This window comes from Tachypleus tridentatus, chromosome 4 (assembly GCF_004210375.1).
Source record: "Tachypleus tridentatus isolate NWPU-2018 chromosome 4, ASM421037v1, whole genome shotgun sequence".
Lineage (NCBI taxonomy): Eukaryota > Metazoa > Arthropoda > Merostomata > Xiphosura > Limulidae > Tachypleus > Tachypleus tridentatus.
The window spans coordinates 85,003,964-85,148,142 of record NC_134828.1 but is presented as its reverse complement, the minus strand read 5'-3'; the positions used below and the strand labels follow the sequence as shown (position 1 = coordinate 85,148,142).

Here is a 144,179-nt window from a genome sequence, read left to right as displayed (position 1 = left end):
ACTCATAATCTGAGGGTGGCGGGTTTGAATCCCCATTGCATCAAACACGGTCGCCCTTTCAGGCTTGGGGGGCGTTATAGCGTTACGGTCACTCCCACTATTTATTGGTAAAAGAGCAATCGAAGAGTTGACAGTAGGCGGTAAGGACTAACTGCCTTCCATCTTGTCTTACGCTGCTAAATTAGGGACGGTTAGCGCTGATAGCAGCTTTGCGCAAAATTCAAAAACAAACACATACTATCCTCCACTATTTCTTTTTTCACAACAAATGATCATGTGTTAGAACTCATTATATTAATTTAGGTTTAGAACCCAATACGTTTAATTAAATTCATTTGATAGTACAATCTCCAGAATGTCGTAATATTTATAAGTAGCTCATAACTTGCGAGGATTTTATCATTTCCAGTTACAATCTGCACAATTTCATCACGTTCATTTGAATGTACACTATCGGAGATCGCTAACGTTTCTTTTGAGTTTTCAAACTCCCGTATTAAATCGTACATATGGTTGTTCACATGTTATAATAACAGTTAACAACTCCTACGAAATGTAGATGGCACCTAAATTTTTTATTATTTCTGGGAATAATGTATTAAAGATATTAAAAATGTGTTTGTTTTTGAATTTCGCACGAAGCTACTCGAGGGCTCTTTGTGCTAGCTGTCCCTAATTTAGCAGTCTAAGACTAGAGAGAAGGCAGCTAGTCATCACCACCCACCGCCAACTCTTGGGGTACTCTTTTCCCAACGAATAGTGGGATTAAGTGTTACATTATAATGCCCCCGCGACCCTCGGATTACGAGTCAAACGCCTTAACCCACCTGGCCATGCCGGGCCTGTAGTAAAGAATTCCTGAAGCAAATTTCTTACAATACTCCGTATAAGGCACAAAATTTTAGCGCTTTCAAAAAGTAATATTTGTAATATTGAATTGTATCGGTAAACAACGAAAAATAACAGAACAAAAAATTAAGGAAACAAAAGATCTGTTACTTCATATAGACCTTCCCTCCATTAAAGTAAAAACAAAACACTCATATGTATCCCTAATCAATCAAGTATATACCAAGTGTTTTTTAAGCTTCTACAAACGTACTGAATCCACCATATTTGAATACAACTCATTCCAAAGGCCAAACCTCTTATTAGAAAAATAAAACTTTCTTAGCTGACGACGATTCCAAACTTGACAAAATTTATACTTGTGTTCCTTAGTTCTACCACTCTCACTTATATCTTTCTTCAAAGACAACTACTTCTGATGTTTTTTAGCATGAAAGTACTACCTTTACAGCCTCATATCTTGCAATGTGTCATCCAAATTTAACTCGAATTTTATGATTTGTTGTATTCATAGTTCTTATGATGACGGCTTTATTCTCCAGATTCACGAAAGGTCTATCAAACATTAAGTCCATCAGAACACTCTGGAGTGTTTGGTCCTATTATATACTATATTTCGTTTTTTGGTAGTGAAACGAATGTTCTTCTTGGTGTCATGAAAAGCTGAACATCTGGAGTAGTAATTCCGTATGGTTAACAGGGATTTCCTGATTATAAGCTATGAAGTTAGCTTAATCTCGTATTCATACTGCTGCAGGAAGTCAGTTCCCAATAAGTATTCTTCTTTGCTGTCAATGACTAACACATCATGATATGTGGAGAAGCTTACTAAAGCAAGAGTAACTTCTAACTTCACTCATTCTGTTTGCATTAATCCACCTTCTCTCATCATTGCTGAAAGCAAATTTCCACCTTTCATTACTAAATTGGACTGAGCTATTACAGCTATAGAATTAGTGTTAATAAACAAACTGTAAGGCTTTCCATCACTAAACCCTTTAAGAATTTGATTGTTTTCTTTGAATAATAAAATTTTATTTCATTGAAACACTCGAAACACCAGTTGTCTTTGGTTTATTTCCTCTATTCTGTGTATCTAGCTGTCAAACTAATCCTTTAAATTCTTCTAGACTATCATTATTGGAAGTTGATGTTTCAATATTAGTTAATCTAACGATCCAATATCTTCGAGATAATGTTTTTACTTGTCTATTTTTAACTTCCCAACTGCAGAGCTTCCTTTAAAGATGTACACCCTTGCTTTAGTCTTATTTGTATATCGCCCTCTGTTATGGAATTTATTAATTGGTAAAGTGTAGCAAATTCATCACTCCATGAGAAGCATCCAGTTAAGATAATTGGCCAAATCTTTTCAGATCTTTGTCAAGTCCGACTAAGGTATCTTTTTCCTCCATACCATATTCCAGAACCTTGCAATGGATACGTCCTTCTGGTGTGTTACTCAAAAACCTTCAGCTGAGGATAATTAATATTATCAAAGTTGTCGCTTTAAATGAATAATGGTGAATAGCTTGTTGTTCATTATTCCACCTATTTCACTTTCAAACTGATTTCAAACTATGTCTAATATGACACATGATACATATCCATTGGTTTATTTATTGACTGTTACAGAACAGACCAGATAAATTCTGGAACTTGATTTGATAGTATTATGGAATAGTACAGAAAGGTCTTTCAGTTGTAGATGACACAACATATGGGTAAAATGTGTAAACTAAATAAGTCCTCTTATCCCATATTTTATAGTAGATGGTGTTTTAAGTTAGAACACTTAAACTACTGCAAAAGAGGTGTGTTTGGTTTAGTCTTTGCCTTTAATTATTCGTTTTGCAAATGTTTTATTCTATCACTGATGCTGTTTTCTAGCTCGTTGATTTTTCTATTTATTTCCTCAATTGTCTTCACCATTTTGTTTATATACTTACTCAATTTTGTCCTTACAGCCTATCCGTAATTATTCAGTCTTGTTTTAAATTTCACTGTACATTTCACCGATATTCACTTCAAGGAGATTTATTTTTAATTTATTCCTTGTGTGTGTGTGTTTTATCATAGCAAAGTCACTTCAAGCTATCTTCTGTGTCTATCGAAGAGAACAGAAATCTTGATCTTACGATTTTATGATTTGTTGTATCTATATTTCTAATGATGACAATTTTGTTCTCCAGATTCACGAGAGGTCTGTCAAACACCAAGTCCATCAGAACATGCAGGAGTGATTGGTTCTGTTATGGCCCAATCATTAGATGTAAAGTTATTTTTAATAATTTGTGGATATTTCATATCTTGGTGGCGAAATGAGTGTTCTTCTTGGTGTCATGAGAAGATCAACATCTCGAGTAGTAATTTCGTGAAAAGAATTCTTTGACTGGGGCACAATTTTTCTTTAAATGGTATGTCTCTTTCTCTTAACTCCTGCTTTAACTTCCCGTCTATTACCTCTTGATTATCTTTCAGTTTTCTGTGAATTTTTACTATTTTTTTTGTATCACTTTTATTTGTCTTCTTTTAGTTTTCTGGCTTTATCTCTTCTTGAATTTATTTTAACTGTGTTATTAACTTCTATAATTATCTAATATCACTTCGTGAGGTAATTTCGAAAGTTAAAGTTTACTCAATGCTCTATTTTTTCACCAAAATAATCCCACTTCTGATATAACTATTGTAATGTTGTTCTTTCGTTGAGCTATTTGGTGAAAATAAGGCTAAGTCCAGTCCATATAATAATAAAAAAATACTTTACTTCTTTATTAACATTCTGCACTTAAATTATGGATGTCTACTGTTGTAACTTGTTGGCCTAAGTCTACAAATGATGTTAAAAAAGATATATCTTGCTAGCAGTGCTATGACTAAAGTGAAAATAAGCTAACTTATACAATTTAATGGTTAATCGATCGAGTAATTGAATATACGATATAATTGACATACATTCAGATATTCCACTCGAACTAAATATTTAATGATTGGCACTAGTAACTAAAAATTACTGTTTCAACGCTTCACTGATCATCATATTCATATCTAGCTGGAGTAATCATCCACTGGAGGTTATTTTATGATATAAAAATTACTTCCCTTAAAAATGTCCATAAAAACTGCAAGATACAAAATTTTAAACCACATGTTTGCATGTATTTCTGTATGGACCCAAAACTCTCCACGTCAAATTTGGTGAAGGTACAAAGTTGTGGGGAAAAACGCAAAATTTAAAACGTGTATATATCTTTCCACGGGCCTAATGAACCTCCATATCAAGTTTGGTGAAGATCTATCTGCCCCCTGTGAAGTAGTTACATGGGAACACAAATAGTCAATCGATAGTACTAATATATTTATAAAGATACCTTTGCAGAGGCTCAGCGGTATGTATGCGTACTTATAACATTAAAAATCGGGTTTTGATATCTGTGGTGGGTAGAACACAGATATCCCATTTGGAGTTTTGTGCTTAACTTCAAACAAGAACAACACATTTATAATGAATCCTTATTCCTAGAAACTCCACAAAGTTGCTAGGTTTTAGTCACGTCATCTGGAACATCCTAGGTCTACTCTCTCAGATTTATCTTAACGTCAGACGCCTTCAAGCTAACATTTGAATTAAAACATTAAAATATAGTCAACAACTCTAGCTAACAAAAAAATTACAACACTAAATATATATCTTATAACATTATTATTTGTTTTGTAAATTATGATATTTATATGAGTTATGAATTATACACTAGATTACCTGTTCTCCCTACAACTGGAGGTAGGTGCTGTTTGATTAACTGTCCATCATTTCTAAATCAGGAATGGTTATATGCAATGTAACCTTGCCTGAATTTCAAATCGAAAGCAGCAATTATCTTAATAGTAAGATAGAGACGTGACGAATGTGAGGCATGAGGTGACACTTCTGCTTTCGTTTCCCCTCGGTGGACTCAGCAGATAGCCCAATGTGCCTTTCCTATAAAACAACACACACACTTCTGCTTGGTTCTTGTCGTGCATTTCAGAACTGTATAAAGTAAAGGCTTGTTTGTGATATAATAGTACGGATTTCAAGATCACACTTTTAGCGACACTGAAAAATATCTTACTTTTGTTAAAGTGAATAAGTTCGAAGGCCTGTCTTCAAAAGTTTGAAAGTTGGACATTTAAAGTGATTATAGTGTTAAATTTCGGGGGTTTACCCCTGCAGTTGGTCCATCACAGATAGCCTAGAATGCAGCATTAGCCTGAAGAACTAAAAACAAATATTGAAAGTGGATATTTAATGTCCTAACGTGGATATGAGCACCTTCGAATACATTGGTATTGACCAAAATATCCACAAAACTTCTCTTCCCATGTTATACAAAACTGTACTGAACATGAAATCATACGAACACAGAAAAGGCGAAGTTATCAGTTTTATGCTTACATTATTTTGCAGATTGTCAACAATGTCAACTCCATAAAATGAGCGTTGCGTATATATATTGCTAAGTTTAATTTTGTAGGTAAGTTTAGGGTTAATATTAGACCTATTGTCTCAGGTATTTTGTTTACACGCAAGTTCATGTTTCATTTAAAATGTACTATATTCCAATTCTCTTGGAGAAGATTGGAAAGATGAATATTTTATTTGATGGCCCGGCATGGCCATTTGGTTAAGGCGTTCGACTTGTAATCTAAGGGTCGCGGGTTAGAATTCCCATCGCACCAAACATTCTCGCCCTTTCAGCCGTGGGGGCGTTATAATTCCATTGTCAATCCCACTATTCGTTGGTAAAAAAGTAGCCTAAGAGTTGGCGGTGTGTGGTGATGACTAGCTGCCTTCCCTCTAGTCTTACACTGCCAAATTATGGACGGCTAGCGCAGATAGCCCTCGTGTAGCTTTGCGCGAAATTCAAAAACAAACAATTGTATTTGATGTAAACAAACTTGAGTGAGCAAGTACTTTTGTATTAGTTCAGGGTATGAGTTGTAATATGAGACACAGCAGTATACAACGAAGAGAGTAGCTAGTAAAATAATAGATTCAGCTTTCTTTCTTTCACGTATACGTTGGTTAATTTACTTAATTTGTACCCGAATACATGGCTATCTCCTGTTTAAAGGCTGTTGACTGTCATTTAGTCATCATTGCGCATGCTCTAACGGGAGAGAATATGTAGGTAATGAAAGTAGGTAATAACATAAATAAATATTCATGAAGAGCGCCATGGAGGTTAGACTGTCAATAATGTGTTCTGACAAATGAAATTAAGTCCAAACTATCAGCTATAAATAAAATAAAGTTCAGTTTCACGTTTTATTGAAAGTTTCACAAATTATTAACGATTTGCAGTTCAAAAGTTATTTATGTATATTGGTAAAGTTAGAGTAGTTTAATCTGGTTTGATAGGTTAAAAGGCCACCTATTAACCGGAAAAAACTGATCCTTCGATCACGAATTTTACGCGTCATATTCTGGAATATCTTGGAATATTTGTCCTTATGCCAAAGTTTTGTGTGCTATTACTGGCATTGCCTTGTAGGTCTCGAGATGTATTTTTACATATGATAATATAGGTATTAGCAAATTGTATTTTATTTAAATACAAATAATCTTTTGTTGCTCTAATTATATTTTTTTTAAAATCCACTTTCCTAAAAATTAAACTTTGTACATGATAATACATGAAAAAAATGGATGATGTATATTGTATGTGTGTGTTTTCTTATTGCAAAGCTACATTGAGCTATCTGCCGAGTTCACTGAAGGGATTTGTACTGTATTCCGCATGAATAGATTTGAATGACACAGCCCTTGCATATAGGCATCAGTTTTCTCTCAAGGATGCTCAAATTTCGATAGTTTTGACTACAGATTTTAGGGTATCAATAGGTATGACTTCATTTTTTGCAAGTTATTATTGATTTAAAAGGTAAATAAAAAAATGTGAAAGAAAATACACAAAGCAAAGCAGTTATGAAGTCGATTAGCAGTTAGGGTACTTTGTGTATCCAAATTATTTTCATTAGGTAATTTTTTTATACTAACATGTATTTGTTGATTCAGCGCTTTATGATAGTTAATTTCTAGTTATTTTTATACACAGAATCATTACTGAATTTAATCGAAAAAAATACATAATTTATCTACTCTATATACATCTGATTGATAGCTTTGTAACGGAAGGGTAAATAAAAAATCATTTAAATAGCGAAAAGATGAAACTAAAGGAGTAAGTCTGTCGAATCGATTTTAATTTGGTTTCACTTTTGGCTTTTTTTTTCTGTATTCTTGCTTTACTTAGAGAGTCAGAAGATCACGAAATAAAACATGTCAGTATGTAAATAAAACGTGTAAAATAAAATAAATAAACATTTCAGTATGTATATAAAATGTGTAAAATAAATAAACGAGCATACTGTTATGGTGTAAGGTTAATACTGATATTTTGTTTTCCTATAACCAGAAGTGTTGATGACACATAATCAGTGAGTGGCTTAATGTAGGGATTATATATATAAAAAAAAAAGATATGGTTTGAAAATGTACAAACGAGAGTTAAGCAAAAGTGCATTGTTGAGATTCTCATGTAGCAAGTCTGTTGTAGTGGTGCATTAATTACCGAGTCATACAATTAGTTCAGCACTATAGATTTATAGAGTTTGTGTTTTCAACGGATGACATATGAGAGAAATATTATACCTACCAGAAAATTAGCAATTTGTGTAGTGTTACTTGCGACGCTGCGCCTATTATTAGTTACACAGAACGTTTATAACTTGTTCTTGCAGTCAAAGAAATCAACTTATTTCGCTTATTGTGTAGTTTTTTGCTTAACCACGGACAAAAGCTTATTCTACCTCTCCCATTGGCTCAAAAACAGACAAGTGAAGAGGAATATGGAAAACGAACAACAACAACAAAGACCTGTTGTTTATGATATATTTTATCGCAAATTCTAGATTTGTTGGTTTCTAATGCTTCACTAATTTTCGGCGTTTAAACGAGTTTTGGCACTGAACAAAAGTGACTTTCTGGGGACAAAAGATACATCTGAAACACTATTTTTATATACCTCTGAGTCAGAAATAGCCTAATTAAGAGAAATGTGAAAATAAAAGTCAATTTACATGATTCTTATCACAAAAATTCTTATTATATTTTCAGCTCATCACTTAATTGGACACTTTATACAAAGTTTGATTTTCTTAAACTACACATACTTTCTTAATTGGCCAGGTGGGGGTAAAGCGTTCGAGTCGTAATTTGAGGGTCGCGGGTTCGAATCCCGGTCACACTAAACATCCTTGCCCTTTTAGCCCTAAATACAAGTTGCCTAACAATAAAAACAACAAAGATGTCCCCTCTGTAGTTTTAGAGCAAAGAAATAAATTTATACGTTGCATTTCAAACTGTTACTTCAGTTAATTAATTACGCTTGTTATAAGACATTAGTATTAGGCCTGTTATATTTTAACACTTCATTTTCTATTCCATTTTACGTCTCACAACTGTCGAACTGTCGAAGGCTCAGACAGTTTGAGCCAAAAGCTTGTTTAACCAAAGAAAAGTAAAACAACGCAAAGATTGTCCAATTACGTTCCAGCATAAACATTCTTGTTATTATTGAATAAATCCAAACGATATTTGGTAAAGTGAGTAAAATGAGGAAAACTGTGTCCGGATGTTAAAAATATAAGATGTAATTCACTTGATAAAAAAATAATTTAAAAAATAATTTATTATTGCCAGATAGCGCTACAAACGTAACTTTTTAATAGGAGTTCCTCAAATATCACGTAACTGGGAAGAATCAGTAATTTGTTTTTGTTTGTATAGATGTAACAATATTTTGCCTCTCAAGTGTTGTCATTAATGATATTTTGAGATATCAAAATAAAATAAAAACAAACGTAATTTTTAGATGACATTAAGGATACAGGTAAATAAACAGTTCATTAAAAGTTCACATACTGGAACACTTGTAGCTATTGCGTGCTTGTGCTCAGTCTTCACATTCGTTCTCTCATGTTTGTAACGAGCGTCACGTGAAAGCTGGAACGTGAACAGAACTATGGCGACGGGAGGTGTAGCGCGTCTGACACTTGTTCAGATATGTCTAGCTTGTTGTATGTTTTTAGAGAATTGTAACCTCTTTAAATCAGGTAGGAATGTTTACCTTTTGCAATTGTTATATAGTTGAGGGCAAGTGTGTAATGTGAGCTCTTTGTTCTTGTTTTTGTAAGAAACATCTAAACAAGCGCGCCAAACTGAGCACGATTTCATGAGAGTTCGTTCGTTTGGTTATTAACCAAGGCACTAAGGCGCTGTGTAGTTGCGTATCGTCGTTTTGCATCAAGCGAGTAAACGATCATTGAACGGGCTAACATTAAGTAAGAGTAAAATTCGTGCGTATGAAATTTAAGGTTAAGGCCATGTAACAACTTCAACTTACAAAACACATATTTTGTTGTTGAAGAAGTTAATAACTTTCGGTTGTTTGATCAATTTCTTGCAATCCTGTAAAATATACCAGAAAATGTAATATCAAATTATTAAGAGATGTAAAAAAATTAAACGTCCAAGGAAGTAGTTCCAAAGTTAACATGATGATTTTGGCGATATAATTAATATTGGGTTGGAACGTATGGGAAATTAAGGCTGAGAAAAATAATTTAAATAGTTTTATGAAGCTTTTCTATCATAATTCTATACATCATATTATACGTTTTTACAAGTTTCTTTTTAAATGAATATTTACATGTCTTGGGGAGACTAGTTAAAGATAATTAAGATTAAACTTTGCCAATAGCGTTATTGCGAAAATAAGAAGAAAAGAAAAATTGTACTTTGTGTTTTAGTTTGAAGAATTTAACATTCACTCATATAATAATTTATATGTGAGGCCAGAGTAAGATAGTTATGAAATTTTAAAAATAGTTAAAGACTTGTGAAAAACAACCAATGTTATTATCTGGTTAAGAATAATTATATGAAGCATACTGGGCAAGAATTCGAAGTTAGCAATTTAGAAAAGTCGAACTCTTTCTATTGTTTTTTGTTCACCATACCCTTATTATATGTTTTTATTTCTTACACTTTATTTTTGAAAGCATGGATTGGGCTTCCATCAGCCAGTGTGATGACATTAAAATACCCTGACGTTCCAAAACTGGGTGTTCCTTTTTAGATGCCGGAAGGTCTTTTTTCTAAAGTATTTATAAACAATATACATTTTAATTGTGTCTATGATATATGAATATATAATTTTGCACATTTGGTTAAGTATACCAGCTTTAAAATCAATTTATTGAGAAATACAGCAAATATGAGGTATATATACAGTATCATCGACCTTAAAAAGACGAATAGACTAGTTCTATCATTTAAGTTTGTAAGCATGAGCGTCCATAGTTTATGATCGTACAGCTGTTCACCGTAAAGCAGACCGTCTTGAGGAAGAAACGTCTGTTGTCCTTTCTTTTTGTTATATCATTTTCCTTCTCACCGTCTTTATTCCAAGTTATAAATATTACCGTTTTATTTTGTAAAGAGAACGCTGGCCTGCTAATTCCGGTTTGATTTTAAAAAATAAATATATATATGCATACATACATATACATACATGTACAGATGTATGTGTGTGTTTTGGCACAATTTTCAACCTTCAAACAGTGGCTGAGTGTCAAAATTCTTGTCGCTTCTACGCTCATTAGAAAACAATTCTCTTTTCCTTATACCGTATGCAGAACGTTGTGGTTAGTAATTAAAAATTTTGAAGAACTGGTAGCGTAGGAAATCAGTGAAAGGAAATGAGTCATGAATATAATTTTTTTTTTTTCTGGCAGAATGTTTTTTAATCTTATCACAAATGAAGCTGCACTGCTCTTCAGGCTACCAGTATCGTGGTTTGAATAAGTTCCATTAAAGTAGTTTTGGAAAATACGTTTTATAATTTCGTGGCATAAAAAAAAGGCCATAACACTAATAAGAGCCTTACAATTTTTACTGTATTAAAATATACTTAGAAAACAGAAGCAGGTGGTGCATAATGTAAATAAATATTTATAATAAATACTACAGTGTACATTTTTTTTACTCCTGGTTATCTTATATTTATCTTTAATATACATAAATATAACAGTAGTAAGGTGCAAAGCTAGATAAGTTTTGATTTAGAGGTTACTTCGTGACGTCATTGAAATATTTAAAATATGATTCTATCAGTAAACAACGTTTGACAACTCTATGACAGTAAAGTATCGAATCCCGACGAGTTTTTTTTAATCTAGTTTATACCGTTTTCAGCAGATGTTGGTCAACCTGTCTCACTAGATGGAAATTTTCAATGAAACATAGAATGTAAAGATTAGTATTACAACATGTTTTTTAGCCTATATCAAGTTAGTTCTTTAAGAGTCAAGGTTATCGACTTTCTTTGATGTTTTTCACTGCAGTTTATCAGCTAGAAGAATCGTTTAGCTTTTAATTGCATAATCGTGTTATACGTATTGTTTCCTGAAGTCTGTAACTCACTCTCAGAATCGGTATTTTCGTTTCAGTTATCTCCTTGTTTGAGATTGTTGTTGCCCAAAGCAACTTCATCATTTGTAAAATACTTCGAAAGCGATAACGTTTCAAATATTAAACGCCGAACAATGTTGGTAGTAAACGACCTTTATTCAAACTATAGCTCAGGAGCACTACGTGTCACCAACGTGGAGTACGTTATGAGAAACTTTCTACGCTCACGAGCCATCGTAATATATATACTTACAAAATGTGTAATATTACGAATATGCGACAAAAGGTTTTTGAGTAAACAGTTCTACTAATGTAAACGTGACGTATATCACTAAAGCCGTATGATTTTGTGTACACCAAACACTTATCAAATTGTAGGATAAGATGAAAATGTTAATATAAGTAACACACGCTGAGTGAAATAAAAAGAGGAAAACATTTATAAAAAATGATACCTCTTAATAAAAACAGTCTTAATGAGAAGACCTTTCTTCAAACAATTTGTTTGCAATAAAACCATTTTCAAGAGAAGTATTACTGATGAATAGGATGCTCTGAGCAACCAAATTTTGACAAACCAGATTTCTCTCATTGGGTATAAACGTTCGTGAGTACAACATATAAAAATGGCCTCTGAAAACAGTTGCTCTTATATGAAAGATGTGAAATACATTTCAAAGGCTTAGAGAAATACAAAAGGAAAATATACATCGAGATTGAAATGTGTGTAAAACAATTATGAGCTTACTAAGACTAATTTAATTGACATCACGTAAGCAATTCAGATGTACATAAAAGTACGAAGAAATTAAACGATAAGAACGGAAATGATAGAAGATATTTATAAAAAGGTTATTTCAAAGAACATGAAAATTGTGGAAAACTTTGGTTTGAGGTATGATGCACTTGAGCACTTGTCCTCAATTTTTCATACAAGTGTAATATCTCTAGGGTTCTCGGCAAGTGTTGTTTGCTCAACTGATAATTCTTTCGAAATAAGTACCATTAGCTACAATTTTAACAGCGGAAAAAAATAGTTTGAAACGAATGAGGCATAAAACATAGTCTGTATTATCAAGTACGAATCTCCGCGAGGTTCTAATTTATTTAGCTATACAGCTATATGTGTGTGAGTGTTATTTCATCACATGACGTTGCCACCATAAGTTAGTGTATGCAAGCAAATGTACAAACTGCTAAAGCACCATTGCTTCAATATAACATTTTCTACGAAGTCTTTCTGTTAGGCGTTTTCATTATGTATAGTATCTTAATATACAGAAATTGCAGCTCGTCTAGCTGAAATTATGTGTTTGTTAATACACGTGCATAAAGATGTTCTGTTGGTGAGGAAATTTGAAGTTTAAGATCTCACGCATAATTCAACACAAATATAAAGTGGAATAAATAATACATTATTGTTTATTTAACAACAGATTTATTGTTTTCCTTTTTTTAAGTTATTGAGCTTGCTTTTAAAAAATATAATAATAAATTTTTCTTGTTGATAACTTCATTGAACAAAACCATGAATGTGTTCACGCTGCTGCTGTTCTTCATTATTCTCTAAATAAACCAAACTAAATTTTGTTTTTTGGTTTGAATTTCGCGCAAGGCTACACGAAGGATATCTGCGTTAGCCATCCCTAATTTAGCGTTGAAAGACCAGAAGGAAGGCAGATAGTCATCAACTAGCACCGCCAACTCTTGGGCTACTCTTTTACCAACAATTGACCCTTATATTATAGTACGCTTAGGGGTGAAAGAGCGAGTGTATTTGGTGGGACGAGGATTCGAACCCGCGACCCTCAGATTGTGAGTCAAGTTCCCTAACTACCTGTTTCTGTTCTTCATATGTCAACATGCATATGTGTTTTTTATTTACATATCATTTATATATCTGTACAGTACTATGCTCTAAATGTATTTGATATTTAGTACAAAGCTGCACCCTTAATTTTAGTACACTTTGAAAAGAAACGGTTCTTATACCGGCATATATATTAACTGTGGTATTTTTTTCTTAAATACACTTGAACAGTGTGTGTGTCTCTCTATATATATATACACACACACACACACATAAATAATCTTACAATAACATAATTAGGGAAAACTGATATCTGTTCATCGAGATTGCATTTAACTGAGCCAGTTTTCTGTAGTGTCAGATCTACGTAGTTCTGTCCAACGTGTAATCATTCAGTTGGTTAAAATTTATGTACCTAAAGATGCAAGTATTCAAAATTTGTTTGAAAGGAAGGTTTCTAAACAACTGTTCCATTATCGATTCGATAATACTTAGTTTTAGTGTAGGGTATGGGCTGAAATACCATAATTATGTATATTTTGTCCAGTTTCGACACGTTCTTTTAACATAATGATGAGACCCGGCATGGCCAGGTGGGTTAAGGCGTTCGACTCGTAATCCGAGGGTCGTAGATTCGAATCCCCGTCGCACCAAACATGCTCGCACTTTCAGCCGTGGGGGCGTTATAATGTGACAGTCAATCTCACTACTCGTTGGTAAAAGAGTAGCCCAAGAGTTGGCGGTGAGTGGTGATGACTAGCTGCCTTCCCTCTAGTATTACACTGCTAAATTAGGGACGGCTAGCGCAGATACTTCTCGAGTAGCTTTGCGCGAAATTAAAAATAACAAAAAACATAATAATATTATTGGAGGAACGTATGTGTGTATATCTGTTGTGTATAGATATAAATAAGACAAAAAGGAATAGGCAAAGATAATTACATACATAGGTTTAAAGCCTACTAAGAGCGACTGTTGTGGAATAATGTTAATTTCTATGTGTATCTTGTTAAAAAATGTTCTTCTAGCGTGAAGTTTTTAAATTATGATTTTTTATTTAATAATGTGGCATCAAAATAATTTTGTAAAAGCTAATTTTCAGACTATTCTTTACGCCCTTTTTCTTGATATATTTTAAATAAAATGCTCATGCAATAAGCATGTTTGAACATGGTTTTATTTCAGTTTCGAATAGGTTTGTTATGTAATTTTATAAAATAGGTTTCTTGTGTAATTTTATAAAAGTATATATGCATATTCAATGTTTTTTTGAATTATGTTAACATGTACAAAAGTATGGACAAGGAATTCAAACGTTTGAAGGCAAGTGTTGTAAAGTCGCTTTACCGTCAATAACAGTAAAAACGGTATTGACTAATTAAAACATATGAAGGTGGGTTGAATACCTACAGTATCAGTGTTGTCATAAATGTGTTCTTTTATGTTAGATACACTTTGAAACGCTAGAAAGGTACCTTTGTCGAACTTATTGAAATACCTTCCAGATGAATTTTTCAATATTCCCTTCTAAGAGTACATTGGAAAAAAGTGTAAAATGAAAAGTAGAAACCATTACATGCTTGTTAACAGGGGATGGGGTATTCGTCAGGTTCGGTTTCATCATCTAAGGTGCACCCGTATGTGTGTAAAACATATATGTGATAATTAATGTATCTAAGACTTTCTAGGAAAAAACTGATTGCATTGGAACTCGAAGTCAAAAGTTAACATCCCTCCACTTATAAATTTGTGCCTACGCCCCTGTATAACTTCGTTAGTTACATTGAGATTGGTTGCATTTTATTTGTAATAACTTTGATTTAACGCTTTAGGTAACGTAACCTTCAAGATGCTAACGAGACTCGAAGATTGCCTGTGGTAGATCGTAACCTTATTTTCACTCCGTGCTATTCACCAGGACAGATTTAGTGATCACAGATATTGTGGGTAAAACACCCTACTGCGCTCTACGAGATATGTTACTCTTAATCTCTCATAAGAACAGAAAAACAAAACAAAAAACAACAGAATACAGGCATACAGAAACGTAAAAAGTTTTATAACTATTAGAAATCCCATTTCAGGTTTTAAAAAAAGGACAAATAGATGCAGAAAAGTACAGCATTCAATATGCATATATAAAGAAGAAATATGTGAATATTTATTGTAATAATGGAACCAAGTCTTTTTGTGTTTCATCAACACATGTTATCCGTGTCCTAAAAGAAAAGCTGACTTCTTTGAGCGACACTGTCGTGATATTTTGTAGAAAGATTATCTGTTTCAGTGTTCTTTTACATGAATCATTCATGACTCGTTCAGAAAAATAAAACAAGTTTTTCCGAAAAAAAAGAGAAAAGGAAGCTTCTATTAGGTGATATACATGAAAGGAAACCAGTCACGCTGTTCTTTACGAAATATTGCAACTTGCTAATGATTGTGTAAAGTAATTGTTTGCGCCGTTCTTTTTAAAACGTTTGATGTATCAGTAACGGACCTCTTGTTTTTGGAAGCTCTAAAAGAACTGAGATAGAGACATAAACGATGACGTACATTTTTGGAAAGCTGCCAAACAAGTGGAAACTTATTAAACTAAAACTTTTCGCAGATTTGATGTTTTCAGATAAAAATACGAAAAAAAATCAAATAAAATGGTTTAAAATTAATATTGAAAGTCTTGAACAAAATTGATAACACATCATTATAAATTAGGTGGATTTAAATAGTTTATTGTTTTCTTCAGTTTGCAAAAATAAACATAAAAAGATAATTTGAAGTTTTTACGTATTGAAAAATATCGATTAACATCGTTTAACATTAAGCTAATAATTATTGTCGACGCATATTTGATTTTCTATAATTGTTAATTTTAGGGCTTCGTTTGTTTTGATCTCGATAGATCAATCTATCATTTCAAATTTCATGGTACTGTCTTTACTTGAATAACTAAACATTATATTTTTGTTACTCAGGTGCTTTTAGTTTTTAACATTTTAAAATAGTTTTATTACGAGCATACTGTATACGTATTACTATAGCTTACAAATAACAGTAAATAATTCTTCCAGTGATGCGGGTTTTCAACACCGTACTGATACAATATGTGCCCTGCCGACTGTGGGCGAACGACATGAAGCAGCAGATATGGATTTGGTGGTGTTCCTTTGTGTACATATCGGTAAACTTACTAGCAATCCAAAGACTTAAAACAAGTTTGTTTTCCCGCTCCTAAGCAGACGAACAGTATTGCTTACTAAATAACTCCTGCTGTAAACCTCGCTGTGTTATTCACACAGAAGTAGAGCGTGGATGATAGCAGCTTAATGTATAACAATTACAGTACTTTATGTTTTCTTTACAGAATCAACATTAAGTCAAGTGTTAGACTCACGGGAGCTATACCCCTACCGAGCTTACAAGGACGTCCAAATATTTCATTACACAGTCCCGCATCAAGTCTCCTTAGCAAGCTGGGAATTTGAAGCTAATGGGAGCACCTACTGCTCCCCAAAACCCATCTCAGTGTGAGTTCTTTTCACTCATTATGTGCACAGTTAGGAGACGTTTCAATGTTTCAGATAAGAATGCTACATAAAATATGTATTATATGCATATACTTGTATACATGAAAATGCGTAGATCTAATAGAATATACTGATCAAAATATATTTTTGATTTTTTAAAGAAAATGCTTGATAAAAGTAGGATGTTCAAACATTGTGTAATTTTCAGTATCTTATCCAAAATAACTGTACAAAAGCGGTTTCTTTTATGGAATACCTTATTCTGTAAGTCACTGTTGTTAGTTGTTAGTCTTGAATACGGGTTTGTTATTCTAAAAAGTATTGAAACTTAAGCCTCCTGTACATAGTCGTATCTTCGTATCCGTTTGGTTCCTTTTAACGTCAGATATATTTTTTAAACTAGGACTTTTCTTGGGTTTCTCAGGTTTGTATTTATGGCAGAACCACTCAGGCTATTTTTTGCCGTTCCTAATTTTCAACTACTGATTGGAGGAAAGGCAGCCAGTCAGTGGCACGTTACTTTCATCAAACTAAAGCGCTACATGTTACACTGATAATGCATCTACAACTTAAAGTGCGGAAAAACCTTTTCGGTAAGCCTATCCAACAGATTCGAACCCTGCTCGCCAGCTTCAAAACCTAGAGCTGTAACACAAGGTCAGCTTGCAACCGGTTATTAAGTTAGTGGCAATTAACCCGAATGTCATATTCGTGGTCGGATGTCTTTTTTTTTTTTTCTGTAAATCACTTAAAAAACGTACGAATTTAAAATTCCAAAATATATCACTGTTTTTAAAGAGTTGCTAAAGTCTCACTGTGGACATTGCAGTCAATATTCTTGTCAGATATATCAGAATTTATATGGTAATCATACTAATCAATGACATAATTATTATTTTTTATAAATCCCAAGCTTTATTAAAAAGTCAAGAACGGTTAATGTGTGTAAAGTTCAGCATGTGCGTTTTTGACAAATGCACATTGCACATTTTCGCTTCATTTATTTATACACTGAATAACATTTTTTCAAACTTTAGCTCCATCCGCTTTTATTTATTTTTATTGTTTACCTTAAGCTAGATCCTTTGGTTTCATTTCACAGCTACTTGGTTTCTGTTTATTATGTATTATTAACATGTTGATGCTCATGTATCCTTTCGTTCAACTTAGATAAACAGAATATAGATGAATGTAACATTTACACAAACACTACACTCGTTTAAATGTGTCAGTTTTCTCGGAGGCGAAGTTATTCTATAAAACAAAAATCTCTATTAATTAAGCCTAAGTAATTACGTTCGGATGTGCGACCTGTGGTTACTTTCAATTAAGCTTATTAAGATAGCTGTGACGCCTTAAGGACATGCTCATTCCTCTTTAGATATTTATCGATTTTTCTTACTTCTTATGTGCCTACTTTCCTGTGTAACTGAAGTTACGTACTTTTCACTCCATCGTTATTTTTTTCTATTTTGTATGTTTTTGCTTCGTTTCATTTTATTACACGCACTTTACAAACATTCCTGTTTACTTTTGTTGTAAATGTTAGTGTTTAGTAATAATTTAAATAAGTTTATCAGGTTTTTTTAAAAATGATTGTACAATGAAATATGTAATGTTATCGGCATTCTTTATTCGTCATAATTTGTTTTTATAATTATTTTATTGTTTTACAGAAACAAGATGTAGACTAGAAGGTTTATTATTATTATTTGCACATAGCGACAGATATATTAATATTTTCTGGCATTTATCTCTCCTATTAAAACAAACTGAAGAAGTTATTTAACTGCTCCAATTCTCCGTGACATCGTAAACTCCTATTATGCTCCTGGTTTCCGTGTAGCTGCACAGTTTCCACAAATTTTCATCGTTTAACATTAGCTCTTTGGTCTGCATTTGACTAGCAAACCGAAGCAAGATCTGCTTAAATTAAAAGAAGCCTCCGGATGCAGTGATTGATTTCCCTCTTCCTGAGAAGCTGTAAACCCATAATACTGGTATGCGCGCACACACACACACACGTATTGGTTTCTTCTCCGTGCCTTGTATAATGTCAGATAGCATCAGTCTGGCATTTCTTACTTTTCTTTTTTATCGATTTTTTACCTTGTCAAGTTTGTTTTTTTTGTACGCGCTTGCCTAATGCGTGAATTTAGATTTAAAGTGAGTGATAAATATAATTTCCTTGTTTAACGGTTTGTGAGGATAATTCAGTCTTTGACATCAGTATAAAAAATAGTGACGGGATGTAAAGTTGATTTATCGATAAAAGTCTGTATATTAAATTATTTAAATGTGTTCTTTATAGGTCTTAAATTTAAAAGTGTTCCTTATAAATCTTACGATAATTCTTTACTATATTGGAAAGTACTTCCATTATTCCAAAGAAGAAAAAAAACGCACAATCCCTCACGTTTAGCGATGAACCATTCGTGGAGTAGGGGTGGGGGATATGTCAGCTAGTGATTTGTTTCCTTTAATTTATGTATCGTAAACTAAGAACAAACACTAATCTGTAGTACAATCCAGTGTTATAACGAGGGTGGAATTCCCCATAACCGGTATAATTCAGTCAGTGATAAATGGGGTATCGAATATAGATTAAGCTTATGTTTATTTTTGTTAATTCAAACAGTGTGTCTGCCGAATAATTCAGCATAATAAATTTGTGGCATAATTATCTTACATTGTTCAAATTCTGTATAAATGTAGACTTACTGTGATGAATAAAAAACAAACACCATACACACTGATTTTCTTAATAGTAGCTGAGAGAATTTAAGACAACAAGGAATAAAAGCAGCTGCCTATATCTCAATAATTGATACTTATCAGGGTAAGTGAATAAATATAATTGATTAAATCAGATATAACGGATTAAACAATTAATAAATCCTAACCATTTAATGTGTGTGTGTTTTTTTTTATAGCAAAGTCGCATTAGGCTATCTTCTGAGCCCACAGAGGGGAATCGAACGGCTAATTTTAGTGTTGTAAATTCGTAGACTTACCGCTGTACTAGCGGGGGGGTCAACCCTTTAATAACTGAATTTAAGTAGATTAATTTTCAGTAGATTGGAGCTCAAATGTAATTGAAAATTATACATCTTAGAACAAAGCAATCGAGAATCAAGAACCGATAAAAAAATACGAGTGTTATTTCCACACACACAAGCATGAGAAAGGAAGTAAAAAGATGAAACTCATAATAACCTAAAATTAATACAAAATAGGAGTACGCTTGTAGTTTCAGAGACCTAAGGAACACAGTTACAGAACTACGTCCTACTAACCAACATATAGTTACAGAACTACGCCCTAATATCCTTCTGTGAGTGACCCGGTCAAATCTTGCTAAGCATCCCGTAACTAACAGGAAAAAGTGGGAATTTAAAAAAAAATCTGTAGAATATTCTCTGTTAATTACCATCCCCATGTGAAAATCAACCCGGGCTTATTTTGTCATAGCGCACATGATTACTGACTTCATTTATTGCACGGTCGTTCTTGTAGTGAACAACACGTATTTGGAAAGTTTGAACGACGTGGGAGCAGTTTTGGGTGTTAAAAGAAAAATTTGTTTTAACTCCTTAGGTTTGGTCAAAATATACAGTTGAATCACCAAGGCAACGACTTCGTAATTAGTTGCAGTGGGTGTTCTGCATTAATTTGCGCCCTCCATGTTAGTAATGTGTTTGTTTTAAATAATCGTACGTATGAGATGTACACGTCATACTGTTGACCAGAATGTTAGTACAGTTGATTGGTTCTATAATTTCAATGAATGGTCAACATTTGTTTTACGTATATACAGATAAAAGATTAGTATGTTTCGTAAGTGCGACAACTGTAGGGGCTGTTTAACATAAAAAAAATAAACTACAGTTTTTTCAGTCAACTGAATTAATATCATTTATGCTGGTAATGGTTTTTAGCTTTTCTATTTAACATTAACCATTTTCAGTCATGCTTACAACGCAGCTGTCTTTAGCAGAAAAAGTTTGGAAAGACCGGTATACACGTTGGGTAAGATTGTATTTAATCCACACCAATATACACGTTGGGTCAGGTTGTATTTAGTTCATACCGATATACAAATTAAGTCAGATTTTTATACCGGTATACAAGTTTGTTTGTTTGTTTTGGAATTTCGCACAAAGCTACTCGAGGGCTATCTGTGCTAGCCATCCCTAATTTAGCAGTGTAAGACTAGAGGGAAGGCAGCTAGTCATCACCACCCACCGCCAACTCTTGGGCTACTCTTTTACCAACGAATACTGGGATTGACCGTCACATTATACGCCCCCACGGCTGGGAGGGCGAGCATGTTTAGCGCGACGCGGGCGCGAACCCGCGACCCTCGGATTACGAGTCGCACGCCTTACGCGCTTGGCCATGCCAGGCCTACTCCGGTATACAAATTGGATAAGATTGTATTTAGTATTTAGTCTATACCGATATATAAGTTGGGTCAGTTTGTATTTAGTATTTAATATATACCGATGTACAAGTCGGGTCATATTGTATTTAGTTTGTACCGATGTACAAGTCGGGTCATATTGTGTTTAGTTTGTACCGATGTACAAGTCGGGTCATATTGTGTTTAGTGTTTAGCCTCTACTGATATACAAGTTGAGTCATAGTGTATTTAGTATTTAGTCTCTACCGATATACATGTCAGGTCAGATTGTATTTAGTGTATTCTACTATACATGTCGGGTCAGATTGTATTTAGTCTATACTGATATACATGTCGGGTCAGATTGTATTTAGTCTATATCGCTATACATGTCGGGTCAGACTGTATTTAATCTATACTGATATACATGTCGGGTCCGATTGTATTCAATTTATACCAATATATAAGTCGGGTCAAATTGTACCTAGTCTATAACGATATACAAGTCAGGTCAGATTGTATTTAGTCTATACCGATATACTTGTCGGGTCAGATTGTCTTTAGTCTGTACTGATATGGTCCAGCATGGTCAGTTGGTTAAGGCACTTGACTCGTAATCTGAGGGTTGCGGGTTTGAAATACCCGTCAACAAACATGCTCGCCCTTTCAGTCGTGTGGGCGTTATAATGTGACGGTCAATCCCACTATTCGTTGGTAAGAGAGTAGTCCAAGAGTTGGCGGTGGGTGGTGATGACTAGCTGCGTTCTCTCTAGTCTTACACTGCTAAATTAGGGACGGCTAGCGCACATAGCCCTCGAGTAGCTTTGCGCGATATTTAAAACAAACAATGCTGATAGACCGCAATAGTAGATTGCGTAATTCAGAGAAACAAAGAAATCCCGGCTCACCTGCAATAACTTAGGATGAGTTTTACCGTTCTTACAACCTTGACTGACTTTATGTAAATATTTTATTTTCACTTATTTTCTAACGTGAAGGTATAACAAAAGTACACGTATATATGTATGTGTGCACTGTAGAGTTATATGTATTGCATAAAAGCGGCGGTCTTTTACCGAATGTAATTCTGTACATTGTACTCAAACAAAAGGATCACAGATGTTAAAACGTACTTTTTGTGTAGGTACAATGTGTGTATGGTATATCAGACTGGACAACCTATACTGGAAATTCTATTATTACAACGGCACATGGACGTCTTCATCGTTACTGTTGGTGGACGTTAGCGCCTTCTTATTAGTGTTTATATTACAGGCATGGATCAATAGAAATCACACACATCAGATTACGTCTTCTGTATCGATTTTTATGATGTAGCGTATAACAAAACAAACCGTTTACTTACCCATTTCTTTTGCGGTTATTTTCTTTCCAAGTTTTATGACATGAATGATACGAATCACTCTTCCTTCTGCACGTGACTTTACGTGAAACAAGTGTAAAGAAGCACGTGATACTTTTTTTTTTTATTCTGCGTAAAAACAGTAACACTTTTATGTAAGTGCCAACTAGCTTGACAAAAAATGAAAAAAACAAACACAAAACACACAGGTAGTTTTGAAAATATAAGCGATAAATAGTCATTTGGTTTATTTATATACCACATATATGTATAATTAAACGCGGCTGACGTTTTATATGAAACTTAAATGTGTTTTATTTAATTATTGTTTACGTGTATACATACAGGGTGTCCCAAAATAACGTTTACACTCTTTGGATCATTATAACTTGCCTTGTTTATTGATTTTAATAATGAAACAAGATACATATGATAGCCAAAGGATTTATTTAAAGATTTAATACTGAAATGAAGAGAAAAAATAACAAATAAAATTCTTCCCAAGGAAAACTCTCCTTGGTTGAAATTGTAAAATGTCACAATTTGCTTGCTTCACTTCAGGTGTTCAAACTGAAATCCGTTCTGCTCCAGTCACATCTCATAACGGGAAGAAATGGAAGTGCACACATCAAACACCATCTCATCTGGTATTAAAGCACATTGTTCTTCAATTGCAACTCTCAATTAGTCAATTGTTGGCCTTTTCGTGCTGTAAACTTTGTCTTTCAGAAACCCCCACAAAAACAAATCCATGGGTGTCAAATATGGTGATCTAGCAGGAAATTCTACACTTCCTCTTCGTCCAATCCATCTGTCTGGCATAGATGCATCCAGATATGCTCTCACGTCGCGATGGAAGTGGGGAGGAGCGCCATTCTGCTGGAAGAAACACTCTTCTTCTCCAAATTGTTCTTGGATGCGTGGCATGGCAAACTCTTGTAGCATGTTGAGATAATTCCATTCTGTTACGTTGTCTTGGAAAAAGAATGGTCCGATGAGTTCCCTAGCGGACAGACCACACCACACAGTCATTCCAGGCAAATTCAAGTGATGTTCCTCTGTAACATGTGGATTTTCTGTTTCCCAGTAGGTGCAGTTGTGTCGATTTATTGAGCCATTCAGCTTAAACGTTGCTTCGTCACTCCAAACAATTTTGAGTGGAAATTCATCATCGCCTGCAGATCTAGCAAGATACCATTCACAGAACTCAACCCTTCGATCAGGGTCATCTTCATTCAGAGCGTGAACAAGCGATGGGATGAAACTTTTGAATTGGGAACACTTCAAAATGCGATGAACGCTGGATTTAGGGATACCTGTTTCACGAGACAGTTGGCGCACTGATTTTCATGGAGAATTCAGAACATTATCAATGACCTCTTGCTCTCTTGTTGGGCTTGTTGATGATCTTTTTCGACCGGAGCGACCCTTTCTCATATGGTGGAGTGTTCCGTGTTCATCAAACTTGGCGATGATGCGTGAAATGCTGGGGCGAGATGGCGCATCCATATGGAACTTTCTAGTAAAACGTTTTTGCACTTCAGCTTTGTTTTCGACTTTCCAAAAAGTTTTGAGAATGAATATTTTGTGCTCGATTGTAAGCTGATTATCCGCCATCCTTGGACACAAGTCAAATCTGAAACAAAAGAAACGGTTTATTAGCTATACACAGTCAAAGAGTGTAAACGTTATTTTGGGACACCCTGTATATATTATGCGTATGGTTACCGAGAATGGCTTACTGCGTAAAGAAAATCGACAAGGCATTCCGCTCTCATACCCGTGCACCAAGGAAATTGCTGTTTAGCTAATTCGTTATACGAATTATTCGAAAGACTGTATAATTTTTTTTTATATATAAAACGATATTTCTATATGTTAAGAAGAAACCGTTTATTGAATTGGATTCCATCGACCCTTCCACGAATGGGTTCGATTAAGTCTTCAGTTCAATAGCATCTTGTATCACAGCATATTTTTCTGAGCAAGGCTACTTGTTACGTTGCCATGAGCACCATATCAGCAGTGCCATAACATGTCAATAACGGTTTTAATGACATCATTAAGAACATATGTTGAAACCAGATAAAAATCTACAAGTTTTGAGAATATGCTGTTTCGTTTACACATTATACTTATAAAGGTGATTGCCCCGTACGATATTAGATCGTGTATTTTTTTTATCTTGTGATAACGGAAATATATAACCAAGTTGCGTAAAACTTAATAAAAACGTACTAAATGCATACAGGTGCTGCTTAATATATCAATGTAAGTTAACTTAGTATTTTCGTTTGTAGTTAATCGCAAAGCTACACAATGGGCTATCTGTACTGTGCCCATCACAGATATTAAAACCCGACTTTTATCGTTATGAATTTTCAGACGTACTGCTGAGCCACTGGGAAAGGGGGTCATTCATTTAGTATTTCTGTCATTCGTTTTAAGTTGAGAAACTTTCCAGAACTTTGTTGCGAGTTGCCCTTATGACAAAAAAAAAAAAGATTTCCTTTTGTTTTAGAATTTCGATCTCTTTTATTGTTGACCAGAAAGTTACATTGTGTATACACATACGAACATATGTATATACTTTGTTACACTGTACATATATATATATGTCTGCATTTTAGTAAAATTAAATTATTACATATGAAGCCAAACAAGTAAACAAAAACATGAGGAAGGACTGTGTTAAAAACAGCAAATCCAAACCTCTGATTAATTATATTATAACCATAAATTAAGTCATAAACAAAACATATGCAACATATTTTGTTTATGGCTTAAAAATTTATGGTTATAATATATGTGACTTGAGCACCCACATCTCACTCTCCTAATTTCTATTTCTAACTCTTTATTTATTGCTACTATTTATTTCTTATGTGAGACTGGCAAACAGAGTTTAAGACTGAAAGACAGTATATCACCCCCCATAATGTGGGTCCTACTTCTTCAGTCACCTCCAAACCTAGGGTACCTTTTATAATCCCACATTGTAGCTTGTACCCTGGAATCTTTTCAGTTAATGCAGCATTTTTGTTTAATTTGTTTTTATTTCAGCTTGTTTTTTGAGTTATAACAAAGTGATATAATTAGTCAGAGGTTTGGAGTAGCTGATTTTACCACAGTTCTTCCTTGTGAGTTTACTTATTTTACTATTTAACTTCATTAAAATGTATTTATTTTCACTAAAATGTATATATATAACTATATACTTTGTTTTCCCGATTGTAGTAGTAACCACTTCTGCCAAAAAAATCTATCAGTGATTTCAAAATGGCATCACTATTACCTTTGTTAGCTGTGTATTGTATGTATTATGTATTTCATACATTATTCTTGGTTATGATCATTTTATATCTAATAAGTATAGTTTATTTTCAGAATGATAGGATTTTTTGCTTGCATGCATTATTCAAATATGAAAAACTTAGCCTTATACATTGAATATTATTGTTATCAGAATATTTTTTTGGTCTCTTGCCCCCTCACTGTACTTGTTAATCCTAACTATGCTTACTAGCATGTGTATTTTCTGATAGCAATGCCACACTGAGCTATCTGCTGTGTCCATCAATGGGAATCATACCTCTTATTTTACTGTCTTAACGATGCTTATCTGACATCTTTCTTAATAGAGAAAGTTTCCAGCTTTCAACCATTTATGGTATTCAGAAACAACAAAAATAGCAAGTTAAAAAATCTATGGTTTGTTCCTAAGTTTTCTAAACTTTCCAGTTAGACAGATTCTTTTATTCACCTTTACAGCTCAGGGTAGTAAATATCTGAAGAAACCAAGAATTGATGCTCAAGTCTTGTGATCTACACGGCTTTTCAATCTGCTCTCTCCAATGGCATATAATCATTGGTATGAGTTACTTTTAAAGCTGGGCTTCATTAATAATTATACAGATATCATAAAAGGGTTGTAAAGAGGGCTGTAGTATTAAAAGAACTAACGTTGAAATATATTCATGATAGCAAGACACGAATCATTATATTTCAAGTAAATACATGTATAACCTGTACTTTGGGATTTCTAAACAAAATTCTTTGAAAAATAAATGAAATAATGCTTTACAGGAGAGACTTGTCTGAACTGCTCAGAAATGAAAGTTTGAATTGAATATTTTTTTATTTTTTTCATGCGACTGACATGAAATGAATATTACGTAATTTAAAAATGTCAATTTGAAAATATGTTTAGTTAAAATTGTTGAAAGCACATAATTTTTTTTAATTCTCAAATTTTATATGTAAGTATACATTTAACACCAAAAGGGTGAGCATGTTTGGTGCAATGGGGATTCGAACCTGCGACGCTTGAACTACGAGTTGAATGCTTTAACCACCTGGCCATGCTGGGCCTGTTATGGATCTAGATCATTGATAAAATATTCAGTTCTAGACCAGATATAACACTCAATATAGTTTGTAAAACTCTTATATATGAACCATAATTTGTAAATACTATTAGTAATAACTGCTATTATAAATTGTATTGTTCTTATATTTGTGTACTAAAATATATTTGTGTTAAAAACAAAATTGTGTGTGTATCAGTCTTGTTGGGAAATAACATACATTTGATACATATTAACATTTTAATGACTTGTAAATTCAAATTCAAATTTCCAGTTATTTGAAGTAGTAATACATTAACATAGACATATAACTGTTGAATTCAGGGACTTCTTTACACTAGTTATATGTGGACTAAAACTACTCCTTGTCCATTTTTCCTTTCTTTCTAATTTTTGTTGCCATTTAGTTTTTTGCAGTTTGGCAGCTATCCTGTCATCAATCCACAAAATGAAACTTTCCCGGATAATTTCACCTTCCATCGTAAGGACCTATACCACGTAGCTATGTTTACAGACTCTGATCCAGTGTTTCTTAATGTTACCTGCCCGATGCCAGGAGACTGGTTTGTGATAGCTTTTTTGACAGAAAACTCTCAAAAAATAGTACAAAAAGTAAGCTGTAAATATGATACCATATTTGTTTATAAAACTTTGCAGTTAAACGTTTTCAGACGAATTTATCCTTTATTCTGTAAATGTGCCATTAAAGTTAACTCATTTTAGTTGCTTTTGATTATTTGTCATTCTCTAGAAGAATATTGCTGTATTATTGCACATTGTGGAAGGATATCAATATCAGTATCTTTCCTGGCAGTTCAGATGATATATTGGCTTCACCAACCTTTGAATGAGAATGACAAGTCATGTGGGTAGGACTAATTGTTCAGGGTAAATACAGTGTTTATTGCAAAGTAAGAAACATTGGTTTTGGTCAGTCTAGAACAATATATAAGCAGTTTGAAAGAAGAATCTGGTAAAAAATAACAGCCCAACATTAATAAAAGCAAGTATGCATACAGTATTTGTGTTAAGTGTGATTACGATAGATTGTTTATTTCATTGTACTTTGTATCTACTCTCTTTATTTCATTCATTCTCACAACTCAGTTATTCAAAATTTATCATTATTCCTTATTAATATTCTGATCAAATATCTTGTTATTCTGCAGGCCCATCTCATTGCTATAAAGTTAATTCAGTTTTATCTGAATATACCACCAATGGAAGGAGAAAGATTTGTTGTATGGTATCAAAAGTGATCGGCTTCAGTAACTAGTAAACGTTTTTTCACTGTGACACAAAATTTTCATTTTATTTATGTGCATATATAAACAATAACTGATATTTCTATACTGTAACACATGTAAGAAGAAACTTTACAAAATGTTTCATCTCAAAAAAGAAGTACCTAAGAAAAGGGAATCTAGGATTTGAGAAACAATGCTTTACAAACACTTGAGAAATCATAGTTGATTGTTGTATACTTAATTAGCCTTTGAACAATATATACATGATTGTTGTGTCTATGCTATTACTTGCTAGCAATGCTTAAAGTGTTATTTTATATGTATTTTTACATTATTCAATTTAACTAGTTGTATTGTAATAATATTTTGCTGACTTCTAGAATGTACTACTTTAGAGCCTATAAGACAGGATATAGCTAGTTTTTTGGCAGTATTTCAGTTCTAGTAGTTGAAGTAGACATTTTGTGAAAAATATAGATAGTTTTGTATTTTCAGGTGAATGGAATTAATGGTAGAGCTTCACTTAACAAGACTATTGAACAGTTTATTCATCCAAGTTATAAAATCATGGAGCTATACTAAAAGTTCTTGATAACTGAGAGTATGCTAACTGAAATAAAGAGAATGGACAAAACATGATAAAAAAAACTAACAATCATTATTACAGTACTTAATATAAAAGTAGCGATTGCACCTGGTTCTAAGTTGGACTGAATACTGCAAGGCTTTGAAGTTTTTACTTACTCTTCACATGCTCATTTGAGTTTGTATGTCTTTATTTATATTTAAAGAAACCTTGATGTTATGATGTTTGACTGGTGGTACTGTGTGACAAGTTATTCTCACAATATATATACTTGAGATATTAACTTCTAGGTGTGTTTTCTGAGCAGCCATTAAAAACATTACTAACTTAATTCTTATACAAAGTTGCAGTAAGCAGTAATTCATGGGTAGTAATAGCATACATGTAACTTTGAGAATAACAATGGAAAATAAGGAAACTTGAAATAATATCAGTTTAACAGCTTCCTCAGTCATGTTGTATGTGAAATTTTGTATGTATTCAGAACAAACAATTAATTTAGAATTAATCATAATGCCACGAGAAGATAGAAACAATATATTTCTATACAACATTTTCTTGTCTTTTTTACATTAAGCTTGTCTTAAGCTGATAATTAGCATTAATCTTACAACTAATGAATTTTAAAATTGCAGGATTTCAAATGGGTATTTCACAGACATAACAACCGTTTAATAGAGATACAACAATACAGTGCTGAATTTTCCACTAAGTATGAAAGACATAAATAAATACAGATCTTTTAATAAAGAAATACGATACGTCATCAAAAGCCTTTAACTGTAATACTTTATTCAAAAGAAACCCTTTAATTTAAAAAATAATATAAAATACATACTGAAAAACTATTTAAAAAATAAAGATGCAAATATATACATAATGAACATCATAAAAATTTTTTTTAAATCATGAAAATGTTAAAGTCTTTTATTGTTACTAATACGTAACACAGTACTCTTTATTCTGGAAGTGGTTGAATAAATGTTTTGTAAAATTAAGCACATTATTTTTTAACAAAACTAAAGACATGAATCAAATATAATATATACATAAATGAAAAGTCTTTTACTGTTAAACAAAGGTACATAATGTGTAAAAAAGGAACTTTTTTTTTCTTTTAAACATTCATAACAGAATATATAAAGTTAAAAACTTTCAACATAGGTTAACCTTAAACAGTATGAAATCAATATATACTCTTAACTAAGTTTTCTTATAGTTTGTTGGTTCTTTTATAATTTCTTTTGTTTTTATCAGTGAATTAAATGTGTCAAATAACTTTTAAGTTCGGTGTTTGTTTAGTGTTACAAGGCTATCTTGTATTTGTAACAGGGTCTTTATCATGCCTGTCAGGCATGGTTTTCGTCCTCACTAAGCTTAAACCTAGAGAATTCAATAACCACACTATATCCAGGAACTTCCCTTCTTCAACACATAACATCTGACCAATTCTACAGGTAGTACACAGTGATATTTATTGGTTGTTATAGTTTCATACATTATTATTTTTAAAAATTATTTTCTCTGTGTATGTATTTGTTGCTTTATTTAAAAAAGTAATATATATATATATAAAACTTTGATTTTTCAGTAGAGAGTTGAGATCTATAATAGTCTCAGCTTTCCAGCTTGTAATTTTATATTTTAGTGCATTGAGTAGACTTGTATTTGAATACTTAAGTAATTCTCCAATAAAATATTGATGCAATGTTTCTTCTTACAAAACCTGTTAGATTTTTTACACAAAAAAACACTTGGTCTGTACGAGTTACCATCTCCAATTGTAAGACGGAATCAGAGTTAACAGAAGGTGAATGCTCTTTGATGGTGATGACCAAAGCTTTAGCATTGCCATCCTATTACCTGCTGCCAGATGTTTCAAAAACTACACTAATCAACTGTTCAGAGTTAGAACCTAAAGTTGACTGTTCTCTTGAGATGATCTCGATGGAAGATGATTGGAACTACATTTTGATTTCTTTAGTTAGCAGTAACAATGCAGAGTTCAGTATCAGAGTTGAAATCGCAGGTGAGCCAAGAAACTGCAATAGCTGTTTATTTACTACAGATTTAGAGTATGTAATTTTATATATTTTAAGACATTAGGGGGTCAAGATTATTTCTCTTATGCTACAATAATTTTGTTAAAGTCCTTATACTGGTTGGTTAGCCAAAAGAAAATAAATTGTCTTGTACATGTTAAACTGGCATTAAGTTTAACTTCATCACATTGGATGATAAATGTTTTTGCCTAATAAACTAATTAAGACCTGAATTGAAAGCAAATACTGTAATAACTTATATTGTTATGCAGGTACTTTTGAATTATTTGGTAAAAGGCATGAAAAGTCCAATCCACTTTATAAAAAGAAAGCTTTTATTTCCTTTACCACCAAGTCCACTGAATGATAGGCTTAACTGCACAAACAGTTTTAATTGCTGACTTCTCCCATATCTCTAGTACTTCAGTGGAATACAAATTAAAAATTTACAAAACTGAAGTAACAAGCTAACTTCTTAACTAAATAACCAATTCAGCAAATAAGCCTATTCTACTTTGATTGGTGTTTCTATATCATTCATATTATATCCCAAACTCTCAAGAGTTTCAAGAAAATTCCAGAAGTCATGTGTTCATCACATCACATTAAAACTCTCAAACATTCAAATCAAAATATTAAAACGTAGTCTACAACACAATCTAAGCTGTTTGATTTTCAGAATTACCTTTGATTATTAGTTGGACAAGGTTACTGAGACTTTTAAAAACGTATGATATATTTATTCATTAAGTTTCTCTTTTAATGTTTATACAGAAACATTATTTGTTCATGCTGGGGTTTAAATCAGTGTTTACTAGTAATTCATAAATTTAGAATAACTTAAACATACTTTAGATACAACTTTCAGCCATATTTCTTTACAACTAAAATGACACCAAATAAGCTGGTCAAAAAAAGTTACTAATCACTGTAGTTACTATTACCATTTTTTGATAAAAGGTTTTTAAATTTAATGTAAAGATATATATTTAATTTTCAGTATGTCAAGACAGCAAAGAAGACATGAATCAAGAACTATTTCCAACTGCTCATCATGAGAGCATTCGATCAATCCCACCTGTATTGAACTGGGACAATAAAACACTATCTAAGCTTAACTTAGGGACAGAGGTTTTTAGAGCAACCCCTTTTTTACATAAATCATCTCATCACTCGATAATTCATTACTCAAATATCAAGACTTCATGCTGGGATGAAGTGCCTTTAGTTCGTTACACTTTACAGAACTTAGCTTTTAAGTATGATGTATTTCCTGGGAACAATTCATCTATACCTGCTCAGATTTATGTTTCTACAGAAGTTCCCACCCTCCTGAGGTTTGATGTGTTTCCTGTACAAGACATTGGAGGTACATTAACCGTGAAGCTTGCTCTTCCTGCTAATGATGTAAGCATCTAGAAACAAGTCTATACTTTTATCTTTTTCCTTTTAGTGTAGGCTTGAAAAAAAATTTTTTTTGTGTTTTTGCTAATTCATTTTTATTAGCCAAATGTAAACAAGGTTGGTCCACTGGGCCCACCCATTACTGAAGAAGAAATGGTGGCCATGTTTCTGAATTTATTACATGTGTCTACATGAAGTATTCTAAGCTTTGAGTAAAATGTATAAATCTGTTATACACAAAAATTCAGATGTTTTAAAAAGTATTTGTACTCCAGATATGTCTGTGAATTGACAATGTCAATCTAATTCACTATTTCACAAGTCAATGAGTATGAGTTGATCTTCATGTGAAGAATACAAATATTTTTTTCATTGCAGTTTTCATATTGCATTTATGTAACCTTTAAAAGCTCTGAAATGCATATCTCTTTTATTCTCAACATTTCTGTGTATTATATGTTGTATTTACTCTCCTATTTCACAGACTGTTGTTAAATCAGGAATTTAGAGTAAAATAAACAGTTAATAACTCTGACATCAAATATAACATACAATATTGAATGGCACTCTGTGAAAGTTCATGACATGATGTGTACATAAGGTTAAACTAAATTTAGGTAAGTATGAGGACAGCTCTTTAAGATGTTATATCCTACGTTTTAGAAAACATGAAGCTAAAAGAATAGACAGCTATTCTAACAGAGAGAGAGGTATTAAAAATTTTGATGTTCTATATTAATAGAAGTATTTAATAAATAGCTAGAATTGGAAGTTTATATGTTGTTACCATGGTAGATGTTATTATAGTTTTGGTTAATAAAGATTATGAAAATGTTACCTAAGCAGATTTTGTGATTTTTTATAAGTGTGAAGTTTAAAGAGATCGTACTTGTAACTGACAGCTTGAAACAGAAATGATATAATAAAAAATGTGGAGTGTGTATGAGTTGAGATTTCTGAAAGGAAAATTAAAGTGTCAGTTGCAGGTTGTTTTTACATATTCTATTCTCAGGTTTTATTAATGAAGAAAAATATATAAAACAATCTTTAAATTTCCAATGGAACATATGCTTTGTATAGAATACTTTAATTGTAGAGAAATTGATAAGGGTAGGCAGTTTTCTTAACATGATGTTAACATTTGTAGATGAATAGAGTAATTAAAGTGTTAGTAAGTGAAAAAAAGCAAACTCACAAGAATATAAAGTACTTGTAATATGGAGGAGGCTGAGATGTATTGTAGATATAAAGAAACCTAATAAGCTACTGCCAATACAAAGAGGATGACAAAATTTTTTATATCAAAGTTAAAATCTGACATGCTACATTTATTAAAACTGCATAAAAAGAATCCAGGAGTAGATATTTCAGTAATAATCTTATAGTAGTAGTGTTGAAGAAAGAAACATGGCTGGAGTATTCAATAACATCTTTACTAGTGGAAGAATAGATTTCTAATTTGAACAATTTCTTCAAGGTTGGAGAGTAAGTTGGATTGTTGCATATTGTAGTCAAACATGAAAATTGAATTTTAATACTGTAAAGTTAAATGTAATGCTGTTGGGTTATAAAAATTTGAAAAGAACTTGTTTCTCGTGTGAGTGAGAGATAGTATGTGAGTGAGATGGATGAAAAGAAAAAGCTTGAAACCTACAGTTGGGTGTTTAACTGTGATTAATAGATCTAAAAATGTTCTGGGGACCTTTATAAACTTGTAGTTTAAGAACAAGAAAGTTATTGTAGTTTGTAAGGTATTACTTAGAACACTGTGTAGTTTAATTTCTGTGACTATGGGTATGATATCAACATGCTGATGTTTAAAATTGTTAGAAATTGGATAGTCTGCCAGTGGGTGGTCTTTGTTAATGTTGCAAACAGAAAGGTTGTAAATGAAAAACTTGAAAATTAATGACAAAAGATTTAACTTTAGGAATCCTAGATACAGATTTTTTCTTCAGAAAAATATTGAAAGCTTTACACTTGACTTTGTGCTGAGTATGTTAATTTAAATTATTTTAAAACTGTGTGAATGAATAAGGGATTAAAGTGTGCATACCAGGATCTTTTACAGACTGCCATTCATCATATATTATGTATTTGATGTCAGGATTATCAACTATTGATTTTATTCTAAACTTCTGATTTAGCAATAACTTATGGAAGAAGAAAATAAATACTAAATACAGGATACCTAGACATTGATAAATTTGTAGCTTTGCATTTCAGAGGTGGACAAAAGTATTTTTATTCTTCACATAAACATAAACTTGAACTTCTGTTATCTTGATCATATGTTATTAAGCTTCATCATTGTTAAAGCAATGTACTAAGTCTTTCAATGAAAACTAGCTCTTCCACTTCTTTCATTGCACATGTGTTTTTTGCTTTTCATCTGTATTTATTTGGTGTTCATATTAAGTTTTCTCTGTAAATGCCAGTTGTAGAGAAACATGCACATCTGTCTTTATATAATATAATCTAGCCCTAGTACATTTTTGCAGATTTTATTCTGACATTTCTGTGATATCTGAACACTTCATTTGTATTAAATAGATAATGATTTTCTGCATATTAATCTGATAGATATCAGAGTAGTTCTTGTTTGAGAGGAGGTTCAGGCAAAGGAGATTATTATACTTGAAAAGCATTGTTAAATGGACTGCTAGCACCGATCTTCAGTAGTTTAGGTTGTTCAGACTATAAATTAGGAATGTGGATATAGTTGTGAGCTTTGTAAGTTAATTGAAAAGGTAAAGCAAAATAAGACTGAGCCTAAAGAGAGCTTGGCAACAGGGGAGAGCTCCAGTTTGGATGAATTATGTCATTATAGTTGATCTGAATTTGAAGTTGTGTGGAAATGATGTTTATGGTTCTGATATGCTACTTCCCTCCTCTCACAATATTAACTATTCTTGTTAATTGCTGCCCTCTGTATGCAAACGTTTTTATTATGCATTCCACAAGCCTTCTGAATGCTCTTATAAAATGATTCCAACCTACCTCTCATGGAAACATTCATGCATCTATCCATAGGAACACAGTTGACTCACATGATGCATGTGACTCCTGTGCATTTCTCAAATGGTAGTGCTTGTGCTCTACATCTGTCTTTTTTGTTTTGTTTGGTGTTTTAGATTGGTATTGTTCTCAAATGATTTAATTTAATATACTGAGTTTTTGTTTTGAAAGTTCAATTACTCTTATTCTATTCACATTTATATCTTACTTCAAAAGTTTATGTTGACTGTTAAAACGTTGGCTTATTCTGAAGTTAATATCACCACTTCAGGTGTCTCACATTTGACAGGTACTTATCACAGGCTTCAGGTGTTGGTGACCTATTGGAAAATTTATCTACATTTACTTGCAGAAAGAGTTAAAATGTTATGTGGGCCAACCTTTATCTCCACACATTGCTCCATTTTCTCCTGAATATGTGGAACCCAGGAAGGCAGACTGATAAGGACTTTGATTGCTTGTTTCAACCTTCTGAATTTGCCATGCCTTCCCATGCCCTTCCTGAGAATTCTTTTTGGCCTTCCTTTGTTTTCATGGAATATATTTCTCAGGTATGTGATGTTTCATCCCTTTCTACTATATCTTATGATCTGTGTCTTTCATCACTTCCTGAATATACTTCCCAACCTTATATGTTTTTATCTCCACCCTCCAACATTCCAATTCTTAATGAACAATTCACCTCTCAGTTGAGCAATGGTGTTAGCATGCTTCATCCCCTACATGCTTTAGATCAGTCTGCCCTAACATATCACAGAGCTGACTGTTGATATCTCAACCAACAACTGTTGGGTATAGTTTTACCCATTTGTGGGGTGGACTCTGAATCTCCCATTGGTCTAACCCATGCCCAGTTTTTATGCCTGTGTCTTACTCTCACACTTTTTTGTGACACCTTTCCACAATCCATCTCCTGTCTGAGGCTTTTCACATAAATCCTGAAGGATTTTCTACAGGCATGTTCTTCCTCCTTGCCTTCACATTGGCTTGTTTGTCATCTTCAGCTGTGGCCTTGCAAAAGTGGATTTCTGTTCTTAAGATATTTTAGGTCATGATGCTATCTTATCTTGAACCCATTAACCTACTCCTTCCTCATCTCCAGGATTTATGTGTGGTCTGTTTTTAAGATGTTTTATCTTTGATATGGTTCAGAAGCCCTTGAAGTCTCATGTAGTATCTATCCTGCAACAACCTACTCTTTTACATTTGGTAGTCCATTTATCTCAGTCAGAGCCAATTGTGGTGCCAATTTTGGTTTCCCATCCTTCCCTTACTGAGCTTTTTCCTATCCCTCCTCCTTCATCATTCATCATTTTGGTTTATCCAACAAGGGACAGTGTACCAATTTTAGTCCTTTCATCCTTTTGTTTTTGTGTGACTTTACAATCTCGAGTTTTTCCTTAACTCATTGCATTCACCACAATCACCAGTTACCCTTCTTTGGGTCCTCAGTACCTTATCTCAGGCTTTGGCTATAGATGCCTTCAGTCAAGATTGGCCACACGAATTTCCTACTTCTACAGTTACATCCAAAACCTAGGGTACATTTTATAATCCCACATTGTAGCTTGTTCCGTGGGTTCTTTTCAGTTTATGCAGTGTTTTTTGTGTGATTTGTTTTTGCCTCAGCTTGTGTTTTTGAGTTATAATAAACTAATATAATTAGTCAGAGGTTTGGATTTGCTGTTTTTAACACAGTCTTTCCTTGTGATTTTACTTATTTTACTATTTAATTATTTTCACTAAAGCATATATATATACCTACAAAACGTTTATTTTGGACAGGACGAAAGAATCAACAATTTTTCTGTTGAAGCATGTATAGAGTATGGATTACGGCCCACGTTAACACCAAGTGGAGAATGTTTAACACAAATGTCAGTGTTGGTTAACAGCAGCTCTTGGCACACGAGGCTTAAAACTTTAATGATTCCATACCCTCAAGCAGGTAACTGGTATATTAGTCTGTTATCCCGTTGTTATTTGGAGGAACAAAATAACAATGAAAGGTTAGTTTTTTTATTTTTACTTTTTACATAGTAATACAAATTTTTGACCTTAAAGATATTGTGGTATTTTCAGGTCAAACTGATTTTCCTTAAGAGTGATGTGAGAGGTCAGCAGAATAACAGGAGATTTATTATGTAATAATACTTAATCAGCAAATAATTTAATTGTGATAATGAAATAAAGACTGGACACAAAATAAACACAAAATGAACAATCTTTATTAAAACACTAAAAACAAATACAATGACAGTGGACTGTCACTTTTACTATACCTATCTTTAGATTAATTATTTTTGAAAAAATACCATACTATTTAAATCTAATGTTCTGTACTTTTCAAGAAATGTTGTATTTATCAAGTGTGACTAGTGCTACCTATGTGACCAGTCATTCTCATACAAGCATAGGTGAGCAGTAGCCTTAAAACACTACCTGTTCTACCATTGAAGGACACTGTTTTTCACATACTGCACAACATGCAATATTAGAGCTGTAATTACCATGTGCAGAACAGGTATTATTTTTTAGAGAATGACAAAAGAACAAAAGTAGCTAAAACAAAATGAACTTAATGGTTTTGTTGATCACTTATGATATGAAAACTGCACATAAAGGATAACCTCAGAATAAATACTATTATTTCAGAACACATGAAATATTTTTATGCCACAATATTGTGATTTGGTTAAATATATTGATAACAACTGAAATTTTAGAAATTTTATGATGTACATCACTACTGAGAATACTGAAAATTTTCAGAAGTAATTGAAATACAATACGTTTAAATTCCTAAGTTTTACATGATTGAGTTAACAAGTATAAACAAAATCAAGTGTGTTTTACAGTATTATGTATAATAATAAAAGGGTGTATCAGTTAGTCTGTGTGCAACTGCTATAGCTCCAAGAGGAAAGAACCTAAAAACCTGAAACTTTTCACCCATACTAAGTGGATCCTGAAGGTGTGCACATGATATATATTATTGCTTATTTATGTGCTCATCTTTTTAATGAGGCAAACTAGCAAAAAAAACACAGAAAAGAAGTGGTTTCTTAAATTACAAATATAATTCACAGACAGGCACACATGTACGTCATAGGTCCTAGAGGAAAGAACTTATAAACTTTAAATTTTGCACCCATACTAAGTGGACCCTGCTAGTTTGCACTTGGGTATTATTTATCTTATCCACGTTTTCATGTGGCAAACTAGTGCAAGCTATTGAAAAAAACACAGAAAAGAAGTGGGTTCTTATATAATAACTTCTAATATATAGAAAGCCAGTTTGTTTTGGTAATAATGGCTTTTGCCATGTTGTCTAGCAACAAAAGTATATAGGTTATACTTTTAAGCTAAAATGGGTTGAGAGCATACACACCTTCAATCTAATAATCCAAGCAAACCTGGGTACTCTTACTAGTTTGTAGATATTTGAATTACTTAAATTAGTTAGTTGAATCAAGGATTTATATTTGTAATGAATAAATATAAAGATGTTCTTTATTCAAATATGCTAAAGACTTGTATGTTGTTGGAATAAGATGGGAAAAAGAAAAAGCACCCAAAAAATTATCAGCTTGCTGTTTTTCATTGATTATTTATAACAGGTACCTGTCAGAGTAAAAAAAATCTTACAAGTAGTGAGTAGTTTTTATACATAATTTACTAATTTGTCTAAACTTGGCTACAGAAAACAAGATTTAATGTATATAAATATGATATATTTATAATAAGCTAGTTTTAATGAAAACTGTATGGTAAAGCTGGATCTTAAAGACTTTCTTTTATTTAGCAACACATTAGATGTGACATGTAATTCCAACAAGATACCAGTCATTGTTCAAGTCAGTTCATTACCATGTGTTCTTGGTAAATGTGGAGATCATGGAAAATGCTATCAGTATATCAGTGGAGGTTTCATCTTCAGCACTTGCGTTTGTAGTGCAGGTACGACTTCGTACATACCGGTGTTGTTTTATTTGTCTGTTAATATACAGGGTGTCTTAAAGTTGGTTGCCATAAACTGCATGTCTATACGTGTTTACAGAACACTCTCCCACAAACCTGAAATGTACTGAAAGATGCTCCTTGCCATTAACAGGTAATTTCTTTAATCTGACAGTGGAAAATGACTTTGGGGATATCTGGTATATATATTAGATTATTTTTTTTTTTTTAACAAATAACTGTTCAATTTAATGGGACCCTGTGTAATAATGAGCCATACTAAATTCTGCCTCAATATTAGCCTGGACATAGCATACCATACACACCATAAAATTCTGGCTGGAATGTTGTTATATATTAGCCAGTTAGTCATGGTGTATGGTCTGTAGTTAGTCTGCATATGTCTCCACATCACATAGAGTAAAATTCAACATTAAAGTTTACTTCTAAAATTATAACTTAGATGAAGATCATGTGATTGTACTGCTAAAGAAGATTATTGGGGTCTATATTTTTTTATAAATCCAATTTGGAAAACATCCGCATGATGGTTTAATAATATATTATTGTTTTGCAATAATTTCTTTCTATTGTGGAGTGATAAGATTAGCAACTTTCCTTAGGTTTTATTCACCTTATCAAAGGAGTTAACTTACCTTACTACAATAAAGTCGTTTTTTAACAAAAATTATGTCAAGTAATTTGCACTGTAGTAATGCAAGAAAGGCCATGTGGTTGTTTCTCCATTAGTCCACATCATGTTTCCAGTTATTCATTGTCCGTATTTACATCATAAACATTCTATAAGTCGTGGTTTTCTATTTTGCATCATATGTAATTATTTTTCAGTTGTCCATGTATGTGAAGTGTTACACAGGTATATATTTTGTAGATAGTCTAAATAAAGTGTTTAATTGTTTGATATTAATATATTTGTATTAACCTGTTGACTGCCAAGTATTTCAGCTGCTACGGCAACTCCAAACCAAGTTCAAAATACAACTCTAATGCTTCTTCATTTTGTAACTTTTTTTGTGATGCCATTTTGGATTGAAAGTGAAACAATTTGTAAGTAGATCAAATGCATGTCTTTAAAAACACATTGAGAACACAGTATTGAGAACGAATTAACTCGTCTGTGGCACTGTGTTACCGATCGGCTTGGACGAGTTATCTCATCTACGGCACTGAACAGGTTAAACATTGTACATCAATTCAATTCGGTTATACTAAATGTCTTAAGAATTTGAAATATTTGGTGTGTGTTAAGAGGTATTTTAAAGTTTACAGATTATGCTGATTGATCTAAATTTTATTTATCTATTTTTATTAATTTGATTTTGTTTGTGTACTACGGTGTAAACTGTAGTTTGTTTTCTTAAGTTATTTTGAGCGAATACATACATTTTTCTACAACAGTGACTTTTTAATTAGCATACATTTTTCTTAAGCTCATTGCTCATTATTCAACATATCTTTGAAGTGTGGTACAAAGTATATTAAAAAAGATATTTGTTATATGCAGGTTGGCAAGGTTGGGGTTGTACAGACAACAGATATGCATTGTCATATGGCCAGCTGTTGCAAGCTGTTCTTTTGCTGACTTTAAGTAACATATTTTTTATTCCTGCTGTGGTCCTAGCTATCTATCGTCATTACTATGTAGAAGGAATAGTATATTTCCTTTCTATGTCTTCTTCAATAGTAAGTTTTAAGTTTGATACAGTAAATATTGCTTGTTTTTGGTAAAAGTCTTTAATTGTGTAAAGTATTAACCTTAAATACTAGATGAAATCATTAATTATTTAAAAAATTTAGAAACTGTGACAGTAATTTGTGGGTTTAATTGCAGAATTGATGGTTGTTTTTTTTTGTTTTTATGACTCATGTATTATTAGGGACTATAACCAGCAAAGGTGTGGATCCACAAACATTTTGATGCATAAATAGTTTAGACAAACATGTGAGAATTCATATGTAATCCACTAACAATTTTAGGGTTAATTATTTTAATTTGTTTCAGTGACATCAGTGGTAGGAAAATTTTGAAAGTCTGATAAAAGATGGTTAGCAAAGTTTAAAATTTTATTGGATAATCAACATGGTTTCACTAAGGAAATGTCTTGCTTTACTAATGGTTTGATATTATTTAAAGAAGTTATTGTTCATCTAGATGAGTGTATAGGTGTGAACTTGGTGCATCTGGATTTTCAAAAAGCATTTACTTGGTGTCACATGAAAGGTTTGTTTAAAAAGTTATTTTTGTAAGTGTAGGGGACAGATTCGCTTATTTGATAAAAAAGTGGCTGGACAGAAGAAAGTAGATTCTCATTGTAAATGGAGTTTAGTCAAGTTTGATGAATGTCATAGGTGTTGTACCTCGTGGCACATTTTTTGGACATTTTCTCTTTTTGAATTCCGTAAACTATATACATGAAGGAGTGGTCAGTAAATTACTTTAATTTGATGCTGATATTAACATTTTATGTGTTGCTGACTATGAATAGGATGTTACTGCTTTACAAAAGAATTGAAAATATTTGGTGAATTGGGTGAATAAATGTCTGATGGGTTTTAATCACAACAAAGGTAATGGATGTGGGTTATCAAAATTTGAAATAAGGAGTATAATCTTACAGCATTATGGAATAAAAACTAGTTGGTGCTTTGGTTTATCAGTCTCTTAAACCTTCCAAGCAATGTTCTGTTACTAGTGACAGGGAAAATAAGATTTTAGATTATGTCTACAGAAATACTGAATACAAGTCATGAAAGGTTTAATTTCATTGTATAGGTCACTGGTTAGGCCACATTGATTTCTCTTGAAAAAAAATGAGGTTAGATCTGATTGAAATATTTAAGGTTGTTAAAGGAAGTGTTAGCATTATTGCTGTTGTTTTTTTTGTACTTATTGGTGAGAATGGTAGGACTAAGGGTCATAAATATAACATTTTGCAGGGTAGGAGTCATCTTCAGCTAAGCCAGTTGTATTTTTCTTTGGGATAGGTTGCAGTAAAGTTAAGGAAGTTTAAGAGAACATGTGATATATATTTGAGGTTTTAATTTTTAAAATGTAATTTAATGGATTGGACAGTCGAGAAGAACCAACTGATTCCTTGTTATCCTTAAATTATATGTTATCAGTTAAAATACAAATTTATTGATATTTGACAGAAAATAACTAAGAACAGTGTAGAGCTGTGCTAAGAGTAGAAATGGCTCGGCATGGCCAGGTAGTTAAGGCCCTTGACTCATAATCTGAGGGTCACAGGTTCGAATCTCAGTCGGGCCAAACATGCTCGGCCTTTCAGCCATGGAGGTGTTATAATGTGATGGTCAATCCCCCTATTCAATGGTAAAAGAGTAGCCCAAGAATTGGCAGTGGGTGGTGATGACTATTTGTCTTCCCTTGAGTTTTACACTGCTAAATTATGGACAGCTAGTGCAAATAGCCCTCATGTAGCTTTGTGTGAAATTCAAAACAAATCAAACAAACCAAACCAAGAGTAGAAACATAAGATCATGATGCTGTCATTTCTGTTCTGAAATTTAACGTTTTTGGTAGTATGATTATCAGTATAATTATAAAAGTAACACTTATGAATTCCTTTAGAAAATAAGTCACAAAATAGTTTAAAGTCTTGACTTATTGGATTCATTCTTTTGTAGTTTTATCATGCCTGTGACACAGAGATCAAAACTTTTTGTCTCATGAGACTCAGTTTACTGCAATACTGTGATTTCTACCTGGCTGTTTTGGCTCTATGGGTAACACTGATTGCTATGGCAAATCTCTCTGAGACATTACGATCTTTTGCATACACGAGTGGAGCTGTAGGAATTGCCATAGCAGTTGAATATGACAGGACAGGTCTGTGGACTTTTGTGATTCCAGCAGCAGTGGGATTTTGTATCTTGTCTGTATCCTGGGTAAGTAATAATTATACTAGATGTGCATTCATTGGATTCCTAAAAGTGTTCTATTTCAACAGTAAATAAAACCAAAATTAAGAGTTACAAATATTTTTATTTCTTTTGAAGTTCATTTGTCATGGTGTGTTGTAACCTATGAAGTGCATAATTCTTTTCCTGATTCACATCACATGTGTGCTAACTAATGTTAAAACAGTACAAATTGCAATATTAAGAATCCATTACGTGACATCATTTTAGTGTCCACTGACTGACAGACAACACACAACAATATAGTGGTTTGAGTAGTTTAAACAAGTGATCTCTCCAGGTAGCCTTTGGCCTCCTTTGGGAGAAATTAAAAACAACGTAGCTTTGGGACCACAGTTAATGGTTTTTCACACTAAACGTAATTTATAGTAATATTACTATAAGTTTTTAAAAATGCTATTCATCAGTAAGCTTGAACTTCAAGACATTCAGGGAAGAATAAGCTGTAGAAATTAAACATTTCTTGCTGGTAGAAAGAATCTGTAGATACTATTTTAAAAGCATGTATAAATTTTGTGAAAGATAACTTTTTAAAGTTGATTTGGAATAGTGTTTTATAATTTGAATCATTATTATTTATGTTAGATTTATCCAAGATATTACATAACAGAAAATTTTAAATTTTACTTTAATCAGAATCAAGTGGCTGAGAGAGCTTCAACACTTAACACATTTATGTTTCAAAGATTGTTATCTCTCAGGTTGTATTTCTTTACTTATTTAGACCACAAATATTTCGTATTTGTTAATTTTAACAATAGTATTAATGAATAACTTTTGACATGTTAAACAGTTTCTATACACATTGAAAAAGCTAATTAAATGTGTTTTTTTTTAAATCACTGAGAAATTGTTTATTCACTTGTTTGTTATTTCTCGTGGTCTTATTGAACTTATGATCCATAACAATGTGCCAATCATCTAGTCCTTTAGAACATGTAGTAAAACCAGTTTTTGAAAGCTTGTGATTCACAATTCTGTAGGTGTACCACTGCAGACAGCAACACAGCTGCTACCCAAAGATGAAGACATGGTTTCTCTGTATTGTACCAGGAGCTCTGTTTGCTGCAGGAGGAGTAGTTCTCTTTGCAATCCTTGAGACTCAGAACAACTACACCTATGTTCACAGTGCTTGGCATGTCACCATGGCTCTGTCTGTGTTGTTTCTTCTGCCCAAAGAACGAGAAACCAAAGGTAGGCAGGAACCAATCAACACTTGTAGCTACATTCGTATAGAGGAGCTGAATGATGTAAGTCTGTCCTTGGACCGTGGGGTGTATGAGCACTTACTCCAACCATCCCCGTGATTACAATCTATCATGCCACATGCTATGCCACCAACTTGTAGAATTAAATTTTTTATTGTATTAACATACAGCAGTTTTCTGTAAAGTTACTTTAGTCTCAAAATAATTTAGGGATTACAAATTAATGAAGGTTTTTAATCACCATATGTTGATTGCTAAATAATGGTGAGAGAGTGTTTGGAAATATTTGTTGGAATTACAATATTGTAATTTCGTAAAACAAACTAACTTGTATTTAATGAAATAAACTTTGGACCAACCTTATGAAAACAAGTTTTTAAAAAAAATTTTGATAGTCATAATCAGTGTTAATGTGAATATCATGTAGTTTCCAAATAATATTGATCATACATTACTTGTTGAAATCATGTCTGTTTTGCATGTTAATTAATTATGAGACTAAACAACTTTTCAATGAACTCCTTTTACTATCTTATGCTCAATATAGGTTGTTGTTACTTCAGAGAATGTATATTATTTTAAATATACAAACTATGTTGTACTTTAATGTACAAAATATATATGTATATAAACTTTATACATTGGTAAAATCTTATGTGAATTTGGTCTGTCATTTCTACTTACATATAAGTTAGTAATGTTTAGGTTAGATACTAAAACTGAGTGGGATGTTTAATAATGTTAGTGTTCTCTTGAATAACACAGTTAATTTAGATAAGCTGGTCTTGTGTGTTGTTTATGGAGTTCAACTGTTTTGTAAAATAATAATTTGTGCTCAACCTGTACAAATTTGTTAAAATTTTAATTTTGTTACACAAATTGTAGTAAAAACTGATTGTCATAGTTTTTTAGTTTAACAAGAAATTAGACCTTGTTATTCTATATAACAGATTTGGGTATAATTGATATTTCTGTTTGATTTTATCATCAGTTCATTACTGGAATAAGGATAGATCTCAGTTTTATTGCTTTTGTGTTTAAAAATAATGAAATATTACAAATGATTTGTGTAAAAAGTATTATTTATAAGATGGAATTTTTCTTTCATCAGTTACATGTATTCTAGTCACTTTCCTTGATTAAGGTATGTGTTTTTTAATGTTTTCCTTGTAGCTTATTTACATAAACAATCTTCTTGTAAATACCTAAAAAGTTTATCTAAACAGAGGTTTATTAGTGATATTCTAATAATCTTTCTTGGGATTAGTTTTGCTGGTGTTGGTATTTGTGCATATATATATAGTTTTTTTTTAGAAATTTGATACTGATGGAGTTAAGTAAATTAAAACAAAAGCAAAAGGAACGACTGAGTTAAAAACAACAAATCCAAATCTGTGACTAATTATATTAGTTTATTATAACCATTAACAAGCCAAAAAAAAAAAAAAAAAAAATGACACACTAATCGAATATCCCAAATTATAGCTTGCACCCTGTGATCCTTTCAGTTATTGCAGTGGTTTTATTTTTTATTTTATTTTGGCTTGTTTTTGGCTATAACAAACTAATATATGTGTGTATATATATATATTTATTTATATGTATATAAATGTGCACAAGGGAAGTAAACAAGATTACTTTAGAATATTATATTCAAAGGAGTTTTATGCATTTATATAACTGCTATCATAAATCATAAAGGTATAAAAATCTTTTGAATGCTTCACTTATATAAATGTATCAGAAATAAAAATAATGAAATAAAATTATATTTGCTTGAGGGAAAACTATCAGAAAGATTACATTCCATCATGTAAAGTTACATTTTCCAAAGAACTATTTTTGTTTAATCCATGCAATATGTTCACTTTCATTAGTGTTAATTAGATGAGTACAAATGGACCATGCATTCCAGATTGGGAAAGCCAACTAAAAAGATGAAATTCCTGAAGCAAAGTTAAATTCATTGGGAATGTGGAAATGCAATGTTTTGATCCATCTGTGGATCTATATATGTTTGAATATAAATCATGTTGAATAGAGGCAGAACATAACAAGTTTGCTGATTGACCAGTTAAAGTGTACATTATTAATGTAGCCTGATATTGAAGCTAGTCAGCAGATGAAATGAAACAAGACATAAATAAATGCTGAACAAGGCCTAATTAATATATTAATTATACCATATTTGTATTGTCTTGTGTGATGTGATATTCGTCTTAATTAATTAACTGCCTCATCAATGTTGTAACTTGATTAAGTCATGAAATGGCAATATTATGTTTTAACCCATCTATCGTAGGGGTTAGCTGAAAGCCTGTTATTAATTAAGAAAAGAGCTAGTCAACTAAACTACCAAGTCCATTTCAACATTAATACATTATTGTGTCAACATAAATATGAAATAATAATCTTTTATGGATGGATAATAAGTAATTGTATTATTAACATATCTGTAGCTACTTCCTGTTGAGAAGTTCAGAAAGTACATTCCATTACTGTTGTATATGATAACAATCTTTTCTATATTTAAATGACTTTGAAGACTGAATAGTAATGTTTTGTGTTCAGGAGATTTGTTTTAGATACATATTTAGAAGGTTTGTAAATATTTGCATGATATGTTTAAATTGTAGAGTATTAAGATGGCATGACATATGTAAAAGCATGAAATAAATATGTATGGGTAGGTGTATTTAGTAAAATGTTTTTTTAGCTCTTGTTTTTGCTCTTTGAGCATAGATGAGAGACCACACAACATGACCATTAGAAATGTGTGTTAACTTTTACTGTCAGAAATGGTTATTAACTCAGATTAGAATGTAGCAAGTGAAGTTAAGATACAGTTCCATACAGAGAATAATAAATCCAATATAATCTTCCTACAACACATGGTACAAATAGAGGAACAGATTTGTTTATTTAATGAAAACCAAACTGGAAATTGCACGTCCAATATGTTTTTTTTCACACTTCTTATTTCAGAGAAAATTGTAAATATTTATAAAATGAAGCTTCTTATGAAAATGTTTTGTTGTTATTAGTTGTTTGAAAACAAGCATAATAACACAAACGTTGGAGTTAAAATCCTTTCCTTAGCATTTGGATGTTTGCACTTGTTTTAAGGAGATACTTGTAAATATTATACAATAAAACGCAATAACTTATTTTGTGTAAATAATCTAGGGATTAATAATTCTTTATTACATTTTATTTCATTAGCGTTTCTATGAGAAATGTGTTTTCTAAAAGTCCACTCAAGTCGGTCAAATCTGCTACAATAAATTATGGTGCCTTTGTTGTAGTGAAATACAAACATAGATTCAGAGTGAAAAATTATACAGTTGAAAATGATTAGTAAGATATTTTTCATACATTATTTTGTTCATGAAAAGAAAAAATCAAACATTAGAAAAATTATAAGAGTCAAGTTATATTGGTTACCAGACTGATAGCAATTTACATTTAATTTTTTTTCTTTTAAGAACATGTATATATAGTTTTTACGTGATGTAAAAGTCCTTACAAAACTTTAGCCCAAGATTTTTTTGTTTTAAAAATTTTAATTTGCTTTTTGGAAAGAGCTGTATTAATAAAGACACAGAAAAGAAAAACATTTCTTTACATTAAAAACAATTTAATATTTCAGGGCAACTAAAATGAAGATTTTGGACATGTATAGAGTACTGAAAATATATAAACAACAGTAAGCATTTTTGTTTAGATTTGTATAATGTTATCTTAGGATAGTTTTCAAATAAAAGAGGATACGTTGACTATTGATCCTAAAATGAGTGATAAGGAACACTTTCTTTATTTAAAGGTGAACATTTATTTTGTAACCAGCACCCTTAATACATGGAAACATCCTCTGAGAATCAGGGCCATATTCAAAAGAGGGCAATTTCGAGATATGTTTGTCCTTGGCTGTGGATAGCTAAGGGGTTTTAATAGTCTAAGTAAAAATACATAAATAATTTCTTCAGTGCTATTTCAGAGTTTAGAATCCAATTCACTTGTTTTTTAATCTCGCTAGCCAAATGTTGGCATCTGTTACTAGTCATGCACACACAAGAAAATGGTAAGAGAAAGGATAAAATCTTCTGGATGGTTTGGTTGTGTTACTTAAAATGCAGCATTGGTTTAAAACTTGAATATTTATCTTCAAAATTAAATAACTTCTACAGTGGTACAAGAGGACTTTCAAAGAATATACTATAAGAACAACTCTAATCTTGTTTGGGGAGGATTTATGTTCTGGGGTTTGTTATACCCAACTCCAGCTCTGCTATGAATAAGTTTAGAATATAAGTTATCCAGTTAATTGCAAGTGTCTTTGTATTAAGGCTTTCTTTCTAACAAGTTTTTGAGCATACAAATTTTGAAGTTCTATTTTGAGCTACACTTAAGATTACAACATTTATTTAGTGTGAGGGTTTGAAATTTCTTTGTGTATATTCAAGGTTTATCAATATATCAGTCTTTGATATGATTAAATTTATCTGGAACAAACCATCACATGGTTGGTAACCCATATCACATTAACATTATAACTAAAATGTCACTTCAACAACATTTGCAGCTCTAGAATATAATGCACATAAAAAAAAGAATGAAAAGAGTGGCAACACTTACTAAACAACTAAAGCAAAGCAAAACTTAACTTGCACTTATTTTTTTATAGTGGTGTGTTAAATATAGTTTTATGTAGAAGTGTAAGGTGCAATTCTGGTTGAAAATTTCAGTTATACATTTCCTTTTCTTATTTTCCAAATAAAATTTATTCACAGTTGGAAGAGTGTTTCAATTTATTCAACTTTTTCTAGCTTACTGACAGGCAACATTACAAACAACTAAAAGTAAACTAGGAAAATAAAGTTTGTTTTGTTTTGAATTTTGTGCAAAGCTACACGAGGGCTATCTTCACTAGCTATCCCTAATTTAGCAGTTTAAGACTAGAGGGAAGGCAGCTAGCCATCACTGCCCACCACCAATTATTGGGGTACTCTTTTATCAAAATAGTGGAATTTACCATCACATTATAATGCCCCCACAGCTGAAAAAGTGAGCATGTTTGGTGCAACAGGGATTCGAACCCATGACACTCAGATTACGAGTCGAGTGCCTTAACTACCTGGCCATGCCGGGCCAGGAAAATAAAGGCTGACCTATATAATAAAACTGTTTCAAGTTAATCTTTTCATACCAAACAAAGCCCAAAATAGTTTAAATGGCAAGGATATGACAAACAGATAAGTATACCCATATTGACAGTGTTGCTTTTGTTTGTAATATTACACCTGTCAAAATTTGAATAAAATGTACTCATGATTTCATATGTGTTATGTTACTCTGAAATTTCTCTTGAATCCTGAAAGTTAATTATCAGTTTTGTTTGTTAGATAATTCTATAACATTATAAAGGGACTGTCAAGATGATACGACTTGTTTAGAAGCTCAGATTTGCATAAAATAAACAAAAAAACTTCATGATCTTGGTAGATTATAAACAAAAATTATACTGACTTATATTATAGTTTATGCAGACATTTTATTTCTCAGGTATTACATGGTTACCTCAGCCTGAGTCTTGAACTTAACTGAACTTCTTTCCTACATGTTATAGCTTCTACTGTTGTGCAGCTGGGCTGGAAACTCCAGGGGTCACTCAGGTTTCTGGAAGATAACCAAATGGATGAGCTCTGAGCAGGAATTCCAGCATCTACCAGCTATCTGAAGTTAAATTTTAAATCAAGGCAACCATTCAGTTTTTTATATAAGGCCTAGATTTTTTTTTAATATCATTAGTTTGGGATTGAAGACATTAAGTAGTATTTATTGGTTTTAGTTACTGTGTAAACTTCATTATTTGCACATAACATTCATAAGAAATTGTATATAAAGTATATTTTGGACTTAAAAGTAGAATAAATTTTATTTAGAAACTCAAAATATTAGATACAAAAAAAATTTTTGGAATCGTTGTTGTTGTTTTTTCTTTAGAGATCGATGTCATAATTTCTTTTTTTGCTTTACTTACATTTTAAACAATAGTGATGAACAAAAATATCTATAAAACCTAACAGTTGAATTTCGTGCAATGCCAAAATTGTGAATTTTTCTTCTCTTTGATAAGTTATGTGATTTTAGTGGAGAAAAGCTGAAATCATACAAATTGTTCATTTTATTGTTTGACCTCTTAAGCTTTAGAAATTTCTTGGAAATTTCGAGGATCTGTTCTCACCTCACATATTAGGGCTTACACTGTATGATACTTTATAAGAACAGTGCCTTGGAGGTGTAAGTTAAGGGTCCACTCGAACAGTACGTGGCCTGGCATACCACTTGTGGTTGGAGCACTAGACTTGCAATCTGCAGGTCACAGGTTCAAAAACCTACCATTGAACATTCTCACCCTTTAAGCTGTGTAGTTGTTATGATGTTACAGCCAGTCCCATTATTTGATTAAAGTATTTCAAAAGTTGTCTGTGGAAGATGTTGTTCAGGTGCCTTTCTTTAAATCTATTATTTTTAATTCAGGGTCATGTAGCAAAGATAGCCCTTGAGTAGCTTTGTGCAGGCTTCAGCAAACAAATAACGAAATACGCTGTCTCCTACTCTACCCTTTTTGGCAACTGAAACTTAATAAAGCTAACATTAATATTAATAAAGAAAGCACTAGGTTTGAATGCAAGTAGTTCCCCGATATCATGACGGGAAAGACGCTAGTTTGAGGGTGATTACAATTCCTAACTAGTGGTGGTGAAATATATAATTATTAATTCCATCACATCAACATATACAGATGCATTGAGGTACAGAAGAGAAGACTCTGAATTGAACTCATATTATAAATGCATATAATTTTAGGTAAAATACAGCCTATAATACGCATTTTTATGTGTATTTTGTAAATATATATATATAAAACTTTGATTTATGAAAATAGAATCGATATTAAAGGAACATGCTCAAAGTGGCAACAAAGTTCATCATCACATCTGTAGTATACTTCGTTTGAAATAAATGTTCAATGGGAAGCATTATCGACTGTGGACCGATATAAAATTTAACCATATACTTTCTAAAAAGCTATAGTATTTAAACACAGTGATTTATTTATTAACTGAACACTACATAAAACCTTTTGATGTTATTTTTTGAAACAACAATCATTTTATACTAATCTTTAATTGTTAAATATTTCAAAAATTTACTTACGATATTTAAAGTTTTGTATCTTGCTTGTCATTGGCTGTATTTTGAAACTACATTTCGCCAGGAATCAGAATATCACATTTTTTTACCAATTTATATAAGAACTTTTTGGCGTAATTATGCCGATTAACAAACAAACAAAAATATGTCTGTGTATTTGTGGTATGTAAACTTTTTTTTTAAATATCTCATAATTTTATTATTTTAATTCGATCTCGGTTTTTTTCGTTGTATTTTAGTGTGTGTTATTTCTGTGGAATTTCTCAATTGTAAATAAATATTATTATTGTTTATTGAAAAATTCACACGGACTGTTTAATAAAGTTATATTTGTAAGAAAATATTTAATGTGTTTCTGTCATAGTACCTGCGACCTGAGGGTCAGCAATATGGTTGAAGACTCGTGGCTAATTATCGAGGTTTGATCAATATATTGGGTAAAGCACATATAGCAAAGGTTAAGGCGCAGCCTTGTATTTTAACATCAAACAAACAAATATTTCATGATATACCATAAAGAGAAAGTTCAAGCAATTTTTCGAGAATTAAATGTTAATTTTGCGAATATTCAGACCGTGACACCAAATAATAATCGTGACACCAAAACTACCTTAAAATATACCTATGTATTTCCAGCTTGTGATAAAATACAAAGTTGGTTTAAATAAATTATTCCCATTAAATATAAAATAATAAATATGATAGCTTTACATTATTGCTTGTGATGCCAGGGAAGATGTATGTTTTTATATTAAGAATAGTGTAAGTAATAAATTAAAGCTTAGTGATGACGAGAAAACCCACTTGTAGAGAAAAATATATATGAATATTTAGAGAAAAAACCAGCTGGTTTGGGTTGAGAAAATTTTTGAACTGATTTACGAAAGAATCTAAGCGTGATTAGCTTGTTGGGCTGTTAAAGGAAAGTCCATGGCTCGAGTTGCAATATGCTGCTGAACACGTTCCGAACTTTCAACTGTGACAGTCAATGCAGTTAATAGTCACGTAGGCTGCGTGTGTACTGCTGACTTATTGCCTTCTCCCTCGTCAAACGTTTTAAATTATGGATGGTTACGTTTGAACTCTAAGGTCGCTTAGTCCAATGGTTCTCAACTTTTTTTACTTATGTACCCCCCTAATTAATTTTCAACATTTTAATGTACCTCCCGCACCTCACCGTATACACACACTATACTGCGATTACGTATAACTACTATATCGAACTGTTGCTCTGTATCCTATGGAAGTAATTTTGTGTCTCCAGACGTACATGTACCCCGGTTGAGAACCACTGGTTTAACCCCTGTGCCACATAAGGTTTCGTCTACATTTAAAAGTTAAGCACTAGATTTATGAACTTAGTCTTTATTACTCTAAGAATGAAATTGTTACATTGATTGATATGTTTTGGTAGTGTAATGTGAATCTCGTGTTTTCAGTTTTTATGTCTGACTTAGTAATGCTAACCTATACACACAAAGGTCGGGAACATGATAAGAAACTGTTTTAGAGCTTCATCACGTCGTTACAGTACACGCCACCATGTCTGATCGTGTTTCATCTGATAATCATACATTTTGACTATAGTCCTGAAGCATAAACTCTATTGCATAAAGCTTCGTCACAAAGCTGTCTTGTCAAAAATGCACCACAACACCCTGCAGAATTTCCATAAACCGTCTAATGTAAGAGGACAATGGTTTTTTCCAGAGCCAGTTTCAATAGTCTCATCGCACAGGTCCATAGAAGCTACATTTAGCAACCTAATCAGTATGCCTTTGTGTGAAATAGAATAAAAATTCATTTCATTTTCTGCTTGAAATATGCAATGGTTGAATGGGAGGTATGACTGAAAGCCTTGTTTCTAGATGGAAATCCTTTTTGATTATATTGTGTACTACTACATGGGGCATGTAGACGGAGTATGGTCATGAGCTTCGTGTTTTTTGTGGATTCTTACCTGTTACAAGAGGCTACACTTTGCTTACCATAACTGGGGTACAATTTATTGCAAGTGTACTCAGTTTCATTCATATTCCCTTGTTTTTCAATGTCATTAATTATAATTTATATTATCATTTTTGAAATTCTAAGTACCCAGAATGAACACATCTTTATAATATTAGTGAACTGTAAAGATTGTTACATGTCACTCCAAGATGTAATTACTTTTAGGTGACATTGAACTGCTTATAAACTATATCAAAATTTAGTTCTAATACAAGCAGTTTTACCGAGACTGTATACCCACCAAGGTTGCCGGATGACATGCTGAGTTGCACGTTCAAAATCGTTTTAATATCACATAAAGCAGAAGTGTCATATGTGTTTATTATTCATGTATACATTCCACATTTTTTGACTAATCTCAAACAAAATTAGCATGCGCTCTTAAGGACCTCAAGAAAAAAAATGAGGAGCGGGGTTGGGGGTCAAAGTTTAAATATGAGCGCCCATAAAAACTGCCAGGAAGACATTGTCTATCTTATGTCCACATCTCTCGCCAGCAGTTTTGATTCAATTAAAGACTTGAAATGCGCCGTTAGGGCCCCTCCAAGAGTGTGGTAAAGAATAAACATTTGAATATATCACCCCATGTCACCACTCAAGGAATCCTGTGTGTTCCTCATGCTGTTTTGTTGATCTCTGTGAAACTTGGGAGTGACCTAGGGAGTTTGGATTTGACCACCAAGTCACTTGTGTGTTACTCAACTACTCTTTGGTTCTTTAATGAAAACTTGTTATCCTTATCATCATCCTGACAATAGAACCTTTAAAGAGTAATATTGTATAGTGGAGTATTTTTTGTACTTGTAACTTTGACTACCTTATGCATATATATATATGTTTTCCTATCAAATACTATCATGTGGGTTTGGAGTTTTGTACCAGTAAAAGAAGGAGTGTTCCCATTCATACTTCCAAAAGTTTATCATTTTCAGATAAGAAATGAGGTATTAAAAAGACATGTATTTCTTATGTATCTGTAGTATTCGGGTGCTGTGGTGTCTGACAGATAAGTTTAAAAGTATCCACAAAATGCTGGATCTGGAAATGTTATACAGACAATAAATGAACAGAAAATAAAAGAAACAAGAAAAAAAAAAGAGAGCGAAATCAAACCAAAATAAAATGTTTAAAATGTGTATAAATGTTCTGATAGTTTTTCTTACTGCTGAGGTGAGTGACTTTCCTGCAAAGATAATCCTAATTTACTGCCAAAATTCAGACAAATAATGTTAAAGTAGATATATCAGAATCCATATTTAACAGACGATTCCAAGTAACTTTTATAAAAGCTCCTGACTCATAAATTTGTATAAGTATCTGTGCCATTATTTGGGATGGGCAAAGTTATATGAGGTTTTAGCCACTGGTATGCGCAAGCTTTACTTGAGTAAAACGATTAATGATACTTGTTTGCGGTCTTTCAAAATTCAGTTGACTAGGATGTCATACAAACAAAACACAGTATAAAACTTTACATGAATATAAATGACTAACAATACATTATAAACTATTTATGAAATGGTGAAATTCATAACTGTTTAAGCTATCACAATCCCCTTTTCTCTGGGACATTCTATTCAAAAGTTTGGTTATAACAATCCGCTGTGTGATAAAGACGTTTGTTTACTGGATGTTTTATTTGTATACCAGCGAATTAAAGTTTAGTTAGATAATTTAAATAACGTTTCTCAAAACTTTCTATAAATTTAACTTCAGTTATTGGTTTACCAAATGTTTACATCTACTCAAAAACGGAGCTAGTAGTAGTTAATAATAATTACTTAAGAAATAGCATAGAAGTACTTATGACTCACTTGCTTAAAAAACAACAGTGACAATAACTCGTCTGATGTGTTAAGCAAGCTACAATAAAAGTTTGTCATTTACTAATGAACAAAGTTTACAGCGTTAAAAATTTTCACACATATCCATACAACTTACATGCAATTTATGATACAATTAACGTCGTTTATCTGGAAGGAATAATTCTGCAAATATTGTTTCAAGAAGTGTAAAAAAATATAAATAAAAATACTAGAAAGTAGAAAAGTAAGGAAATAAGGTAGGAATGGGTAGAAAGAATAATATTACAACACTCGGTGGTTTAACCTCAAAGTGGGTGTGGCCATCTTCCGTCCATTCCTATTTCGCGTGCTTTTGTAACTTACTAAATGTTCAAACTAAAGTTTCTTTGATGTAATCTTTATTTCAGCAAGTACAGATATACGTGTGTAATCAAATCATGTGACATTAACGAAGTGCATGTCATCATAAAGGAGGGTGTTTGATGCCGGAAGTGATACAAGAAACTCTATAGTTATGTGAAATGCTTGTGTGAAATGTGTTCTTTGGATGATAAAGTTTTTGTTGTTGCTCAAACGTATTATTCTAGTTTTAGTTATCTCTCCCCCACTGAGCAGAATGAATATTTTATTTTATAAATATGTTAAATTATATGATATATGTGTTCTGGTTCGTGAATTGTAACGTGAATCACATGAAGATAATTAGAAGTAAGAACCACTTGAATAATTTATAAACGAAAAACTTTCGTAAAAAACGAGTTTGATAACTAGAGAAAGAATAACCTTCTACACAACTCAACCTTTTAGTATATTTGAGCCTTTAGTGGCTTTGGCTAATTTCCAGCTCAGAAATAAAGTTCGCTGATACTAAAACACTTTAGAACAACTCCACTCTGGTAGTCAGATCCTTACACAGCAAATTATACGGTCTCTAAGAGGTTGTGATTGATGACCTTTCTCGCTGCACACGACTTCTTTTCAGTATAAAATTGAGCATAATAGAACTTTTATATTTAGTAAAATATTTTTTAATGTTGATTTTATTTCTTTGCAATGAAACTTATAAAAATGTATTGAAACATACACCTTTGTCACCATGCAAGTTTTGTACCATGTAACTATTATAAGTGTTGTCGATCGATAAGAGAAGTCGCTTGTTTTTAAAACAAATTTCAACTTTTATTACTTCAGTTTGTCGTTATAATTAGCATGTACATATACATTTTTTAAACGAACTAGTTCTAGAATATGGATTTTAGACATACACCCAAAGTTCTAGCATGCGTGTACATTTCGTGTTTTAATTGCAGAGGCTTGGGCTTTAAAATTAATATTTACAGGTTTAAGCCTTAGTTATAAAGTGAGTGATTTAGCGTATTCGAGATTTCTAGAGGTATATGTATGTATATTATTTCACTTTTATAACCTGAGGTTACAAGCAGTTACAGATAGATTACTTACATGAAAACACACATTTTATTTTCAAGAACGTTTTTGGGTACCTGATTCATATTTAAACTGTTGAATTAAAAACAAAACAAAAAATTGGCGAGAGCTTATGTTAGCCATTTCTCTCTAAATAGGTTATACGAGGTAACCTGGTAGGTTTAAAGCTGGTAGGTTTATACTTTAAAGCTGTAAAAACTGTTTGTTTGGGCTATATACTCTAGCTGTCTCTAATTTAGCATTGAAAGAATGTATGGAAGGCAGTTACCCATTATCACCCACTGCTAACTCTTTGAGCACTCTTTTACCAACGAATAGTGGAACTGATCGTCACTTTATAACGCCTCCAAGGTTGAAAAGACATATATACTTAATTGGACTGGGATTCAAACCTGCGACTGTAAGATTGCGAGTTTACAGTCCTAACCACCTGGCCATGCCAGGGCCATAATCTGGAAGAAAATAAAATATTTCTAGTCTTAGAAGATATATTTAGTATAATGTGCTAATACAATAAAATATTTCATTTCTTGTGCGAACGACCCACGGTGTGATCATTCCAGCTAATTAAACCGTAAGTATATACATTTTGTTAAAAAAAAGAAATTGCCAAATATTTGACAAATATATTTTTTTTTACTGTCTTGTGTGCGTTTGTATAACACTTTATTTCGTTTGAGTCATTTTATTTTTAGGATCTTGGCAGATTGCTTATCTGTAATAAAAACTGACATAATTAAATCGGAAAGTTTAAACGTTCAGTAACCCCTAAAGGAAAAGAACTTAGTAGTTCTCCTCTAAGCTTGTCATGTGCTAGATTTGAGAAAAATAAAACATATTACAGATATCACGAATAACCACTTATTTACACTCACGTATATAAGACTTTTAAACTATGTTTTTTGAGTCTTCCTTCTCTTGTTTGTTCAAAGAAGTTTTAATAAAGAAAATACATCAATAAGCAATACTTTAAGGCTGTAAAAACTGTTTGTTTGTTTTGAATTTCGCGCAAAGCTACACGAGGGCTATTTGCACTAGCCGTCTCTAATTTAGCAGTGTAAGGCTAGAGGAAAGGCAGCTAGTCATCACCACCCACCGCCAACTCTTGGGCTACTGTTTTACCAACGAATAGTAGGATTGATTGTAAAATTATAACGCCCCCACGGCTGAAAGGGCGAGTATGTTTGGTGTGACAGGGATACGAACCTGCGACCCTTAGATTACGAGTCGAGTGCCTTAACCACCTTAAAATGAAATACCTGCTTTCAAATGTTAGCTGTAGGGCAATGTGATAAAAAAATGCAACTGTAAACTTCTCCAAAGCAATTTGTCGAAATTGCTGTTGTCACTTTCTATGTGTCGTTTTATTCATCAGTTGAAGTTCGTTTTTAAGATACACGAGCGATTATTCTAAATATTGTAAACCTTGTAGAACGCTAGTTAAGCTTCTGTACACAGCTTGAACGTTAAAATATTTAAACGAAAAATAGAAGTTCTTGTATGTAGGCTTATCGTGCCTCACTCATTCTGATTCAAGTCAGCCTCGTACCCAGATTATTTTTGTGTATCTCGAGATGCGATTTTCAAATGAATTTCCATTAAAATTAATCGTCCACATTAAACGTGAGCTTGTGTCTTGAGGACGAAAGTGCAATTTAATTGCAAGCCCGCCATAAATCACTTTAGAATTATCTACCCTTTGGAAACTCACTACGTGAAAACTATAAATATAAAGCAATATGCCCGAGAGAAGTCGAGTTATGCTTTAACTGTTCAGATTTCCAAAACGATGCCTGCTCTGACTTATGTTTATAATGGTTGAAATAATCACGATTTTCACCATTCCTAAACTAGCATAGAATATATCTTTTTCTAAGTACGTTCAAAATTATATGAATATTCTAAATTTCAATACAGTTTCAGGATGTAGTTATGATTTTGTTTTATTGATCAGATATCTCACAGTTGTAAACATATGTTGATCCTTTTATTCAGGTAAAAAATACACATCGTAACTTTTGCTTCCAAGTTTTAAGCTAGCATGGACGTGATGTTACAGCGACGTGTACAGACGGGTGGTTGGGTGGGCTCAAGCCCCTATCTTTATGCCCCACCCCAAATGCCCTTTGTCTGTCATAAAAAATGTTAATTGCTCAAACATACGCCTTCTTTCACAATTTCCTTGTTGCGACTTAACAGACAGAAAAAAAGAAATTCGAAACGAATGGAACACACGGAGTTGTAGGTCTTTACAATATTCGTTAAAAAACCTGTGACATATTAATAGGTATTAATACGTAAGAATTGATCGTTTAATTTTAAATTTTAAGTGTTTATAAGACCAACTGAATTGGAAGAGAAGATGACGTGTTTGCTTCCTACATTTTTTTTACCCATGTGTATCAGAGGTAATTAAAATTTTCCTCCCCCTGACACTTCACTTTCCCATTTCCTCAAATACTTGTCTTACGATACTTGAAAAGTGCCATTTTTTGTCAATGAGTCCTTGTTCTATTAATGTTCTCTTCAAGTTGTGTTTTGTTCGAACTTATTTCATACACGTAATAGTATGACATCAGCCAAAGTTTAGGCGCCAATCGGCAGATTTAAGTATGGATGAAGTAGTATTAAATTCATCTATTGATACAAGTAAAAGTGTTTGTATCCTATTTCATCTAATGCAGAGTTTAGATGAGACATTTAAGAATTGCGCATATTGCTAAATCATAAATTCCTAGAATATTTAATCCATACATTTAACAATAAATCTACATTGACATCTGACATTCCATAGGTTGCCAGAGAAGCTGGTCGATCAGTCTTAACAAAAAACAATAATAACAATAAACATAACCAAATATGGGGTACTTTCGTGTGGTTTATTTATTGTATCTATTTAGAATCACCAAATAACAAAGATATTAAACAACTCACTACATTAAAATATCTCACATAAGTTCATTAGATTTTGCTCTCAGGAGTTTTAATTAAAAAAACTGCAGCGTATAGCAATGATTCCTTACTAACCATAGACAAAACAAGATACCAAATACACAAATTTGGAAAGTAAGTGAGTAGCGAGGCTCGATATGGTCAAATGGTTAAGGCACTGGACTTGTAATCTGACGTCACAGGTTTGAATCCCCGTCACACCAAGCTTGCTGGCCTCCTTAGCCGTGGGGACGTTATAATGTTGTGGTTAATCCAACCATTCTTTGGTAAAAGAGTGCCCAAGATTTGGCGATGGGTGGTGATGACTAACTGCCTTTCTACCTTGAAGTTTAACTTTATCAAGAAATGACTAATGGGCATTGAATTTCACAAACACTCGAAGTCGTCCATGTTAATGGCAACAACAACAGGAAGAAGCTTTACTTCATATTTTGATTTGAATCACGTAATCAACAGAGTTGTGAAAATGAGTGAGGTTTTGCGAGTACATTGATTTTTAAAAAAATTCTTCAGTAGCTTGTTGTTTATATGTGACCTTAACGTGAGTCATTATAGAGGTGTACATGTAAGGAAATTTATTTATTGAGTTTACTAACGTGAATAATGAACCACGTCTTATATAAAGTCTGTTAATGTGTTTCAGCAATGATCAGATATTCCAGTTTTTCACAATAAAAAATAAAATTATTTAAAAAACTCACAAAAAATCTATTTAATTAAAATTAAATATTAAAACTGATTCCCTTGACCCACATTATACACACACATACATACATATCGGCTAAAGGAAATGTATTTATTCAACCATTTACTACTTTTAATTAATTCTGAGTCAACCCACTACCAGCGTATAAAATGTAATTAAATAAATTATCTTAAGTAAATAGATTGAAATAAACAAATAAATGAACTTACTAATCCGCGATGACGAGAAAACCCACTTGTAGAGAAAATAATTGTATATTTACAAACGGCTGGTATTGGTAGAGAAAGCACTAATACAGGAGCGAACAACGTTTCGACTTTCTTCAGTCATCGTCAGAAGTTTAAAACCAGATATTTTAGGTAGATTCCATAAAAAAATTCGTTTTCATCCTAGCTTTAACGTACACGCCTAGATATAAATATATACAGTGCAACTGTGTTTGGACAAAGTCAAAAATTAGATTTGAGACTACTTCCACAGAACAATGGAAGGTAAATCCCATGTGAAACATCAGAATTTCATTAATATTTATATTTAGTACAATAGAAGTGCAGTGGAAGTGTTTGAGTTCAGCAAACAGTTAATATTTTGTGTATTCTCCTTCTGCTTTAATGACTGCAGACATTTTTTTCAGGCATTTTTACAACATATTTAATCAAACTATCTTTTGGGATTTTGTTCTAATGCATTCTCATAAAGCTTCTTTGGAAGTAGCTTTTGATTTTACAAGTTTTTGATTTATCAACTACCAGATCTGCTCAATTTAATTGAGATCACGCCTCTGTGGGGGTCATTGTATCAATTGAATGACTTCAGCAGCTTCTTTCTTAGGTGCGTTATTTTTGCATAGGTAAGATAAATGTTTGAGGTTATTGTCTTGTTGGTAACAGAATCCTTTACCAATAATACACAAACCATTGGGTATAGCGTGATGGTTCAATATCTGATGGTACTTGCGCTGGTCCGTTATTTCATCTATTTTGAAAAATATATCCTGTCGCCTCAGCAGACAAACATCCCCAAACCATCACACTACCTCCCCCATGCTTCATGGTAGGTGCTAGGCATTGATTTAAGTATTTTCACCTTTCTTTCGCCGGACGTGCAACGTACACTTTGAACCAAATATTTCAAACTTGGATTAATCCGTCCATAACACCCATTTTCAATTACCAACAGTCCAGTTTTTTGTAAGTTTTAGTAAATTTCAGTATCTTTACGAAACGTGGAGGTCGAAGTAAACGTTTTTAACTGCTAAACAATTAAATATTCCGTTTTCATTAAGCCTTCTTGATATTGTAGATTTGGATACTTTTCTGTTATTTGGTACATGGTCGTTTATCTCATGCTTGAGGTCAGTGACAGAAGGCTGCATACATGAAGTTACTTAACATCTGTATCACTGGATTTAGGTGTTCTGCCTCTTCCTTTCCCATTTTCAAATGTACCTATCTTGGCCTTATGATCTACGGTGTACATGACAATGTTTGGGGAGCATTTCAAGTCTACAGCAATTTGTCGGAGAGTCCAACCAGCATCACTTAAAGCTTTTATTCGAACTCTCTGCTGTACTGAAAACTCTACGATTTTTGGACCATGGTATGGCAATAAAACTTAATATATATAGTGTTAAACACTATTCTTGTCAAGGTTTATTTGTGGAGTGCTATTAAATTGATTTCTTCGAGCATATATCGGTACCATATGGTAGTTGCTTTCTCTATAATTAAGACTGCAAGAGGTACCATGACAGTCATTTCAGACCCTACATTTGATCAGTATGTTCATTCAAGTAGAACCCTTATGCCATATCCTTGGTACAAGTATACGGAAATTCTAAAGAACGATAAGTATTATCACCCTGAATCATTCAGTTAAAAAACAGGGATCGGTAAAAATTACCACCGTTTTAAGTTTACATTCCGTAATGAAATGAAAAAAACCATCCCCATAAAATGGAAAGGATGGCAGAATATTATTATGTCCTATCATTTTTGTACTACATTGTACACACACATATACAGATATATATATTTATTGCTAACTCACTTTCTTTCCCAATGATGCACAAATATTGAGTGCCAAATGTCTGTATGCCCCTCTCCAACATTTTGGCGCTGTTGTTGTTGGGGGAGGGGAAAAAGTGCCCTACTTTGTAGATATAAAAGTAAATGTAAAAAGGAAAATTATAGATGTGTAAGAAAGGTTGTACTGGTCGGTGTTTCTTATGTAAACAATATGTACAGTAAACACACGACTACAGTAAATATATATTGCATTTATACATTGCATGGAGTATATACTGTAGTCGTGTCGAATCACTGAAAACATTAAAGTCTGGTATTTTTGTGCTTTTGTCTCTTGAATCCTTTTGGCTTCTGTCTCTTATTTTGAAGCCCTTCTTCCGATTACTCAGAAGACGCAGGAGAAGAAGCTTGGACAGTTTACGTGACATAAATATGTATTTTTTAAATAACGATTTGTGTGTGTGTAAAACTACGCTTGTGTTTACTTGTTTTCCTTTGTTGTATTGTTCGTTTGTTTTCAACTTATTATTCACTTAACAGTCAACAGTCCGGGCTGGACATCAATGTAACTGAATATTTCGGTCAGTGTTTGAGTGCTGATTTTATATTGAAGTCACATATTTTTGTTCTGTGCTGTGCTTTTGTTATTGTGGTCATTCTTATACAGTAGGTTCAGTGCTTATACATCATAATAAATCCGAATTATTGCTAAATGTTGTTTTCTAGTACATTGTGACTAGATTTCATTGATGTCCCAGATGATTGCTTGAAATAAAACCACTAATTCCGATTTTTATTGAGTTTATCAAATTGTCGGAATGTTGCTATTACACTAGTATTCAATCAAGGATGTGTGTCAATTTGACTGACATACACACTACATGTGTAGATTTCACTGATTCACGTATTGGTTGTTTGAGGAAATGATGGCGTGCAGTGAACTGTGGTTCTCCGTGTATTTTTGTCGTCTGTGTATTTACTTAATGATCGCATGTTACTCACCTTCACATATATTGCAACGATACTGAATGCAGCAACAAGCAACATATAGCTTCTACTTTCTTTTTTTTTTTTGAGGGGTGGGGATGGAGGCTGTTCAAGTTTTTGAAATAAATTACTGTTCACAAGGTTACACCATTCAACCCAACGCCAAGAAAATTCCTTTTAAAAGCGTCGACCCATCTATCATTGAAACAAAACTACTTTTTAAAATCATTAACAAGAAGAAAAAAAACAAGTTATGACTTAAAACGGTGTTGCTGGAGCTAAAGACCGTTGTTATGATATAAAAAGCTGTCGTTTATTATAAATAATTCTAATTAGTTTAATTTGTGAATAGATATTTCATGATTGTTTATTTCTTATTATAAAATAATTAACGTCAGAAGAGTCTGGGCATAGCCGGGTGGGTAAGGCACTCGACTCATCACCCGCGGGTCGAGGGTTCAAATCCCAATCGCACTAAACATTTCTATCTGCTCTTTCTCGTTCGTCTCATAATCTATATGTTCTTATTACTTCAATCATTTGTTTGTTATATTTTCGACATCAATGAATCACAAAGACAACTTCCAAGAATCGTCTGTTTTTGTTTAGTTTGTTTTGAATTTCGCGCAAAGCTACACGAGAACTATCTCCACTAGCCGTCCCTAATTTAGTAGTGCAAGACTAGAAGGTTTGTTTTGTTTGTTTGTTTTGAATTTCGTGCAAAGCTACTCGAGGGCTATCTGCGCTAGCCGTCCCTAATTTAGCAGTGTAAGACTAGAGGGAAGACAGCTAGTCATCACCAACCACCGCCAACTCTTGGGCTACTCTTTTATCAACGAATAGTGGGATTGACCGTCACATTATAACACCTCCATGGCTGAAAGGGCGAGCATGTTTGGTTCGACGAGGATGCGAACCTGCGACCCTTAGATTACGAGTCGCACTCCTTAACACGCTTGGCCATGCCGGCCCTAGACTAGAGGAAAGACGACTATTCATCACCGCCAACTCTTGAGCTACTCTTTTACAAATAAATAGTGAAATTGACTGTCACATTATAACTCCCCACGGCTGAAAGGGCAAGCGTGACGGGGATTAGAAACCGCGACCCTCGGATTACGAGTCGAGTGCTTTAACCACCTGGCCATGCCGGGCCTCCAGTTTTTATTATTAAGAAAAATAAAAATAAACTTTGCTTCTTTGGAGCAAAGCCACATTAGACCATTTGCTGAGTCTTCCGCGAGAAATCTGAGAGAGCTTTGACAAAAGGAATGGAGGATGTTTGAAAACAAGAAATGATTACTGGAGAAGCAGTATACGACTGCTGTAACTTGCACAACATTGCAAGTGAACTACACATGTAATATTAATACGATTGAAATAAAGAACTTAAGACAGTCACTCTTACAATACAGCCATAAAGTGTAAAGCACAATAGACATCGTTCCCGGAACTTAGCTAGGCCATGCCAGGCCTCAACTTTTTGTTTCTGTTCTTAATTGTAGGCCCGGCATGGCCAAGCGCGTTAAGGCGTGCGACTCGTAATCTGAGGGTCACGGGTTCGCATCCCCGTCGCGCCAAACATGCTCGCCCTCCCAGCCGTGGGGGCGTTATAATGTTACGGTCAATCCCACTATTCGTTGGTAAAAGAGTAACCCAAGAGTTGGCGGTGGGTGGTGATGACTAGCTGCCTTCCCTCTAGTCTTACACTGCTAAATTAGGGACGGCTAACACAGATAGCCCTCGAGTAGCTTTGTGCGAAATTCAAAAACAAACAAACAAACAAAAAAAGTTGAATGACATTGTTATTGAAAAGTATATGATTTTACTTTCTCAGAAGACGAACTTTTGGGGGGGAAAAAAAGACGAGTTTCCCATCATTCTTTATTCGGACATTTGGCTGTTGAGAGACTCTAAAATGATAAACTTTTGTCTTCATTTTGCACACTAGAATACCTAGATGCACTTCCGCAAGGTCACCGAAAGTGTTGTGTTTAAACAGTAAAAAACACCAATAGTAAGAGCTACAAAAACTTTTGTTTCTTGATTTTGAAGTTCTTATGCTATGATATGTTGTAGCATACACAATACATGATTGTTCTCGTGATTCATGGTATGCACACGTTTTACTGAAATCGTGAGTACAAATTGCAGTGTTAAGCGTTCCTTATGTGATGTCATTTTAGTGTTTACTCATTAGCTAACAGACAACACACTACTGTATCGTGGTGCGAGTTAAAATTATTATACTTGGCAAAATTTGTCCCCTTTCGGGGAAATAAGGAACTACGCAACAAAACGTTAATTTTAGGTACAACGCGCAAATAAATCAGACTTTTTAAAATAATCATGGAATAATAACAATTCTTTGTGTACCTGGCCCTCCTGGGTAAACACATAAATATACTCAAACACCAGAGAGACTAGACTAGACTAGTCACAAAAGGCTTAGCACATAAACTGTGAACATCCTGTCGTTATAGAAATCTTTCAGAAAGGAGGGCATATTTTCTGGTTTATAGAGCGCTCTTAAAGATAATTTAGGTCCCTTTAACAGGTTAGTGATAAGTTCACAGACTTACGATGCTAAGTTCCGGAAACGATGTCTATTGTGCTTTACACTTTATGGCTGCATTGTAAGAGTGACTGTCGTAATTTCTTTATTTACCACCGCCAACTCTTGAGCTACTCTTTACCAACGTATAGTGAGATTGACTGCCACATTATTACGCCCCTATGGCTGAAAGGGCGAGCATATTTGGTGCGACCGGGATTCGAACCCTCGGACTAGGAGTCGAACGACTTAACACACTTAGCCATGCCGGGCCCAATCTGTTAAGACTAAGTTATTTAAAATATGAAATGAGGTCAATCTCAAATAGATAATCCCTTGATTTACTGATCAATATCGTTCCATTTTGTTTTTAGTTTGCAAAGACAGAGATGCATTTGTGTTGTACGTCACTTTTTGTCAATGGTAGGGCTGAAGCTAACTTTAAAATAATCAGTGTTAACTATTTATAATATTATTCCGTATTTAGCAAGATATAACGTTATTACTTGTCACAATCTTAATTAACACATGATCGCTGGGCGAATGACCTTGGCCTTCTTTATGTGGTGTTATATATTTGTGTCGTACGAAACAGATGCTTACTTCACACAATAAAATCAATATTAGAACTAAATCAAGATGTAAAAAATGTACACAGCAGATGTTGACCTAGTTTTTATATCTGTTCAAGATACTCTTCTTAGAACCCTTTATATAATTGGTAATATTCAATTAAATGTGTATAATTTGTTGATTGTAGTAAAATATATGTACATTACGTGAATATAAACGGTTTGTGATTTATTTACAGTAGCAGAACCCCACCCCTAACACTTTGTTAAAGTAAAACATTATAGTATTATATTTTAAAAACAATTAAGATTGTTTGTTTTTTTTAATTTCGCACAAAGCTACTCGAGGGCTATCTGTGCTAGCCGTCCCTAATTTAGCAGTGTAAGACTAGAGGGAAGGCAGCTAGTCATCACCACCCACCGCCAACTCTTGGGCTACTCTTTTACCAACGAATAACGGGAATAACTGTCACTTTATATCGCACCTGCAGCTGAAAGGGCGAGCATGTTTAGTGTGACGTGGATTCGAACCCGCGAACCTCACGGTACGAGTTGACCGTTTGGCCTAATGTTGCATGAATAAAGAATTACATATTTTCATGCAATTACATTAAACAATTGTGGCATATTGCAAGTTCAACCTTTCAGCAAATAGAATACTGCGCCAGAAATAATACATATTTTTCCATTAAACTATAAATAAATCAGTGTTTGAAAGTGAAAGAAACCAATACTCCTTCTGATCTGTATAAAGCAATATTTTTATATACCTTCTTCCCAGAATAACTTTATTTTTGTTCATGTGAATTTTTACACAAGAACTGCTTTACTAATGTTAACTTGGAGAAGGTTTGTTTGTTTTGAATTTCGTGCAAAGCTACTCGAGGGCTATTTGCGCTAGCCGTCCCTAATTTAGCAGTGTAAGACTAGAGGGAGGGCAGCTAGTCATCACCACCCACCGCCAACTCTCGGGCTACTCTTTTACCAACGAATAGTGGGATTGACCGCAACATTATCACGCCCCCACGGCTAAAAGGGCGAGCATATTTGGCGCGACAAGGATGCGAACCGGCGACCCTCGGATTACGAGTCGCACGCCTTAACCCACCTGGCCATGCCGGACCAAAATGTGAACTTCACATACCGGAAATCGAAATCGGACCTTTTGGGTGAAAGCCAGGTATCCTAGCCACTAGACCACATGACGTGTCTTGGAGAAGGTAAAAATTCAGAAATATATTTATGTTATTATTATATAGTTATGATATGGTTTAAATAATAGTTTACAGTGCAGGGTCTTCTTTACGAACGACCTGAAAACAATTATCTCCTTAAGCATCACATAAGCATACAAACCAGTTACAGCTCTCTTCTGACAAAACGTTCCAAGAGCTGCGTGTTATGTGTGTAAATGAACGACGGTTCTCGACAAAAACTAACAGCTGGTCAAATTAAGAAACAAAGTATACTCATATATTCTAGGCTTAAGAATAAGAACATTGGTGGTATTATAAATTCAATTTAAATGAGAGTTTGTTTGTTTGTTATAGAATTAAGCACAAAGCTACACAATTGACAGCGGGTGTCGAAACCTGGTCCCTAACGTTGTAAATCCGCAGACATACCATCGAGGGAAATTCGATGAAAAGTTGAAATATCCATAAGAAAGAGAATATTCAATGACCATTGGTCTCAACTACCATGGGATCCAACAAAAAAATGTTATATCGATACCATCAAGACATCAATTACACTGGACCTCAATACCATTTAGTGGACAAGTTCATAGCCACTACTGACCAGCTGCCTGACCCTAATATGGCACTCTGGAGGCTCTAATTCGAGGATTGAAGGCTTAGGAAGTGAGATGTGCTAACCAAGGTAAAATTTGGAAGTGAGTTGTGTTGACCCAGGTGACATTCAACTGTATTTATTATCTTCTGTTTTCCATAGGCTATCATACATAACAAACATGCAAACAAATATTTGAATTCTAGAGCAACTAAAACACCCAGATAAAATATTCTTAGAGAGGTCCCTCACGGTGAACAAGAATACACATCTAGGGGTAAAGCATATACCAATTTATTACTGACATTCCAGTAGAAATTATTGCATGTCTATACTGAATAAAAATGTGCTATCCATAAAAAATACTTTCATGAAAACCAAACTAAATAAAAACTGACAGATTGTTATTTACAATTTTTGGAAAATAAGACTTACTACTAATGAAGACCAGCGTTTCGTTAAGTTGCAATAGCGAAAGTCACTTGCCTACGACAAAGTATAACTGAAGTTCTCTCTACTTGCTCTCTTGGATTAGCCATCTAATGACACAGTGGCACATCTAAGGACTTACAGCGCTAAGAAAAGGGTTTCGATACCCGTGGTGAGCAGAGCACAGATAACTAACTGTGTAGCCTTGTGGTTAACTTCAAACAAAGAAAAATATTTTGGACTAATTAAAAATAAAGTATTTGGAAATAGATTAGATGTTATTTATTTTTAGAATTACGATATCCTGAGGTCTGAGGTATTTCTTGAACCAGTTTTTCATTAGGCCAAGTGAAATATAGTTTGAATAATCTGTGTCAACTGCGTCTTGCAAATTCAGAGGTACTGCTATTCTTTCTTTTGTAAAAGCCTAGCATGGTCAAATAGTTAGGGCGCTCGAGTCACAATATGAAGAGATCGGGTTCAAATCCTTGTCATACCAAACATGCTCGCCCTTTCAGTCGTAGAGGCGTTATAATGTTACGATCAATTCCAGTATTCGTTCGTAAAAGAGTTGGCGGTGGGTGATGATCACTAGCTGCCTGCCCTCTAGTCTTACACTGCTAAGTTAGGGACGGATACCCATCTCATAGCTTTACGTGAAATTCAAAACAAACAAACATACTTTTTAAAAAGTTCTCCTGTGGCACAATGGTGTGTTAGCAGATTTATAACACTAAAAACCAGGTTTCGATACTTTTGGTGGGCAGAACACAGATATCCTGCTGTGTAACTCTATACTTAATTACAAACAAACAATTTTTCTAGAAAAGAAAAAAAAAGCATAAAAGGTCAATAATTTTACACAAAGACGATTGACTTATATTTCCAAGTCCTCACTGGGACAGCGGTAAGTCAACGAATTTACAACGCTTAAATCAGAGGTTCGATTCCCCTTGATGGACACAACAGATTGCCCGACGTGGCTTTGTTATAAGAAGACATACACATATACTTCCAAATTAACATAATTATCTGTGATTTCATTTAAACACAAAAACAAACAAGGTTTTTATTTACAAGAGCACAATCAACTTTTATTTACTTTTTTAAGAATATTCCAGCACGTGATACAGATCCAGTTTTATCTTATCGGACTGGCCAACATCTATGTATATACAAGAGCGCACTAAGTCGTCTTTATCAATCTGATGATATCACAAACTAAACTAAAGCACCCTGTTAACAAGGTTTGGCCTATTTGCTACACGTTATGCTAGAGATTTATTTGATGTACAGCACAAGGTGTGTTTCACTTCTTGCGAGTAAATGTTCTGAATACCTACTCCCAGAATTTTTTCACACACAAGTTACAGATTGATGTACTCTAATCGATTACACACGCTCTAAACTACATTAAATTTATTGATGATCTTTGTGCTTTTTATTAATTTGTAGTTAAGCACAGAGCTACATAATGGAGTATTTGTAATCTGTCTAAACCTGGTTTCTAGTGTTATATAAGCTCGAAGATACAATGTTGTGCTAGTGGGAGGCTATGCCTCTAGTCTCGACACAAATAATATTGTTAAAACCAAAAGCAGACCTTATATTGATGACGACTATGATTCACAGATTTTGAAACAATTTGTTAAACTAGATATATATACATATATATCATTTTACTGAAATTAATAGCTCTAAATTGGAAGCTTCCTTCTGCATTTTTTGTAACTTATGTTGTATTATTATCCCTACCAATGTCTGGAAATTAGGTTTCGATACCAGTGATAGGCAGAGCAGAGATTGCCCATTGTGTATATTTGGGCTTAGCTTTAAGCAACCAAGTTATGAAGGCAATATTAGTAAAATACAATTCAACTAAGGCCTCAATTTCTAGAGATAAAAGCAACAAAAAGTGTAAGTTTGATTAAAAATGTTTCAGATAAACATCCATCAACAATTTTATTTTTATTTGGGACACCATTCAGTCGGAGGTTACGCCACTTTTAGTTTGTCATACGCAGGACCGTAAATTAACCTAGAAATATCAAAGACGTATAATAGCAAGCGAGATAATTACTTTACCTGTGGTGTAGAAATCAAAAGCAGTGTTACTATAATAATGGTGCTATTAGTTATTTATTGGGTTTTTAAATATTTCTTTTCTTCGTAATCTAAATTAATTTAATGGTGTATAAATAATATTATGGCTTTACGTTAAATGTCTCATTCGATATTATACAATGGATCAACTCTTGAATGATTATGTTACAATTTTTTTTAACAACAGGTAAAATTAAAAAAAAAACATGATATGAGACGTAATGGCCTAATGCATCCTTTGATTCACCGCAGTCGTTCCAAATGTTTTTCTACAAGACATAGTTCAATCGAGGATGAAGTAGGTGGTAGTTTTTAAAACGAAGTTTTCAAAGAAAGTAAGAAAACCGAAGTAATCGCATGCGAGAGTGCATGTTGCTTTACCTAGTGTGAAAATGAAAGGTTTTGTCACTGTACATTTGATATGATTTAGGTAATTGTGTTTTGTTTTAATTTACTTCCATATACCTTACGTCATGTGTTAAGTGTCAACTGTTAATGAAGAGGACTATGAAAACTTTCAATTAAAATACACCATCTGTTGAGCTTATTACTAATAAACTATAAATATATATAGTGAAATTAAATAATACATTTAAATGAAGTTAAATAAGTAAACAGAATCATGAGGAAGGACTGCGTTAGAAACTGCAAATCCCAACATCTGATTAATTATATTATAACCATATTTTTTAAGCCAAAACAAAACACATTAAAGTTACACAAAATACGCTGCAATTTAAAAAAGATCCTAGGGTACAAGCTACAACGTGGAATTTTAAAATGTATCCTAGGTTTTGTAGGTGACTGATTATGTAGGATTCACATTGCGGTGGGGATACATCGTGTGTCAGTCTTAACTTACAATTCGTTAGTCTTACATTTATTATATATATGTATAATAAATCATATTCCGAAGTTTAAAAAAATGCTACAAATTATTCCCTTAGACAAGTTGGGTGGCTCAGTACGCAATTAACTAATGAATTAATTAGAAAAAATATCTAGGATCAAAACTACTGGAAGTAAGTCTGTAAGTCTAAATCGTTGTTCACCGCAACAAAGTATGTTTACTAGTCCAGGACGTATAAAACATGTTTTGGCTTAAAATGTTCAAGTAAAAGTGAAAGAGGTTTTCACACTTTTAATAAAGGTGAATTCAGATATATGACAACAGCAGTGTAAAATCAGACGATTTTCGGCTGACAAACGAGGTCCGTTACCGTTAATAAGCTGAGCACGAGCACACTTTGATGATGACTGTGGAGATTTCAGTATTTTGTTAAGGTTTCAATTTAGAAAATATATGTTTCCAAGTGGGTATGATAAGCATGGAAACTTAAAACTAAAACCCAAATTTCAATAACTGTATTGGACACAGCACAGTTAACCTGTTGTAGAGCTGTATGCTTAACTGCAAGCAAGACCCCCAGTGGCACAGCGTTATTTCTGCGGACTTATAACCTTATAATCCGGGTTTCGATACCCGTGGTGGATAGAGCACAAATAGCTCATCGTTTAGCTTTGTGCTAGACTTCAAAACAATAACTACAAACAAATTTATCAAGAATATATTTCAGGTGGTTGCCACCACAGAAATTGTGTTTGATATTTCGAATTTAACAGTTGTAAGATATGTAAATTAACTGTGGTGAATTTGAAAATAAAGGTGTTCGTAAGACCTTTTTAGTAATCTCTAGGCCGCATCAAACAGAATCCAGGACGACGCAAACCACTGAAGGCAATAAATCCCAGTTCTTAGTAAATGGAAGGATTTGAAATGGTACAAGTGTCTATCTATAAGGCAAACTTTGTTTTTATGAATGAAACTCAATGTATATTTATTTCTCACTCACCATACTTTTTGTTTTATTTTAATTTGGTAGAAATTCGGGACCTTTGAGGTATTCAGGGAGAGAAATTGAAATATTCAGCCTGAACAGAACCTTATGTACACATGAGTCCAATAGTCATATTAAAGACCCTTATTGTTTAGTAACAGCTATACCTTATTTGAACTACTGCCTAGAGGGAGGACAGCCAGTCAGTAGTATCTGCTGCCCAAGAGTTTTTTTTTTTTTTTTTTTGGCTCTTAGAACAAAATAACAGAATTGACTGTCACTTTTATAACGTGCTATCAACTAAAAGTACAAAGTGTAGTTAGCGGCATCATGTCTCAAAGCTTGAGCCATACGACCCACATTTCGATATGCAAACCTCTAGACCTTTTGGCTTATTTTTTTCTTCATGAATAAAGTGAGATTCAACTTTTTTCACACCAAAAGCTATATTTCATTGTTTATGGTTAATACGTATAAAGTTATTAACAATAGTAATAATATCGTAGCCATAATGTTAGTAATTTGCTTTTGTCCTCTGTTACTGGTAAGAAAATTACCAATGCTGTGAAGGAACTGTAAAAAAAACTACATTTGTACAAAAAATAATATCTGATACAGCTTTATTTAAAAAATTGTAATTCATTACGTAGAGGCCATCACTCTTTACAAGGTTGAATCGTATTGCGGGCCTGATGTGACCTAATGTGTTGTTGAATAGCTTTGCATTTCCAGCTGGGGTGGGTGTTATAACAATATAAGTATATATAGATTTTCAGTTAATAACAATTATACTATCAGCTGATGTTGTTAACTGGTTGTTTTCTTTCTGCTTAGCAATTCTGATTTAGGAATAGCTAACTGTATTAAAATCTTAGTAATTCAACCCAAATATTTGTGTGAAATAAGGATCAATTAGTTGTTAGTATATTGAAACTGAACATCCTTCAAACTTAAATAATTATTAATTGCGATTTTTTGCTCTCCCCGCTAAATTGTATACTTTCCATGAACAAGAAAACGAAGTTTGTTTGTTTGTTTTGGAATTTCGCACAAAGCTACTCGAGGGCTATCTGTGCTAGCCGTCCCTAATTTAGCAGTGTAAGACCAGAGGGAAGGCAGCTAGTCATCACCACCCACCGCCAACTCTTGGGCTACTCTTTTACCAACGAATAGTGGGATTGATCGTAACATTATAACGCCCCCACGGCTGGGAGGGCGATCATGTTTGGCGCGACACGGGCGCGAACCCGCGACCCTCAGATTACGAAGCGCACGCCTTAACTCGCTAGGCCATGCCAGGCCTGGAAAACGAAGTAATGAGTGATGTGGAAGCTTAATTTATAGTTTGGAAAGGAGATTTTACATCAACCCCTACGAAAAGAATTATCATTGAATAATAGTACTCTAAGATCGAGAAACTTAAGAGTATTATCTAGACATGTATATCAGTTATAAATATGAATAAGTAGTAAGTTCAATTATTTACGTGTAAGTGAAGTATTTACTGAGAAGTTATGTAGTAGTAATGTAGAATGTAGTGTGTGAAAGATCGAGTACTTGTTGATTGAGAGGATATTGATCAAGTAAAGTTTATCAGTTAACCTAGTGATATTTGGTATCATTAAGTTCCCTGTTAAAAGTTGCAAGTGTATTAGGCTTATAGTAAATTGAAAAGTTTATGTTGAAGTAAACTGAGGCCTACAACTTGCGTTAAAGTAAACATAACCTTTATTTAAAAAACGTTATATAAGAATTAAATTAACTTGTTATTGTTAGTGAACTGAACGTGGCACCATTTTTTGATAATCGAAAAGAACTTGTCAAGCGATAAAATATATTACAATATTTATACCAGGAGTAGTATTATTTTTGTTGAAAAGATTGACTGAATTTGAACAGGATAGCCCAGTCAAGAAGCAAGAGTAAAGTGCTACTAGAGATGATGACAAAAATAAGTGGGCCTGGCATGGCCTAGCGCGTAAGGCCTGCGACTCGTAATTCGCGGGTTCGCGCCCGCGTCGCGCCTAACATGCTCGCCCTCCCAGCCGTGGGGGCGTTATAATGTTACGGTCAATTCCACTATTCATTGGTAAAAGAGTAGCCCAAGAGTTGGCGGTGGGTGGTGATGACTAGCTGCCTTCCCTCTAGTCTTACACTGCTAAATTAGGGACGGCTAGCACAGATAGCCCTCGAGTAGCTTTGTGCGAAATTCCAAAAACAAACAAACAAACAAAAATAAGAGATAGGCAGAAAATCAGATGCACAAAGCAGCAAGTTAAAAAAGACAAACAAGAAATTTATAGAAAATTAAAAGCTGATCAAAATGTAAGAGAGAAAATTAATAGAAATGTTAGGAGAAATATGTGTAATGTTTAAAGATAAATTATAACAAAAATAAGTTTGATTGAAGACAAAATTGTTAAAACTATTGGACAGAGTCACCAGTTGATTCACTTGACTACCTACCTAGGAACAGCACCTTACAACAAGACAAATAGCTATGATAAGGGACAAGGTATTATTTCTTCTACATACCATGAGCCCCAGAAATCACCTAAAAGGCTTGGTAAATGGAAAGATTAGAATAATGTTTTATTTTTATGTTAGAATTGCTAAAGGGGTCTTGAAATCTGTGAAGTGTACAAATTTGTAAGTTATATTTTAAACGTTTTAATTTAGATGTTGTCTAAAAGGTACATAGTGTTATGTTTGAGAAAGTTCAACTAATTAGCTAGGCACGAGTACAAAATTATTAATATGAGTGCGCAGTTAATTGAGAGGTTATTAAGCAGCAATAGAGGAGGATTTAGTTTGTGAAAGAGTGAACATTTACTGAACGAAAGAAGTTTGATTAAGTAAAGACAACCAGTAAGGCTGTCAGGTTTTTAATCAACTAAGTAAATTTATGCTAAACGTTAATAATGTATTAGACCAACAATAATATTTCTGTTTATGTTGAAACATTGTGAACTTAGGCCTACAATTTGAGTCGAAATGAGGGTAGCCTGTAACAAACATTATATAAACAATAAGTTAATTTCTCATTTTACTTGAATTGGACTTGGCATTATTTTTATAAGATAATTCAAAAGAAGCCCTTCAATGAGGAAATACCTCACAACGAGTTAACATTGTTCACATATATAGTTAGGTATAGGCCTTAGTCAATATAATGTTTATTTTGTTTCTCATATATTTAATATATCATTAACTTTACTCGTCATAATATATCATGTTAGGCCTACTGTACCGATAAAAAACAAAACAATAAAAGTGACTAATGTAACATTCTGAATTTAATTAAATATGACATTTATTCATGCATATTAAAATACAGAATGAAGTTTTTCTTCTAGGTTCTTTTTATTTTGAAATGTTTTTTATATAACTTCAATAATCATTTTCAGAAGTTTTATCTATATTAAGACTAAATTGCATAATATTGTTAAGTACTTATTAAATAATAAAAGAGAAAATATTGAGTGAAAATAGAGCTCTATTTTTGCATTAAAATTTCCGTAAAATAGTCAGAGGTATTTCTGAAAATGTGTTATCTTATTATTATATTGCATAAACGAATATTTACTAGTACGTTTCTCGTAGATACTTGTTTATTTTCAAACGGCACGCTCCTACTCGTACAATGAATGTAGTCCTATCTATACACGTGCCTAACGAAACCATCGTTATTTATAAACAGTATCACATGACAATATTCGGATATATGATTCGCTGAAGTATCTCGTAAGGACACGTCATTCTGACTATATAATGGAAGTGTTCCAGTTGTTCATTGTGGATTTCGGATGTGAAACGGTAGGGATAGTGGTAAAGATTGTTTGGGCATCAGCTATCCAGCTGAGCTCTAGCTTGCAGCTGGGCGTGAAGCCAAAGCAAGAAGTGGTTTGTAATAAAAATTGTCTTCTACTAGTCCACAACAACAGTTTATTTTCTTAATTAATGTTAAACAAACGAAATTCTAAACGCAACAATTTTGATATCGAGTGCCATTATTGAATCGTACCTGCTGATCGTTGCTTATACTTGAGGACTGATTTGTCACTTTTTTTTTTTAATGTTGTAGTGTTCGACTGGCCAAAGGCCTAATTACATCTTTGTTGTTTTCCATTAATTCGAGTAAGTTTCAGTTTAGCTATCTAAACAGGCTGTCTATAATTTTATCATGCCAGAATCGGTAACTCTTGTAAAACAGGGTGTTTATGTAGATGAAACAGTCGCTGTTAATCATGTTACATCAGCTTCAAGGGAAAACGAATCAAGTTTTAACCAAAATCGAGACCTCAAGTCGAAACCAAACTTGCTCCCAGGAAAGGAAGTCACGTCAGGTAATCTAAGTTTATGAAAGTTACTTTAAACTTAAATACTCGTTCAAACATGGATAATCCGTGAACGTAACTTCCATTACGAAGTCATTGCATGAGACATAATTACTTTCAGAAAGTTAGAAGATATATAAATATTAATAAAGACAGTAAATATTATTATTATAACACCTAGTATAAATAGCAGTAAGACTTATTAAATTACTCAGATTTAATTAACAAAGTGTTTCATTGGAAGAAATTAATATAAATTAGTAGAATAATTGTTTCGTTTTTTAGCGAGACGTGCTTTCATTCAACAAATCGCCAATTGTATTACTGCTAGCACTCATCCTAATTGATAACTCAAGTAACCATTAACCTTGTTTTGAAGTAGAAAGTTTGTTCATTTTATATACGTTTATGTAGCTTAACTCTTGCACTATGATCAGTTATACTTGAAACGGAATATTTATTTGACTTTTAAGCAAATTTTTTGAACTGTGTTTTTCACTTGGGTTCTTAAAAACAAAAATCATTGATATTTTTTATTTTTGTATCTTTTGCCTTTTATAGTATGTGTTTTCTTCCCCATCAAAATTCTGATGTTTGTAAGTTAAAATGTATTACTGTATAATTCTCTTGTAAATCTCTCTAGTCTCGCTAATGTTGTAATTTATAATTTTTTTTGTATTGAGAGCTATTATTTTGTGTGTATACACATTCCATTTTTTATCTTTTTGTTCTGAAACATTCACCCATGTTCTCATCTGTCATTATGAACTTGATATATTTTCTATATTTTAATAAGTTTTTTCTAACATTAGTGAATTATTCAGTGGAAAAAAACTATTGCTCTCAAATTGCTAACTCAAAAATGTAGATTATACTTAAATAGATTGTCAGCTTCGACTACATATAGCATTACACCTTCTCATTTAATTTGTGATACTTTTAATACAAAAAATTATTTCAACTTTGTTTAAAAGTGAAGTTAGGAAATTTATTCACCATTTTGTTTAAGAATATAATACACTTCAACATTTCCATTCAGTGGCCACTTTATTAGGTACACCTGCTCTTTAATGCAAATAGCCAAACAGCAAATCATGTGGCTGCAACTCTGTATTTAAAGCATGCATACATGAACAAGAGGTTCAGTTGTTGTTAAACCAAACATTAGAATGGGGAAGATGTGTAATATAAGCATTTCTGACTGTGGAGTGATTGTTGGTGCCAGATGTGGTGGTTCCAGCATCTTAGAAACTGCTGACCTTCTGGGATTTTCATGTACTACAATCTCTAGAGAATAGTGTGAAAAACATCCAGTGAGTGGCAGTTCTGTGGGTGAAAATGCCTTGTTAATGAGAGAGGTTAGAGGAGAATGGCCAGACTCATTCAAGCTAACAGGAAGGTCCCAAATACTCAAATAACCACTCTTTACAACAGTGGCATGCAAAAGGGCATCTCTGAGTGGACAATTTGTCAAACCTTGAAGTGGATGGGTTACAGCGGCAGAAGTCCATGCTGCATTTCATTCCTGTCAACTAAGAACAGGAAGATGATGCTACAGTGGCCACAGGATCCCCAAAAGTGTGAAATTGAAGATTGGAAAAACATTGTCTGATCTGACAAATTTCTATTTCTGCTGCGACGTGCAGATGGTAGGGTCAGAATTTGATGTAAATAGCATGAATCCACTGATCCATCCTGCCTTGTATCAATGGTACAGGCAGGTGGTGTAATGGTATGGGAAATGTTTTCTTGGCACACATTAGATCCCTTAATACCAGTTGAGCATCATTTAAATGCCACAGTGTATGTGAGCATAGTTGCTGACCATGTACATCCTTTTATGGCTACAGTCTGCATGTTTTCCAGTGGCTACTTCCAGCAGGATAATGCACCATGTCACAAAGCCAGCATCATTTTAGTGACTTCAGTGTATTTCAATGGCCTGCACAGTCCTCAGATCTCAATCCAGTAGAGCACCTTTGGGGTGAGGTGGAATGTGAGTATTGCAGCAGGAATATATGGCTGACAGATCTGCAGGAACTGTGTGTTTCTGTTGAGTCGGCATGGACCAAAATCACTGAGGAATACATGTAATACCTTGTTGAATCCAGGCTCTTCTAGGAGCACACAGGGGTCCTACCTGGTACTAGATATATGTACCTAATAAAGTGGCCACTGAGTCATCTCAATTTTCAAATGTTATTAAGTAGGAAAAAATATGCTTTATTTTACTTCAACTTGAAATGTTATATTTCAGATTATTTTTTAAATAAAGATTGTGATATGTTCTATTAATTTGTTCTATAATGCATCCTGTTTTTTCAGTTATTTTTTCTTTGATATATTCAAAGATAGTTTTGTCTCCATTATGGTAATTCAGTGTCATGCTGTTTTAACCACCATATTGTCAGATCAAAAACTGATGCTGAATAGTATGCCCACTGCTAAATAAATGTTGTAATGAGTAGTATTGCTTATAAATGTGGGAGATAGTTTAATCTTAAGCCAATGTACAATGGAAGGAAAATAGCTGATAGGATAAAATCTGCAACCTTTTAGAGTAATTCTGCATTTATGTCGACTTGTAAGCTTTAAAGTACTGATTCCCATCCTATGGTGTGCTCAACCCCAGGAGCCCATTAGAACCTTAAAAAACATTAAAATTAAAACAAAGTCCATACTTAAATTGGAGGTCAGTTTTGGTGTATTATCAATATATTCCTGTAATGGTCAGTATTTAGTACTTTACATATTGTTGACTTTCTATTGAATTTTCTTTTTTGTGTGTGTATTAATACAAATAATTCTGAATTTGTTGGTTAAAATATGTGGTTAGTGGTATGGAACAACTGATTTTAAAGTGAAACCATATATCTGGTGAGGAAATACCTGGTAACAGCACTTGTTAATATTGGCTTGAAACAGATTACGAAGGACCTTGTGATATTATGTCATTTCCTAATTAATATCAAGTATAAAATATATAGATTTGTATTGAAATTGGTTGTATCTTATTATTCAAGTAACAGTATTCAGGTAAAACTACATTTAACACAATTTGAAGATTTAGTTCTTCAAATGTTTACAAATTCCTTTGTACCTGAATGTATATATTTTGGTCTGAATTCTACCTCCTAAAAATTGTAAATAAAGCATTTCAGAGTAAGCATAACTTAATTTTGCAACATGAATTATTCTGGAAGTTATTTTTATAAATTAAAAGTGCATAATTCACAGTAAACATTGTAAACTTCAAGTCTTTGTCAAATTTTTATTATTGTACTGTTGATTATTATTTGGAGGAACAGAAAAATTGACCAAGCCTTCTCTGGTTATAACTTCCATGGAAGTATCATAAGAAACAAAGCATTTTTATTGTTAAATTTGCTTGAGTAAGATGGATTTTTAAAGGGTTGGCTGGTGTGACATTTTATGGTCCAAATCAACTAGGCTATCTGCACCATTTTAAAGGGACAAGAGATTGGTAACTGAGCATGAAACTTGCAAACTTTTTTGTTGTTGTTTATTTTTACTTTTGTTAGTAAAGTTATTTTGTATTCTGTCCATAGTATTAGCTTTAAGTTTGTTAAAATAATTATTTCATTTATTTATTAGGAAGATTATTTTGAATTGTTATTATATTTGATATTATTACAAAAATATCCACAATAGTAAAGTTGCACACTCAGCTGATGAATGATGCATTTCAATTACTACTAATTTTGCTTTGTGACATTACATAAGCCTAGTAGACAAAAGCTTTGTATATTTGTTACTTGTAATGAAGTTTATTTTATTACAAATTCAAGGGAATAAATTAATATCAAGTTTGTCTCATGGCCATATTATCCACACCAGCACTGCTGCATTGGTATTGCAGGTACTGTTAAGAAGATGACTACAATGTAAATAAAGGGTAAGAGCAGTTTTATCAGATATTCCGGTTTGCATGGGCATGTAATAAAACTATTAATTTCATGTAGCACCTTTGTAGGGGTAACGAAATTTTTATTTTTGGGCGTTTGACGTTGATTATATAAATTTTATAAACACCATATACCCTTCGTACATGTGTATGAAATATTACAAGATGGCATGATATATTCAACGTTTACGGTGTACGTGCGTGTTCTGACCTTGGAATAACCGTTTATAATGATACAGCAACAAAACTGCGACTTATTAATAGCTTTAAAAACTTGCATCATTTATCTGGCATGGTTCCATCGAAATAAAATTCGTCTGATATACCAAGTATGTGCTTTTATAAATATTCTATATCTCCAATTTTTCATGGATATGTGTGCTACAAAGAACCAAAGCAAAGGTTTTAAAAAAGTCCTCAAAGAAAATGTCAAAATAAATATACAAATACATAATTACTCTTCGGTAATAGCTGCATTTTAATTTTGCAGTTGTTCAGTACAGTAGCTTGAAGGAGCGATGTGTCATTACAAATACCAGAATGAAAGGGGATAACTAGTCATGAATGATACGTGTAGTTAGTTGCATTACTAATACCTTGTACAACACGGAAATTCCGTAGGTTTATTTTTACTTTAAACCAGGAATACTTTCAACTGATAGAGGAAAGTTCGTACAAGTACCATATCTACCTTCCCCTATATTTTAAAAGTTTTTAAGTGTATTTCATCAAGCTTGTGTAAATCCAAATTTTAAAAATAGTACTGAAACACGGCAGAAAAGTGATAAGCCAGATTTGTCATCAAGTGGGTGATTTCTCATGATTTTATATATAGTGTAGTTTTCACTCAGACTCAACTTTAACATTTTTATTACGAAAGACTTGTTGAGGTTGGCACACTTTCGATGTGGTTCATGTAACTAGCTTTTTATTATTTGAAGTAAAAAACATTAGCTGAATAAGCAAGATTTTTTTTTGTCTAGATAGCAAACTTGTGTAACTTCAACAGTAGACTTGTATTGAAATAAATCAAAATGTCAATTTCATATTATGAGCAACATCTATTTATTTAATATTGTTAACGTGTTTTAGAAAATAAATATATACGTTGTACTAATTTCTAACATTTTAATGATTAGAAATAAAGCTTGATATTTGACTTTACTAGATCAACTGTTTTTGTATATTTGTCAAATTTAATATGAAAATATTTAAGAATAACTGGTAGTGTACCAAGGATGCGGAACGCTTTCTGAAATACCACCTGCAATATACTATCATGTAAATATTTAATTTTATTGGTAAAGCAGTTGTTTGTTACGCAAGTACATGAAATCGGCCACAAACACGATGTGCTACGAATGAGAACGACTTTTTCGAAGATTTTTAGTCGGTTATTTTTCCTGAAACCCCAAAAGTAAATTGATTTGAAATATGAAAATATAGAAAAGTTAATTATTAAAACAGACACTAAACAACAAATACATCGCTTCTTGCGGAAGTGTATATTAATCTCTCTTTCGAAAAATTGTCGTTACCGGTCGTTGGCAGAGACAGACAAAACGTTATTACAGCTACAGTCAATTCACATTTTATACTGGAAAAGGTACTCCAGGGATTGGGTTACGTGATTATAATTACTTCTATATTGCTGTGGCTGAAACTTCCTTATTTGAACAGCACGTATATATCTGTGACGGTTGAAACTTATAGAAGTGATTGAAAAAGAGTAATCAAAAACAAAATGTTTGGCCTTGTGCCAACAAGAGTTCGGTAGATTTGACAGTGACTCGCTTCTTGCTGTGTTTTGATTATATGCTTTGTTGGGTTATTGTTGAATATTGCATTTAAAACGAATTGTAATCGGTTCAGTGTTGCGGGGCTTCTTAAGTATACATTTATTTGGCTTTATTGAAAAGCATTTAAACTTAGTTTCTATATATTTTGTAATTCCAAGAAAATAGACGGTTTATATTAAGTTTAGAGGTAAGTAAATAGAAAAACATCGAGTGGAAATAAATTTCTTAAGATTTTCTCAGTGTTTGTAGTGAAACTGGTTTTTAAGCTTTCGCTGATTTTGATTTCTGAAAGTTAGCATAAATACACATTCTCTTAAAATACATTACTAAATATTTTATTATTAATAGTAATAATACTAAAGACAGATCAAGATTTGTTCATTGCTTTAAAACCTTGAGGGACTCGCAACATCTGCACTGCTGCATACTATTTACGTGAATATTTTCCTTTTTAAATTTAATCTACTACAATTACCATATATCTGTGTGTGGGTACGTGCATGTGTGCGAAGGAAGGCCAGTGCTTTTTTCATCTCTTACCGTTATTTCTCTTCGGCCCAGCGGTGATGTAAAGTAGGCCGGTTCAACAACCAGCGTACGTGTAGGTAAAATCCTGTTTTTCAGGTGACTCTTGAATTCGTGCCAAACTTTATACATCTCTCTTTGAGTAAAATTTTGGGTTTGAAATTGGAAGAAGTAAACCTCACATTGTTTTTAAAGCACTTATTTTTGGCGAGGGAAATAATAAACATTAGACAAATAGAACATTCTTGTAGTCCGCTGTAAACGAGATAGTTTGCACATAAGCATATATATATATACGCAAACATCCTGAGCTAGTGATCATATGCTATTGGTAAGAGGCGATAGTAATAATTATTGATTTTCGTAATGTAAGTGAAAATTGAATAAACAAATTCGTAGATTCATAATAGATAAATGCAATCTCAAATGAAGTTTAAATGTTTCATCTTGACGGGGTTCGGGGACCAGCCGTCCCTGACGGCTAACTTTTCTTTTAAATACTGTTACGAATTGTAATTTAACTCTTGCAAGTCTCCGATTTATTGTTACATATTACGATTTCAAATAAACGAAAATCTCAATTTAGAAGTTAATTGAATATCAGTATGTATCAAATTTATATTTGCAAACATGATTGATATGCACAATTTTCTTTCTTAAAACAAATATCTTAATATAAATAAAAACAATACAATTTATAATAACGGTCATTCAAGTAAAATAAAATATATATTTTACAAATTCACAAACGAAATTAAGTCTTCTATCCGGTTCGGAACTAAATATTTTATCAATGGTCCAGGTACACGACGAGCGAATATATTGTTGATTTTAAGTTTATCATCCACGACAATATCTAACATTCTCATAGAAATACTAACCTCCAAAGTTAATTCCGAGAATTTGAACGCTTCGTAATGTTCGAAATTTATAAACGTTCCTGGTCATTTAATTATTTGTAGTTTTCCGATTAACAAGCGTTTATCACAATTATAGCTTCCGAAGTTTATAGTATACTAGCTGTAGCAAACCAACAATATTCTATCACTGTCTCTTGGCGCCTTGGTTTATAATCTTCAGGTGAAATTTTCGAAAGTTCACTAGGCAACAATATAAAACGCGTATTGTTGATTCTTATGTTCGAGATTCCTCCACAATTCCAAAGAACAGGCGGGACCCACGCAGTACACATCTAACAATTTACGTCACGTGCAATAAAATGTAACAATCGTTGGTATTCAAATAAATGTATAACGGTAAATCCGTTAAAACTTTTGATATGTTAATCGATATAATGCCTTCTTAGAGATGCAAATATTTAAAATATTAGTTTGTATTATAGAGCGTTAAGCAAAACTATTATCACTGAAAATGCTGCCGTTTTTATATAGTGAAGTTAGGAAAAAACCCTTAATGTTTAATCTGTACTGAAATGTCTTTTGGAAACAACAACGAAAAAAGAAAAAAAATATGTGTAAGTAAGTATATGTAGCACACACTTTTTGTATCATTACGTTTGTGAGCGTCGATTGCTCCCAAGTGTTGTTAGCACTGGGGTTTGATTCACCCGTCCCAGAACTCGTAATCCAGTGCCTTATCTCGCTACGATAGCATGAATCGTAATAAAACGATTATATTTACTTGGGCTGCAGTTAGCTATATACGTAGTTACGGTGTATCCCTCACTCCTTGGTTTGATTTCTTCTAGATGGTTGCAAGGCTACTATTTGTTTGGCGGCAGTAAAGTCGTTACAATAATAATAATAATAAAAGTACGTTAATGTCATTTCATGTTCAAGGCTACGTTAATGAATAATAGAATTTTCCGAAATAACATTTTTGTACTCATTCTTTTGGTTTTGCATTTCCAAATAGGACCCGGCATGGTCAGGTGGGTTAAGGCGTTCGACTCGTAATTTGAGGGTCGCGGATTCGAATCCACGTCGCACCAAACATACTCCCACTTTTAGCCGTGAGGGTGTTATATGAAACACTCAATCCCACTATTCGTTGGTAAAAGAGTAGCTCAAGAGTTGGCAGTGGGTGGTGATGACTAGCTGCCTTCCCTCTAGTCTTACACTGCTAAATTAGGAACTGATAGTGCAGATAGTACTTGTGTAGCTTTGCGCAAAATTCAAAAACAAAAATTTCCAAATACCAACGGACAGGTATTGAAAAACATTACATAAAAGTTCTCTTAAATTTTCTTTTATAACCTACAATGTGCAATAAAATTGTAACTATCTAAGTGTTCAGTTGTCAATATTTTCCTAAATAACATGTTTAAAAATCATTTTAAAAATTGAGCAAATATGTACATTATAATAGCAGAAGGAGTTTTGTTTGTTTTATTTTTTGAATTTCGCACAAAGCTACTCGAGGGCTATCTGTGCTAGCCATCCCTAATTTAGCAGTGTAAGATTAGAGGAAAGGCAGCTAGTCATCACCACTCACTGCCAACTCTTGGGCTACTCTTTCACCAACGAATAGTGGGATTGACCGTCACATTATAACGCCTCCATGGCTGAAAGGGCAAGCATGTTTGGCGAGACCGGGATGCAAACCCGCAACCCTCAGATTACGAGTTGCATGTCTTAACACGCTTGGCCATGCCGGGCCTAGGAGTTTTGAAAAAATAAAACTGTAGTATCAAAGTAATCACTTAAGTTTACAGTATGTTATGTTTTTCAAAACTATAGACAAAATAACATTTTGTTTATGTATGTACATATTTGTTTTTAATTTTCTTGAACTTCTGTATTTTAATATATTTTTCTGAATTTTATTTTTGTCAAAAAATAAACTTAGGTGAGTTGCTATTAAAACAAAATTTTGAAATTGTTGGAGACTCATGTAACTCAAGCTTTCTTTTGTTTGTTTTGTTTTTTCTTCAATTTGTGACAAATATGAAAGATTTTATGCACGTAAATGACACTGTTTTTGGAAAATGTAATGACACTATTATGATTTCCATAATTTGAACAGTTGTAATGTTTAATGATGTGGACTTTTGATTTTGTAAGTTGTTTCATTGATATTTTTTATAAGTGTAATGTTTCATGAATTACTAATGACACGTGATAATGACTTAACTTTCTTGTTGTTTTACTTTTTAGAGACTGCATCTGTAGACTTTCTCCCAACTAACATCAGGAGTGGTCTTGTCAGCAGCGAGCCAGAACCCATTCCCATGCAACATGGAGAGCGAAAGAAAAAAAGAAAGAAGAAGAGAAGAGAACCAAGTTTAGCAGCCAGCACTTTTGAAGGTCATTAAAAAGTATCCCTAAAAATAAGTTTTATTTCTGTTCACATCTAGTTTCATTCTGATGGTGAAATATTTCAGTATTTTAGCTTGCATCAATTTGGGTGAACCTTTCATGTGAGTTTACTGAGTATAGAATATCTTGTAGCAGCTACAATACTTATTTTGTGAATTTTTATGAAAAAGGTATTAGGAGTGTGCAGTCACCATAAAAATATAATATATTCATTGATTTGAAATCCTGCATTTTTTCTTTGAAAAGATTTAGGATACTTATATTTTCAAAATCTGTTTTGGAAAGATGCTATGTATTATCCAGAAGATCACCACCATAGGATTAGTACATCTTGGTTTGTTAATTATTATTTAGGTTATCGTAATTTTCCAAGTATAATGTACATTCTAATCTTCATGAGTAAATAATCAACTTTGCCTTATGACCATAAATAATACACACCTAAACTTATGCAACACTGATTCAGCATGGCTTAACAAGTGTTGCTTCACAAATACCATGGATTGTTTAGAAGACAACATCTTCTCTTATGCAGGCTCTGATAGGAAATTTCTTTTTCCTGTAGGTGAAATAACACAGGAATATGCTGCTTCATTTTACCAGGCAATCTTTCTGGAGGATCCTTATGTGGGGCTCCCCTTGTACCTTCAGATGATGGACTGGGTTTTTTCTTCTCTAGTTACAGTGAACCTTTTATCTCATTGTCAGTAATCTATTCTCTTGCTACAGAGAGAAGGAACTGCTTATATTTGATTTTTTTTTTTTTTGTGGTGATCCAGGGCTTGGTTTATTGTATATGAATTGAAAGGTGTAGCATGAAAGGTACTGATTTATACAATCAACATCTTTCATGTGGGAATTGTATTGAAGAACACACACACAGGTTTTATTATTTCTCCTTCAGTTATTCAATTTTTCCTGTGGTAGAAACACTGGTATCATAGATGGTTGAAACCATTCTTGCTTCTCTCTTGTCTTTCCATATAAAATCAAAATGTCACCTTTTCTATGGAAAGCTGTTTTTTTCAATGTTAGAGCTTCAGTTTTCAGGCTAGACAGCAACCCTCTATTTACTCTGATTGTTTTGCAGACTCTTGTTTTATGTTGTATGAACAGGTTTGCAGTGGAAGTAATGTTGTAATAATTGTCCTGGTACATGTGGTGCTACAATCCAAGATTGGGAGCAAGAACTGAAAGAATTGTCCTCCAGTGTTTTCCCCTCAAGAGTATAAATTTCTACATTTCAAATATAATCTGTGTCACTCACATACACCATTCTCACCAGAAAGCCATATTTTATAATTTTTGCAGGCTTATATGTTTGGAATCTTGGATGTCCTCTCCATGGAATCCTGCCCTCATCCAATGACAACTGTTGCTTTGGTTTGTATAGTGTCCTGAATTTATTGAAAATAAGCCAGTACTGCTTGAATTTTGAAGAATTTGTATGAATATTAATGAATTTCATGATTATCATTGAAATGCCAAAATATCAAAATTTGATAAAATATGTTACTACTCATTGTCTGTAAAAACAATGGGCTAATAAAAAGAGGATCTGCTGACCAATAATCTTTTCAGTTATATATCCATGTCTGTCCCATTAGTAGAATAAGGCCTAGGAATTTCTTCATGTTTGTAGGTGTAACTTAGACCACTGAAGTCCTTTAGATGATATGTATATTTGCAGTTTGAGTAGGTACACATTTCCAGACAGAAAATTTCAAACAACTTGCCAAATTTTAGACTAATGGCAGCTATAATTTTAGGTTTAGATGGAGTTACAGTGACCAGTGGATTTTCTTCAAACATTTCCTAGTTTGATGGAATATCTATTTCTGGCCAGTTATCATTATCACTTTGGGAAAACAAATCATTAACAGGAACATTTGTGGAATCATCACCACTTTCTGATTCAGAATCAGTTGAGAGCACAACAACTGTACATGTTTTTTTTGTAGGTCTAACAACATCACTGTAGCTAGATCCACTCTCAGAATTATCCATAAACATATCCTTATCAGAATACCTTTGCTTGGAAGATCTGACAAACTATCATCAAATAGTTCAGGAAATATCTCATTTTCACTCATCATCTTAGATTTTCTGTGAGATTCCATTTATCAAAATATGGATATTACAAGCAATAAAACACAAACAAAAATAGTAAATATTCAGAACAAAATAGAATGCATCTGACTCCTGAGAAATGCTGAAAATGAGAGGTAGTTTTCATTTATGCCTCAGAAACAGAGATAACTAAGAAGAAATACCATTGAAATGCAACATTTCTAGTAATTATACATTATCATTTATAGTGAATTTTCCACAAGATAGTCTGGACTGGTAAAAATCCCTTAATGTGTCAGCAGTTAATTTAGAGATTTATAAGAGTAAAATCAGGGCTTAGATTTCCTGTGACAGATACAGCGGATAACGTAATGTAGCTTTGCCTTAAAACAAAACTGAGTTTGTTACCACATATTATATGCACCCTAATTTCTAAAGGGAATTTTAGTGAAAAAATGTATTGGGAAAATTCTGAGTTTGTCACTGAGTAGTATAATATAGATGTATCTGTGGCTCTGCTATCTTAGTTTGTTAATGATTGAGATTTTTATTTAAATTTTAATATTTAGAATTAGGATTTTACTTGTGACAATCTTACAGTAAGTATGTTTATTGTATATAATAATTTTTTTTAGGTTATTTTTTAATATATGAAATGTTTTGTAGAAAATCAAAACAAGACTTTTCTAGAGAAATGTTTTTCTAGTTATCTTATATTTTAAAGTACCCACATTTGATTGATTCTTTACTAACGTTTTTATAATTTAGATACTAATGCACATAATAGTGATTCAAATGTGTTTTGTCATAGATCTGTACAGACTGACAGGAGAAATACTTGGAGAGGGAGCTTATGCTTCAGTGAGAACATGTATTAACCTTTTCACAGGGAATGAATATGCCGTCAAGGTATAACTTACATGGTAGTGTTTATGGAAGAGTACTAACAGTACTGTACAGTTTTAATAACTCAAGTGTTTTAAAACACTTCTTGTGTAACTTTTTAAACTTGTATACTTTTACATTTTTCATTAAAAAAAAGCAAAACAAAATGAATGTAGATAGCATATTGTATTTTTGGTAACTGAAATTACCTCAGTATTTCTGATTTTGGTTTAATATACAAAATACTTATGAACATGAAGTTTACCAACAAGGTTTGTCCAATAACAGAGCAGTTACATTTTAATACATTACATCCTATTTAAGTAGGAATTTTTCTTTTCTTAATCTAGTATTAGAATTACAGTACATAATTATTTTAATGCTTTCTCTATTATAGATAATTGAAAAAGAGCCTAGCCACAGTCGTGCTCGAGTATTCCGAGAGATAGAAACATTCCACCACTGCCAGGGGCATAAAAACATTATCCAACTTATTGAATTTTTTGAGGAGGATGACAGGTGGGTTGATCGAATATCAAGGAAATGGTTCTAAAGCATTTTATTTATATTCACATAAGTATCCTTTGAGTGCTTTTCATTCTACTACTAATAATGCATATACTGTAGTTTTAACTGGCCAGGATTATTACCATAAAATGATAAATGTGTATGTGTTTTATTAAGGAAGGTTAATCTTGTAAGAAAGTACAGTTCTTTATTAAATATTGGAGTTTGAGGATTAGTGTTACATGAAAGTTGTAATACATAATCTGTTTTCACATTTTTATATGAAAGATGGGAATTGAATTGTTGCTGACTTGCCTATTCTTTTGTGCAAATGAATATAATACTGGACTAATATCTTTTGTGGTTTTGGGTGCTTAATTTCTTCTGATGAATTCCTGCTTTAGTTTTCTGGTATATTTTTGTATTGTGTATAGAGCTTAGCAAATTACTCACTAATTGGTATAATTTATATTTTGTGAACATTGATTATGTCAATCAGTATCACATGAAGTGGTAATGTATTCAAAATTAGTGTTTCCTAGTTATTACAGCTATTGAAGTTACAGAAATATTGCTGTTGTGATTTCTTGTTACCACTTTGAATTAATTCAAGGTTATTCATCTCGGACAATTAGTGTTATGACTTGCAAAAATAATTAACTAGCTAAATTGGTATTTTTTTTATTCCAACTGTTCAAAGTTTTGTGAGAATAATAAGTTTAGTTGAACATAACAAATTAATAAGTGTGACAATTAAGCAATTAATTGCTGTGATTATAAACACTTTAAAGCAGAATTAAACTTACTCAGATGTCTAAGAGGATAAAACGCATGTTATTTTGTCATTTATCAGATGGTAAAGAATTATCACAATAACATTTCTGTCAGTAGAAAGTAGTTTTTTTCAATATTTGAAAATTGAAGATCCTGTTAAGAACATACAAACTGTTGCAATCCAAATAACAATGAAATACATAGTGTATCATATAAATTGTAAAATATTATATAATACCACTAAGCATATCATTATCTCCTCTTATAGGTTTTATTTAGTTTTTGAAAAAATATGTGGAGGTAAGCATGTTTTGTTCTTTATTTTAAAAAAATCTTTAACTTCTTTTTACAATATATTTATGTTTGAAATATTTGAATAATAGATTATAAAAAGTTTAGAGATGAGGATCTTAAAAATGTGAAATAGCTATTACTTTGTTGAGATTAGCAATCAGAGTAAAGCCTTTTTTATACTTCTTTTGTGTGCTTCAGAAGAAAATATATCTCAAATTTGCTCTTATTTTATCATATAAATCTTTTACACACTCTGTAGATATGAAAGTTTGTATTTTATTTTGTTCTAATTTTTCTGTGCACTTGTAACTAAAATGTAGTTTAAACAAACTCTAAAGTTAAGATGTGCTCTGCTGGTACTGCAGTACGTGTAGAAGGTTTTGTCTTCATTATCCTTTTTTGAGGGAATGTATCTTTAAACATAAAATGATTAGTTGTATCAATAACATAGAATCCTCTAATCTACTAATATAATTTGGTTTTCTTTTACTTAGGCCCACTTTTAGCTCATATTGAGAAACGGGTCCATTTCACTGAGCATGAAGCTAGTATTATTATCAGGGATGTTACTGAAGCTTTGAAGTTTTTACACAAAAAAGGTGCAGTTTTTAAGATTTGACTTGAATGTGAAATACTTTTTACTAATTTGTTTTTTGTAACTTAAGTGTTAATTTCTTTACTAATTTGTTTTTTAATCATTTTATAACCTTATTTTGATGTGGAACTTAATTTTGTGTTAATTTGAATGTGTGATTGGTTTTCAATGTTATTTTTAATTTAACTTTCACTGTGATATGTCTTGAATGGGCCTTACCTAAATATGCCACTGATGCTTCCTTTGTAATTGTTGACTGAAATGAAGTTATTTTTATTGACTTTGCAGGCATAGCACACAGAGATCTAAAGCCGGAGAATATTTTGTGCTTCAGTGAAGATCAAGTTAGTAGTTTTTCAAATTTTTTGCACAAAAATGCATGAACTTTAGGTATATATGAATTATAAGTAGTTTATTTTGATATATTGTTACATTATAAAGCTGTTCAATATTTTTGAAGATTTGTTCATCAAACATATTTCATTTGAGATTCATCTTATTTAATCCTTGTTATCTTGATTTAATAAATTATAATTTTATACTAAAAGAAATGTCAGCTAAAGGATTTTTGGCTTTGTCAGGTGTATCCAGTCAAAATTTGTGATTTTGACTTAAGTAGTGGAATCATCTTTGGTAGCACAACTCCAGTCAGCACTCCTGAGCTCCTGACTCCAGTTGGCTCGGCTGAATTTATGGCGCCAGAAGTAGTGGAAGCCTTTACTGGTGAGGCCACCACGTACGACAAACGTTGTGATTTGTGGAGCCTTGGTGTGATCATGTAAGTTTTCTTCTTTTTCTTTGGTCTTAGTTGTGCTTGTACATATTTCTAATAAGGAATTTAAGCTTGATTAAAAAAAAAAAAAAAAAGATAAATAAAAAAAATGTTAGTGAAATGTTGATTGTGTTGAAGTGCTTTTGTGTAAGTCGTATATTAGTTAACCAGGACATTTAAATTGCCATATTTTGTAAATTTATGAAATTGCAATTATCCATGTGGTTTTTTTTATGTGCAAAACTGGTATAAAATTTAGAATTGCCAATTGTGTTGTCTTCATGCAAAAATAAGTTAATTGATTTTTTTTGATTTTTTTTTTTTTGAAAGATAAATTTATTTTAATATATTTTATTTAGGTACATATTATTGTGTGGCTATCCTCCTTTTTATGGACGTTGTGGGAATGATTGTGGATGGGAACATGGTGAATTTTGTGAAGCTTGTCAGGTAGATAAAATATTTCCATCTTTCATTTTATCTAAAACTGGAAATTTTGTTTTTTACCTGATTTAAATGTATTTATAATTACATTTATTTAAAAGGAACATATCTGTATTTTTTCTAAAATGTATTATAAATTTTACTAAAAGTATGCTTACATTAAAAAAAAAACATTTTCATGATTTGCAGTATGAAACTGGCATTTTAATATTTACATTTTAATTTGGTTTACCCTAACTGATGACACGTACTTATTATAACCAGAATACCCCCCCTTCCCATGGCATAGTGGAATGTTGGCAGACTTAGTGTTAGAAATTAGGTTTTGATATCTGTGGTGGACAGAGTATAGATAACCCATTTTGTAGCTTTGTTCTTAACCTCAAATAAACAAAAGAAATAACATGGCTGTAATAAAGAAAAAAATGTATTTTCAAATGCTTAAGTAAATATTACACGTTACTTTCATATATAAAAGGGCTATTGTGCCACACTATAGCAATGCTAAAGTAAACTACTGCAGACTCTCTGCATTATGTAGCAATAGGTATTTAATATGCATGTAGCAATGTCCGAGACTTGGAAAATTAAGAGGATCACAGCGATAGTACAATGTATATTTGTTTTTATATACAGAAGTGAACAGTTCTGTATATTAACAATGGGAAATTTTAAAATTTTCAAAATCCATATTGAAAGTTGCAACTGGGATGAAGTGAAGGATTTTTTATTTTTGATATCCTAATTTTTACATTTCATTAGAGTGGTGTTAAATTTATTGAAGTAAATATCATCTTCTTACAAATTCTTACTTTCTTACTCAAATTTTTTTTAATGGAATACTAGACTGTGTTGCATGAATATTTTGAATGATGTTTTGATTCTGTTGAATAAATTGTTCAAAGATGATTTTTCTCATGTTACTTGTAGGATATGCTGTTCACATGCATTCAGGAAGGAATGTATGATTTTTGTGAAAGAGAATGGTCTTCAATTTCTGAGGAAGCTAAGGATTTAATACGCCATTTGCTAGTGAAGGATGTTAGCCAGCGTTATACTGCAGAGACTGTATTGAATCATCCGTGGGTAAAACGTGGTGGATCACCAAACTTTTTGAACACACCATATGTTCTGAGAACGTAAGTTACAAGAATATTGTGTTGTTTTAAACTTTTTAATAAACATTTATAGCTACTTTACTCAGTATTAACCTTTTTCTAGCTTTGTATCTCTGGTTTTTACAAGAACAACATGGCATTAAGTTTCAAATAATTATCTATCTCCTCAAACTTCATTAGTAATGCTAAGATTGATTGTTTGTTTTTTAATTAAAATTCTTTTGGATAAAGTGTTTTAAAAAGAAATAAAACTGCTAGTTCTAATTCTTGATTTTAACATCTTTTTTTAATTATTAATGAGGTATGGAAAAGTTACTTTTCCTGTCTGCAGATACAATTTGTCAGTGGATGAAGTTTTAATCTGGGAATCTGTTAAGTTGAGGCTTATTTTGTAGGTCATATAGTTTGTAAACAGCAAATATTTGAATTTTATAATGTCAAACTGTAAAATTTAACTAACTGCATGCCATTTTTTTCTCACAATTTTCACGTTTTTTAAACTCATCTGAACAGTATGGTTATGACTTTTTATGATGTTTTTTTTTTCTCAGTCTTGAAGCTCCATGTCTTCCTTATATTGTTACACCAAACTTAAGTTCTAAACCTTCTGGCTGCATTTTTAAGTATCTCAAAACTGTGATTTTTTACTTTTTTCTTGTAAGTTAGTAATGGTCTTATATTATTTACATGTTATGGGAAGGTAATAATGTAGCCTAATGAGTTTCCCTTGAGGTTTATTTTACAGAAGTAATTACTTTACAGCCTGGAGGCCATCATGAACATTAGCTTAGTATTTGTTCATTGGGTAGAGATTGTGACAGACAACTGTTTTTTGTTGGTTTTTTTAATACATGTAAGTAAATTAGTAAAAGGAGGAGGATATAGATAGTAGTTGCCTTGCTTTATTTTATACACAAAACCTTATTAGTTTTAATGCTTTAGATAATTTATTGCAGTTTCTTTGAAAGTAATCTAGATTGTGTCTTGTATGAGCTCACTCTAATATATATATGAAAACTGGCTTTTAGGTCAGTCTTAATGGTGTTGTAGATATGTGTTATAGATCTTAATTGTGCTTGTTAGTCATTAAAAAATCTAAAATATGACTTCATAGTTATCATACCATATGTGTGAAGTGATTAAGAAGTTGACACACACACAAAAGTTGTAATGGTTTTTAAGAGAGACCAAAAGAAGAGCACCTTTGATTAGTTTAATATTTTTCTTCAGAAGAATAGTGAGCTATTTAAAAGTGCTCGAGTTTTGGATCTCTTTTAGAAAACAACTTCTTTGGAGTGTTCATGTTTCAGATGTGGTGGCTTAAATTTTATTAATTAAATTTCATTAATGCAAGTCAAAGCTGGATGCCACTGGGCTTTAAGGGGATAAGTCATATGTAAAAATGGCTGGTATGGATAGAGAAAGCTCTATGTAGAGGAGCGAACACATAGAGCTTTCTCTACCCATACCAGCTGATTTTATATATATTTCTCTACAAGTGGATTTTCTCGTCATCACAGATTAAGGGGATAAGGTCTTTTGTCAATCTGCCTTATCTTGATTTTGCTTTGAAAAAATAAATTTTATGTATTTTTTTAGGAACAAAAGTGCACGAGACCTAGCAGCTTTTACAGAAAGTGCTAATGCCATGAAACGGATGGTGGTGCACCATGTCACTTTCAGTATGGAAATGATTAGACCACCATGTTGGGAAGATGATGAAAATTTCATTGAATCTTCATCTCCAGCAATGGGCGAGTCTCCACCACCTCATATCTTTGAACTGTCACCTCCAAATGATTCAAAATTAGCCCAACGCCGTTTACGAAACTTGAGTCTAAGACAAGCTGTGGAATCGGTTATTGTGAGTTGATTTGGTTTCAACTTTTTTTCTGCCTGGATGTACATGGTAAATTGTTTAGTTTGATCATCATTAAGTCATTCTGTGGTATTACTTTTCTTTAACAGGAGCTTTTAATTTTAATATTTACAACAGAAAGCTTTTAAGTAGAGAAATGTTTTGTATAAAATGTTTAGTTTTTACTGGTAATATAGCTGCTCCTTTACTGTGTGTTTCTTAGCAATTGTACTTTTAACTATTTGAAAACAGATTATTGTAATACCAATAGTTCATAGTTATTGTCCAGTACAACTAGCTCACACATTATATTCCTGGACAATTATGATAATTTTTATCAAGTATAAGTGTGTCAAAATGTCAGTCTTGAACTAAAACATGTTAAAGTAAATAAGTTGCTACCTGTAAAAATTTCAAATACACGTTTTCTTCTTATCATACTGTTACAAAAGCCTTTTACATAAGAGACTGAGAAGTGTTTTTACTTTCCTAATAAAGTTACAAAATGGGGTGAAATTGTTTGTTTCTACTTAACTTAAGAGAAATATCATGCTCCTTGGTTACAATGTGGGAAGCTTTTTCGATGCTATAAATGCTTGACACATAGAATTTTTTTGTGGGCTTTTAACCTCTGAAATTTCTAGACAGACAACATAGTTAGTGATACATTATCTCCAAATACTTAGAGGAATTGTATTTTTTTCCAGCTTTTTCATTAACAACTATTCAATGTAATGTATGTAACTATTTTATTTCATTTTCTTTCTAAACATGGTTGTAGCAAGACTGATTTTCCTTAAAAGGTAAAAAAAAAAAAAAACCTTTCTGCATATTATTAGATTCTGTAACTATCTGTTCCTGGGATGTTTAAAAATTAATTATTTCAATATACTTTACAGAAGATCTGGCAACTTTTCTCTTGGCTGTTTTTGTTTGAAAACCAAAATGACAGCTGACAATGCATAAATAGCTATATGAGTTACCTTTTCACAGAAGTTTCATTAGTTTCCAAAACATTGTGACAGTTTACACTTTCATTTTAAAGTTTAAGTTCAAATATGAATTACTGGGATTCTAAGATTTTGATATTACAGTCACTGCAATTAAAATTTAATATTTAAATTAATTTTTATGAATGCAACTATATTTTAATGTTTCACAACTTTTAATTTAGTTTCAGTGTTTTCCTAAAAAGTGCTACTTTAGTACAGATGAAATGTTTCTCATCTTTATCATTCCTTGACTTTATGTTAATAAAAGTAATGTTACATAGAAATGTGGTTTATTTGGTTCAGTATTTGGACAAGTAAAAAATAAACATACAATACAACTGTGGTGAAATTTTGGAAGTTTAGGCTAGTAATGACACTTTGGGAAAATTCTGTCCAGTCTGAAAGAAACATCTTGTAAAACTGATTTCACCTAGCTTGGTGTTTGTTTAGTACTATCAATAATGTATCTGTATGCTAAAAATGCTTTACAGAGAGACTAATGAATTGTATTTTGGTTTGTGAAGAGACTGATTGAATTATTGGGAATTTTGGCTTTGGATGATTAGTTTTTTTCTAATTTTGTGAGAATTATTACAACTAATGTAGCCTATTACAGTTCTGGAACATGTTTACAACTAAAGAAAAATTTTTAGCAAAGGAAATAACATGGTTGTTAAAATGTGATATATATTACACACAGAAATTTGGATGCATTAGTGTACATCAGCAGGAAAAAGAGAAATAAAACATGATAATTTTATTCTATGCTGAGCCTTCACTTATGTATCAAAACATACATAAGATACATTCCTACCCACATGATACACATAATTAACTAATTACTTAAAATGTTGTTATACAAATTAATGATCTAGATTACAAATTAATTATAAGTTATAGCATTTGAAATCCACATTAACTTACTGAAATAATATATAAATATTTTGTATATTTTGTTATGAAAGTAACAGTTGCTCAACTAGTTTATGGAATGTTACTCATTTTTTAAGCCAATCAAATTTATATTCAAATTCTATTACATTTGTAAATTAAACAGCCTGATTGATAAAAACATTTCCATTACCACTACTTCTTGCAATCTTCCTAATAATAATAATAATAAAGCAACATTAAACAACTACTTTCATAGTTGAACCAAAATACATTTTAGTTAGTGATAATCAGAGGATAATATAAATGATGATTTTTTCATTAAACACATTTGATAAATCAGTCTATGATGTTTGAGAGATTGAATGTTGCACATCATTCTGCCAACACTGCTTTTGCTTTAGTATTTCTCGTTCACTACCTGGACCTAACCTCCATGTAAACTTCTTCCAGTTATTCACACCACGCCACTTGTAAAATAAAAAAAAAAACACATTAAGATATTTATAATAACAATATCCTATAATGACACCATTTTAATAATTAACTAGCTATGCCTGCTGAAAAAATTTGTCTAATTGGTTTCCAAGTTACATAACTAATTTTTTACAGGCAGAATGTCACTTCAAAATACATGTACTTTCTCAAATAAATTAGAGTAAATTTATTACTTAATATCATTTCTGAATGGGGGAAAAAATTTGTTTCTGTGTTAATCTAAAACAGTACAAAACTAGAAAAAGATAATTCAACCTGTGGCAACAATAACCAATTAACATTTGTAAGTAGTAATGTTTGATATTAAAGCACATGCTATTTCTTTTTAAAGCAAAAGTTCTTGTTTATACAGTACTACTTTATCTTGATAAATGGTTCATGTTAAAAAGAATTATCCAAAGGTATATAAAGATAAGCCTTTCCAATGGAAATTAACTTTCTAATTCTCTATCTGTGTATTCTCAGAATTTTTACTGATTTTTTTTTTCCAATACAAATTACATATTCTGATCATTAGATAAGGTAGGTAATGCCCATGAAGCAGTTTGGAATTTCTTCAGTATGCTTTAACAGGCTACTTTTATTGTGATACATGCCAATATTTTATTTAGAACACTTAATTTACTATAAATACCTTCACCAGTGTTTAAATTACTTGATCATTTTGTTTCATTTAGTAAAAGTATGATAATTCTGGAATTAAATTGGTAAACAAATGCACAATTTATGCAAAAAGAAAATTCCACAGCAAACAGTCAAGTGGTCGTGTTATTCATGTTTAATATATTAAGTCATTTGAGAACCTTTTCATCATAACTTGAAAGTAAATTAATAATAAATTTATCATGTACATATGCTAAATTATGGAGAACAAGCAAATTTCCTTTCTACAGTTTGTGAAGGTTGAATACTAACATACTGTTGTATTGTCAGAAAACACCAACAGGCAATATATTTACACACTGATGAAGGCAACTGTGTGATAGAAATTAAATACTATTATAAAAGACATGACAATGCATTTATACTTATGAGGACACAATTACAAACTGGGGGTGGGGACAAGACCAAGCTACAAATGCAATATCCTGCTCTTTCCTCCTCTTGGGCAGGATAAGTGCAGTTTATGGTAAAGTGGGTGGTATTTTTGGTAGATTATTTGTTTGCCAGACTGGAAAAGTTTTAAAAGCTGGAGGGGCTAATCCTTCCTAATGCTCAAAAAGGTTTAGTCTTTATTTTGAATAAGATAATTTCTTCCTTAGAGCTGCTCAATGTGATGTGTTATGACCCTAATATTTTGTTAAATAGCATCTGATTCAGTTCTCTATCAAAGTAAATAAAGCATATTAGTTTGAAATCTTTATCTTAACGAAAATATCAAATGGATTCTATAAACAGTTAACATTTGTTAAGTCTAAGTCTTAAGTATGTTTGGTGATATTAATGTTCAAGACTTCTCACAAGTTTCATGCTTTTGCATTATTCATAACAAGTAAGTTAACCTGATGAAAACTTACCCAAAAAGGTAGCCATACTTGATACCAAATTCTAAAATTTATCATCATTGGATCATAGCCATGTGTAAATTTGTAACACATGGATGGGTAGATATTTAAGTAGGCTTTCAAGAAATAATTGAATGTGATATCAGCATCCATCCCTGCTTTAACACACTAAAACACAACAGATAGACAGGAATTTTACTATAAATAGATATTAACACTATATCCAAAATATGTATTTTATTCAATAATATTTATTCTTGGAATGCAATTTGTATTAAAATGACTAAAAAGAAAAATGCAAATTTCAATGAAGAAAAGATAACATAAAGGCTTAACCTATTCATCACTTCTGTTGCAGTATTTTTCTTGAAACTATTAGTGATCAGTAAAGAACTATATATCAAAATCAAACAAAAAAAAGTAATTAAAGTTGGCATACATCCATCCATTTTCAAACAATTCTGAATTAGTCACAGATCTTCAATTTGACTGATTTGGGCAAATTATAATTTTATTGTCTTTAATTTAACAAATGCATTTATTTATTTTCCAGTTAGTATATCTTTTTTAATTATATGAAACACTTTACCTATTTATAAATGATATAGCCTAATTTCTAAACTGAAACCATTTTCACTAAATATGCAATTATTGATTACAATATAAGAAAATTAACTTAAATTTTTTTCCCATATGACTCTCACTGTTTAAAATGTAGTAGAATTATATGAAAGAAAAATAGAAATAACATTGAAGTAAAATATTTTCATTGCGATGTTTCATGAGCAGTCATCATCTAACAAATGAATTTTAATAACAAGTAATTACTGCAATTGTTTCCCAAACAATTTCAGAGTGATTAACACTATAAGATTACTTTTGTAATTAAAATATACAACTACCTATTACACTCCATGTGTACTAAGATACCCTAAAGTATTAAAAACAGTCTTAACAAAAAGCATTTAATATGTTAAAGATATTATTTCATTATGAAAACATAAAAATGTGATTATTATATGAACTGTAAATATGATAAACGTAATTATATGATTAAAATTATATTTGCTAATGGAGAACTGCATTTCAACATCACATCTATATACTGATATTTCAAATAATGTGAATTAATAGTGACAGTGAACTTACCAAAATTTGAGCAGAAGCATAGCCACCCACACCAAGTAGTGCCTGAGGTTTGAATACATAATTGTGATTATTACAGTTCACTGTAATGCCAAGTTGTGGCTTCACTGTAAATCCTAGGTTTATTCGTATCACGATTATATTTAGTTGATATATAGACATGTACTGTGACTTGTAAAGGCTGAATGTTTTGTTGAAACATAAATCATGTGTTTCCTCTTTCTTTAGCTGTTTACCTAAAATCTAAAGAAAAGAAAGATTCAGTTATTAGTTGTTAATTTTTTTCAAGGCTGTAATGCCACAAAGATATAATGTTCTATCTTTGCATTACACAAATAAACTTTTACAGTATCATGTTAATGCTATATACTGTAATGTATTTCAGTAATTAGCATAACTGAACATACTGAAATATGGAGCCTGTAGATTGTTTTTAAAATAATCAATACAAGTCATAAGTGAGAAAGATTTAACAATGTATTAATTATATTTGTATACTGAATTTATTGCAATGCTATAAAGGTTAACTGCAGCCATCCTATATTTTGAACTGACCAGAGTGAAGGCAGAAAATTAGTAACACAAATCATACTAAAGTATTGACTATCACTCATAACACAACCCATACTTTATAGTGCAGAGGAATAATTTATGTCAATTCACACCCAAAAATATATGAAAAAAAATCTTCACCTTCACAAAACTTATCTAGCATGGAATAAATTAATGACTCAATCCAACAGAAAAGATGCCTAGGAGGCCTCTGAATCTGGAAGGAACATAAGAACATAGCAAGAACAGGGGAAATAAAAACTTTGTAGTAACTGGAAAAAAAATGGAAGATATGAAAGAGGGTTGCCTGGTATCCAGAAAGTGAGGAGAATGAAACTTCATGGTCAAAGAGACAGGAGGTGTCCTACAACCCAAGTCACAGATGGTTTATCAGCAGGAAATCCTCTGACAACTTACCAAAATGGAAACATTCCACCTGCACTGGTACACTTACTTGGAAATGGACAAATGGAAGTAGCAAACTGGGAGGCAACACTATGTCTGAATACAAATTTTCATGCCGAAAAAAACTAGGCACGAAGATACAGGTAAAGTGGGTTGTAGAGTGGAGGAATGAGGTTCACACAACAGTGAGGGAAACAGTGGAATATGAACAGCAGATGGTAAAAGAAGTAGACATTGGAGCCTCAGAAATCAAAGTTGTGCTGGTCAATGGAGTGCAAACAGGAGGACTGAACAAGGAGTAGAGTGTACCAGAGAAATTACCCAGTGAAGCAATCAGATGGAAAGGTACAGATAATGGTATGTGTGACACCAATCCCAGGTAAAGGTATCAACAGCCACAGCCTGTAGATGTGGAAAAGTAACCAAAATAGGGGAAACTGTGTACCAAGTTTCATGATAAATGTATCCAATTAGGTAGAACTCCATAAAAGGCAAAGATTCCTGAAGATGAATGGATTGAAGGACCATTTCATGGGTAAGATTGGGCACAGGCATGAAAGGTGATCTGTGACTGGATTGAAAGCACCTGGCACACGATATGCAATAAGATGAATGTTATGTATATGGACTAACTATTAAAGACCTAATATCCAAAAACATGGAACTCTGAATTGGATATCTCTTTTGTGGTTTACAAGAGCCACTACTATAGAGCTGCATGAATGAACCACCATCAAACAATAGACAAGAGAAAGAAAGTGATGTAATATCCAACAAATCACTAGAAGGTAGAAAAAATCAATATACAAGACAGTGTCTGCAACAGTCAAATTTTTTCGGTGATTGACCCAAGCCTTTTGTCCTTGAAGGGAAGCACATGTGAACAGATGTGGAACTAGACATGGGAGAGGGGAGGAATTGGCACATCTGCTGACTTGTAGGTTTAATCCAGCCACCACTGTAGCTTGTCAATCAAGGAAGAAGGAAGGTAAATGGTGGCAAGAGAGGATCTCATACAAGGTTCCATTATACATGAAGTTTCTACTGCCAGGATCTCACCTGGGCATGACTGAGAGGGATCCAAATGATTAAGGAGAACCACATCCTAAAAGCAAGAAAACATTGTGAGTTGCAAGTGACCAAGCCTATTGGACATGGTGAACTAAAAGGTCCACAGAATGAAGACACAAAGAAAATTTTAGAGTGTGATTGATGTTGGTATTGAAGGTTTCCAGATGCACAAGGATAGGGCAGGTTGAAGGAAGGACCCCTCTAATTTAATTAAACACCCCACCCCTACAGAAAAGAGATGGTGAAAGTGGTTGACTCCTGCTAGGAGTGAGGTAAAAGGAGCCATTCATTCTTGTAATAATGGAAGACGAGGTGAAAAGCAAACAGGAACAAAAGAATAAAAACTTGAGACAGAAAATCTAAGAAAACCAAATTAGTCCTAGGAGAATTCCTAGGCTGGAAACAGAAATGCTTGGTAAATTAGAGGCAGGAAAAGATGAAGAAAGTTCTCATTAATCAGAAAAGGCTCAGTAGTTTCAGTAGGAGCCATGGTGAAGTCTGGGGAGAAAGGCTGGACCCCATAAAATTCAATCTCCCAATGCACAAAAGCTGATAAATTTATCTTGGGGAACCTACACCTGAAGCCCTCGAAAAACACTTGTCACTGTTGCAACCCCTAAAGAGGTAAAGTTAACTTCAGAATATATTGCACAGAAAAGATTCACAAAACTCGAGAGAAAAAAAAATTGACTATAATCAACTGATAAATTCGAAAAACATTTTGATTGAACAAATCAAATGAAGTTTAAAATAAACCACTTTATGAGGAAAACAAAGTCAAACATGCAGCAATACATAAATAAACATATCCATGCTGAGCTGCTAGTGGTTAATAGAAGATGTATGATAATTTGCATCAAAGACAGGATGGAATGTACTAATTCCAACAAGGGGGAGCATAAGGCTTGTGGTATGTGTAAAGAAAAACATTCACATACAGAGGGCAGCACTGAATAAGAATAGCTAATCTTGTGAGTGGAGGTATATACCATATAGGAACTTTAGTAGAAAATTAAAATCACAGTCAGTATTCTTCTTCACAGAAGTCAAGGTTAGATTTAAAAAAAGAAACCTACAACTTGAAATTAGATACTTGCTCCATTATAAATTATTTACATGAAATATTGGTGGGAACTCTGATATTGTATTTCATTTTTAGTTCCAGTTTGTGAACAGAAACAAAACTGTGAAGAAAGGAGGAGTGATCTGATACTTACATAACAACATAGGCTGTTTATCTTAATTATAATACATTTTTACTGTAAAACATGTTTATCCAATGTATCACATAAAACAAACTGAAAGTAAGTTCAACATTTGAACAAGTACTTTTTAGTGAAACTTTCATTATTTTTACAAGTAAGCTTAAAAGTAGAATTCAAGCCCTATCTGTCTTTATATTTACCAAACATCTAAAGTGATAGCAAAAAATGTTATTTACAATTAAGCACAAGGCTATAAAATGGTTTGTCTGTGCTGTACCCACCACTGGTATTAAAACCTGGCTTTTACAATTATAAGTCAATAGACTTACTGCTGAGCCACTAGGGGTGTGTGTCTGTGTTGAAAAAAATAAGGCACTTTTTGATAAAAAATAACTCTTCCATAATAATATAGTTTTCTGCTAGAATCATTATTGAAAAACACTTACCTTCAACATGAACTTTGAGTTTTCATTAGTTAGACTGAACATTGCTGATCCAATTTCAAATTTTTTAGAAAGAAATTTTCCTTGTCCAGCAATTTTGGCAAATAACTTGTATTTAGGTAATGTGGCACCCACAAAGTAACCTATTGATGATTAAGTTATTGTCCAAGTCATCACTTGTATAATAAGATATCATTAATAAAAGAAATACTAAACAAAAATATATTATTTTTGAAATTTTGAGATGAAGAGTTAAATTACATGCTACAAAACTTTTAAAACTAGTAAAGAATGGAAGGCTGTTATGTTTTTATTATTGAACACGAAGTTAGATGATGTGCTAGCTATGCTATGCCTAACATTAGTATTGAAACCCAGTTTTTGGTGTTATAAGTCCTCAGACTTACTGATGAGCTAACAGGAAGAAAAAAGTTGTTAAGCTGCAAAATATAATGGCACATGAACTTCATAGTACATTCCATAAATCTCAGCAATGTTTAAACTTGACAATACATAATTTACATTCTCATATTTATTTCACACTTTTGATACTAAAGAATTAGAAAAACTTGCAGTGGCTTTGTATCTCATATTCTCACGGACTTTTTATCTTTTTCAATAAGCTTCTAACTAGACATGAATGTAAACACTTATTACTAATATTGTTTTTCAGTATAGTTGATAAGGAATTTTCCTTTTAAGCTTTCTCAACATTTTTCTAATCAAATTATACTTTTAGTTCAGTGAAGCAAACTGTCAAAATGACTAAAGTAATTTAGTTATTTTACACTTCATGTACAGTTTGCATTTATCTCTAGTGTTGGTTAGTGCTTAAAAAAATAACAATTAAATGTGCAAAGGGTTGCTCTAATGAACTGACTGTATTTCAAAAGTAATGTTGACTATAATTATATTTATTATGTGCATCTACACAAAATATGCCAAATATTTACTCAAAATTACAATCATGAGAAATCCGATATGCTGCAAATGTATTTGTTATCGAGAACTGCCAACGTTAGTCTGACTCAGACCTTGTTAAGGCAGAGTGCAATGCGATATTCATATGAAGAATAAAATTAATTTTATCCATCATACAGTTTAAATATTGTATTTACATACCTTCCACAGCCTCCAAAATGCATATTCACAATTTGTTTCAGTATATTTATACACCACATCTGGAATTTACTCTTTTCTACCATAAACTGTCACTAAATTATCATTGTAGGATAAAACGAATAGCTGATAACTCTGACATCAAATACATAATACCACAGAGAAGGATACTGTTTATCATCAGAATATGCATATAGGGTTAAAAAAATAATAGATAAAAAAGTGCTTTTGATGTTATTTATTTTGATAAAAATAAACAGAACATGATTTTTTTTCAGTTGCTATGAAGCTAAATGTTTTTCATTTTGTATTAAGTTTCATGTGCCTTTCAGAGATATATTTGGCACATATAACCACATTTTAGAGATCTGGAAAATACAGGAATCAACATCTTGAGGCCTTATAATCTCAGGCTTTGTGGACTATGCTCTGCAAAGAATTAGAAAAAAACATCAACACAAATGATTATCTATCCTTCCTCATTCTGTCCAACAGTTTGATTTTTTTCACACTGAGTTGATATCACAGATACAGATTATATGTTATATATATAGTTAATTAACTAATACATTACCTGCATAAAATCTTCCATAGATTTCACTGTTCCCTAATTGCTGATAAGCAAGACAATGTTTTTTGTTGCTATATAGGTTATTATCATTTTCAAATTCATTCTTGCTTTGAATTATTTCATAATCTTTACTGAAATTCCATGAATGACAGTTCTTGGAGGTCCATCTCTTTTGTCTATTACTCATACTGCTAGTGAATTGAAATTCTTTTTCATTCACCTGAAAAATGATTTCTTTAGCTTGTTGAGCAGACTTAATTTCCAAATAATCATATATTTCCTCCAGAAGAGATGGACAGTTTACATAACTTTCTGATGCATTTAACAGAATGAATCCAAGGTATTCATCCAAGTACGTAAAGGTTTTTCTTGCTTCAGACTTCAAGCGACCTGAGCCATAAAAAAAAGTTGCCAAAAATACAACGAAAAATATGATATATCATTCAAAGTTTCAAATTAAGACACAGAGCTGTCTTCCACATTTTTGTTTTGATATCTCAGCTAATTCTATCATGTTACCTAGGTTAAATAATAACATTAATAAAATAATTAGTATGCTCAAGACCTCTTGAGTCTATCACAAATGTTTAGGGTTACAATTTAATAATTATTCTACTATATATATATATATATAAAGTGGCATCTTAATCTATATTATTGAAAATTCAAGTATTTTAGTAAAATAATTAAAAGCATCTGACTCCACATGATCACCGAATTGAAAATAACAGATAAGCAATATTTATCAATATTTCCTAATTTTAGATTATACATACATTCATATATACACTATTTAACTAAAAGTCATAAGATGCACCTGTAAATACTGGGAGTACTCTAGTTTATCATACCTCATGTGCTTGCAGTTTTCAGGTAATTATAAAATTCTAAATGAGAGTGGCTCATTCCAGCTTCATAGTATCATGAGTATAAGGAAGAAGTTAATTATTAATGGTTACCACATGATGAACACTTCTGTTACAAGAATTATAACAAACATGATAAGCACTACAAATCAACTGTGAGTAGAATGTTATAGTGAAGTGGAAAAAATGAAGTGGCTTACTGATCTTGGTCACTAAAGTCAAAGTTCAGAAAGTCAATAACAAAAGATATTTTAATCTTCAGGAGCTTACAGAAACATAATATACTAATGCTTTGAAAGTAGGTAAGACATTCCATTCCATTAAAAATCTACAAATGAGCAACTGCATTAAGACCCTGATCACTCCACTTGTATGGACTTGGTCCAATCATTGTGATTAAAGGTCACATGAATTTTGGTGTTTTTAACGACAAAGCTATCTCTGTGTTGATTTAATAGAGTGCTCGCTTACATTATATACAAGGCATTTTCTTAATGCACTTATTATAACATATACAGGATCAACAACATATCCAGTTTGAACAGGATGTAGTTTTTGTAAGTTGTTAATGAATTTGGTAGAGTATGTCTCATGGTATCAGTATATATACAACCAAATTGTTTATGTCACATACCACTCTACATCTTGTCACTACAAACACACAGCTACATAAAACTGTTGAATGGTTGAAATTCCTTTTAAAGATAAAAAATTCCAAAATTTTTCTTTACATTTTACAAAAAGACATTATCACTTAATCCTAGTTTGTCTAATACATTAAAGTATTTATTTTATTTCGTGCAATCTATATCTTCTTTAAAATTGCACGTTCAAGTTTTTAATACACAATCATGTCAAAACATACCATACAGACGATTGTCGTGGACAGATGATAACTGTTGACTAATAATTTTTAAGATTGTCTGCTGCACCTCACAGTCTTCATTTATGAATACTTGAAGCAACCATTCTTGTACTTCTTCCATGTGACTTAAGAAATGAAGTGCCTCTACAGTTAACACTTTATACATAAATTGTTTGGGGCATTTCTTTGCAAATGTTATGACATCAGAAATCATTATAGGATTGGCCCAGTTTCCAATGGACTTAAATACGTGTGTCATTTTGTCTGAAAACTGACATGAATCAGTAGATATTTCTTTTAGTTCTTGTTGTAAGATCAACTTCATTTCGTTCATAAAATTTTCATGTTTCACTCTACTTCCTAGAGAGCCTAGTCCTTCTAGCAGATGGTTAGCAAGGTGAGAATTTTTCTTTTTAGGTCTTGGTAGTATTTTAAAATCTTCCAGATAAAGTTCTTGGATGGATTGTCAATTGACTCTAGAAGTCTAATAACCAAAAGCTGCTGTTCCTCTGAGAATTTCACTCCAGAAGTAAGAGTCAAATAATCAAATACTACCTGTTGTAAGTAAATGCATAAACAAAAATTAAAAAAAGTTTCACCTGAAAATATAAATAATATATGTACAGTACTCTGCTGCTATAAAACTAATAAACAATCATCTCAAAATAACTTCCTAGAACATTCCAATGTATAATGCACCAAATAAAAAAACAAATTGATACACATCAGGTTTAATCTAGAATTACTTGCAAAATACATACTGTCTGTCCTCATATAATATAATATTAGTATAGTGTTAGAACATTGAAACCTACTGTTTCTGCTCGAACTCCACCAGTTAAAGTGATCAGTTGTAAGACAGTCAAGCATCTCTGAAAGTCCGTTAGGCTGCAAGTACGTTTTAAAACCTATAGAAAAATACATAAAACATTGATATAAAATACATTTATAATACAAATAGAAAAATGATTAGAGAATTTTAGTTTTTATTAAGAAAATCACTTCATTCATGTTTGAAGAAACTTCTGGGGGCAAAATTATTTTTGTACACACACCCATAAATACAGATATTATAATTACATTCAGCCTTTCACTAACTCACTAGTTATCTTTTAATTTTGTGTAACTTACTCACTCTTAGATTAATATATGTTTCATTTGAGAAACAAAGAAAAGAGCCAGTGTAAAACAAATTTTAGGTTGGTTGGTTGATTTAGTGTTTTATGGCACAAAGCATCTAGGCTATCTGTGACAAAATCCGGTAAAAAGGTAAAAGTAAATTCAGTAAAATTCATAAAAGGAAATTAAGGTAAAACAAAACAATGTTAAAAAAAATAAATAGCATAAAACCAATGTGTACATCTAGTCTACAATGTCAAGAGAAAAACTACAGTAATTCAAGTTGTAAAGGACTTTCTGTAGCGTGACTGTAATAATTGTAACTTGCCAGAAAGACTAACAGGTAAGTACAAAAATCACTGTCAGTCACCTGAAGTTGGCCTTTCCAGTCCTGGTTTCGAGTTACTTAATGTTATGGTCAGTTTCTAATTTCAAATTGAACTAGTTGAACTGTGCTTTTTAAAAGAGAGCCACATTACAAAGGTGTAAAGTATAAATTAAAAAACTTAAATGGCATTAAAAAGATTAATGGCCTATAAAAAACTAAAAACATTACCAAGGTGGACAGTGTCACTATCACCAATAACACTGTCTGACGTTATGAACAAACCTTGGGACAGAACATGCTTAAAATGGTGCTGTCATTGTGAATCATAATGATGACAAGGAAGTAAAATGTGGCTTATTGTGATCTGAGTGTTAGAAAGACAACACACTGGTATGTCAGTCCCAGGTAAAAGAAAACGATGAGTTAAAAAACTGTGACCAATGTGTAGTCTAGTTAGAACAACTTCCTCTTTTCGATCCTTACGGGAACAAGATGGTCAAAGTCCAATAAAGGGTTTTATTTGGAAAAGCTTGTTTTTGCATTGCTCACTCCAAGTCAACTACCAGCTGGCACAGAGCTGAGCCTTGAATACAGGACCATAGTCCATGTATGGGACAGGCACAGCGATTATAGTGCCAGAGCAGATAGACTTAGCTGCATTGTTGGCGAGCTCATTCCCGCGAATACCAATGTGGCCCAGTATCCAAAAAAACTGGATAGAAGTAGTTGTTAAAGAGAAATGGGCCAGTCAGTTTTGAATATTGGTGAGAGCAGGGTGTGAACCAACCTGAAGCGATTCCAGGGCCAGTAGAGAACTAAGTGAGTCAGTATAAATCATGCAGTTCAAGTACTGTTTAGCTTCTATGTGATCCAGGGTAAAAGAAATGGCATACAGTTCAGCAGTGAACACAGAAGCTATAGAGGGGATTTTGCGCACAACCACCAAACCACAACAAACCATGGCAGAGCCCAAGTAGTCACATGATTTCGAAACACCTATATAAATAGAAATGGAAGGATGGTTCGAAAGATGTTCAGCAAATAGCAGACAGTATTTCCAATCAGGGGTGTCTACTTTTCTCAGATGACTTAAAGATAAGTCACAATTTGGGACTGTAAGAAGCCATGGTGGGATGGGCTGACCAGTGGATACAGCAATGTTATCCAAGGACAGACCCAATTCATCCATCTGTGCATGGATACGAAGGCCAAAAGGAGCAATGGCAGACCATCTGGTCTGAAAAAGCATGGCCCATTGAGGAAGGAAAACATGACCCCAGGCATCATTCAGATGATGCCATTCAGATTATAATGTGAACCTCAACAGTTCCATTGTATCAGGGTGGCCATTTTTATTTATGTGTAGGCAAATTGGGTGGAGAACCCTTCTGTTTACAACCACGTCTTTTTCCTTACTTTCCTTGGGAAATCTATTGACCTCTATGGATCCTGCCCTGGGTGGATTGGGCAGGTCTTTGCTGTTGGAAGGGGATTCCAGAGACTGAGGAGGTGAACGAATGATTGTTTTGCATCTTTGGATTAGAGAGGAAGATGGATCTGTGGAAATGCCTGTACCTGGAACCAAAGGATGTGGATCTTGAGGCTTGGTGGAATGTATTGTATATAAGGGACAGAGATAGGTGTCGAAGTTGATTTATCAACTTTCTTTACCATGGAGGTTAAAAGACTTTTCATGTGTTTGGAGAATGATTCTTTAGGAGACACAGAGAGATCTGTCTGCATTCCCACAGTAGCTGTGGAATGAAGTGTAGCAGCATACATCCAAGATGAGGTGGTGGACAGCAATTTTCGAGCCTCAGGATAGGTAATGTTATGAATCATTTTCAAATGTTGCACATCTTCTTCTTCCAACCATTTAGGGCAATAACAAAAGTAGGACAGGTGAGAGCTATTGCAATTGATGCAATAAGGATCCATTTCACACTCATAGGTACCATGATCCTTGCCAATGCAACGAGCACACTTCAAGGAACCACGTGATGATGTCTTTGAGTGATCAAACTGCTGACACTGGAAACATTGGAAAGGGTCTGGAATGTATGGCCATACCCTGCAATTAAGATAACCTGTGTTGATAGTGGCAGGTGGGTGTGTTGGTGTAAATGTCAGAATGAGGATATTGGTCGGCACCATAATTTCGTATTTATGAGTGGAGATATGCCTCACTGCAGAAACTCCTTGGGTGGAGAAACCAGCGAGAATCTCCGACTATGGGATGTTCTTCAAATCCCTCTCAACAATAACTCCTCATGATGAATTCAAAGTAGCATGAGGTGTAACCTTTTTTAGGTATATCCCCAATTGCCTTTGAATGCAACAGGAGTTCACTGTGTTGAGATGTGGATGTTTCCACCAATATGTCACCAGATCTAAGCTTTTTTACTGACTTTGGAGAGCCAGCAAGTAACCCTAGTCCCTTCTGAATGAAAAAGGGAGACACCTGCCCTAAAGGTTTGTCAGAAAGTTAGTGCAATATAAGAAAATGAAGTACAACAGGTGGTATGGATGGTGAGGATTGCTGCTCAGAATCTTCAAGGCATGGTCGTTTACCTATAGACTGTTTTTTCACTATTTTATTTAGATTTTTAATAGGAGTATCCATAAGAAAGAAAGGGAAATTTTGGTGCTCATTGACCCCACCCACCATGGAGCCCTATGAGGGGATGCACTACAATGTCAAACAAGTAGACTGCAGCAACACCAGGGTTTCGTGAGCACTATACCCAAACACCAGCATCAGATATAATGTCCACAACACCTGTTGAGAACATCCAACACTGGTACTTGGTTGACCCTAGCCCGAGTGGACCAGCCGACTACATGAAGTCAAGGCCAAAGTGGTGTGTTAGAATTGGACCCCTCAACCACCAGGATCCTCTCCTTCCCTCCACAGGTTGCCATGCACAACAAATACGTGGGTGGATGTTTAGATCTCAGAAGAGGTAAACTGAAAGAACAGAACCTTCCCTGGGAGGTCCCCTCACCACGTACAGGAATCCACACCAAGGGGCACAAAGTTTAGGTAATAGCAAACCATTTATATTTATGGCATAGAATGCTATTATAAACAACAATATTCCAGAATGTGAAACATTTTCTAAATTTAATAAACTAACTTACATAATTTTCACAGAACACTCTTTGTAATGAATATGGCATGATTTAGATATAAATCTTAATAAATATACAAACAGCAAAATTATCAAGTAAGTTGAGAAAGTTACAGAAACTTTCAGAATTATCATAACATAACAGATAAGCCTCAGCTTGCAGGAAAAAATACTTTAGAACAGGAAATGAAATGTCTTCCTTAAAATATGGTATTTTTCTATTTTTAATAATGAGTGTGCATTGATAGTAGTGTTATTATAAAGATGATTGTAAAGAATTTGGGAAGGACAAATAAAATTATTACTACATATTTTTAAGTAAATTACCTTGAAAGATGAAGTTTATGATACCAAATAATAATGAACAGAAAACAAATTCCAATCAAAAGGTATAATAAGAAAGTTCATAAAATATATATACAAAATTAAAAGTTTAAAGCGTAATACAAGTGATATCATTATAAAGAAGAATGGTTGAATATAAAATGTCTTAAGACTAATAACGTTTTTTAGAATGAGAACAGAAACTGAAGGATTTCATATTATCACAAAACTAATATGAATATATTGTTGTTTAGAAACATAAACTGTTCATATATTAATGTACAAGTATTCTATAAAAACAACTTGCCCATTAATTTCTTACTTAGTTAAAACTTTTGTTACATGAACAATAAAAGAATAAACAAGAGCTACAATATCATTAAGCATATTACAAAATAAAGCTATGGAAATGACAAAAGCTGACAATGCAGGAAAATGAATGATAGTGTTCATGTACCTTAGAGGTGAAAGTGCTCTGCACTGCTCTAACCCATTTTTTGGATGACATAGAATCCGGTAGTTGATGTTCAAGCCCAACAATTTGCATCACCTTTTCAACTAATAATCAAGAAAGTCAATTTAATTATGAAAACTAATGCAAACAGAAACTTATAGTTCATTCTTATTCATTTTCAATTACACTATGTAATAAAATTTTTACTTTTTCTTGTTCCTGGTCAAAAGTGTTATTTCTCAATTGCTTATGCCTAAAGTAAATAGAAAAGACCTGTTTTTCTTTTCAAACTTTGCTTTTGTGACATGGGTAATGAAATTTTCAAATTTACCCATTTTCCAGAACATTCCAGGTAGATTCAGTGTTGTGTAGCTGAGAGAGAATTTTCAAGAATGTTGTAGAACTTATGAGAATTTTCTAGAACTTTCCATAGTAATATATATACAGGGGCTCACCATTCACCACTTCAGTTTGGTTCTAGCTGCTTAAATGAACATGTAGACCTATTTGATGTCATCAGAGATGGCATCAAGAAGCTGTGAGCATTCTCCAGATGCATTCTGCTGTGTATGTGGCCAATTTATCAAAACAAGAGCAAAAAAGTACTTTGTGACAACATTTGCTAAAATGTGTGAAGACTACAAGACATATTTTGGCATGCTTGTTGGGGATCAAGACAAACCCTGGGTACCTCATTTTACCTGCGAGCACTGCAAAAATACTCTAGACGATAAGACGGGCAATTTTTGGTTGCTTGAATAGTAAGGTTTTATATAATACAAATTTTAGACCTTTTAAAATTTAAATATCTTTTAATTAATTTATTTTTTTAATTTCCAATAGTATAAAAAGAATATCACATATAAAATATTTTGCATGAACTTCTTACACATTAGTTGTGGATGAAATAAATTTATTCTTCATAATAATTTTATTTTGCTCTTTTATAGGATAGTAAAGAGGGGAAAAAGAGACCCATGAAATTTGCTATTTCAAGAACTTGGTGTGGACCCACTGACTACTCAAGCAACTGCTACTTCTGCATGGTAGACCCTTCCAAACGTCGATCTGTCAAGAATGCATTTATTATTATGTATTTCGACCTTCCATCATCCAGTGCCACACTGCTTTGAGCTTCCTGTACCCACTCTGCCAGAGAGAAAGCAGCCATCCTCAGAAGAGAGTAGCAAATCAGAAGAGGAGGTAGATGTTGAAGATACAGATTACAATTTCAGAGGTGCAGCTGGTGAGAGAAACCCATACTACCCCAACCAAAGAGTCCTCAATGACTTGATCAGAGATCTTGGTCTAACAAAGTAGAATGCTGAGCTTTTGACATCTAGGCCCAAGGAGTGGAAATTGTTAGATGAAAGTGTGCAAGCCACAAGTCAGAGAAAGTGTCACAGACATTTTTCAAGCTTCTTCATTCGTCAAGATGGGCTCTGTTTCTGCCACAATGTATCCAGTCTGTGCGAGGCAATTGGAATTGCCTGTAACCCTATCGAGTGGTGTCTCTTTACTGATAGCTCATCCAGAAGCCCCAAAGCTGCACTGCTCTATAACAGGAATAGGTATCTGTCTCTTCCCCTGGCTAATTCGGTACACCTCAACAAGGAATACAACAGCATCAAGTCCTTGCTAGAAGCTTTGAAGTATGATGAGTATGGCTGGGAGGTTATTGGAGACTTAAAAATGGTGGCATTCCTGATGCATCTCAAAGGAGGCTTTACCAAGTTTCCCTGTTATCTTTGCCTTTGGGACAGCAGGGAGACACTGCAGTGCACTACAACAGGAAGCACTGGCCGCAACAGACTGACTTCTCTGTGGGGACAAACAATGTCAAGTGTGAGCCACTAGTGGACCTCCAGAAGGTGTTGTTTCAACCATTACACATGAAATTGGGTCTTATGAAACAACTTGTCACAGCTATTGATAAAGAGTCTGCAGCCTTCAAGTACTTTCAAAACTTCTTCCCTAAGCTGTCTGAGGCAAAGGTCAAAGCTGGTGTCTTCGTTGGACCAAAAATAAAGATCCTGGAGTACACAAAATTCCCCAAGAAGCTCAGTAGGAAGGAAATAAAAGCTTGGGGCAGCTTTGTCGTAGTGGTTTGGGGGCTTCTTGAGCAATCACAATGCCGAAAAATATATGGAACCGTTGAGGCTCCGGTGAAAAACTACGGCAAAATAGGCTGCAGACTCCCTGAAAGTCCATATCCTTGATGCTCATCTTGATAAATTTAAGGAGAACAAGGAGCACACTCAAAGGAGCAAGGCGAGTGCTTCCACCAAGATATACTGGACTTTGAACGCTGCTACCAAGGAGTGTATAACGAAAAACATGATGGGAGATTATATTTGGGGGCTGATACATGAAAGTGATTTACATTACAGTCACAAATCTCGAAAAACTACTCACTTCTAAACATTTCTGTGTAACTTTAGTATAAATACATGTAAATCTTGATTCATATGTTGTTTTATTCAGACCTTATGTAAATGAAAATGTGCAAATTTGCCCGTTTTACATAGAAAATAGGTTAATTTCTAAGTTACATTATCCATGTCACAAAAGCAAAGTTTGAAGGGAATAATAGCCATTTTCTGTACTTTTACAACATAAGAAATTAAGAAATAACATACTATCCAGGAACAAAATTTGCGTTACCTAGTATCATATAAAATAATGATTTAAACATAAACATATAAATTTATAAATTAAATCTACAAACAATTGGTAAAAATTAAGTAAATTATTAGATCTGTGTATCCTTATAATACAAGTTTAAATATATGACTACAATTTTGTATAACAATGATTTTCAGGAAGTTAGAAAGAGTACTAATAGGGTTAAAAATAAAAGTAATTGATTAGGGTTAAAATAAAAGCAGTGAATTTATTTGTAATGAGCATATGCTACTGAACAACAGATTTCATCCCTTGGCTTATGTAGATAATAAACTACTAGAGGGAAGGAAAACAAAAGGTTCTCAAAATAACGTGGATGACAAACTTGAGGATATAATTATAGATGATCCCCTGACAAGACATGTGGATAGGATAGTCTATGCAGTAAATAGGGAGAAAATAATTAATTATGCTACCCATGGGTACAAGTGGAGGATATAATTGACAGAGTTAGAAATATAATAAAGGAAGCTAACACTGATGCAGTTTTTGTTGTGCATGTAAGGGCTTATAATGTAGAGAAAGGTAGGTCAGAGGAGATAATTAATAAGTACAGACAGATGATAAAGGCATTTAAAGAAAAAGTCCATTCCCTAATTGTGTCAAGGACACCATCCAGCATTAATTGTGGGGATGAAATTATGAGTAGGTCATTAGGGCTAAATGCTAGTCTTCGGTTAATACGTAAGAATGAGTAGATATGTAAGTTGATTGGACTTGTGGTATTAATTCATTTGGAAAAGGAAATTTTTTGGAATGGATGGTTTACATTTAAATTTGAATTATTTCCAAGGGCTATTAAACTCAACTCTAAAGAAAGATTTAAATTAGGAATAGAGGGTGATAAGGGCCATAATAAACTAAATGAAAAAAAAAGAATGAGGTAGAGAAACATTTAGCATAGGGAATGAGAATAGAAGTATTTCTAAGGATAGGTTTAATTGTTACTATTGTAATGCTAGAAGTATAAAAAAATAAAATATATGACTTTAGAGCTACAAGGAATGGAGGATTTTGATACAATGGGAATAACTGAATGACAGAAATTGCTTTGATACACTTGTATATAGGTTATTTAGTATGGATAAAGCACTAAAGAGATGGGGAGAAGTGGCTTTACATGTAAAATATGAGTTATATCCCACTGAAGTTGAGGATGTCAAAGATAATAGCAGGGAGATAGAATCCATTTAGGTCTCTATTAGCAAATATAAAGGGAAAAGGCTTTTAGTAGAAATCTGTTACAGACAAGTGGATGATACCAATGAAATTAGTAAGAAACTTTACAGTGACATTAAGATTTTAGCCATTAATGAGGTCATAATCAAGGGGATTTTAATTTCAAGCATATAGATTGGGAAATGTCAGAGGCAAACCATGAGGGAAAAATGTTTTGGAACCTGTTCAAGATAGTTTTCTTTGCCAGTTGGTCAAGGAACCTACAGTCAAATGGAACTTCTTTGAATGCTGGGGTGGTTTTGAACATTAAAATCAAAAATATTTTGTTCCACATTAATTCCAACTCAATATTTCTAAATTTCAATGTTCAATTTAGATACTTTAACTTTATATAAATTTTATATGTTACTAAAATTTTCATCATAAAGAACAAGTTATACTACTCCTACAAAAACCTCTCCATAGCAGACACCACATGCTAAAAAACAAAACAAAACAAAAAACTTTCATTTCCATAGGAGTAAGTGTAACTTTTGCAGAAGTTAAAACATCATGATGGTACAGTGTGAATATCAGTGCAGTTTGTCACTTATTTAACTTCAACTACCTTTTTGTCATATGTGACTACACACATTAATCATTTTTTCCCAATTATTTATGATTAATACCTGAGTAACTTTGAAATTAGTTCTAAGTACTTAAAGAGTCATCATTATTGATGCTATTGGCAATGAACATGAGGTGAGGAAAAAACAAAAATTCAACAGAGGTATATTTAGTAAAATTTAACTCCAAGAAGTCAATGACGTTTTGCATAACCAAAATTACATCAACTGAGTCAACAAATAAAGATTAAAAAATCATGAAATGATTATTGTGCAGCTGTCCAAAAAGTCCCATTCAAATTCATATCCTTATAGAGGATATTATTGTCAAGATCAGACAAAAAAAGCACTTAGAGGCAGAAGGAGAGAACTTTTATTCCTTGAGAATGAGTTGCAACAATATTTGAAGACTTTGCAGTAAATGTATCTTAACAGAAGAACTGATTTCCAAGTTCAAATATATCATATCTGAATGACTTCTATTAGATTTAAGAAAATTAGTTTTTTTATCCATAGCTCATATTAAAATGTTTGACAAATTTAAGGAAGATATTTTCTTGTGAAATTTTCATTGTTTAAATATGATATTTAACACACTATTTTTAAAAACTCATTCTGATGTTATTGTAACCATTGGTCCATCAATGTTTAATACAGTTGTTCAAAGCAACCCCACCAATGGGTTACTTTCAACACAGTAAAAATAAAAGAGAAAGCACATCAGTTTTATTCTCGTTGCTGTGATATGTCATGACATATTTTACCCTTTGCTTTCTTTGAAATTTCAAAAAGATGCAAAAATGGTTCAAAGAAGCCCCACTTGTTGGTAACAGAAACAGTAGTATTTTAGGTTTATTGTTAATTTCTAATACAGAAATTGTTGAAAAAGTGGAAGTTGGAGAACATCTACATGCAAGAGATCATTGCTCAACTTGGTGTGATGTTCTACCACACATAGAGATCAGGAATAATGGTATTTGGGTTACAAATTTTGAAGGGATGTCATATGAATTATCTGTTGTGAATTGGACAGCTGAGTTATTTGAAGAAAGTGACCAAATGTGGAACACTTTTAAGGATAAATCTTTAAATATTCAGAATAAACATATTTCTATAGAAAGAAAAGGATGACTACAAGTAAAAAAAAAAAAAGAAGTTTGTTCACAAAGGGTGTAAGAAGCAAAATTAAAGAAAAGCATCACAAATTTAAGAAATTTAAATTTACTGGGATGGCAGGAGATCTCGTAGAGTATTAAAGATCAAGAAAGTTGGTGAAACAGTAAATTAGAATATAAAAGGGATGTATGAGAAAATGATTTTTGTAAAGTATATTAAGGGTAATCAAAATGTTACATTGGGGGTTGGGTTCATGAGGAATGTTAAAGGATGGCTTGTATCTGGTAGCTGTGAAATGTTTGGGTTATTAAGTTTTGCTCTGTCTTTGGTTTTTACTAGTGAAAATCTAGGCAATATTCCTCATCTTCAACAGTTGATAGATGAAAGCAGAGTTGGAAAATATGGCTGCATTAATTCTGACCCTGTTAAGAAAAACATTTGGAAGTCTAAAAATGATAAGATTCCTGGGCCAGATAATATTTCCCCAAGATTTTTGAAGGAGTTTAAAGATTGGATATATGGGCTACTTACTACTTTTTTTTGTCAGTCCTTGAATAGCAGACAGATGCCAAAGGATTGGAAGTTATATAATGTCATTCCTTTTTTCAAAGAAGGTGATAAAAATTGTCCCATTGGTTAACCCATTAGCCTTACATCAGTTGTGGGAAAAGTTTTAAATATTCAGATAAAAGATGTTTTGCAAAGTCATTTAACAAAGTTTAGAATTTTATTGGATAGTAAATACGATTTCATTAAGATATTGCCTTAGAAATCTTTTGACATTCTTTAAAAAGGTAAATACTTATGTAGATGAAGGTAAGGTCATAGATTTGATGCATTTGAATTTTCAGAAAGCCATTGACAAGGTGCTACATAAAGAGCTTGTAAAAATAGTATCTCTATAGGTGTGGGGGATAAGTTAACTAACTGGATAGAACAGTGGTTGAGAAAATAAGCAGAGGGTTGTTGAAAAGTGTTCAATCAATATGGATTAATGTCACAAGTGGGATACCTAAGAGCTCAGTCTCAGGGCACTTTCTCTTTTCTGATTTCTTTCAAAGACATAAATGAAGGAATGGTTAATAAATGACTCAAATTTACTGATGACATTAAGGTCATGAGTGTTGCTAGCTGTGAAGAGGATGCTGCTGATTTGCAACAGGATTTAGATCATTTAGTGAGTTGGAGAAATAAATAGCAGATGGGCTTTAATTATAATAAATGCAAGATATGTTGGCTGTCATAATTTGGAGGGAAATAACATTAACAGTGTCATGAAAGAAAGAGATTTTGATGCAGCAGTTGATAAGTCTCTTAAGCCATCCAAGCAGTGTGCTGTTGCTAATAGTAGGGCAAATAAGATTTTAGGTTGTATCTACAGAAATATTGAATACAAGTCTTAAGAGGTTATAATTTTATTGTATAGGTGGTCACTGGTTAAGCTTCATTTGGAATGTTATGTTCAGCACTTTAAGAAAGATGTTGAATTGTTGGAAAGGGTTAGAGAAAAGTTACTGGAATGGTACCTGGGATGGAGAGGTTGTCATGCAGGGGAAGATAAAATCTTTCAGACTGTTTTATCTTCAAAAAACAAGAGTTAGAGGGGGATTTGATTTATATGTGTAAGATCATATAGGGAAATGATAATGTTGATTCATCATCTTTTTTCATATTTACCAGTGAGAATAAGGAATAGGGAACAGTTTTATTTTTCTAAAAGGGCAGTTGGCCTCTGAAATGGGTTACTTTTTAATGTTGTGGAGAAAATAAATTTGAGTGAGTTTAAGAGAGAACTTGATAACTGTATGAATGATAAGGGCTACCTTTAAATGTTTTTAAAATAGCTTTTGTTTAGAGTATGGGATGGACGAGATGGATTAATAGGTCTCTTGTTTTAGCTTTTTGAACTATTGTAAGTTTTAAAATATTACTGATGAGACTAACAATAAGTTTATTTTAGCATAAGGCTATACAATAGACTATCTATGGTCTGTCTGCCACAGAGAATTAAACCCTGGATTTTAGTGTTGTAAGTCAGTACACTTATCACTGACCCACAAGGAATTGAATGAGTTAAATGAATATGTAATCTGATAATGGGAATGTTTTTGAAATTCACAGACAGAAGAAGATTAATTAAAAAAAAAAAAAGGGAAACTGTAAAGTAAAGATGCACTCATGGGATAAAGTGAGAAAGAAAGTTTTATCTCTGGATGTGCAGAAAAATATCCAGAACTAGTGATGTTTGTAAACATAACTTTTTTTCAGCAAACAAAAACACTCTTAAATATGATTTACATCAAGAAGTAGAAGAATATATATACATATGAATGAATATAAATATTGTAAGCCTCAGAGTGTTACAGAGAGGAGATATTCTGATAACTGGCTAGGTTGGTATTAATTGGTCTTGTCAATGGTGGCTGAGAGGAAAATATAGCAAAGTAAAGGATTTGTACATAGAATCTGTCAAATGGCCTTCTAGAAATTCATCCTCAGGCCATAGGGGGATAAAAGGTTTTATATAATTTAACTGATCATAAAAAGTAACTGATAAATAAAGAAACAAGTAAGAGTTATAATATTAAAAGAATACAGTGATCTTGCCGAATTGATTTACAGGTAAAATTATTCTATTCTGCAGCCACCTCATTTTCTGATTTTTTACTTTGTCTATAAAACAATAATGACGAATTTTGTTTTCTAATAATGCCAGTAGGAATGTAAATATGAAGAAAAATGTTTAAAAATGTTTTTTATTATATTGTTCATCAGTTAAAAGTGAAGACATATATAAATGCACAGGAGCAAATCATAAGTTTGATTGAAGTGGAAGAGAACAGTGTTCAATGTTTACAAAAAATATATATATACACTTAAAATTTATATTTGGAGGTTGTAATATATGCTTCCTAAAACTAAAGAACCTGAGAAAATAGTTGGTGTAAACTTAAACGTTTATTTTCAAAAGTCACTGAGCAGTAGATAATGTTCTGCTTGACTGAACAATGTATAATAAGGTTAATATCTCTTAAAAAGGATTGAGGAATAAAATGTAAATTTCAAGGAAGAGGTTAGTATCAATTGTTGGTGTTCAACTACTCAAACTTGCCTATTGGAAATAGATAGTGTTTATTTGTGAATTTAGGAAAAAGTTTCCTTTCCTTATCAACCAGCTTAAAAATTAAACACTGTGAAAACATTACTGCCTTTTTTTTATATACAGATTGTAGGAGGATGTTTATGTTGGCTTACATTTTATAATAATAAAAGTTATAAGCATTTTGTAAGATACCTGATGCAATAATTTCAAATAAATTTGAAATAGATTGAATAAATTTCAGTTACAATCAGAAATATCACTATGTAGTTAAAAGATTCAGGGCTCAGGCCCATAGATATACAAACTTTAGGCATTTCAGTATGATGTTGATCACTCTTTTCTATTCTGATTTTTAAAGACACAAGCTTGGGGTTCAAGGCACTATCAAATAGAATAAGAGCACAAACCCAGTCTGCCAGAGTCTTGCAGAGTCTTCTAGTTGCAATATTAAAAATTACAAATATACATTTGGATACACTGTGATGATTAGTGGTAAGTGCTGTGCAAAAGAAAAAGAGAACTTTGTCATCTCAACTGGTACAGCACAATTCAAATAAAACAAAAATACTGGATTCAGATGGTTCTTCAATTATTTGTCTGTCTAAAGCTTGACTCAGCAGCTGATATTGGGTTATGTGCTATTGGCTGGAAAAGATTTCAGCATTTTTACAAGCTCACTTTATTGACGTATATGTGTGTGTGTGTGTATCTACAGTGCAAGTTTTAATTGTTCAGAGAAAGATGCTTTTTCAGTTAGAGAATCATGGATCAAGAATTTTTAAGGTGGGAACTTTGGATTAAAATCCAGATTTGTATCTTGAACGTTTATTGTATAATACAATAAAACAAATTAAATAACTTACACACCATAATTGTTGTGATCCTTTCATAATAATACAATAATTTACACCTCCTACCTTTTTCTTCAAATATATCTCCTTCAGATCGTAAAAGTTGTTTGACAATTCTGTAGGGGTGACCAACTTTTTTCTCCAAATTATTCACTGCTTCCAAGCCAGCTTTTCTGTTTTAATAAGAAATTTTCATTAATTTTACTGAGCCACTAGGTTTAATTCTAACTGCATGTACTTCATAATTAGTTTCCATAAAACATATTAATACAGTTGTTTTCTTGAATAGTATCAAAATTGTAACTGTAAAACAGTTTTCGAATTTTGTTTATGTATGCTATTTTACTGACTGATATTTCCATTAATCCAAATGGACAGTAATATTAGTTAAATAAAAAATTATGGTTTTGAGATTTAACATACATATTATTTTACCAACACTGCAATCCTGTTCTAGTTTATTTCATTTGAAGGAGCAATGAGGGGTATTTGTTACTACCACCTTAACTGGTTTTTCTTATATCCAGCTTTGATCTCTTAAAATTCGTGTTCAGTATTCTCTTAAACTCATCCAATTATACAGTTTCTACGCCAACTATTCTACAACTTGACAAAATACTGCTTTCACTGAAATTATGTCTGAAGTTTCCATATTTTAAACTCATGCCCTTTAACGTTACTGCCCATAAATATTTTGAAAATGACATCCATATGTAAAAAAATCTAAGTTTGTTTGTTTTGAAATTTCGCACAGAGCTACTCGAGGGCTTATCTGTGCTAGCCGTCCCTAATTTAGCAGTGTAAGACTAGAAGGAAGGCAGCTAGTCATCACCACCCACCGCCAACTCTTGGGCTACTCTTTTACCAACGAATAGTGGGATTGATCGTCACATTATAGCGTCCCCACGGCTGGGAGGGCGAGCATGTTTAGCGCGACGCGGGTGTCTAACAGTTTTAAAAACCTCTATTATGTCCACCAGAGTTCCTCTGGCAAAACACTACTGGTGTTAATCACATGCCACTCATTAACTTTAAACTGTGGATCTCCTGCCATCATGGCTCAGCTATTTAAAAACAACAAAATATCTAACCAGTAACTTATACAGTGAATTACTGATCTCATTTACTCACTTTGAATTTATTCAACAACAAATTTAATTTACTAAAATAACAACGAAAATTCTGGAAAATAAGAGCATTTATAGCTTATATTATATAAATACATGAAATATAGTGTGCTGTGCTAAAACACTGAAAGAAAAATATATAAATACAGTACTAAATGTACCCAGTGTAGGTTAAATGACCAATAAAAAAATAACATTTGGAAAGTGACACAAAATAAAAATTTCATAATAACAAATGGAAATGTAAAAAATATTGTAAATAGAGCTGATCCTAAACTGATCATTTAGAACATGCTAATCATAAAATATTTTAGTCTTTTTGTGCACTCATTTATGATTATAAATATTTCTATTCAATTTTGTATACAGTATTGACTTTAAAGTACAAGTTAATTTTAAAGTTATTTTAACCCTGAACGCCCTTGTTACCTTACTTTTATTTAAAAGTTATAAAGAATTAATAAACTTCAAATTTACAGCAACTTTTGTCTTTAAAAGTGATTATTATTTTCAATCTCCTAAAGCACACGTACTAGGTTCATAGGTAAGATAACTACAAACCATAATGCTCTTCGGTTAAAGGTACTAACCTCTTGATGTCTCCGAGATAAGAGAAGCAGCGTGAAACTTACGAACTTCGGCCTTTGACACAACAAAATCCGGTTCCTGTATGTAGGGCTTTTTCTCTTGTAACTGTTATTTTTATAAAAACAAAACCACTTAATCGCCTATGATAAATACCCTGATAAATACGACGATCTTAGAACAGTAATTACTAACAAATCTTTATGCTTGTTCTGAGAGACAGAATTCAGGAAAAACAAGCTTACTTCCAGTTTGTAATCCATATCTGCTGTATACAGATCTTCTAGCGACAGATCATTGCCATCAACATCATCCACATATCTTCGTCGTCTTCGTCTTTCATCACCATTTGGGCGATGATACACAGATATAACTGTATGACCATCTATCAAAAACATGCATAATGTGTTCATAAAAGAGCAATTTTTTTGCTAAAGTTTATCAAAATTGTATAGATACAGTAGACATTAATGTTTATAGGTATGCTGCGTCACTATTATTTCATTGGTAGATTCTTTTAAATGATCTAGTGAAAATAATTAAAGTCCAGACCACTTAAACTATAACGTTAATTTATGACCTTTCTTCTATGAATTGAACTCGTGTAAGTTATATACTGCTGTAAGCTTGTTGTACGAGGTCTGTTCAAAAAATACGCGGACTGACGTCATAAAACAAAATGTACTTTATTTAGAAGTTACAGGTCTGAGACCTCTTCAAAGTACTCTCCTCCCCAACGCACACACTTATCCCAACGGTGTTTCCACTTGTTGAAACAGTCCTGGTACGCTTGTTTTGTAATGTCCTCCAGCTCTTTCGTCGCATTTGCCTTAATCTCGGGAATCGTCTCAAATCTTTTTCCTTTCAAGGGTCTTTTGAGTTTGGGGAACAAGAAAAAATTGCAAGGAGCAAGGTCAGGTGAGTAGGGGGGAAGAACAGTGATCGAGTGTTTGGCCAAAAACTCACGAGTTCTGAGGCACAAATTTCGCAGCAACGCGGTGCATCTTCAATTTTTCGGTCAAAATCTCGTAACAAGATCCAACTGATATCCCACACTCTTCAGCAAGCTCCCTGACAGTCAGACGTCGATTTGCTCGCACCAGGGTGTTGATTTTGTCGACGTGTGGGTCGTCAGTTGACGTGGAAGGACGTCCAGGACGCTCATCATCTTCAATGGACTGTCGACCATCCTTAAAACGTTCATGCCACTTGAAACATGCCGTACGCTTTATAGCAACATCACCGTAAGCCGTGTTAAGCATAGCAAAAGTTTTAGTCGCAGATTTTCCAAGTTTAACACAAAATGTCACAGCAAGTCGTTGCTCCTTCAGGTCATTCATTCTGAAATCCGCCAAACGAAAAGATCTCATTTCACGTAAAACCGCGTAGCTAATACACAAATGAAGATATCTGCAATCGGGAAATGGCGTCGTAATCAGCTGATCTGTGCGAACCTAGCGACACCAAGCGGATTCCCCTGGAACCAACTGGAGCCGCGTAATTCAAACAGTCCGCGTATTTTTTGAACAGCCCTCGTAGTCCTATATTACAACTGACTTTCAAATATCTTTAACAATACTATAATTAACGTAAAACCAACTTACGTGTAATTAACTCCGATAGTTAACCCACTAACTGATTCATTCCGTTATCTTTGCAGCTATCTTGTATTTATAATCTGGCTTGTACAAGAAAAATGTGACGTTAACTTAGAACTTTCTAAGCATTCCAACCCCATCATAACATCATGTGTCTTCTAGCTGATAAACATATTACAACACTGAATATATATACATGTCTTATAACGAGTATATAAGAAATAATTTCACAAGAAAACTCCTATCTCATCACTTTGTAAAACTTGAAATCAATTTTAAAAAACCGAGAAATTCTTTAAACTTCAAGTTAGTCAACAATTTCATAATACTTACTAAAGTTAACTATTTAATGATGGTTGAGGGGTGGGGATATCTCCAATGCAACGAATTTACTGTTGCACATTTATTTTACCGCCTACACTTGTTTCTGTGTAGTTTTCTTTTTTGCCTGTGATGTATATTGTTAACTCTGTATTGCGCAAGTCCCGCATTTTATCGAAATTTGTAGAGAATTCTTGAAAGTGAGAATCAATAATATTTGATTTCAAAAACGTACTAGATCATTGTTGACAATTCTAGAAACTTGCGTGATTGAGTTCCCCGCTGGGACAGCGGTAAGTCTTCAGATTTACAACGCTAATATCAGGGTTTGATTTCTTTCAGTAGACAAAGCATATAACTCAATGCGACTTTGCTATAAAAAACCCACAAACACAAACACGCGTGATTGGTATATAAAAATTGACGTGCTGAGTGTGTGTGTGTTTTTCTTACAGCAAAGCCATTCGGGCTATCTCCTTTGTCCACTGAGGGAAATCGAACCCCTGATTTTAGCGCTGTAAATCCGTGGACATACTGCTCTACTAGCGGGGGGCCGACGTGCTGAGAGACAAATATTATTATTATTATTATTGTACAATTACATTCAGTGTGCTATAGGCCTAGGAAAATATGATTGTGATTAACTACAGAAGTGGACCAGGAACGTTTATAGATTTCAAACATTATAAACCGTTCAACTTTGATAAAAGTCAGCCGTATGAGGTCAATCAAACTAACCAGCTTCAGAAAGGTGTGACATTATCAATTTAGAATTAATTAGCTCGTCATGAATCTGGATCATCGACAAAATATTCAATTCTAAACTAGATATAAGATTCAGCATTGTCTGTAAATTTGTAAATTACTTCTATATAAACCATAATTTGTAATAACTATTAATTGTTTGTTTGTTTGTTTTGGAATTTCGCACAAATCTACTCGAGGGCTATCTGTGCTAGCTGTCCCTAATTTAGCAGTGTAAGACTAGAGGGAAGGCAGCTAGTCATCACCACCCACCGCCAACTCTTGGGCTACTCTTTTACCAACGAATAGTGGGATTGACCGTCACATTGTAACGCCCCCACGCCTGGGAGGGCGAGCATGTTTAGCGCGACGCGGGCGCGAACCCGTACCCTCAGATTACGAGTCGCACGCCTTACGCGCTAGGCCATACCGGGCCGTATAACTATTAATAATAGCCATTATTATAAATTGTATTATATCTATGTTTCCATATTAAAATGTATATTTGTATATTGTAATGATATGCCGTTAAATGATACCAAGTCCTAGTCATAAGGTGAAATGCGTTCAGTGTACTAACATTAGTTTATATAATTTATATTATGTTTCTTTAAAATGTACAAAGTAAAATACTTCAGGGTCACCTACTCCGACTTGTTTTGTAGTTCCTCTCAGAAAACAGTTTAAGCTTCAGAAGCTTTACAACCCTGACGTACTATGGACATACTAAAAATTCGTCTTAGGATGCTTCTAAGACATTCATTATAAATTTATCAAATATGTTTAAGACTAATCCCGTGTTCAAACAGTGGTTGGACTTTTTCAATTGAAGGCAGTGATTAGTTACCTCTATTTTACAGTTTTATATGACATTTCATATCCTAGTGTCACCCATAAAAAGCGCCTCTTTTGGGAATGCTCTTTGACATCTGAGTTATTTTGAGCACACGAATGTTATCTATAACAACGTTTTAGTTACGTTGATTAGCTCGTACCTGAAGAGATAAGCTCGCCGTCACTGAAGTGCTGATCCGAATCAGACCGGACGTCGACATCAGATATATCATTGAAGTCGCCGTCGGCACCGCTTAATTCGACTACATCGTCTGTTGTGAAACTTTTGTGAACACGAACTATTGGTGGACCAGAAGAAGCATCTTGTATGATAGTTTCTTTGCTATAAGAAAATCATTTTAAACTATTATCTTAAAAGCTACGAATTATATGCAATAACTTTATATATTGATCATTTCTTCTCTTTTCCTCACATAATTAATGCCCGTGAGCACAGAGGTCGCTAGGCACTGTTTGACAGTTCTGCTAATCCACAAGTGGTGTCTTCAAAATCAGAGAAGAAAACCATGATCAATATCATACTGAAACGCCGAAAATTCCCGGCTTATGGTTCGTTTTTTGTTTTTTTTCGAATTCCGCGCAAAGCAATTCAAGAGCTATTTGCGCTAACCGCCCCTAATCTAGCAGTATAAGACTAGAAGGAAGGCAGCTAGTCATCACCACCCACCGCCAACTCTTGGGCTACTCTTTTATCAACGAATAATGGGATTGACCGTCACTTTATAACGCCCACACGGCTGAAAGGGCGAGCATGTTTGGCGGGACGGGGATGCGAACCCGCCATCCTCAGGCTACGACTCGAACGCCTTAAACCACGTGGCCATGCCGGGCCCCGGCTTATGGGCTCGAGCCTTTTATGTGTTTAGCAACACCTCTGTCTATGAATAATATACTTACATCTGAAATGCTTTTAGCTAAGTGATAATTCTACGAAATACTATGAAACTGAATGTATCTAGGGCTGAAACATTAATAAAAATAATCATTATAGTTCATTATAATTAGAAACTTAATGCAACTTACATACAGAACATATATTTGGAAAAATCAGTTGAAACAGTTACATCTTTTCCACTGCATGAGGTCGCTAAAGCGTAAATGAGCTTAGTGTCATTTTGTTAGAATATTTTAATAACTACAGACACGGAATATAATTTGTCACATAAGAAGCACACCATAAAGATATTACTACAAACAAACGGATAAATCAATTTAACTACTTATAAGTAAAACGTAAAAAAAAAAGTGATAATAGATGAGTAAAAATTATGTTTTGATAATTAAAATATCTGAAGAAAACTTATTTCTCACTTTAATATTTCTTTAACTAATTGACTAAACATAGATATTTCTTTGTATCAGATTTACCACATATTTTAAATTATAAGTTTCTGGTATATAAAACGATAAGATTGTTTTTTTTTAGTTAAGTATAGTAACATGAAGTAAGAAGAGAAATACTTTTAAAAGCTCAAAGAATAATTAAAAAAAAAGTACCTGTACTTTGTTTTATGTACACCAAATTCAGATACTTCCTTATCTTGATGTTTATTTTTGTTCATTTTGGTAGAGAAAATTGTCGAAAGATGCCGTTTAAAATTTTTGGACGTATCGTCTTGCTCTTCATCCGAAAATCGGATCTCCGGAACAGTGCCATCAACAAATTGTACTATTTCAAATGGAACTTCGTAGTCAGCAAAGAGATTTTCTGTAGGAAGACAATTAGATTAAAACATATTATATTTCTACACTCATTGACATTAATTTCAACAAATATGTGAACTATATTTTATCTATTGAAAAATCCTTGATTTCGATTTAATAGAATAAAACTGTTCAAATTCAATAGAATAATTGTTCAGATTTTTACAAATCATTCCAAAACCCACAATTAGATTGCCTTTGAAAACAAGATAAAGTAGATATAGTTCACTATTTAATTCATAGATAACACTACATTAATTTTTTTTGTTTAAGTGTATAACTGTAGGATGGACTACTTGGTTATCTATGCTCTGCTTACTACGGGCATTGAAACACAATTTTTAATGTTTACTTTTTCAGATTCACCACTGAGTTACAAGAGTTACTGCTATTAGTATAATCTACTACTTTCCAACTCGTAAATTAATGTCGCAGAACTTAACATTTTTAAGAAATTAATTCATATTGCTAAGCTTTTGCAATTGGTGTTTAATAACAGTAAATCTAACAGGATATATTTTGTTGAGCAATTTGATTTTTCTATACCGAAACTAAATAAATCTGAACAGTTGGCTGGTTTACCAGGACAAAACATTTCAATATTTGTAAGGAAAAAATAGTTTACTGTATTTCACTTTTTAAAGTTTAAGGATGTTAAAAGTCGTCAGTTATTTTTTAATTTCGCGCAAAGTTACAGGAGAGATAGCTGCGTTAGACGTCCCTATTTTAGCAGTGCAGGACTAGAGGGAAAGCAGCTAGCCATCATCACCCACCGACAACTCTTGGGTTACTCTTTTTACCGGCGAATTGTGGGATAGTTCGTCACTTATAAAAGGGCAAGCATGTTTCGTGTGATGGGGATTTGAACCTCCCAGCCTCCGATGACGAGTCGAACGCTCTCACCACCTGGTCACATCGGGCAGTTGGCCGTTAGAAATAGTTCAAATTAAAGATGTATTATCATGTAGAAATCCAAAATGTGGCACCAAGCACTACATCGTTTAAAAAGTTAATCACTGGTTGATTTTAAATTTAATTATGTTATATTATAAGCAGAGGCGTAGATTTTTTACACCCGATGGGGAGATGATTTTTGCAACCACTTATGTTAACTGTTCAATTTGCAAATTGGTAATCTCTGATTACTTGAACCTGAAAACTGTAAACATGCAATCACAGAGTAATCTTATTGCCACGATACTTCAAGGTTTCCACGTAGGTTCGTATAAGTGAGGTGTTGTGAACAGTTTTCAAAATGTTAATAGAATAAAAACAAATGTGTCACAAATTAACTGCCACATGAATTTATTCCTGCACACTGCACAGTATAAAAGATGACCATTATACTTGACAAGGTTACAAATAACTTTCATTGCATGAATTACGTTTTCAAATATTAATAAAATTAGTAATTACCATTGATAAGCTTATATCTACTGAGAAACTGTTCATGTTGTTTGATAAAAATAATTAAAATGTCTTTGAAACTCTTGCAAATTTCACGTCAATACAATGTAGCACATAATTATTCATACTTTTCATTGAAGTAAGAATCATTTAGTCCTCTAGTCTACATGTTCCTACACGTAAACCTCATTTGTGATGATCTGTTTATGAATTTTTTCAGAAGCTCTTCTATATTTATCTTGTCGACCTCATCTTTGTGAGTGTGACAAACTGCCACATGGTTGAGGCGGCGTTGAGACATAGTTGACCTTAACCACGTCTTCGACCGTCTTAATGCAGAAAAGCTGCGTTCACATTCGCAGCTGGATACTGGACATACAAGCAAAGTTTTCATGAGTAGAAACATTTCACTAAACATCTGTTAGCTTGTTTCATGCATTTTATAGTAAGTATCCTTCGCATCTTACTATGATACTGCTTTTGTTGTTCCTTTGAACATGGGCAACTGAAACTCGAGCCGTTGTGCAGAGATTTCTAGATAGAAGTTTATAACCGAGTTGTCAATCTTGCAAGATGTGATCATGTTCTCAAGTGCCAGATATTGCCTAAAGTCATTGTTGTCTGCATTGAATCTAGTGGTCAGATGTTCTATGACTGTGTCCACAAATTCAAAATATTGGCTTCTGTAGTAATCTCTAGCTATTACAGAATGGTGTGCTGAGCCATCACCTGTGATCCTTCTGGGGGTTCTGCGAATGCATGGTAGTTCAATAGGCATCAGATCTAGGGAAGTTACCTTCAGCTTCATCAAATATCCTGTTGTAATTTTCCTCTGTTCGCAATACCCGGAATTGTTCAACTGTCATTGCAGATGCTGCAATCATGCCAGATACAGTCGCTGATTTTGCTTGGAATGCACGGCTTAGTTCCTCTAATGCAGCTAATGGATGCTGAGCCATCAACAATCCTAAAACTGTCTTTCCTTTGTCAAATCTGTGCAGCAGACTTCGTGCTTTCACTGCTACATCTGATTTTTCATTTGCTAATTCAGACAAAAAATCAACAATGCCACTGTAGCGATCATTAGCACATATAATTGCAGATAGGCGGCACAACCAGCGTGTTGGACACAGTGGGCGGATGTATTTAACTGGACCATTGTAGCTGTCTGACGATACAATATTTTCAAAGATTGTCTTGTATTTGCCTGACCTCTGAAGCAAGACACCAAGTTCATGTACCCACTGGAAAGAATCTCGAACACATTCACAAGCTTCAACTGTATGTTGCATTATTAAATTAGCCTTGTGTGCTCCGCAGTGAAAAAACAAAGCTGACGGTTGCTTCTCTTTTATTTTTGCTTGGCATCCACTGTACGCACCACTCATGTTAGCGGCTCCATCATAAGTTTGTGCTCCTAATCCTGACAGTGGTAAATTGAGTCTAGTCAGTACATCAAGTATAGTCGAGGATAGTGTTTTACCAGTTGTATTGGAAACAATGTACAAACCAAGAAATGTCTCATGGAAATTAAAGTTCTCATCTATGTATCGTACACATATTGCTTCCTGTTCGGCATCTGTAACATCTTGAATGCCATCAACCATTAATGCAAAAATTTTACTTTGCTGCACTTCGTGTGCTACGTTCCTCAGTATTTGATGGCTGAACATCTCCATTATTTCATTCTGAGCCTGCGGTGATGTGGATGTGGTTTTCTTTGACAAGTAGGTCGTCAACTCAGGATCTTCCTCTTCCAGGAGCTTCATTAACTGCAGGAAGTTCCCCTCCGTATCAGTATGTCCACGTAATGCTAAACCTTGATGCAGTAAGAAACATAAACTTCTGAATATTTTGGTCAGACTTCTTTTGTATTCTTCCTGCTGCTTCATTTTTCCATCATATAGCTGGACAGTCACTGGAGTTACATCAAGTGAACCTTCTGGAGGTATAGCGAATCTGTGCTGAGAGGAGGATTGGTGTTCGTTGAATTTCTGTTTCGCTTTTTTCCAGTTGCAAAAACCAATGGATATGAAGGTATACTCCACTGGCCTCTTCAATTTCCCTGTAAAAAGGCTTCTATTTTCCGCCTTGGCACAATGAAAGCATATGACTTTTTGAGACTGATTGTCAAAGTGCAGCCATGGGAATTCATCAAATCACTTGCCCTGGAAGTTTATTTTGAGATTTTGCTTTCTGTCGTGGTATTAGTTGTGCGTCTGGATGATACAGCTTTTCACACTGTATCTGTAGAGTGTCAGATTTTTCATTACTGCACAAACTTGTTTCACAAGTATCTGGTGGTTCATGATGTGCAATAGTTGCACAAGCATTTCCATACTCGTCCTCTGATGAACATGATATTTTCTCTGTATGGCAAGTTTCTATTCCTTTGCTTGAGGTTGTTGGATAATCTGCATCTGCATTGTCACTTGTAGTACTAGTGACTGGCTTGCAGAACTGTCTAATATCGGAAAGTTTCAGACGCTTGCTTGTCATAATTGGAATCTGTTTCCCAGATAGCTCAACAGGCTAAAATACAGTCTTTATTGAAAAACTCTAACGTACAACGAACGAAGATAGAACAGAATGGAAGTAGGACTGAACTGTACAATGTATTTAAGTCGAACGCACGAACCTCACAGTGACTACCGAGCCGACTGACCGCCTGGACATCGCTGGGACAATAATGTGTGCTAGTTACAACACAAGTAATTGCAAGTTTCTCGAAAAATACTTGAACAAACACAAATATATTATATTCCTGTTAAAGCTTATCATTGTGATATAATGTCTATAAGCACGTCTATTAAATAAAAACACCTAAACAAAAACTAGCAATATAATTCGAGTAGAGACTTCAGGCCGTTGAAATCGCTCCTTTTGTGTTCTAATCATACAAGAAAATACAATATTTTTACTATCTATGATAAGAGAACATATTGTTCTTTTACCATAAAGCACCAGCACTTTATTAGAGGGCGGTGATAATCTGAAATTTTATGGATTAATGAGGGCCACAAACACAGGTCTAATGAGCTCTGATGTAAAATCGAGGCTCAGACTAAAGGGAGCGGAGGGGGGTAATGTAGGGCGAGTCTGGATCCAAGCGGCCCGAACCTGTCGTTAACTGTACACTAAACGTACACTATGGTCAGCGAATTCGGCAGCTAAGGAGAATAAGGCGTTCGACAATAAAACCGGCTAGACATGCATAAGAACAAATGGCGTAGGAAAACTGCACAATATATACATAAGATTGATGCAGCTACGAGCTACAAATGGCCTGCCAGATCTAGATCACAGGAGTTTACGCTTGGGAGTAATATTTTTGAATTTCATGCTCTGTTCAATCTGTTGTGATGAACATTTTACTTAATTTTACACTACGTACAAGACGTAGGTAGATTCTGAGATAGTTCTTGTAAGCCTTGCATGTATACTTAGGCCTACTGACTGATACGAACTATCGCTTAGATCTCAAAGCTTAGAAGAAGGCCTATATTAAAGATGTACATTTCGGCTACTGAGAAAGCCTATATCTAGGCCTAATTATGTAATTCGATTGGTAAGAACACGAAAATCAGAAGAACAAAAACACAATTTGTAGGCCTGTGATGCAATAAAACAATTCAACAGACCAAACTGCAGGGGGTATGTATCCCTCAATCCCACCAGGATCTACACCCCTGATTATAAGCTACACTAAGGGTGATTAATTTAATGGTAAAAGATGTTCTATAGTTAAACAACAATGCTCATTTTCTGTTATTTTGAGCGTGAAACTGTTAAAAATTCTGAGCTTAACTTATAACGTAAATTTTGTGGACTAAATATAATTTATTAATTTTATATAATTTTTAATATAGATTAAACTAGCTCACAGATGCTTGTCAAGTTTCAATTAAATTCTCATTAATTTACAGAATATTTTTACGAACTTTGAAAAGATCCCAAATAAACGTCCTGTTCTGTTTCTGGCGCAAGAATGTACAAAAAGTTTTATAAATGTACAAAATAATGGTGGCTCCCTATTTATGACAGGTATAGGCTTAGTAATATTCTTTATATATCGAGATTCAGAACGTCTTTCTGCGCACACATAATGCTAAAAATCATGTTTCGATACCCTTGATGGGTACAGCACTAAATAACTCGGATAGTTTTACGCGTAATTGTTTTGTTTTGGAATTTCGCACAAAGCTACTCGAGGGCTATCTGTGCTAGCCTTCCCTAATTTAGCAGTGTAAGACTAGAGGGAAGGCAGCTAGTCATCACCACCCACCGCCAACTCTTGGGCTACTCTTTTACCAACGAATAGTGGGATTGACCGAAACATTATAACGCCCCCACGGCTGGGAGGGCGAGCATGTTTGGCGCGACTCGGGCGCGAACCCGCGACCCTCAGATTACGAAGCGCACGCCTTAACGCGTTAGGCCATGCCAGGCCCCTACGCGTAATTACAAACAAAACGTTTTCTTTTAACGTTTGCTATAGATAACTTGGCTGAAGCTAATATACTGTCTCTACTTTAAATACATTTTATTGCGTTATAACTGAACTATCCTTGTCATTAATCTTTGAAAATGTTAACAACTAATTTAAAGACTGCAAACGAGACAGATAGATTTAGTGTTTAAGAATGTAATTTGGTGGTACGAGTCTGTTTCAAACAGTAATGATTTATCACATATACAATAACAAACTACAAAAAAATCAGGCTTTAAACTTTTCAGTTCTAACAAAAAACTTTACTTCTCACAAGGCGATGCAATGTTAAACATAAGCGCAACAGAATCTAGCAGTTGAAATTACTTGAAAACTCGGAATAACCGTTACAACCTCTGTCGTCAACTTAACGAGCAAACAAAATAAATTTAACATCAGTTAATTCTGAGTACTATATGAACGAAAGCACAAAAGCTAAAAAATAATTTCCTCAAAAATTCGATATTCGTTTTTTGAAAATAACGAATTTCTGATTCTGTGAGTTTAATTACAACATTTTCTATGTTTTATGCCAGCTTTAGCTGAATAACACAACCTGTATCACTGGTATATTTTGTACAAATTAAAACATGAAAATGATACGCCTTAAGTTTCTTTTCATGAGTGAAGGTAAAAAAATGAATTATATTTACATATTATTGAAATAAATATTTGGCAAAATCACACACAAGAATCATCACAAAACCTGGAAATGTAAAACAGAACATAAATAATAAATACATATGTTTTAGGGTATAAATATATAGTGTAGGAAGCGGAAACAAAACATATTACGACATTTTTATTTTCCAGTTTCACCTTGTATTTCGTAGTATCCTGTCGACTGCGCATGATATTTTAGGCCTGGCATGGCCTAGCGCGTTAAGGCGTTATAATGTGACGGTCAATCCCACTATTCGTTGGTAAAAGAGTAGCCCAAGAGTTGACGGTGGGTGGTGATGACTAGTTGCCTTCCCTCTAGTCTTACACTGCTAAATTAGGGACGGCTAGCACAGATAGCCCTCGAGTAGCTTTGTGCGAAATTCCAAAACAAATATTTCGTAGCCTGACATGTTATTGCAAGTAAAGACGAAAATGTTTAAATATAAATATACTTTCGCCCCTGTCCAATATCGTTGAGAACTGTTTTGTAAATTGGGTTACTCCTGCTAATTTTAAACAAGGAAGAAAGAAAAAGAATACCGTGCTCATGCACTGTTTGTGGGTTTAAATATGTGCGGCATCTTGTTTCCGTAGGTACTTATTCATAAAAGACTACTTTACTTCTACAGGCTTCGTGTACACTGATTGCCCTATTTGTGTTCTTGTACTAGGGTTAAGGGACGTTTTTATTTTAAAATTGTGTAATACTATGAAAAACTGAATTTCATGTAGTGATGTGTTTAAAATCAAAAAATGTGACAGAGATTTGAAATCTAATAATGATCAACTAAATCAGTATAAATTAATCTCTACATTTAATCCCTAAAGTTCCCTCTCATGTAAGGCTTACGAGCTTTATTTACTCGGAAACTTCATTCGTATTTACTGATGGTCCAGTCTGTCTCACTGCCTGGCACAAGTAACTGACGACTAGTAATGAATCTTATTATAATATCTACTGTTATCATAATTCTAATTTCTTTGATAAAATAAGTTAACCATCGAAATGAGCTGGAGATTCAGTAGTTAAGGCTTAACAATACAGGTGAAATAGTCCAGATGAAGAGCGGAAAACTCGTGTGACAATGAAACTAATCAAATATATTTTTAAACGTTACCAAGTTCTGTTGGAAAACAGAAGGTTAATTTCTGAACATCATCAGCTCCTACGCCTACTTATAAATAAAAACGTGGTACCATTCTTCCGAGCATTACAAAAATCTCTATAAATTGAAGGTTTTCTGGTAACGTTTCAAGCATCCCCAGCTCTTACTTTACAACTATAAACATTATGCTAATTTTCCAAACATTATCAACTCCTACTGTACAAAGTGAAGGTATTGTGTTTGTTTGTCAAGCATCACCAGCTCATCCTTTGTAAATAGAACTAAGACAGCCATTTTTCCAAACATTAACCGTTCCTTCTTTATAAACTGTCAATATAAATTGATAATAATGATATTTATTGGAGAAAGAATGTGAAAAACAAATGGATTGGAATATTTATTAGCTTTCAGTTTCACAGAAGCTATAATCGAATTATTATACGTGAAATAAGAATAACGTAAAAGGGAGAATGAAATTAAACACTAACATCTTTCAACGATAATTTCATCAATCTGATAGATGTAGTTGGCATAAACTTAAAAGTTGTTCAAGTTAGAAAATGTATTATTATATAATTCTTAATTGAACACGTTTGAATTTTCAAAAGACCTTTTAACTATTCAGAATCAGTCCACAGAACTAGTGCACAACCACGTTTTTTTCTATTGTTTGTTTCGGATATTCGAGCAAAGCTACACGTGGGCTTTCTACGTTAGTTGTCAGTAGTTTTGAGGCAAAATATCTAGCTAACAGTACCAACCGCCAACATTTTGTATACCCTAACAACAGGAATAACTCAAAGGAGTAATAAAGGTAGCAGTTAATTTCACTGAAAAGACTTTTGTGGTAATAAGGTTAAACAACATACCAGTTTTCTCATTGTCTTCTACGGTGTCTTGATCTTCCATGCTAAAGTACAAATGAAAAGAAAATAATGTTACTATTCCTAGTAAATGTTTACATAATAATGAAAGTATGCAAATATACATCATCTATTATATGTGTGTAGTAGGGCGTCATTTGTAGAATAGAAGGGTTAATAAGTGTTATGCTATATATTTGTCGCTTGAACATACTAATTTTCTTAAGTCAAGTATTCAGAGAGGGGCTGGATTAGTGGTGTGAAAAGGAATCTACTACTGAATCACAAATAAGCATTAATTATACAAGTCTCCATATATATTTGCAGTTTAACAGGAAAGCTAACATTCTCAGCACATCCATAAACATACTGAACGACCAATGCTCTCGTTGCTTGTACAATGTATATGCCCTATACACCTACACCGACTGACCAGGAAAACGACGTACCATGTAAAATCACGTCCTGACCACGATAAGTCTTATGCTTTCATTCACACTGGCTATTGTGTGGGTACATAATGTAAAGAGCAGAATAGTAAGTAGTCAATGTCACTTTTTCTTCACCTATCTAGTTTATAGGTTTTTTTCATGGTGACTACTAAGCACGTTCACACCAACTGTATTTTTGACACTGGAGCAGCTAACTAGATTTCAGAAAGAATGGTATTGCTGTTGGTTCACATCTACATGTGGACAGTTCGATTCAATTTTTAAATTGATGGATTCAAATGACAAGTCTACCTTATTTTATATAATGATGTCCAAAATTGTTGTTAAAAAGAGATTTGCATACATGTAATTATGAAGTAAGGATAAATAACTTTACTCAAGTAATGAATATATCTAGATCACTTGTAAAGTTTACATGATTAATTATTTCAACATAACTGGTGGAGTTCTCGTCATAACCAAGCAATTTTACGTTCGTCCCTGTGTGGGACTGCAGTCAGTTTGTGGACTTACAGAGCCGAAATTTGGGAGTCGATTCTTCATGGTTGACACAGCAAACAGCTTAATATGGCTTTGCTCTCAAAGACAACTAAAGGTGTATTTGTGAATGTAAAAGATATACCATCACCAACAACGAAAGTGATGTATTTCACTTTCATTATTTTAGAGTAACCGTTCATGTGATTAAAAATACTTACATTCCGTTTTTTTCTGAGACCTTGGAAGAGACGTTTCTTAGCTCCATCAAATAAAGAAGGGCTGTGTCGTTGTACTGACCTTCAGTGTCATCTGTTTAAAGAAGATTAAAACAAATCATGTTTAGATACTGATTGTCAGTCATCTGTTTAAACAAACCCTGTTTTGGTACTGACTTTCATTGTCACGTGTTTAAAGAATATTAAAACAAACCGTGACTTGATACTGACCGTCGATATCATCTGTTTAAAGAATGTTTAAATAGCCCGTGTCTTGTCACTAACCTTCACTGTCACCTGTTTAAAGAAAATTAAAATGAACCGTGTCTTGTCACTGATTTTCACTATCATGTGTTTAAAAAACCCTTAAAGACATGTTTTGTTAACAGTTTTAACTATCATTTATTTAAAGATTATTCAAATAAACTTATCATGACAAACTTTTCTGGCACATGTTCAGTTATACCAATAGAACCATGTCTTACTACTGACTTTCACTTATATTAGTTGTAAGAATACTAGGATAGGATCATGCCTTTCGCTGTAATCGGTTTAATAAAGCACTATATACATCATATTTGGTCACTGTTGTTAACTTCCACCTCTTTACCGAATGATAATGTGATGTATTTTAACTCTCATTGTCACACGTTAGCTAAAAATGCGATTTGTATAAGATGCATGTTTGTATCGTAAATTGATATTAATACTCACTATCGTTTAATTTGGACATATTGTTTATAGGCTGTATAGTTGTACTGGTACTCAGTGTATATTACGTTTTAGCACTTGTTTTAGGCGCATGTCTTAATAGTTTTTGTCCTCAGTGTTATTTGTTTAATAATATTAATTAAACTTATAATGTTGTCACCAAGAGTATCATTGTGTGATCTCCACAAGCACGTATTTAAAAATGCCCGTATAATAAGTATCACAGTATTGCTCATAACTGTGACCTGTTTAAACAATCCTAATATAATCTGCGTATTGTTGACTGGTCTTCAATTACATGAATACTGTCTGTTTTTTGAATTTTGCGCAAAGGTACACAAGTACTATCTGCTCTATCAGTTCCTAATTTAGCAGTGTAAGACTAGAGGGAAGGCAGCTAGTCATCACCACCCACCACCAATTCTTGGACTACGCTTTTTGCCAACGAATAGTGAGATTGACCGCAACATTACAACGTCCCACGGCTGAAAGGATGAGCATGCTTGGTGCGACCGGGATTCGAACCCGCGACCCTCGGATTACGAGTCGAACACCTTAACCCACCTAGCCATGCCGGGCCGTACATGAATATAAATGTTTAACTAATCATAGAGTCATGTTGTTTGATTATATCTGTTTTGTTTGTTTTTGAATTTCGCGTAAAGCTACACGAGGGTTATCTGCGCTAGCCGTCCCTAATTTAACAGTGTAAGACTAAAGGTAAGATAGCTACTCATCACCACCCACCGCCAACTCTTGGGCTACTCTTTTACTAACGAATAGTGGGAGTGACCACCACATTATAACGCCCTCACAGCTGAAAGAACGAGCACGTCTGGTGTGGCGGAGATTTGAACCAGCGCCCTTCGAATTAGGAATCTAACGCCTTAACCACGTGGCTCTGCCAGGCCGTCAGATTATATCTGAATACTTGAATATTGTCACGTAACTTTGCGATAGTTTTCACTGTAATCTTTTAAATACATTTAAGTGTATGGAATAATTTGAAATACAACTGATAATGTAATTATCGTGTTTTTCAAAACTAAATTTTTTCTTTTTGATACAGTTTAGAAAATGACACAAGTAGCAAGTATTTATAAAGTCCACTTAATCCTAAACACATGTTACAATCTCACATGAAACCACTTAATTATAGGATTTTCCTTCAAATTTACTCGATTATAGTCTCTTAGTTAATTCCTATTTAAGCTATCAGTAAAATGTAACTTACGTCCCAAGCAGCGGACATAGAGTTCGGCCGAAATGAGTATATGGTTTGTTTGTTGTCCCCACAGCAAGGTCTTCCCTTGGTAATGATAGTGTGACACTAATTCAGGCTGTAGTAAAGAAGGAATTTTGAATCAACAAGACGTACATTTTTTCTTATGCTTGAGTTAATATTATTTTAGAAATTTCAGTTAAAAGTAAATGAGTTAAAACATAAAACTGTTTTATTTGTGATACATTTATCTTTCTAGAAGTCTCATCAAACTTGGAGTTTGCTTGGCTATCATCAGACTAGATATTTTATTATATCACTAGCAATTTAAGTAGAATTTTTTTAAGTATTAGACCATTAAAGTATTTAGTAGTTTCAGTTCCATGATATTTATTTCATCAAATATGTGTAAGGTGTACTACCGTGTTTCTCCAAAAATAAGACAGGGCTTATATTAATTTTCACTCCAAAATATGACACTAGGGCTTATTTTCGGGGGATGTCTTATTTTGATATATTAAAAAAATGAAGTTACAAAGTAAAACTATTAAACTAACCATTTAAAATAAACTATTATTAAACTATTAAACTAACTGATTAATACTTAAACAAACTAATTAACTAACTATTAAACTAATTAATAAATTAATTTTTTTTTATTTCTTTCCTCTTCCTGCCACTCTTAACTAGGGCTTATTTTAAGGGTAGGGCTTATATTAAAACTATCCCCAAAAATCACACTAGGTCTTATTTTATGGGTAGGTCTTATTATCGGAGAAACACGGTACATTATGTGTTTAGATCCTACTTATGTTTAAATGTTTAAAATACAATTGTAACTAAAAGATTTATGCATCTATTTATTGTAGCCTTCGAAAAGAAATTACGATAAATTTTAATTGTTATTGTCCTAACATGTTCTTTAACTTGTTTGTTTGTAGTCGCAATGTTAATTTCAAGATCTGCTATTTGTGAAATGTTTGTGGACTTAGTTCTGTATTCAACTTATGTTTGTTGCTGTATTCTCAGGGAAAAAAAAAATGTAACTTCACCTTCTACTGGGTCAGCACAGGATTTGAATTTTCACTAAGTTAGGAAATATAAACCGTTTTCCCTTTGACCAAATATTAGTGTTAGATATAATGTTAAAAACTTATATTACGTTTATAAACGAAGGATTAGTAAGAGGCTTTTACTTACTTTGCATTCTAAATTCATCAAAAGACCTTTTTTAACTGAACGAGGAGCCGCAGCCAAAATTACAGGTTTGGTTTTTATTGCAGATCCCATTACTGGTTGTTGACCAAAACTAATGGTCAACCATGCTAACAATGAACTAAAGATTATTGTTTGTAAAGGCATTTGAGTAATGTATATTAAAATATCTGGGATACCAAAGTTTGACTGAAAGAGTTATCGAAGAATGTTTCTCAGGCTGTAAAATTAACTTTTATAAGTTATTTAAAGATAAAAACTGAAGTACTTTTGATCAATAAACAAAAAAAATCTTATTTTATATCAAGAAAGACGTAACCTTTGAACTTTATGCTTGAGAATTGTCACAATAAATATCCTTTATGTGCTAAGCTGAATGTTTTAGAGATACAATTAAAGAGAAAGTTAATCAATGTTTGTTAAATTTTTTATCCGCCCACTCTCATGACTTAATGATTTATAGCTAAACAATAAGTTAGTGAGTTAGTAAACAAGAAGTGGCTACGATATCGTGGTGGGCATAGCACAAGAGAGCCCATTGTGTAGTTTTGCGCTTAACAACAACAAACCAATAATATATTTCAAAATGGCGGGTGGCTATCTACGCCAAACATCCGGTTTGAAAATGTTACAAAGTAATGAATATCAATGTCTAGTACAGCAAACGATAACAATGTGTTTACATACTTTTTATCTAATATTACGATAAACAACTTCAATATAACAACCATACAAAAGACAACTTTGTTAATTCATGACTAAAATATGTTAAAGATGTAAAAGATTAAGGTGGTTAAGGCACTCGACTCGCAATCTGAGTGTCGCGGGTTCAAATCCCTGTTACGTCAAACATACTCACTCTTTCAGCCGTGGGGGCGTTATAATGTGACGGACAACCCCACTATTCGTTGGTAAAAGAGTAGCCCAAGAGTTAGCAGTGGGTGGTGCTGACTAGCTGCTTTCCCTCTAGTCCTACACTGTTAAATTAGGGACGGATGGTGCAGATAGCCCTCGTGAATCTTTGCGCGAAGTTCAAAACCAGACAGTCTATCATATCCCAGCTAATTTGAGTCCTGATATTGTCGAAAAGTTGAGCTCATTAGTACTGGATAGAGTGTGATTGAAATACTTTTATATACTCTTTCTTTATTTCACTTAGTAGAACTTATTGATTAATTAGAGCGCTGCAATAATTTTTGTGAGATGTAGAATGTTATCTTGTGAATAACTTATCTACAAGCATATGTTTTCGAAATTCAAAGATAATTTTGTATTTTGCAGCTTTCATTTGAAGTGTATATGTATCCAATGTTAAACATTTAATCTAATTTGAAATTATGTGTAATTATATATAATTTCAAACTCTTGTAACTATTTTAAGTAATAAATCGCACTCTCAACACAAATATTTTTTTACTGAGCGTTGAATTAGATTGTTCGGGAAGTGAAACATATAAACGAGAACCTGTTGATTAAAGAGTTCTCAGAAGTTACCTGCTCACTAGCTCTTTAAAATTTTG

At 33.1% G+C, this 144,179-nt stretch overlaps 5 protein-coding genes across 8 annotated transcripts; 2 read left to right on the top strand and 3 right to left on the bottom strand.

The window, feature by feature from the left end:
• The first annotated feature begins 8,647 nt into the window (after nt 1-8,647).
• Nucleotides 8,648-51,820, top strand: LOC143249605 (transmembrane protein 8B-like). 4 transcript variants are annotated; one of them, XM_076499742.1, is made up of 13 exons: nt 8,648-9,006; nt 16,537-16,699; nt 27,239-27,443; nt 29,997-30,121; nt 30,398-30,693; nt 31,707-32,113; nt 36,914-37,137; nt 38,934-39,088; nt 40,614-40,792; nt 42,758-43,018; nt 44,035-44,245; nt 47,909-47,965; nt 49,886-51,820. In XM_076499742.1, exons 1-12 carry the CDS (start codon nt 8,916-8,918, stop codon nt 47,920-47,922), a joined length of 2,331 nt encoding a protein of 776 aa, XP_076355857.1. In that variant the 5' UTR covers nt 8,648-8,915; the 3' UTR covers nt 47,923-47,965; nt 49,886-51,820. The 4 variants fall into 4 exon arrangements, with proteins under 4 accessions (XP_076355857.1, XP_076355856.1, XP_076355855.1 ...); XM_076499741.1 differs by lacking the exon at nt 47,909-47,965; XM_076499740.1 differs by lacking the exons at nt 47,909-47,965; nt 49,886-51,820 and having other exon boundaries at nt 44,035-46,964.
• A 24,654-nt stretch (nt 51,821-76,474) lies between these two features.
• LOC143249602 (MAP kinase-interacting serine/threonine-protein kinase 1-like) lies at nt 76,475-97,635 on the top strand. Its single transcript, XM_076499736.1, has 11 exons — nt 76,475-77,043; nt 86,400-86,549; nt 89,443-89,540; nt 89,914-90,035; nt 91,066-91,097; nt 91,586-91,690; nt 91,975-92,030; nt 92,268-92,464; nt 92,818-92,908; nt 93,833-94,041; nt 95,620-97,635. Exons 1-11 carry the CDS (start codon nt 76,881-76,883, stop codon nt 95,891-95,893), a joined length of 1,497 nt encoding a protein of 498 aa, XP_076355851.1. The 5' UTR covers nt 76,475-76,880; the 3' UTR covers nt 95,894-97,635.
• On the bottom strand, nt 97,613-108,341 carry LOC143249603 (uncharacterized). Its single transcript, XM_076499737.1, has 6 exons — nt 108,008-108,341; nt 106,280-106,666; nt 104,590-104,729; nt 100,914-101,153; nt 99,777-99,932; nt 97,613-98,231 (listed from the first exon to the last, which is right to left on the bottom strand). Exons 1-6 carry the CDS (start codon nt 108,339-108,341, stop codon nt 98,106-98,108), a joined length of 1,383 nt encoding a protein of 460 aa, XP_076355852.1. The 3' UTR covers nt 97,613-98,105.
• Nucleotides 108,342-108,383: 42 nt separating this feature from the next.
• Nucleotides 108,384-123,095, bottom strand: LOC143249604 (uncharacterized). The gene is made up of 4 exons (XM_076499738.1): nt 122,969-123,095; nt 113,367-113,467; nt 108,823-108,915; nt 108,384-108,562 (listed from the first exon to the last, which is right to left on the bottom strand). Exons 2-4 carry the CDS (start codon nt 113,454-113,456, stop codon nt 108,386-108,388), a joined length of 360 nt encoding a protein of 119 aa, XP_076355853.1. The 5' UTR covers nt 113,457-113,467; nt 122,969-123,095; the 3' UTR covers nt 108,384-108,385.
• LOC143248158 (uncharacterized) lies at nt 119,315-142,895 on the bottom strand. The gene is made up of 9 exons (XM_076496589.1): nt 142,645-142,895; nt 141,457-141,562; nt 139,515-139,605; nt 138,371-138,411; nt 129,630-129,840; nt 128,273-128,454; nt 124,860-124,999; nt 124,620-124,722; nt 119,315-119,370 (listed from the first exon to the last, which is right to left on the bottom strand). The coding sequence occupies exons 1-9, from the start codon at nt 142,804-142,806 to the stop codon at nt 119,315-119,317; spliced, it is 1,092 nt and encodes a 363-aa protein (XP_076352704.1). The 5' UTR covers nt 142,807-142,895.
• Nucleotides 142,896-144,179: the final 1,284 nt, after the last annotated feature.

Excerpts from the sequence above, each read along its gene's own strand:
- LOC143249605 (XM_076499740.1), top strand. The coding sequence starts at position 8,916 with ATGGCGACGGGAGGTGTAGCGCGTCTGACACTTGTTCAGATATGTCTA. Across the intron at positions 9,007-16,536 it reads TTGTAACCTCTTTAAATCAG|AATCAACATTAAGTCAAGTG; the intron begins GTAGGAATGTTT and ends TTTTCTTTACAG. Across the intron at positions 40,793-42,757 it reads TTTCTATGTCTTCTTCAATA|TTTTATCATGCCTGTGACAC; the intron begins GTAAGTTTTAAG and ends ATTCTTTTGTAG.
- LOC143249602 (XM_076499736.1), top strand. The coding sequence starts at position 76,881 with ATGCCAGAATCGGTAACTCTTGTAAAACAGGGTGTTTATGTAGATGAA. Across the intron at positions 92,031-92,267 it reads TGTGCTTCAGTGAAGATCAA|GTGTATCCAGTCAAAATTTG; the intron begins GTTAGTAGTTTT and ends TGGCTTTGTCAG. Across the intron at positions 94,042-95,619 it reads ACACCATATGTTCTGAGAAC|GAACAAAAGTGCACGAGACC; the intron begins GTAAGTTACAAG and ends GTATTTTTTTAG.
- LOC143249603 (XM_076499737.1), bottom strand. The coding sequence starts at position 108,341 with ATGAACGAAATGAAGTTGATCTTACAACAAGAACTAAAAGAAATATCT. Across the intron at positions 99,933-100,913 it reads ATGCTTCTGCTCAAATTTTG|TGTGTTAAAGCAGGGATGGA; the intron begins GTAAGTTCACTG and ends GTTGTGTTTTAG. Across the intron at positions 98,232-99,776 it reads AAGTATGGCTACCTTTTTGG|TGGCGTGGTGTGAATAACTG; the intron begins GTAAGTTTTCAT and ends TTATTTTACAAG.
- LOC143249604 (XM_076499738.1), bottom strand. The coding sequence starts at position 113,456 with ATGCAAATTGTTGGGCTTGAACATCAACTACCGGATTCTATGTCATCC. Across the intron at positions 108,916-113,366 it reads AGAGCACTTTCACCTCTAAG|GTTTTAAAACGTACTTGCAG; the intron begins GTACATGAACAC and ends ATTTTTCTATAG. Across the intron at positions 108,563-108,822 it reads GTGGAGTTCGAGCAGAAACA|GTAGTATTTGATTATTTGAC; the intron begins GTAGGTTTCAAT and ends TACTTACAACAG.
- LOC143248158 (XM_076496589.1), bottom strand. The coding sequence starts at position 142,806 with ATGCCTTTACAAACAATAATCTTTAGTTCATTGTTAGCATGGTTGACC. Across the intron at positions 138,412-139,514 it reads GTCTCAGAAAAAAACGGAAT|CATGGAAGATCAAGACACCG; the intron begins GTAAGTATTTTT and ends TTTGTACTTTAG. Across the intron at positions 128,455-129,629 it reads GTACATAAAACAAAGTACAG|CAAAGAAACTATCATACAAG; the intron begins GTACTTTTTTTT and ends ATTTTCTTATAG.